Below are 103,328 nucleotides of genomic sequence, written 5' to 3'. Positions count from 1 at the left end.
CATTTGAAGGGTTGGCTGTTCCTTACTCAGCCAGAACTCCCATTGAACAGCTGTATTCTACTTAATTAGGGCTTGTAAGCAGGATTACCTGTGGAGGAAGACCCAGAGAGACAGACAAAGAAAAATTAAAACAAAGTGTGCTTTAGTGCTGGGCGGTATGACGAAAATGTATGTCAAAATATTTATTAAGATTCCGATAGTTCTGTTCTTTGTTCTTTTGCTTCTATCTATGTATTTTTCCTTCCTGCACTTCCTGTTTTCCTTGCCATGTGCTTTCTAGCTAATGATTCTGTTTCCATTGTGTCTCTTCTCTTGTCTTTAGTGCTCCCACTGGTGCTGGTGGCAGGTCCCCGAACGGTTCTTTGCGTTTCTACAGCAAAATCACAGGTTCTGGGCCAGAAAAGCCGGTTCCGTTCTGGTCCCACAATCTTGCTGGTCTGGAACCAGCGAACCTGTGACGCGAGCGGCCAAAGGGTGGGGCGTTAAAGCGTCTCCGGGCAAAGTTGTTTACAAACCTCACCTCCATTCACAGCTAAGAGCAGCAGAAGCAGCTAAATTAATGAAAATGAATCAACAGTGCTCCACCGAGGAGAGCAGCACAAGTTTCAAGAGGAGCTCTGGTTCCGCCATGTTGTTTTCAAATTCTCTCCCTACTTCTGTTTCCGCCCACATTCACATACGTATTAAGTGACTAATTGAAGCAGTGGAAACACGGGCCGGTTCTTAAAATGTACGCAGGAACCGGCTCCGGCGCCAGCACTTTTTTGGTGGAAAAGAGGTATGTGTGTGCTTACAGCCCCTTTGTCTCTAATGGTTTTCTGGTCTTGTACCTTTTCACTTCTGTTAGAGCTGCTAGTTCCTTGTTTATTTCTTGTTTTGTTAGCCAAATCCTGTCTGTTTGTTTATGTAATTTTATTTTTTATTAAAGGTCTCATTCCATCATTTTTTCATTAATTTTAAAATTTCTAGTTGTGGTCTCTAGTATGAATAAATGCCATGTGAGCCATTTTTTGTGAAAAAGTGCTCAGGTGTTTCTATTTAGCCCTGCTTTAGATCACTGAATTAGAGGTCTCTAAAGAAATAAAGAATTTCGAATATTCATACATGCAAACATATCGCCTCTGATTGGCTTACAGCACTGCTGTCCCCTCCAGGTCGATTTTGCAGCTCTAAAATTTAAAGGACAGCCTTAATTGTAAAGATATACTGCTTAACGTCAGACTCTCAGCATCGCTTGCACGCTGTGGTGCCCCTCTCCACGCGGCTGAGCGGCTCTTCTGAACCTTGCAACAAACCCCACATCATTTGCATTAATATTGCAAGGAACAGAAGCAGGAGCTCCGCAGATAAAGTGCTATTCTCATTTCTCTCCAGGCACGATAGAGTGACAAGCATTTGACTCCATTACTTCAGTGTGTTAGCTTGTTATGCTAACTGGCTAGCGTTAGCTACTGAGCTGTACCAGCATGCTTCTTTGGCGGTGCTTTTCTACACAGTGCTCCTATCATCTCTAGCAGTATGGTGGTATGTGAAAAATGCACACCGGTTTTAATTTCCCTTTCGGTATATCAGATGAATCTGTATACTGCCCAGCTCTAGTGTGCATGTAACAACCATGTTATTTGTTAGGGACTATGAATTCTAGTTAATAATTGCTCTAGAAAAACTAATAACAATAGAAGAACTGTATTTATTTACATATTCAATTAATTCACCGACTTCTTGATGGTTTTGTTCTTACAGTTGGATATTTTTCTAAATTTTAACAGACCAATTTTCATCATATTTTTAATATCTTCATTGTTACACACGAATATGTCATCAAAGTAGACAAAGCCACAGTCCACACTTGTGGGACTGACGTGTAAAAGACAATTCTCTCATTGTAGCTGTGTTACAGAAACTCTAACGTGGAGAAAAAAATCACAACTATGAGCAACCCCTCTCCTGTTATATACTACACCTCACCATGTAACAGAAGCTGCATTAGAGTGGAACAGGAGAGAAAAAGCAGTGTGAAACTGGGAGAGCAGCTAGTCTAGGAAGAAGGGGCATGCGCCAGAGATCTTCTCCCCTGAGGACATAGAAGAGGCTGGATGGTAGTGTTGCATAATCATTAGTTTATTTTTATGTTCTGCGCACGTGGGCAGTAGCACCTCACATGCCTAAAGCAGTGTGAAAATTTTGGCCAATGTTTGCAAGAATAATACTAAAAATACAATATATACATGATGTTTTGCACAGAAGGGTAAACTAAATGGAGCTTTTGGAAGGTGTATAAACACAGAGCAGAATTTTCTTTGATTAGTTACACACCGACGTAGCTAAAGGTGGAAAATTTGAATAATTTCAATAATAAGCCTAACTAAAATAAGTGGAATCAGGCATACATCTGCTTTATTGAAATAAAATCCTAGATCTTCGTTGTACATCTTAATTGGTGACCCAAAACTGCGGGCTATTTATAAACTGCAGGTTTACTGGAGAGAAGCAGATATTTTAATTGCAAATATTATATATTACATTACATTATATAAATCACATATAAATGTAGGTATGTGATGTAAAAACGAATTCCCATCCAAGCCCTAACTTTGATTTAGCTCTGAGAAAATGCCTTCAGTATCCATGGTAACATCAGCAAAGCAAATGCCACAATTGTTCAGGAGTTCAGGATTCTTTTATAGCATGTTTGCTCCAGCAAAGAAATGTCCAGAGCTCTTTATAAAGATAATATGAATCCAATTCATGAGGTTTTAGGCACTTCATTGCTAAGCACATTTAGGGTGAGGCTGGGCTTAAATATTGTTTGTAGCATTTCCCTCAGGAGAAGCACCTGTCCACATTTAAGGGAGAATGCTACCCAGCCCAAATCTGGGCCGAACTCGATGGCTCCACCTTACTCCCAAATGTCAAGCACAGCCCGATAGCTCAATGGGCGCCATGGAAGCGGGTTACAGAGGCAGTGTCAAGGTGTAGAAAGTTTGTCCTTTGGAACAGGCCATCCAGGACTCTTAGCAGCACTGCTGATGCCAGTGGTGACTCTAGTGTGCACTCAAGGACACACAGTGGCAATGACAAGGCAGACGGCAACTCCAGTGTGCCTTCCAGGACACAGGGTGGCACTGATCAGGCAGACGGCAGCAGTACTGTTCCCTCCAAGACAGACGCCGCCACTGATGAGGCCAGTGACAGTTCCAGGACACACAGTAGTGCTGTCTACCTTTGCGAATTTGCCTATGGTCAGGGGCTCAGGACAAATTGTAATTTTTTCGAAAATCCAAACCATCTAAACAAAAAGGACCATGGTTCAGCTGATCTGAATTAAAACCACCTCTTGTGACCTGAACAAATTTTTGTCCTTTGTTAAAGACCATGGATCATGGCAGCTTTCACACCCGTTGTTTTGTTTCTGACCAAACTAAGAAGTCTGAAAGTCCATACCAAACATAGAGTTACAATACAGTTTAAAATGCATTGGATTTAAGTGCATTTAGTAAAGCACATTTTGTTGGATTTAAGTGAATTTTAGTGATTTTGAGTGGAGGTAAACCTTACGTCAAGGCTGCAATTTAATCAAGCTCTATGTATCTCTCTTAGACCACAAGCTATATAAACTTAAAGATTCATTCTGTGTTGTACTTTTTACTCAGTTCTGAAAATGAGATGTCCTATATGAAATTTATTTCTATGACTCAATTTTCTTTTGACTGTATGTCACATATATGGCCCAACAAAAAGTGGATGGATATGGATTTGAAATACACATTTTTGCTACATATACAATTACAGTGGTATGAAAAAGTTTTGATCTTTTTCATGATTTTCCTTTATAAATCATTGGTTGTTCAGATCAGCAATTTCAGCTAAATATATTATATAGCAGATGAACACAGTGATACTGAAAGAAGAAAAAGTTTTTCCACCTCTTGGCATCTTCTCTGAAGAGAAATCTCAATCTCTCAAATGACCTGAAAACAAAGATTGTTCAACAACATGGATTAAACGACGAGATACAAAAAGCTATTTCAGAGATTTCAGCTGTCAGTTTCCACTGTGAGGAACATAGTGAGGAAATGTAAGATTCCAGCCACAGTTCTGGTTAAGTGTGGCAGAACAAGAAAATTCTCAGATAAGCAAAAAAGAAGGGTGGTGAGAACATCAGTTATAGTCAACCCACAGAGCAGCTCCAGAGACCTACATCATCATCTTACTGCAGATGGAGTCACTGTGCATCGTTCAGCTATTCAGAGCACTTTACACAAGGAGAGGCTGTATGGGAGAGTAATGCAGAAGAAGCCTTTTCTGAGCACACGCCACAAACAGAGTCACTTGAGGTATGCTAAGGCTAAAGCACATTTGGACAAGCCAGCTTCATTATGGAATATGGCACTGTGGACTAATGAAACTTACCCCGCAATGGGGGCAAGTTGTGCCACGAGACCACTATATATATTTTTTTTTTTTCAAAAAGCCGTTTCTTGGGATGCACCACATCCTGAGATATATTTACATATATTAGTTGGAAGCATTACGTTTATGGTCTCACTTTAAAGTCACTTTAAGTAAAAACTGGCACAAAACACCCCACTCTCCCCTAGTTGTTAAACAAAACATGACATAATGGACTCTGTTACCATTAATGTGCTTTTAACTAAATGTTGAGAATAGACCACTGCAGTCCTCTCATCATTTTGAAGTCGATACTGTGTTGTTTATGCCCATATTTGGGGTTTCGTTTCTAAGTGGCTTTGGTCTATGGTGAAATGAATAGACTCACCTCTATCACATTCTGCGGTAAATAAATATGTTCAGAACCCTGTACGTTTTATTCTAAGTACATTTTCCTCCTAAACATCACTGGATCCTCTGAATTTCAAGATTGTTTAGGAGTTGTAATAAGAAAAATGCTTGCTTTAAGCTAATTCACAGCAGCAGAGAACTCAATTCAATTCAGTTTAATTCAATTTTATTTATATAGCGCTTTTTACAACCAAAGTTGTCACAAAGCAGCTTTACAGAGAAAAACAGGTCCACGCCTGTTATGAGCAGCACCACAGAGATGGCAAATTTTATGGTGACACAGTGGCAAGAATAAACTCCCTTTAAGAGGAAGAAACCTTAGAAGAAACCAAGACTCAGTCAGAGGAAGACATCCTATGTGCACGGCTGTGAGTAGTGAACGCTGCACATACAGCACGTGTAAACAGCATGAAGCAGCAGACAGTGTTTGTTTATAGCTGTGGTAATTTGCGCTATCTGGCTAATATATCAGATTAAACTGTGCCTTTTCAGCAGTTTAGCTCAAATAAAAGGAGTATATTTGATAGGTGGGTCGGATCATGTTCTTACCACAAGCGAACCACCTCCACTAGCAGGTTTGGTCCGGTTGTTCTTATCCGCACCCAAGTGCTTTTAGTGTTTTCACACGTGCTCAATGGAACTGCACTAAGAATACAAATGAACCACAGTCCATTTTAACCTGACCAAATAGCGCTGGTGTGAAAACACCCTAAAACACTTACTGTAAAAAGGCTTAATGTGGGTTTTCTTCCTACTGAAACCTGTATACAGATAAATCTTAATGTGGCCCCACATTAACCCCAAATATGGGCATAAACAACATGGCGCCCACTACAAAATAACAACACGACTTCAGTGGTCTAATCCTGTATCAATTGTCTAAAAGAGAGGGTGAGAAAGGCGCTCCCCTTGTGTGCATATTCATGCAGCACATGCAAAACCAAGATTTATATTTTATAGATAGATAACCCCTATATTATATATAATATAGACAGATAATCCCTATAGTACCGTATTTTTCGGACTATAAGGCGCACTTAAAAACTTTTAATTTTCACAAAAATTGACAGTGCGTCTTATAATACGGTGCGCCTTTTGTATGGATTTTACTCGTCAGGTTGTAAGGAGCAGTAAACACACACTCCGTGCAGCGTTATAGAGAGTTTCAGTGCTATACAGAGTCCAGAGCCGTGCAGCTCCGAGGCTGAGCAGCAATAGCATTAGCTAGATGCTAACCGCTAAGCTAGCTAGCTTATTCACTGAGATCAGTATTATCTAAATTTTACTCGTCAGGTTGTAAGGAGCAGTAAACACACACTCCGTGCAGCGTTATACAGAGTTTCAGTGCTATACAGAGTCCAGAGCCGTGCAGCTCCGAGGCTGGAGCAGCAAATAGCATTAGCTAGCTTATTCACTGTTCAGAGATCAGTATTATCTAAATTTTACCCGTCAGGTGTAAGGAGCAGTAAACACACACTCCGTGCAGAGCCGTGCCGCTCCGAGGCTGGAGCAGCAATAAATAGCATTAGCTAGATGCTAACCGCTTAGCTAGCTAGCTTTTTCACTGTTCAGAGATCAGTATTTTCTAAATTTAGCACTTTTAATACTGCTGGAGCAGTATTATTAGAGTTAGATGCTAATCGCTAAGCGTTCACCGTTCAGAGGTGAGTTATCGGCCTGTAAGTCTGTGCTGCTTTGCCTGGCTAGCATTAGCTAGATGCTAAGCGCTAACTCTCTCAGAGGTGAGTTTTATCAGCCTGTAATCTGCTTGTTTACCGTGTTAAAACAAGCTACGGGGGACGAATCGCTAGCTAATATCTCACTGTCTTACCAGAACACGCAGGATTACTCAGTGTAACGCTGTCGTTTAAGTTTGGGTTAACTTTACTAGTTTAGGTGACTAGCTAGCGTGCTAGCGGATAGCTATGCTAACGCTGGTGCAGCAAGCCTTAGTGGACATCTGGAAATCTAAGCTTACTGTAAATAAACTGAAGCACGTTACTCACCCAAATAAACAGTTTTCAGGAGAGGAATCTGTGTAGATTAATATCCAGCACTCGTTTGACTTTGAAAGAGCTATATTTTGTATACTGAGACGCTCCACCGGCAAGCGACCACCCCCGGTGGGGGAAGGGAAACATGGCGCCACCCCTGTTCACTTTGATATAGGCACCCTTTCTAGTGTCACTTAACGCGCCTTATAATGCGATGCGCCCTATGTATGGAAAAATAGCAGAAAATAGGCGTTCTTTGATAGTGCATCTTATAATACGGTGCGCCTTATAGTCCGAAAAATACGGTATATATATAATATAGATAGATAATCCCAAATTGGTTCAGGGGTACCTCCCTAAAATTAATTTTTGCAACTCGGAGTGTATAAGCTGTGATGTTTAGTCATTAGAATGGACGACCACAAAGATTTGGGCGAGGGTACATTACATTAGGGCTGCAACCAGTTTGAGGTGTATGCAAACAGACTATTGGCGTTGGCAACCCCTGTTGTATAACTTATTCGTTTTATGATTCACCATCTACTTACTTACTTGTTATGATCTGTTATATTGTAAATACAGCACCTGTCCTGCAGGTGCGTCACGACGAAAAAAAACATGCCTGATTAGTGCCGTGTGTATTATCGGGTATGTAAAAATCCGGGGCTCAGCCCAGTTAATTATATTAGTTTATTAGCTGATCAGTTGGATCCGGTGGAAAACATACAATTTTAGGGCAGAGACCAGGGTTAAGAAACTCCTTTAAAGGAAGTATAGAACTAAATTCTGGCTATCCTCAACATCCAGCTTCTAGCTAACTGATTAGCTAAATACATTTTTGTTAAATATACCTTACAGTAATCCTGCAATCCTAAATTAATAAAAACACAGTATTCATTTGAAAATGAAATAGTTATTGGGTGCTCAGGTACATTCTAAACCTTGATCTGTGTGTTTTGATTCAGAGACGTGTCTTTTTAACCAGCTATCAGAAACATATCATCACAGTTTACATGGTTAATTCAGTTACCTTTCTTTTAAAAAAATCGCTGTATTTTCAGACATGTTTTAACATCAGCGCTAATATCCACACACTAAGAAAAGAAAGTACAGATTTGTACCTAAAAGAGTACAAGTCGCTTTGGACAAAAGCGTCTGCCAAATGTAATGTAATGTAATGTAATAAAGTACAAAGCTTGTTGCTGGGGCAGTACCTTATATTGAGGTACAAAAAAGTACCTTTCAGTGAAAGTCCTTTTTTGTACCCATATTTTTGTGGTAGTAAAGATTATAAAAATTATCATAAACTAAATATGTTTCAAAAACTTGATGATCCAAAATTGTCTGGCTTTCAAATAAAAAATGTGCAATTAAAATATATATTGTTTATTAGTACAGTGCTACAGAATACTGAATGTACCCTTTGGCAGGTTAAACGGTACAAATCTGTACTTATTGCTGTTAGAAAACACTTTGTACTTCAAAGGGAACACATCTGAACTAAAATGAACTAAAGAAAATAAATAATGTAATTACGATTATTATTAGAAAAACGAAAATAAACCCAAAATGTTGACAAAAATATAATCTAACATATTAAAAAAAAATAAGAAACGAAAAACTCCACAGGACCAAAAATTACTTGTAAAAGACTTGTAATACTGAAAAAAACAGAAAAACCAAATAGCATCTGGGGATAAAAATTAAACAAACCAAACCACACTCAAAGAAAAAATGTATATACAAACAAAACAAAAGAATGGACAAAAACAACAATCCATTAAAAACTCATTTAAAACAATCACAGGCTTTTTGTGCAGAATAATAAAAGTTCTGGTTAGTTTCAGTTTCAAATCATGAAAACAGCTCACCAAAACCTCAATCTATCCTTTATATTTGACAATATTTGATTAACTTTACAGGTCCTTACTTATTTTTGTTTGACTGAACTTTTTATAATATTTATAGCCTCACGCTGAATTCAGCTCCGCTCTGCGAGAGAGAGAGAGAGAGAGAGAGAGAGAGAGAGAGGCGCAGCGCATTTTGCCTGATTCCTCTTGATTAATTATCAGTACATTTGTTGGCTTTAGTGAATTTAATAACATGAATTTAACTACACTTGTCCGACCTTATTTATTAAGAATTTTTTTTTTAGAAGAGAGATGTTATTCTGCTCGCAATGCCGCGGAGCTGCGCCAAGCACCACTTTGCGTGCCTGCAACATTTAAGAGCAATGGATGAGATCTTAATTAATTAATTAATTAATTAATTAATTAATATATTTAATATTTTAATAAATTTGCCCTGGTGATAAGAAACGAATTCTAATGTATAGCTTTATATTTCTGTGTATTTTAAATGTTTTAAGTTTTATATAATTGAAGGGCAGCACCAGACGCCGACAATGTGATTTATTTTTCAGATATAAAAGTGAAATTCAGTTAAATAATAGCAAAGTTAAATAAATGTATGTTTAGTCAAAGTTCTTTTCTCTTTTAATTTTCCATATCAAAAACTCCAGAGTGAGAATAAGCATCTGTTAAAATTCTTAAACAGCAGAATGCCTGTCTGCTACAGTTATAGTTACAGTTTAGTCTGTGTACTAAACATAAAAATAAATCCTTATAACTGACAGAAATAAATATAACTAATAATAATTTATAGTTACTGTGCAGATTTTTAAGTATATTTTATTTTTATAGTTGATTGCTGAAGGCTCTGGGTGAGCTTTATTTTTCTGTGGTAAAGAAGGGGGATCAATCTCGCAAAGCTTTTTTCCGCCGCCAAGATAGAAACACGCCAGAAATTTACCTGAACACACGTCATTTCCAGACCACCACGCCCATCAGCATTAAATTTATCCAAAAGTCCAACGCTATTTTAAGGACGCGTGCAAGGCCTAAAAATAGACTGTTGATGGGTGGCAACGCCCCACGCTACACGCCTTGCGCGGGGTGTACGATAGGGCCCTTTGTCTGTTAAAAAAAGGTCATTCAGCTGCTAAAGTTATTAGTAACACTGCTAATAAAGGTTCTTACACACTGAACGCGGTACACCGCGCTGTATTCCGCTGTGCCACCGCTCAGCTGGACGCTGGCCAGTTGTTGTTGCGTTGGGCTGCTGCTGACGCCAAGCGTCTCCTGCTGATAATAGGCAGAGTTTTCTAAAACCCATCACCTCTGCGAGCGGTGTTTTGTAGTTTTGAGTCTCTACAGCCTCTGTGGATCTGTATATGTTTCTCAGCCTCAGAACAAAGCTCTGATTCTTCTCTTCCTCCTGTTATCTCTATATGAGTGTAGGGAAGTGATGTACAGCTGAGGGGATTCACTAATCGCTATTATTAGTCTCTCGCGCACGTTTATTGTTGTTTGGACTACAGTTTCTCTCTAGTCGCGTGAGTTCACGTCATGCGTTTTCTGCCGAGGTACCGCTTGCCGCGAGGTCAAAGTTGAACCATGTTGAACTTTGCCCGCGGTAAGCGGTAGCGCGGTGGAGGCGTGGTTATGGGCGGGGAAACACGCCGCTTTCCGCTCTGCTCCGCGGCAGCGACGCACCGCTCTACCGCTCTAGACACTATTGAATCCTATGGGGGTCAGCGTACCGCGCCGCACCTACCGCGTGCAGTGTGTAAGCACCTTAATACAGCTGAGCTGAGCAAAACGATTCGGGGCTACTGAAAGCCCAGGCCAGGTGACGCCGCTGTGTATTATCATACATGAACAAACAGCTCTTACAGAAAATACGGACTAGAAATAATTTTCCGGCATCGATTTGGCGCCCCCTCTAGTGCAGCGCCCCTATGCCTGGCATACGCTGCATACCCCCTTTTTGCGCCACTGGCTGCAACGATTAGTCGATATAATGGACAATGTCGATTATTAAAATTTGTCGATAACAATTTTTTTGTCAATTAATCGTTAATTTGTAACAGTACCACATTACACAAAGTGCTGGGGGCAGAAGAAACTTGGTCTGTGTCTCTGAAAGTGCCCAAACACAGATTACATATTTATTCACTAAATATCAGTACTCTCTACGCTTAAACAACATGTGGACATTTAAATGCCTTTTAAGGGTGCTTTCACACCTGCCTTGTTTGGTCCGTCCAAGAGAGGTGGTCTCGGTCCGGATCTTCTGAACCATGGTCCGGTCCTCCTGCAGTGTGAAAGCTCTTTTCTGGATGGTTCGAACTTTCGGACCAATTACAGGAAGCTGAGCAGGCGTTCCTCAACAACGGCAGCAGAAGAAGAAAAATAACCAACTACTACTGACTGCAGCCTGCGGGAAGGCGGAGTTAGACGTCCAGCGCGTCCAGTCCCACCCACTTTGTTCACGCCACGCCTTGTCAGTCTCACAAGCTTGTAGTGTATACACAGTATTTAAGCCGGATGACGCACATTATATTTAAAGTCCTAACTGCCCTGTACATTGTTTACTTCCGTTCAGAGGCGGAGCTAAGACATGCTGCTGACAAAGTGGGCGGGGCTGGATGGCATGACACTAACAAAGTGCGGAGCCAGAGCTGTGCCTGAAGTTGCAGCTGCTGGTATAAAAATCACAATAGCAGCACTACAATGGAGACTAAATGAATCTGTTCATTCATTTTATCCTTATCCTGGAAAGGCTTTCCACCGAATGAACCACCCGCTGAATTGTCAACACGCCAACGTCAGACGCATGTCCTTCTAAAACCAATCAGCGTCAGGTTAAGAAAACGCATTGATGATGAAATGATGTAGGACTATCACACAAAGGTTTTTGGTGCGCTCCCTAAACTGCAGTGTGAAAACAAAAATAAGCGGACCAAATATATACAATGTAGCAAACACATGAACCTTGGTTCGGACCACGGTCCGGACTTTCCGGTGAGAAAGCACCCTAAATCTCATGTTTAGCTGTTTCTCTGTTGTTTTTTAGAGATGGAGGACATGGCAGAGATAATCGTTCACTAATCGACTAATCGATAAAATGTTAATCAGATTAGTCGACTACCAAAATAATCATTGGTTGCAGCCCTACATTACAACAGCACTTATTAAAGTGAAATTTGCTAGTATTGACTCATGCCCTTGACTGGGCAGAGAAGAAGAAAAGAGAGGGAGCGAACTCAGAGTATTTGGGGTGGAGTTTCGCAGCTTCGCTGTAAAGCGTGAAGCTGAAGCCCCCCCCTCCCCCACGAAGAGAAACATGAGGAAAAGGAATGAAATTAAAGAAGGAGGAAGATGGGGAGGAGGTGGATGCGTGGTTGTTCAACTAACAGGTAGAGAGGAAGTGACTGTTTAAATAGGGAAGGAAGTGGGAGGAGTGAGGGCGTGGATCAACTCCCAAAATTAAGCTATAATACATAGCTCCACTAAAGTAAATTCTTAATTTTTGTAAAAAAAATTAGTTCGTAGCCTGTCACTCACCACGTCCACAGTGTCTGCCTAAACATATAGCCAGCTAGCTCATCATTGAACAATTTGTCTATAATAAGTTTAAAAAAAAAGAAAACTTCAAAAAATAAAAAATAAAATAAAACAAAATCCTGAAAGAAAAAAAAAAAAAAAACGTAGAATAACAGTTCCGGCTAACTGCTGCTCTTATAACAACATTTAACAACACGGCAAAAAACTGATTTATGTAATTTAGGTATTATAATATTTTTTTTTGTCCTTTACAGCTTCAAAAACATATATTATGCAAATTAGGCGATGGCGTCATTTAGCGACTTCCTGCGACTAGGACAGCCAATAGCTACTTTCCTTACTGAGGAGTTGGCAACACTAATAGCATATTACACACAGCTGATCCAACCATAGACTATAGCTGTGTCTCAAATCAGGAGCTGCATCCTTCAAAGGACTCATTTGAAGGCCGATTACGTCACCGCGGTGCGACTAGGCTGTCCCATTTGGAAGACTCCTTCGAATGCGGCCGACAAATGCAGCCTACTTTTCCTCGGAAACGAAGGATGCACCAAGTGTATCCTTCACAGCCTACAGTATCCCAAGATTCATTGCGCGCCGGCTTATTTCATCGCGAAAAGGGCGAAGTCAGCAGAGGAGTCGGCTGTATTATGTAGTTTATAGATATATACTTATAGATATTATAAATATTATTTATATATTATATAATTTATATTATTTAGTTTATATATATATATAAATATATATATATATGTATAAGTATTATTTAGTTTATATATGTAGTATTATGTTTATGTTGTTATATGTTTTTAGTTAATAGATATATAAATACATATATTTATTTACATAAACTAAATAATATATAAATATATGTGTGTATGTCTTAATGTATTATTTAGTTCATTTATGAGTATTGTTTAGTTTATATATATAGTATTTATATATCTATAAACTAAATAATACTTATATATTAAATATTAAATAATACTATATATATATATATATATATATATATATATATATATATATATATATATATATATATATATATATATATATATATTGTGGCGGCTCTGGGTTGTGTGTGTGGCCGCCGCCGGTTGCCCGTGATTCGCAGAGGTGGGGTCGGAGCCGGTCTGTTGCCCAACTGGAGTGCTGGCGCTGCGGGGGGCGTGGCCACAAGCGAGCGCACTGCAGCCGGCTGGGAAACGGAGCCGGGACCACCCAGTGAGGGTTACGGTGGCCCCAGGAACACTATGCTTACCCTCGGGATCTGATTCCGGAACTGCCGGACTCAGCGGCTATTTCCTGAAATGCACATTGAATGGAGTGACGGTGAACGCGCTGGTGGACGTGGGCTCGTCAGTCTCACTGATACGGCCCGAGCTAGCGACGGAGGTAGCGGCCGAGTTTGTGACTGACAACAGCCAGCGCCAGGGCCGCCGCTCTGCATACGCAGACAACGCAGCCAGCGTTAGGCCTCAACCATTTTGCAGTTGCAGGGAGCCAAATTGACTGAGAATGAAATGTGTTGAAATTATGACATTATTAAATTTAAAACCCAATGTGAATTATTTATGATACGCTCATCTTTTTTGTCTTTAAACATTGCATGGGGCACCTACTCTACTACTTAAAAGCGGCACGTTATTATTTTTGTGCATAATATAATGCCCCCACCCCTATTGCCTGAAATGGCACGGCTCGGTTTGCTCTGTTGGTTGTTGCCAGATGTGACATTTTCCAGTCCAATAAATAATCAAAAAATGCATGGAGGCGCTAAATCTTGCGCATGTTTAACCATTTTTAAAGTGTATGTGGCCATTCTATACAAAAACTTGTCCAGTGCAATATTTGTGTAAGTTAAAAACTTAAAATAAAATAAACAAATAGGATGAAAAATCGTAACTTATCTGGCAACCTTAGTCCTAACTAAAGTAGCAACGCTACTTGAGTTTGGCAGGAGACAAGTTCACCGCGAAGTTGCTACTAAATGGTAATTCAACTATGAAGCGACGGTTTGAGTCTGGAGCTGAGAAGAAGAAAAAGAAGCAGAAAGATGAGGCCCATGCATCCCTTTCTGGTGAGTAACTTCGATGATGAAGGTTTAAATAGTTACGTTGGCTTTGCTGATTTGGTAGCTTTAAACGCTTAACTAGAAACTAATCTGGGTATTGCAAGGCACGTGGCACGTTTGCAAATAGTAGTAGTGTAGTTTGAAGATTTTTAGTGACTTTAATAAAAAATTAATAAACAGAGTAGCCTACCTATTGACTAATGCCGTCAGTGCACTATCCAAATGGTCTGTATGACAGCAGGATCAGACAGCTCTATAGATTTTGACAGGCTGATATAAATACACCACGAATATAAACGATAATTTCATAACCTTTAAGGCTGGCTTGTGTAAATGACGTGTCCACTGCTTAAAATAGACATGCATCGTTTCATTTATTATTTATACATTATAAATAGTACTCTTGTGCTGTTCTTCACTGTTATTGGCCTTACTTATAACGTTGTAAATATTCACAGTTACATGTGTAATTTTAATAAATAGTAAAATTTTGCGTAAACCTTTTGTGTTTGTGTGTGTGTGTGTGTTTTTTTTTTTTTTTTTTTGGGGGGGGGGGCCTCCCTGACCAGTTATGCTTAGGGCCTCCAAAACCTTAGCAGCGGCCCTGGCCAGCGCATCGCTCTCTCTTCAGTCACCAGGGATCCTATAGGTCTCCTAGGATTAACGGAGTTGACGATTGATGTCGGCAAGGGGCCCTTTCAACAACAGTTCTGGGTAGGACGCATCAACGACCCGTGCATTCTGGGCAAGGACCTGCTCTCACGCGTCGGAGCTATCATTGACTGTGCACGGGGCTCGGTGCTGGTGACTGGACTCCCCGTAGAGATACGCGACGAGTTAGGGGTAAGTGAACTGGTGGGAGGGAATGTGTGTGATTCGGTGCGTGATACGGTAGAGGGTCCGCTGGATGTGGGGTTGAGTGTAGATCCGATAGAGGAGATGCTGGAGCGCAGTTGTGTGGGTTTATCTGGTCCCCAACAACTCCGTTTGCGCAAACTGATCGGCCGTTTTCGCATGAGTTTCGCTGTGTCTGAGCGCGATTGTACTAAAACTAGCCTTGCGGTTCATTCGATAAACACGGGTGACGCCCAGCCCATCAGGCTGAGGCCGCACCGTCTGGCGTTAGCAAAGCGCGTAGCGGCGGAGCAGTTAGTCCGCGAGATGGCGAGTACGGGCATTATTGAGCCTTCGAGCAGCCCGTGGTCGGCCCCGGTGGTCCTTGCGAAAAAGAAGGATGGAAATTGGCGCTTTTGCGTGGATTATCGGCGACTTAACGCTGTCACAAAGCTTGACTCCAACCCGCTCCCCAGGATCGACGATATGCTGGACCAGCTGTCTGGCTCGGCCAGGTTCAGCTCGTTAGACCTGAGGAGCGGATATTGGCAGGTGCCCCTCGCGGCGGGGGATAGGGAGAAAACCGCTTTCTCGCTCGGCTCAGCCCTATGGAGGTAACGCGCCGGGAACTACTCGCGGTGGTCGAAAGCCTTAAACATTTCCGAGCGTACGTGTATGGGGTGCCCTTTCTGCTGCGCACTGACCACACCTCGCTACAGTGGCTCATGCGTTTCCACGAGCCCGAGGGCCAACTCGCGCGCTGGTTATCTAGACTCCAGGAGTTTCGTTTTGAGGTTGTGCACCACCCGGGCCGTGGCCACAGTAACGCGGATGCTTTGTCACGCCGGCCGTGTGTGGCCGCCGACTGCAAACATTGTGCTCGTGCTGAGGAGAAATCTGCTGAGACCGCACGCTGCGCTGCAATCTCCGGGGATGTTACTGGCGCTGTCGGGGTGGCTCAGGTGTCCGTAGAGCAGCTCCGCGATGCGCAACGGGCGGATCGCGAATTATCGTGGGCAGTACACGCGCTCAGTGCGAACGTCACACCGTCGTGGGGGGAGGTGGTGCCGCTGGGCCCGATTGCTAAGGCGTTGCGCTCCAACTGGGCTAGTTTTAGTTTGTCCGACGGCGTGCTGTGCCATACCTGGGAGGATCCGGCGAACGGGCGGCGCGTTTTTCAGGTGGTGGTACCGCGGGCGCTTAGGGGATCGGTCCTACGGGGAGTTCATGGGTCACCTGGGGCTGGGCACTTTGGTGTCACCAAGACTCTGAAGCGCCTGAGGCAACGCTTCTATTGGCCTGGGTGTAGAACCGACGTGGAACTCTTCGTGCACTGCTGTGACGTGTGCGCTGCCAAGAAGGGCCCCTCGAGGGCGCCCCGCGCCCCACTTCACCTTTACCAGTGCGGCAGCCCGATGGAGTGGGTGGCCGTGGACGTGCTGGGCCCCTTTCCGGTGACGGACTCTGGAAATCGCTTTATTCTGGTGGCGATGGACTATTTCACGAAGTGGCCAGAGGCCTACGCGGTGCCGGACCAAGGGGCGGTCACTACTGCGGATATCCTGGTGCGGGAGTTCTTTTGCAGATTCGGGGTTCCGGAAGAACTTCATGCTCTTCTTCAAGGTAAGAAACATGAAGCTCCTGTATTTAAATACTGAAGTGAAGTAGAAACAGGAGTCCGTTCAGCCCTGTTCACACAGCGCTGCGCTTTCAGAACCGATAAAAAAACGCTTTCTGAAGAAAATCCGCACTGTTACTAAAGTCACCCACTGGAGTCCCGCTGAACCGCTGCAGATCTTACTGTGGTCCGGGTGGAGAGTTTAATCACTGAGAATACTCTGAGTACAGCTTTTTTACTCTCAGTTCTTTATGTGATTCAAAATGCGATAGAAAGCTTTTTCTCCTCCACAGTAATGATTAGAGCTTCAGTGATAAATCAGCATTTTCAGTACAGGATCAATAAATCAGCATTTTCAGTACAGGATCAATAAATCAGCATTTTCAGTACAGGATCAATACATCAGCATTTTCAGTACAGGATCAATAAATCAGCATTTTCAGTACAGGATCAATAAATCAGTATTTTCAGTACAGGATCAATAAATCAGCATTTCTACACTAATCTCACATGTTGGATCATTTCAGTACATGTAGAAGTGCTGATATTCAGTATGTGGAATAAATGTACTGGAATTGTGTGTAAAAATAGGTGATGTGTTTTCAGTACCCGGATTTCCTCCAGTGCAGACCTTGGTGTTCCTCTGTCCATCCTTTCCTCTCCTTCGGCCGGATGGATTTGCTCAGCTACTTTACCTCCCAGATGTCGGTGAGTTTCTCATCAGTCTAAATATTACTAATAGAACAGAACTGTGTGCAGCACATAAACACATCAGATCTGTATATAAAAGCTGTACATGTGCAGTTGTACCGGATTAAACAGTAAATGAGTTTAGATGGTTTGAGCAGAACTGATGAGGTTTATTTCTGTTTTTCTGTTTATCTGCAGGTCTGTTCTACCCCACTTTCTTCCCCCTGGTGTGGGAGGACAGAGCCGAGTACTGGGAGTGGTGTCTGAGCAGCCATGTTGCCCACCTGTGCTACATGGATCTGCTGTGGAGAGACTACCTGAAGACCAGGGTCCCCCCAACTGCCTGCAGACAGCTGGAGCCTCGACCAGACAGGGACCACAAGCCGGGGGGCCACAGCATTGCTCTCCCTGAGGACGACTGCGCACCACCTCGCAAGAGACGCCGCATCTGATCCCCCTGTATCCTTTATTTATTACTCTGTATATGTCTATCTATTACTGATACGTTTACTTTATATTTGTATAGTCCATAAATTAAATAGCTATATTTTTATAGAGTAGATAAGTTTACTTTTTCATTTTATAAAGTTTCATAAGTTTACCTAATAATTTTAGAGTTCATAATTTAATTATATATTTTTATAGAGTTCATAAGTTTCCTTTTTATGGAGTTAATAAGTTTCCTTACCATTAGACTTGTATTAACTATTTATTTGCTAAATTACCTATTTGCCTAATTAACAATGTATTTGTTAAATTACCTATTTATTTATTTGTTTAATTAACAATTTATTAATTTAATTAACTTTTATATGCTTAATTAGCTTACTTAAGACCAGTAACAGACCAATTTAAAAGTACTGTTTTCTGCATTGCTTAAATCCTGTTTCTGATTACTTTGTTATAAAAACTTAAACGTATAAAATGTGCTTTATAAATAAATAAATGTTATTATTACTCTAGTCACAAATTCAAATAATATTTAGTTATTTAAATTGTTAACGACAATTTTAGATATTTCATTTACAGCAGTTTTTTAACTTTTACTTTAAATTTACTTTATTAGATTTAAAGCTTTAAAAATATTAGCTTTTAAAACATAATAGCATTACACAGTTTCAGAATTAGTTTTGAGTTATCAAAAATGTAAATGTTTAATTAATCAGTGTTTTTCTAAATCTTTTTAATTGTTATTGTGAGTATATAGTTTTTTTGGAAGATTGTTAATATATTATTCTTATTACTCTAGTTATATATTCAAATAATATTTAGTTATTTAAATTGTTAACGACAATTTTCGATATTTCACAACATTTACAGCAGTTTTAACTTTTTTTACTTTATTAGATTTAAAGCTTAAAAAATATTAGCTTTTAAAACGTAATAGCATTACACAGTTTTAGAATTAGTTTTAAAATCTCTCAAATTTAAATGTTCAAATAATCAGTATTAAGCACTTAATGTTTTTATAAATCTTTTTTAATTGTTATTTTTAGTATATAGATTTTTTTTCTGCCAGATTATTATTAATAAACTCTATTTTAACCTACATTCTGTCTCATGTCTTTTATTTCTTATACCTGTTTTGTAAACATTATCTACTTAATTGTGTGTCATGTTATTTTAGCACGGATACCAGATATACAAGCAATTTAAGTGCTCTACAAAAACTGTATGGATGCACTAAACAGTTTTGATTTGAATAAATTTAAGATTTTAAACCTCCTCATAAGAAATTCAGTTATCTAGTGTGTCATGAAGTTCAGTCCAAAGAGATCAACACTAGCCTTTTATATATTAGTGAGTGTAACTGCTTAAGGACATGACCAAACATTACAGGAAGGATGTACATCTACTTCTTACCATGAGATTTAAAATCAGAATGGCCTGTAGTGAAATCAGAGAAAAGCTAGCTGCACACAGACGCTACAAGTGGGTCATTTTAGTAAAAGAAAGACTAAAAGTGTAGCCACTATGCTATCCTCTAATAGCATGGGGTCATCACAGAAATCTCTGTATTGCTCTACATTCATCTACCTTAAACTACCTTAAACCTCACACAAGCCATTGAAGAAACGGCTAACACCATACACACTCTTTCCCCTGAACTGCTTCAATCCTGTTTTCTCATGCAAATAATGTGAGAAGACTCCAGGAGCAGAATGTGTATAATAACTGCTTATGACTTCATTTTAGATTTTCCTTCTGAAAAAAAAAAGTTATTAAACACTGGGCTTACTTTCACATGTGAATCGGATTTACTAGTTATTCAACTTTAAAAAGCAGACAGTTTTTTCTCTTCTATTAAAAAAAGAGTCATTTCTAAATTAGAATAGAATATTTTAGTTATTTAACATTAAAAATTTATATTAAACTTTAGAATATCTTGATTTTCTCTTGCAGCTGTAAAGACGCCTCACTTATCACTGCAATCTTGGACACTAAAGCCTGTATTACTCTCACATTAGTAGCCTAAAGAAAACAGAAAAAGATTATTATTTTTGAAACAGCACAAAAAAAAACACTATAAAAACTAAATACATGTATTTAGCTTTACACAATAAAACTGGTTACTCCAGCTGGTGTTTCAATAAATAAACAAACAAATAAATAAAGAGGATGATGTGTGACCCTAATAATAAATATTTAACATATGTAGTTGAAGAACAAAGTTGGAGCAGTTGCCTACTGGTGCTTCTGTACTATTTATGCACTCAACATAACCAAGAGCCTCCAGCACCATTTAAAGAATGATAATTCATTAATAATAATAAAAACTGTGAAAGAGAGGTTGGCTTCCAACTCACCAGAAAATGTTTGACCAGAAAATGTCACCCACAGCAAAAGAACAATAAAGACATTACAGTACATCTGTACATTTAAAAAAAAGACAAAGTAGAATTTAACAGCTGTTCACCTGGGCACTAATCTCAGTATTTAAAATAATAATAATAATACATTGCATTTAAATGTAATAGTGTATAAAGCCCCAGTATTAAGCTGTGGAGCAGTGGAACTGTGTTCTCTGGAATGACGGTGTTCATCCAATACTTTTAGGATGATGTGAGATACGATGGACTGGTTATCAGATCGTTTAAGAGCTTTAAGTTGGGTGACCAAACGTCTGTATTTCCCGGGCTTCCCGGGTTTTTTTCAGAAAGTGAGGAAATGTCCTGGTTTTTAAATTACCTTCATTGGACCAGAGAGCAGTAGACAGTGTGACTGTCAGCGTGGAGCCCTCCCTCTCACCCTTCCGGTGCAGTCTCACAGTAAGAGTACACACACAACGCTCCACCCCACAACACCCCCCCTTAAAGCTAGCATTTTCCTAATTATTACCCCTAAACGATCTCAAAATTCAGAGGATCCAGTGTTGTTCAGGATGTAAATATACACAGAATAAAACGTACAGGGTTCTGAACACATTTATTTAGTTTTTGAAATATTAATTTTTTCCATTGACCTGAACCACTTAGACACCGAAACCACAAATATGGGCATAAACAACATGGCCCCGACTACAAAATGACAACAGGACTTCAGTGGTCTATTCCTGTATCACATGTCTAAAAGAGAGGGAGAGGGACAGAAACACATACAAAACCAAGATTTATATTTTATAGATAGATAATCCCTATATTATATATAATATAGATAGATAATCCCAAATTGGTTCGGGGGTACCTACCTGAAATTAATTTTTGCAACTTGGAATGTCCAAGCTGTGATGTTTAGTCATTAGAATGGACGTCCACAAAGATTTGGGCGAGGGTACATTACATTAGGGCTGCAACGATTTGTCAATATAATGGACAATATTGATTATTAAAATTTGTCGACTACAAATTTCATTGTCGTCTAATCGTTAATTTGTAACAGGACCGCATTACACAAAGTGCTGGGGACAAAAGGAACTTGGTCTGTCTTGGTTACATATTTATTCACTAAATATCAGTACTCTCCACGCCTAAACAACACGTGGACATTTAAATGCCTTTTAAATCTCATGTTTATCTGTTTCTGTTGTTTTTAAAGATGGAGGACATGGCAGAAATAATCGTTCACTAATCGACTAATCGAAAAAATGGTCATCAGATTAGTCGACTACCAAAATAATCATTGGTTGCAGCCCTACATTACAATAGCTCTTGTTAAAGTGAAATAAAGTAAATTCTTAATTTTTGTAAAAAAAAAACAAAACAAAACAAAAAAAACCCTGTAAATTGTAAAAGTGGTCTCTCTCACACACACACACACACACACACACACACACACTGAGCCACATTAACATGTTTCCTTAAAATAGGTTTTAGTGAAAAGAAAACCCACACTAAGCTTTTATACGGTAAGTGTTTTAGTCTTTATGGTTCTACAGTTGGCTACATTAGCTAACACTGTCCAGCTAGTTTTTTAGACTTTTCCTGCTGTAACACACACACAGATCGCTGGAAGCCCAAAAATGGGCATAAACAAAATGGCGCCTACTCCAAAATGAGAACACGACTGCAGTGGTCTATAAATGTGTACTACCTGACTATTTGAAACTACTAACGAGCTGAGAATAGTCCAATCACACAAGGCAAAAAAAAACATAAACTTGTTATTGGCTACCAGTAAAAATGGATGTGTACAGGGCACACAGCACTGTGCCTCATTACCAATATGAGGTAGCCCAATCAGACAGGTCTCAGGTCACCTGATTACAAATTTCCATTAGTCCTACATTGGACGCCCCATGCACAGAGAGTATTCATAATCAGAATATAAACATATACACATTTAGAGTTAAATACAAATGATCACTTTATTACCAGATGTATGAATGACCAGATATTTAATACCTAATGTAAAATATAATATTAACTTATTTCTGAGGTTTTTAAAGCTTTATTATCTGGATCATTAGATGGGGGCGGCACCTCTGGTGCACTGTTGTGTGCAGCTCTGACTGATTGTTTAAACATCATTCCTGGGATTGGTGTACTGATGCCAGCAGAGGGCGCTCCCGAATGGGTTTAAAATGACTGGGGTCATATGTAGCAATGAATTGAGCAAAATCATAATTTAATACTGTTAAATATTGATTAATATACAAAAAAATACTCATTTCTTCACCGCTACTGTTTCAGTACCAAAGACATAATTATTAAACCACTCCAGTAATAAACCTTTTTAAACTCCAGTTATATATGAACCTCTTTTTCATGTGTAACCCTTTAAGCTCCAGTCATAAACCTTTTAAATGACAGTTATAAACCTTTTAAACTCCTGTTACAAACCTTTTAAATGTCAATTATAAACATTTTAAACTTCATTTAAAAAGCTTTTATACTCCAGTTATATATGAACCTCTTCTTCATTTGAAACCCTTTAAGCTCCCGTTATAAACATTTTAAATGCCAGTTTATAAACCTTTTAAACACCAGGTAAAACCCTTTAAAACTCTTGTTCTAAAAATATTAAATTCCAGTTATAAACCTTTTAAACTCCAGTTATACAGGTTAAAAGTTGTATAAAGCTTTTCAACTCATTATAAACCTCTTCAACTCCAGTTATAAACATTTTAAGCTCCAGTTATGCACCTCCTAAACCCTATTTAAAAAGCTTTTAAACTGCAATTATAAAACCCTTAAATTTATAAACCTTTTAAACTCCAGTTATACAGGTTGTAAGCTCCAGTTATAAAGCTTTTAAATCGCAATCATAAAACCCTTAAACTCAATTCAAAAACCTTTTAGACTCCAGTTATAAACATTTTAAGATCCAGTTATGAACCTCTTAAACCCTATTTAAAAACCTTTTAAACTAAACTCATAAAACCCTTAAACTCAATTCAAAAAACATTTCAAGCTGGAGTTATAAACCTTTTAAACTCCAATTATAAAGCTTTTAAGCTCCGGTTATAAACCTCTTGAACTACAGTTATTACCATTTTAAGCTCCAGTCATTAACCTCTTAAACACAGCTATAAACACCTAAAGAAATGTTTTGGCAGGTTTTATAAGTAATTGTTTAAAATAAGCGTTGGCAGCAGTCTGCAACCCACACACATTACAAACAGATATCTTATAATAACCTATAGACAATCGGATCACTCTTTAGACTTGTATGTTTATTGAATATGTGCACATTTTAGCATGGTCATGACACACAAAGCTACAATGACAACATCAAAGTTGCTCATCTGTGCATAGTACAATGTTTAATCTTATTTTTCATTTTAATCAGATTCAACCATATATATAAAGTATTCAGCCTCTTGGATGTTTTCCCTTTTCATTGCTTTTAGAAATAAAGTTTAAGAATAAAACTTTCATGGCAAAGTGCAAACAGTAGTTAGTAAATAAACCTTTGGTCTGTGCGGATATCACATCTGAACCTTTTAAATTTTTACTTCATTCCTCTGTTCTAATTCTGTTTGGGAATTGGTTGCGGAGAGTCTAAATCACACAGTCTCTATTGAAGTGAGGTCTGGGCTTTGACTTTTCCACTCTAGAACATTCACATTCACATTGTACACTCTGTACTCTTTGAGAAATAAATCAATATTTCTCTTAAATCAGATTGTCCTGCAGGATTTCCTTATATAAACATGCATTTTAAGTAACCTCTACCTAAAAGTGCCTTCCTGGATCCCCACAGCTTGAAGCTTCACTGCTTCTCGGACGCCACAGCAATCGCTGCCCACCACTCCGGGCATGAGTTCTCACAGTAGTTACTGTGTGTGTGTTCTAAGTGTACTCACTAGTGTGTGTATGTGTGTGTTTACTGCATGGATGGGTTAAAGGTGGAGGCCAGTACAAATATGGTTTATATGGTAGTCTAACTAGGCCGTCCAGTCTTTATATCACAATCACTGGAGACACATTCACTAGTAAGGGTTATTACCAGAATACTGTGCCTTTGGTCCTCATAACTTAAAAATACATATTTATAAATGATCTTATTTTCAAAATTACTTTAATTACTTTATACATTACATTTTACTGCAACAGGGTAGACATATTGAAATCTACCTCAGCTGAGTATCATTGATAAGATAAATATTAAGTGACTTAAGTGTCTTGTTGTGATGTTACTTCTTTTTAAGGGGTGGGGTTATCCCAAGATGACAGGATGGGCAGGTCATTCTTGGATTTAAATAGCGTGATATTTTTATGAAGCTAGCTGAAAGAATAATTGACATGAATTAAAACATAATAATCATTCAATTATTAGTATCTTCAAAACTTTAAGAGAATATACTGTTTTACAAATGTATTGTTATTTAACCAATTCAGAATTATTAAATTTGACCAGGCAGCATTGCAGAAAAAGGAAAAAAAATGTGAAACCGTATAGAATGTACCAAAAGTTGTTTAAAGTAAAGGTTAGCGTTGTTCCTCTATATGTGTAGAAATGTGTTCATTAAGAGTAAATCTTGAACAATATATTGTTACACAGTGTACATTATACGTTATACTATTATACCTTTATTTAATTAATATTGCTTTATAGAAATATATTTTAACTTTTTTGATTATACTGTTTGACTTTAAAAAGTACTTCCTTGTGTAAATTCTTCTCAAAAAGCCAATAATTTAATTTGACCATAAAAAGGGAAAACATGCAAGGTGATGAATACTTTGTTAAACCTATATATACTAAAAAAAACATATATATATAAGTTCATCAAAAGACAATTCATTTCACAAAAATCCCAACATCCAGCATAGCATAAATCTTTCTCTAATACATATCATATAATTTATCAACTCAAATATACTTTAAAAACAGACATTGCCATAATTTAATATGGGCTGTAGGTGAATTTATAAATAATAAGTATAAATTATAAATCTAAAGAATCCTTATAATTACATTTCCCTATTAAATATCTGTTAAATCCATCTTTAAACATGCCCATCTGTAAATGATAAAAAAGGATCTCAGACACATCAGCGCAATTCATCATCACGAGACTGCATCAGTGTACGATTACATTATACTATATTACATTATATCTTATTATATTATATTTTAATGACAACCATAAACTGCTGGCAGAACATTTACAGCAATTTAGCTGATAGATGCTCTTATCCAGAGAAACTTACACATATTTAAATAGTCTTTTGCAAATGTAGTGTTAAGAACCTTGCCCAATAGAACTGATGCAGTGTTGCGTGCTTGATCAGGTGGGCAGGAACTCAAACCACAATTACATGGTTTTATATTACCACATGGAGGGAACTGTGGTGGTATTCACAATGCTATTCCAAGCACATCCACTAGAAAACTGCACAATTAAGGCAGAGTATTAAATTATACAAAAAAATCAATAAAACTTTCACAAAAAAAATAGAAATACAATTAACAAATGCCTTATAAAACTAAATAAAATTGTCATAACCAGACAAAAACATTCAAATATTCATAGCCATTCACAATGAACAAAAATGGAAAAACTGCATTTCACTGTCTGTACAACACCACTGAGGTTACGACGTTACAACATTTACACTATTGTACCATTGGCACAAAGGGTCAGCATGGCTACACAACAACCTGGTGCAAGAAGCAGGAAAAATATAAGGGTCAAGATAAGCTGGGGCTCGTTTTTTGGCCTCACCCGAGGGTGCCACTTATAAATGTATTGGAATGTTCTCTTTTATGGAAGACACCGATATCAGTTACAGGATCTATGGAACTACTGGAACAGGGGAAAAGAACATTAAGGGTCCTGGTCAGACCCTAGGGGTAATTTGGGCCATACTAACAGTAATTTATATCCAGCATATTTTATACATCTCAGTTCTAATTGGCAAAGGTGGTCGAGACTAATAGTGTCCTTGGCCATTGCATTCTTTGGAGCGCAGCCCCAATGTGGGTCCCATTAGAAAGACAAGAACATGGACACACTCTAGTCTCAGAATCTAGTCCCAAGCACTTCTTAATGGCTGTCACGCGTTACATCCCACGTGATGCTGAGACACATATTGTAGATGGGAGTTAACTCCATCCTGAGTTTTTTATCCATATCAAGTTTTCTCAAGTATTACAGTGTTCATGTGCAAACAGACACATTATCCACATTCTACACTTCCTCCAAATAAATATACACGTGTTACCTTTCAACGTCAGGGCAGTCAGTGACTTCTGAACCCCTGGACTGGAAGACTGACACTTTATTAGACACTTTCTTAATGTGTTACTCTTCAGGACCTCCCTGAGATGTGTGTACTTGGAAGAAAATTTTCTACACTCCCGCAAGGGAAGTCAACCACATTCAGGGCTAAAGTTAGTGTACTGATTACTGATATTTCAATATTGGGCCAGCCTGGCCCTGAAAAACAATTATCAACATTTTTTACCACAGCAACTTTTGCAGAACGACACAAAAATTACAAAAGCACAATCATGACGGGCGGCTTCATGTGACTACTTCTTTCTTGATTGACATGCAGTTTCAACTACATAACTAGTGACGAGTACTAACAGCTGCAAGCTTTGATTGACACTTGATATAGCCTGACCCTTCAGCGTAAATATTTTTTCTAACATTATCTAACATTATGGTGCAGGGACCCCAATTTGTAAATGACAATGGTTCAACAACGTATCTTTGGGTCACATATATGTGATGTAGATATATAAATAAATTGCGACAATGCTTGTAACAACAATTAGAGGTGTCTAGCAGTGTCAGGATTACCTGCTCAAATTCCTGGCAAGTGCATACTGTGGCACATAGGCATTTGCCAATAATTTTGAGCCGTTCGAGCATTCAAGCAGCATCAGAATCAGAAGATATTGAAGATAGTCTTAAATTACAACAAACAAACAATGTGGATTGGTACATACAGTCTAAACGTGCATGTGAATTTATGTGTATTTGTGTGAGTGTGTGTGTGTGTTTATGGGATCAGTAGAACTGGGAATATTTTTAAGACACAGGTTTAATGAATTAGCTAAAAGTCCTACTGCAATATATATATATATATATATATATATATATTTTTTTTTGTTCATTGTGATTATGTGACCTAGTGACTGTTGTGGCAGTGACCATTGTGTTGATATATTACTAGATGTACAGGTTGCCCATGCAGGGGGATGCATTATAGTGTGTCGTCATTGGTCCTATACTGATCGTGTATCACTGTGTGTGCATCAGTGCTCAGGTATTGTGTGTATATTGTTGTTAATACAAGCATTTATTATGAATGTGAAGATAATCTATATGACCATCCTCAAAATGATGGGGTTGAGATGGTGTTGATTTGCGTTTACTAGTGTGTGTCTATTCCACATAAAAAAAGCCGGCAAAATAATTTTTATGACATTGTGACCTAGTAGGCAGTGACATTTGCATTTATATTTTAAAATGGATGTACAGGTGGTTGATGTCATTGGTCCTATGCTTATCATGTATTTGTGCCTCAAGTGATCAGGTATTATGTGTATCGCTAAGTATGTAAATATAGGGAATCTATATGACTGCCATCCTCTTTCCTAACCTGTCTCCTCAGAATGATGGTGTTGAGATGGTGTACATTGTTGGTTTGCGTTTAGTAGTGTGTGTCTATTCCACAGAAAAGAGGCTGGCAAAGGATTTTCGGAGGTTGCGGATGGTCTCAGCCTTCTCCTCGTCCTGACTAAGACCTGGGCGTGGGGCCGCTTGCGTTTCTGGAATGTTGAAGGTATTGGTAAGAGACTGGGATTTGCTACAGAGAGAAGAAGAATGCCAATAGAGGAAAGGAAGAGGCTATTAAAGTCATGCAGCAAATCCATGGAGATGGCTGTATAGAGGTGTGGAAGAAGGAAAACAGAGATGAATTCATTCTCATATGATGTTTTCACTTCAGTGCACTTACACCAAGTGCAGCGCTTACACCAAGCCTTTAAACTCATGGAGAATTAAATATCCATATGTAAATTAGCACTGGGCGGTATACCTGTTTTAAGTATTTTTCATCTACACACCTGGACAAAATTGCTGGTATGCCTCAGTTAAAGAAAGAAAAACCCACAATGATCACAGAAATAATTTGAATCAAACAAAATGACAAATAATTAAAACCGTGGTTTAACACAATTATTTTAAAAAGTAAACTCACTAAACAGGCCTGCACAAAAATGATTGTGCCGCTGAAAATAATGTGACCAAAGGAACATTGTGTAAGCTGAGTAGTGGCTGAAGCAACTTCTTTACTCCTGCGTCTTCCCAAAAAAACTGGACAAACAAAAACTAAAACTTTTAAACCAAGAAAGAACCAAGTAAGAAAACTGTGTTGCTACTAGCATCCAAAAACGCAGCTCACTCAGCACTGCCTAAAACACGTCCAGGCAGAGCACCAGTGCCGTCTCTCTTAAAGCAACAGTACACCTATTTCCTGCATATTAACAAATGGTGTAAATGTAAACAATTTGGGTCTTATAAACAGTACAAAAGCACAACTATATATATATATATATATATATATATATATATATATATATATATATATATATATATATATATATATATATTAATATATATATATATATATATATATATATATATATATATATATTAATATATGTGAAATACCATGAACCCCCCCACAAGAGTGATATAAATATTTGCTCATACCGCCCAGCACTAATGTAAATATGTGCACTTTTTCATCTTTTATTCCATCATTATTCCATCATGCATCCAAAAATGCATTATATCACAGATGATTGCTGCAATCATTTGTGTATCAATTACCAATCTAAGTCCTTGGCACTTCATTGAGGAATAACAGTATATATAACATGATGCTTTTCACTTTAGACAATACAGAGTAAATAGGGTGTAGAATTGCATTTAGAAAATGCAGTTTCTTAAATGTTAAATGTAAATGTTTCATCATGCAAAGCACCAACATACACAACAGTGTGAAAAAACTAGGACACCCCATGACAACTTTACTATAAGTAAATAAGAAAACAGTTATAGAACATTATAGTAATGTTGAAAATGTTAGCACCAGTAAATTTAAAGGAGAGCTCCAGTGTGAAATTGACTTTGGGTGTAGTCATTTTCCTGCAGCATTCTGAGATCCAGTAATTTTGTGCAGTTTGTCCAAATAGGCTAGAATGAGTTTTAATGGGGTATGATTTGCTCCTGCAGATAAATCGCTTTTTTTTTTTTTCTAATTTTTCCCATTTTCTCCCCAATTTACACGGCCAATTACCCAACCCACTCATTAGGACTCCCCCTATCACTAGTGATGCCCCAACACACCAGGAGGGTGATGACTAACACATGCTTCCTCCAATACATGTGAAGTCAGCCACCGCTTCTTTTCGAGCTGTTGCTGATGCAGCATTTCCGAGCAGCCAGCGCACTCGGAGGAAAGCACAGCAACTCGGCTCCGATACATCAGCTTACAGACGCCCTGTGCTGCGGACATCACCGTAGGAGTGATGTGGGGAGAGAGAGTGCCATCTACCCACCCAGAGGGAGCAGGGCCAATCTTGCTCCCTTTGACGCCGGCAGCTTGATGGCAAAGCTGCATGATCGGGAGTTCGAACTTGCGACCTCCTGCTCATAGTGGCAGAGCTTTAGACCCCTGGACCACTCGGCGCCCCATAAATCGCTTTTTAAACTGTTTATTTAAAAGCTGCAAAAGTTGCACTACACCTCATTGGTAGAATCCGGAGAGCCCTGACATTTGAAACGAGGCATTAAAAACGTTAAAAGTGCATGAGAAGATTATTAAACATCACAGTTTACAACCCGTAGTGTAGCCTAATCTCCGGGCACCACCATCTTAAAGTAAAGTCATGATCAGCACGAGTGATGAACAGCACACATCCCGGTCACGTTATCTTCACATGTATACAGCATGCGCTTCCATCAACATTACGTGTTCTTTACTTTACTAAGATGAGATGTAGGTTACGCTATGGGATGTTAACAGAGGTTTTAAAAAAACTTCTCGTGCATTTTTAAAGTTCTTAATGTCTTGTTTTAAATGTCAGGGCTCTCCGGATTCTACCAATGAAGTGTGGAGCTACTTTGAGCCTGGATAACGATGTAAAAAGCGATTTATCTGCAGGGGCAAAACATGCCCCATTAAAACCCATTCTAGCCTGTTTGGACAAACTGCACAAAATTGCTGGAGGTGGGCTACTAAACAAAGGTTAGTACTCTTTATCATGTTTTACTACACCCAAAGTCAATTTTACACCAAAGATCTCCTTTAAGACCTGTACCTTTTTCACTACATTAAATGCCTACATTTGTACACCAGCTGCAAACAATTAGAACCATGTAGAGGATTTTGGATGAGCTTATTTAAGTCTTATTTAACCTTTAAAGTTTTTGTTTGGTTAGTTGAAGTAGTAGTTGAGTAGATCACTCATAATATAACATTTGTTAATGTTAGAGACTTGCAAAATGCTTCTATTGCAGCTGTTTCTTTTAGTAACATTTTTGTTACTAACCTTTTTTGCCCTGTTCCAACTTTTTTTTAGATGTACTGTTGCACCAAGTTCTAAATAAGTTTATGCTTTTCATGAAATGTCTCACTTCCCGTATCTAATATGTCTTATATGTTCTACTGTGAATAAAATATGAGACATACAGCATGAGATTGCAAATCATTGCATTTATGTTATTTTATTTACACAGCGTCCCATCTTTTTTTGGAATTTGTGTTGTATATCTTAATGAAGAGCGATATATTTGATGGGGTGTCCTAAGTTTCTGTATCACTGTATTTCTATACAACTGTTTACCGAGTAATTCATTAGGAAGGCAATATTAATACTAAGCAGGCCCTCTATTGCTCACATAACAGCTTCTACTCTTAATGGCATGGACTCCACAATTCCTTTGAGATTCTGGTCCATGTCATAATGATTTTATTTCAAAATTCCAGCAGCATTTTAAGGTTTACTTTCCTGCTGCAAATCCACCGTTCTACTACATGCCAAGATCCAGTGACTCTAAAGGCCATGATGAAAACTCCTTGTCAGTTTGAGACAGTGTTTCTTTTGTGACATGGTGCAGTATCATGTTGAAGTAGCTATTAGAATATAAACTGTGGTCAAGAAGGGACATGCAGGGCCATTCTGCTGGTTAATGTAAACATTATCTAAAGCTTCAAGCCCATATCTACATGATTTCATACACTGCACGGCTGCCACTTGATTAGCATAATGAGATCATTTAAGAATAGAGTAGGTGTAAAGGCCTTCCTAATAAACTACTCAGTAAGTGCATATAAGATATACACTATAATATACTGTATATCCACCTACAAATGATTGTGCAGTGATTGTGTTCCTTTTCATCAGATGACATTCATGCATTTAACAGACTGTGCTTTGGGATAGCACGTAGAGCAGAATTATATAGATTATAAAGAAATTCTCACTTGAGCGGTGAGGATCCACTCAGGGCTGGGTGATCAGGACTGGGCTTCTGTGGAGGCTGTGGTTTTTGCTGGAGTGGGGGACGAACACCTCCAGGTCCCCCTTGTCCCTGTACCACAGGTCGTGGCTGCTGGGTGGTGGGAGGTTTGTTCACTCCATGCTCCTGCTGCTGTTGCTGAGGGCCTCTCTGCTGCTGGCCTTGCTGAGGCCCTCCCTGGGTGGGCTGTCTTACTGGCTGAGACTGCCTTGGTTGTGGAGGCTTTTGCTGGGTCTGAGCACCTGCTTGTTTTGGCCCCTGCCCCCCAGGCTGGGGCCTCTGTTGGATGGGACCTTGTTGGGACTTCTGGCTTTGAGGAGACCCACCAGGGCCACGCTGGGGAGGTCCCTGGGATGTAGAAGACCTCTGCTGTCCTGAGCCTCCCTGGCCTGGTGGGCGTTGCTGAGCAGTATTGGGTGGCTTGGGTTGCTGGGCTGGGGGGTTTTGTGCATTAGAGCTAGTAACAGTCTTGGCCTGTGGAGTGGGCTGTCCTTGGCGAGCTGGAGTTCCAACCGGTGCCTGCTGTGGGCCTCCTGACAAAGTAAAAAAAAAAAAAAAAAACATCAGGAAAATTCCATAAAAGTTTCCCAAGGTGATATCTCAGCTGTCTGCTTTGGCGATGTTTAGTTGCAGTTCCTACCTTGTGGAGGAAGGCGCTGTTGAGCTTGTGGAACTCTGGGTTCAGTGATAGGTTGCGGTGAAACAGCTTTTTGTGGTGAAGCCTAACAAGGCAACAGTGAGCAACACAGAAAAGAGCAGAGGGAGCATTAGCATGTGGTAAATGCTTTACCATCCAGTGTTTGGAATTTGTAGAAGGGCTGAAATTCGGACATAGATGTATATAGATAAATAAAATGAAGTTGAGCAAACACATCAAATCATCTGCCATCCAACACATTAGCCTTCATTTAAAGATATTTCTATATAAAAATATAGCCTCTTTATAAGTTACAGAGATTTTTCTTTTTCTTAATAAAATATTTCTGTTATGTTAATACATGTAAACAACCCACTCTCTTTAAACGGTGAAGAGTATTAAGGTGGCGATCACAGTAATTCTCTTTACACTGAGGACATATTATTTTATACGACCCCTGGCCGTTTTTTTTTTTGTTTTTTTTTTTGTACCTGCCAGTGCTGTTTAGGTTTTTAGGTGCAGGACCATAATTGGCCACCAGGGGCACTCCCTATAAAAGGGCCTGAAAAATCCTGATGAGTGAGACGTTCAGGGCTCCTCCCCTTTCCTGACCTGGAACAACATCCTGCTCAGGCCAGCCCAGTGCCTTCTGTTTGTTACAGTTACCGATATCATTTGTCTTTGGGGAAAAGTACTACTCTTTTCTCCAGGGAGTTAGGATAGTTTATTCTTTTATCTCCAGGGTTTCTTGTTCCAGGTGAAACACCAACCCGGCTTGTTGAACTTTGGACAACCAAAGTCACAAAAACATGGCAGAGGGGGAGAAGCACAGCTGGCCGGTGATGATGAAGAGGACACCTTCAGCTAACTCCATGTGCCAAGGATGGTGTCATAAAAGCCTCATTTAGAGAGAGCATGGTTGAGTGATGTGATGATTAATGTTCCTTTTTATTATTCTCTGCCTTTCTTTTTAGCAGATTGGTCATAGAACACAGGCTGGTATACCAGTGAAAATAAGTCTTTTTACGAATGGTGCAGAACTCACTCTATGCCAAAAAAAAGCTTCTTAATTTAATTAAAAACATGATGTCAACCCAAAATCAGGAAAGGTTTGTACAGTATGGAACAGGGAACAGGGTAATTTTTCTTGCCTGTCACATCTGGCTTACTCAAAACAGGCTCAGACCCAAAACTCTAACAAGCTTCTTTGTGATAGCATTCATTGTCAAATGTGCTGTATACAATGCTCAAAACAATTAAAGCTGATAAAAAAATTGTATAATTCGTTGACAATAAATTGACAACAGTTAGTGTAACCAAAATCATCAACCCATGGAGGGCTGGACTTAAATTTATACCGAAGATCTAAGTAAAACATTGAAACTAATTACATTTTGGGAAATTTAATAAAAAGAACCCTACCCTATATAACCCTATATCCCTACCCAGACATCACTGACCCACTACCTAACCGGTCATGTTGGATGATGCTGCAGGCCATATAACGTTTACTACGGTGTCACCACAGCGACTCACTTTTCCCACATGTGCACAAGGGGAATCTGAGAACAAAGTGCCAGCCTGCCAATTCTGGCGTTTTCTGGAGAATAGCAGTCGAGCTGTCAGATGTAATGACAATAAAAGCCTCTTGACTTGACTTGAGCTCTACAGTGTTCCTCCTGTTCCTCCGCAAAGGAGCAGATAGTGGTCCTGCTGCTGAGTTGAAGTCCTTTACTGTTCAGCCTTGCTCTCCTTGTGTAACGGCATCTCCTCTATACTTTTGAGACTGTGCTCTGAAACATTTTTGTGAGCCAGATTACCTGTGCAACCTGAAAAGGCCATATATATGGGATATGGGATATGCTAACTTTTTTTCTTAAGAAAAAAGACATTTTCTTAGTGTTTCAAAAAAAGATATTCATGTTTTATCATTTTTGTATTAATGACTGTATAAATATAAAATAAATTCTTGGGTGGGTGTGTGATGTTTGTTAACCTGAGAGCAGACTGGAGAAGCAGCTGAAGTGCGTGGCACCGTTTGGTTCATTTTGGAAACAACCAGATCTGCTATCAGAGAACGATCCTCATCTTGCTGATCTCCAATCAGTGGCATAGAACATCCCACCACCTGCCACATAAACCCACAAACCACAAACACACACATACGCATGTACAGTTGTTACTAATACAACAAAAGCTACAGCTCAGTGAGGTGTACTTCACTCTCGATGATAAATCCTCACCTCAATGATGTAATCTTGCCCATCTTTACCATGTAACGCCTCAACAGCACACATATCCAAACCACCAAAAACGTCAGAGCACCAGTCCACCCACTTACGATACCTATAGAAATCACATACAGCACATACACTCCCTTCACCAAAACTGGATCTGTTTATGTACTGGGAAATATAAGACAATATTATAGTGTAAATTTCAGAGCAGTAATCCACTGTTCTCTTAACAGGATTTACTCACCTGTCAGACATGGCTACCTGTTCCAGCATAGCTGAGCCTGTGTTGGTCTTCCAGTTTCCAGAGATAGATGTCCTCCTGATAACCCAAACCAAACAGTTTAGCTGCCCACAGGCACTAATCTACAAGCTAACATTTCAATGCACCAATCAGTCAACCAAGCTTTATTTTCACTTGGAGGTACATTAAAGCTGGCCTCATTTTCTGAATATGACAATGAACTAAAATGGAGCTTAAGACTAGCTATTGACTAAAATAAAAAAGGGTAGTTTTAAAAGTAATAAACAACCTAGTTAGTAAATATAATTTACAAGAAAAAGCTAAAGCTAAGTAATTAAAGTTCCAGTTCAGTAAAAAACTCTTGTCCAACCACTAGAATGGTTAACTGATAATTGCCATTATTTACAGGTATCAGAGAAGTGTAATGAGGTAATGAGGGCCAACCAAAGTGGGTACACTGGGTCCATTGGTTTGAGGAAACTGGCATATCTATAAATAACATCACCCTAGTTCAGCACAGATTGTATTTACTGACTAGCTTATTGATGCAAATTTTAAAGCGAGTTTATAATCCAGTCATCAAAACTCTTCCAATGTTGGGCCCTGCCAGGGTAGTGATATTCACTGTAATAAAAACACTATTTAAAACTGGCATTTAAAACTAGTATTTTTGTGTAGTTTGTTTATGTATGGCACCTGCAGTTTACCTGCTTCAGCATTAGTTATTTTATAACAACACAAATCAACTGATCCACTAAAAGACTGGTTGATAAAGAAAGAGATTTTTAAGGGAACCTATCATTTCCCTTATGCTTGGAATGTTTGTTGAACTGGTGATTAAGCTAAGCTAATAATCTGATTGAGAGATACACCAAGAGGGTATAAAAGAGAGGGTTTACAAAAGAGGGTTTACAAGAGAGTAATCCAGGTGTTTGATCTGTCTCTTATTCTTCTTTTTGTGTGTGTCGGGGCGTGGGGTTGTTTATCACCTTTTTTGTACCAAGACACAATCAGGACTTTCTAGTTTAGGGTGGCTTCTATTTCTAAAAAAAATCTTCTAAGCCCCAACCGAGAGCCTGATTCTAATTCATTTAGTAGGAAAGTGGTCAATAAAGCCAATACAAAGACAAGTTCAAAGACTACAATTCAACAAAATTTGTTTTCATGCCACTTTAATTGATGTTACTAAGGCAATACAGATCTTATATACTGTTTAATTAAAGTAAATACCAGTCATAAAATACTATGCTTCATAGAAAAACAATCATTTACTTACATGTAGGCTTTGTAGTTGTCACCAATTTTCTGAATACGGACATCATACTTGGCATCAATGAAGGGTTCAGAAGTGGCATATGTCTTAGTCAAGGCCACAACACTGGCAATATCCTGGAAATCATACTGATTGTCCACTTTAACCTGTGCAGAAATGTCATATCATAAAGTTTAAATATATTTTCTATTAAGCTGTTTTTCATTCTTCAATTACTTAATGTGTTTGCCATGCAAAGTCTGTTCTCATTATTCTCACAAAGTAATTGAATGTTGTAAACGTACCTTTCCCATACCAGAGTGGGCGTGCCCCATCTTCACCACCACAGGAAAGCCAGGGGTTGTAATCTGCCACCCAGAAATATAATGCACATTGATGTTAAATCATTGAGGTTACGTGTTACACATAACAAAAAAAAGACTGTATTCATTTCTATTTTTTTATGTAGCACTTCCAAACTACTCATCCCATGTTTTGTTTTTTTGCTGTCTTGTCTCCACTGTAGCCTTGCTCTAGTCATGCATCATGGCATTAGTATTCTCACCTGTTATCTTCTCCAGGCGTTTCTTGTTTGTGCTTTTGTAAATATACACCATATTTTTTCTTTGTTCTCTGTCCTGCTTTTTTGACCCTCTGACTCTTGAGTCGTTACAAAATTCTTCAGTACGGACCATAACTTTTCAAAATTCGGGGTCATAAAGAATGTTAAAATATAGTAAATTCCCGCCAAAGAAAGCTTGAGGTAATAGAGAATGTCCTGCAGTCAGACATCCTCAGTTTACTTTATATTAGCCTTATTCTCCCACCTTGATTTAACATAGATTTTGCGAAAAACCTTTTCCAGCTGTAGAGATAAATTGATCGTGAATATGAATACTCAGTTGGTGTTCACTTTATATAAGTCCATAAATATCCTATTCTTCCACTGTTTTTGGCAGATATTTTACAGCATGAAGTAATTTCCATATTTATCCAATGTTTGAATCTAATACCCAGTTTAGAAGGTGTTTATTCTGTGTCATATGCTACTCAGTGTAAAGTTTCCATTGTACATTTTTTTTTAAATTCTGTGTCTTTCATTTCTTTATACCAAATATTTGCAACAATGCAATCCAGCTTTAAATTAAAATGGTGGTCACCTACTACAGAACTTTATATTTAGATTATACTTAGAAGGGTATATTTTACTGTCCATTTTGCATCTTGTTCTGGATTTTACTGACATACAAGAAAACATAATTGTGCCGCTCTATAATAGTTTACTAAGCAGAGTAAGGCCATTCCACCATGTTCCCTAGGTAATTGTAATGTCTTTAACCTAATTTTTGGTTTTAGTTTTCTTACACTAAAGGATGAGATTATTATTTTCCACTCGCAGAACTGTTTAAGAGGCAACAGGCAGTGATTGAAAAAGAGAAAGCCTAGATAAAATATTAATTTTCATAATGTCCATTCAGTTAGACATACTTAATTAGTAACAAAGACCAATGATTTGGGTCTTTTTTCAGTTTTAGCTGTTAGTGTAATGTAGTTATGCATATAGATAACAGATACGTTCTTAGGTATTTGCACACCTAGAGTAAGAATTTGAGTTTATTGTAAATTTAGTTTATAGCCTGAACATATTCCAAATGGTTTGAGCAAAGATAACATTTTAGGTAAACTCTTATGGGGCTTAGTCAATGTCAAAAGAATGTAATCTGCATACAGACATATCTTATATTCTATATTCTTAATCAACAAGCCTGTTATATCTTTATTCTCTCTCATTGCTTGTGCTAGTGGTTCAACAAGTAAAGTAAAAAGTTTGGGGCTAAGAGGGCATTCTTGTCAACATCCTATTTTAAGAGATAATGTTTTGTATAGATTGCCATTTATTTTAATTCTGGCTGTTGGAGAACAATTTAAGATTTTTTTTATTGTTTCCAGGAAAGTGAGACACAGTTAAAAGAGTCCTTAAGTAATGGTACTATTACCTTTCTAAAAGTTATACTATATTTTATATTATGTATACATTTCAGATGGCTAGCTGTTGGCATTTGGCATATTATTCGTTTTCAATCTTGATATAGCTTAACTTTCTTCTTCTTCTGTTGTCTCTGTAGTAAATATTAAGTTTTTACACTTCCTATTGAGGGTAAATCTAAATTGTGATGTGTTTTCTAATGCAGATGCTAAGAGTTGGGCATATCCTTTTGTGTGGTACTTCTTAAAATAAATGTCATTTGTCTTCCATTTTGTCACATTTTATTAGTCTGAGGGTCTTTAACTTTTTGCATAAAGCTCTCTGATTGTTGTTTACATAATCTCCACATTAATATAAAAAATGTGCCATTCTCTTAAACATCTGTTTCATTGTTTCAAATTTCTGCTCTATTTGGTTTCATCATATATAATTTATATTTACTTTCCAGGTGCTTAATGCTTCAGTTAAATCTCTAATTTGGTCATATTTTATTTTTTTCTGTGAGTGTTACATAATGTCTGCATGGTAATTTATCTCTGACAGCTCTGAATCCTGTGTCTCTCTGAATTATACATACAGTAAAATAATCAATTCCTGAATAAACAGAATGTGCACAGGAAAAAAGTAATATGCTTTCAAGTGGATGAAATTCCATCAACATAACTACCAAGTCTTCATGCAATTATTAATGTATGTTTCTTGAGAAATCCAAGGAGCAGTGTAAATGGATATCCCAGTGTGTGTATATATATATATGTTTCTAAAGATATGACGGTAAAAATCTTAATCAGCTGTTTATGTTTTAGAATCCAGTCAGCTTTTCATATGTTTAGTAGTTCTCGTGTTGTGTGGTGGCAAAATCTGTTGAGTTAATTTGGTGGCAAAGGTTTTACACAAAATAGTGAAATATGCAAAAAAAAATAAAAAATAAAAAATATTTGCATAATATTATAAACAATTTTTTATTATATTATTGATATATATTTTTTTATAATAAAAAATGTTTTTCAATTGATTCATTTTAATTATTATCTTTCTAAGGCTTCAACATCAAAATGTACTTTTTTAGCACTGTTTTTAAATACTAATGAAATTAATATTTTGTTTCATCTCTTTAATTCCTGTTAACTTTTTATGTTTCTGTCTTGTGCACTTTGTTGTTGTCCATAATAGCCATCAAAAATTAAATGCAAACAGGAAATTAATAATTTTATTGAAACATACTAAATACCAAATATTAAATTACCAAATAACTATTTTTTGTCTGGTGCTACATAATATTTGCTGTGCCAGATCCTACAGGACTGAAAGCATCGAAAAGGAGGGACAGATGGTGCCACTTACCATTTCCCTGTGATTGGGGTAGTAAACCTGCTCGATCAGTGGGAACTCCTCTGGCCCTAGTTGCTTGTACAATCTGGACATCTGAGCAAACTGCATGAGATATGCAACACCACATATAGCACATATACACACGCACACACACAGACACACAAATTCTAACATATTACGCTGTGAGTAATATAAAAATGCGCCTTAAGAAACACAAAAATCTAAAAACTAAAAACACCCACAAATTATTAATATGACTAGGTCTTTATAACATTTGGAATAAAAAAGTTAAGTATACATCATAGTATTAGGAATAGACCTAAAAATCTAATTAAATCAAACCAGCTTACAGGAGAAACTGAATTACACCTAAATTAAATGACACAGCACAGTATAGCTCACCACCCAGGGCTTGTCACAGAAGTTGTACACAGAATGCAGAGAGTTGACACCGGCAATCCCAGCATACTGAAGACCAATCACGATGTTCCTGTGATCTCCATTTTTGGCCATGCTGAAAGCATGCTGCCGCACCAACACAAAATCTGGCTTAAAAGATCTGGGAAACAGGGAAATGTAGATCAGCAGCAGAGCAAACTCATGGCCCTTTTTTTTACTGTAAGTGCCTGAACTACCAATAAGCTTATAAATATATACTTTTTAAAACACACAGCCTGTACAAAAAAGGTCACACACTCTAATGCCCAATTATATTTAACCTCTTGGCTCTACCACTTAGCCCTACCCCTCTGTTTTGCACATGCATACCTAGGGGTATTGTGTCCTGATTTTTTAGGGCTACAAACACTTCATCAGAGGGTCAACTGAGATCTTGACCTTTTGAGGTTTTGACCTTTTGACCTTTTTTTTGCTATTTAATATTAATCTGTACAAGGAAACCGTTTAGAAATGTTTTTAAACCCACCGGAAAAGAAAGAAAAGTGTCTGTCTAACAGCTAACTCCATTTTTTGTATTAGCATTACATAATTATTGATAATTATTTATTACATATAACGAATCAGCTGGCAGGTGTATGTAGTGTTGTATTCTCAATACAACTCACTCAAAAATATATCTCTTCTAATGATTTGTTTTTTTTTCTTGCTTAGAATTAAGAATTATTGCTTCCTTTAGGATAGCTAAGTTTCAAAAGAGTTGTCAGGTGAATGAAGTTATTCCAACATGTTTCAAAAACTATCCTTTAATCCTTAACATATTCTTTCATTAAAATTCGAGTGTGCTGTGTTTGTGTTATATTTAATCATAGTCTGTCCTGTACTCTTCTACTTATTTATTGTCATTACTGACAATAAGGATTACTGAGGTATTTTAAAAATAATATTAGCAAAATACAGACATGGGGTGGTGTTTCCTAAAACATTCTTAAGGCTAAGAACTTTATAACCCTGTACTTAAAATTATGTGTGATTCCTAAAAACCTTTGAACTTTTATCTTTATAAAGAAGTCATCAAATTACATAAACTACATTGCCAATAAAAATAAAATCTACAGCTAGAGTTATGTGGTTATGTAGTTCAGTTGATATAACACCAGAACAGCAGAGACTATTTGGTTTTATTATTGACACAATAAAACACCCATGTAACTTGATGTGTTACTTTTATTATATTAGATTTTATTTTAGCTGAACATTTCTTTTACAGAAATGTAATAAAGTTTGAGCTTATAAATAAACAAGGTATCTTTCTCCCACCATTACAGAGACCAGAAAGCAGTTTTAACACTGACATGCAGTACATAGTAATGGCAAAGTGGTAACTTTATTGTATTCATGTCTGTTTACTTCTGTTGTCTACACATGACCAACTAATATTTATTTATTAACACCAAATATATATTTTTTTTCAGAGCACAACAAACTAATGTCACCTACTTTGTGATCTTGTGGCCACCACGAATAGCATCAATGTCCACACTATAGCTGCCAGTTGCATGAGCCACCAGATTAATCTCAGAGAAGTCAGCCTTAAAAACAGAATCACAGAATATATGATTACCAACAGTGGCGGACTTAGCAATTTGGGGGCTCAAGGCGAATTTAGCTTGGGGGCCCATCAATAAAAAAAAAATATTGATCAATAAAATACTAAAAATATTGAAAATGAATAAAAAATAATTAATATAAAATAAAAACTCATTTAAAACACAATCAAAAGCTATCTAACAGTGCGCAGAATAATATCAGTTTCAGTTAGTTTCCGTTTCAAATAATTGAAACAGCTCCCCAAAACCTCAACCTATCCTTTATATTTGACAATATTTGATTAACTTTACAGGTCCTCACTTAATTTATTTAACTAAACTGAATTTTCAAATTATTTCTAGCCTCGCGCTGAATTCAGCTCCGCGCTGCGGGAGAGAGAGAGAGAGAGAGAGAGAGCGCGCGCAGCTCAGTGCGGCGCGGTGCATTTTGCCTGATTTCTCTTGTTTAAATATCAATAAATATGTGAATTTAATATTTTTTACTACCATATATTTTACTTCACTTAAGAGGACCTTATTTATTAAAACTTTTTTTTAAAATGCAATTAAGATTGAGCTCAGCTAACGCTAACTCAGCTACTCACACAGCTCTGTGCTAGCTAACACTAACCGGCTACTTTAGCTCAGCTCGGCTAACGCTAACTCAGCTACACACACAGCCAGCTCTGTGCTAGCTTACACTAACTAGACACTTTAGCTCAGCTTGGCTAACGCTAACTCAGCTACTCACACAGCCAGCTCTGTGCTAGCTTACACTAACTAGACACTTTAGCTCAGCTTGGCTAACGCTAACTCAGCTACTCACACAGCCAGCTCTGTGCTAGCTAACGATAACCGGCTACTTTATCTCAGCTCGGCTACCGCTAACTCAGCTACTCACACAGCCAGCTCTGTGCTAGCTAACACTAATTGGCTACTTTAGCTCAGCTCTGCTAAGGCTAACTCAGCTACTCACACAGCCAGCTCTATGCTAGCTAACACTAACCGGACACTTTAGCTCAGCTCGGCTAATGCTTACTCAGCTACTCACACAGCCAGCTATGTGCTAGCTAACGCTAACCGGCTACTTTAGCTCAGCTCGGCCAATGCTTACTCAGCTACTCACACAGTCAGCTCTGTGCTAGCTAACACTAACCGGACACTTTAGCTCAGCTCGGCAACCGATAACTCAGCTACTCACACAGCCGGCTCTGTGCTAGCCAACACTAACCGGACACTTTAGCTCAGCTCGGCTACCGATAACTCAGCTACTCACACAGCCAGCTATGTGCTAGCTAACGCTAACCGGTTACTTTAGCACAGCTCAACTAACGCTTACTCAGCTACTCACACAGCAAGCTCTGTGCTAGCTAACGATAACCGGCTACTTTATCTCAGCTCAGCTAACACTAACTCAGCTACTCACACAGCCAGCTCTGTGCTAGCTAACACTAATTGGCTACTTTAGCTCAGCTCAGCTAATGCTAACTCAGCTACTCACACAGCCAGCTCTGTGCTAGCTAACGCTAACCGGCTACTTTAGCTCGGCTAACGCTAACTCAGCTACTCACACAGCCAGCTCTGTGCTAGCTAACGCTAACGGCTACTTTAGCTTGGCTAACGCTAACTCAGCTACTCACACAGCCAGCTCTGTGCTAGCTAACGCTAACGGCTACTTTAGCTCGGCTAACGCTAACTCAGCTACTCATACAGCCAGCTCTGTGCTAGCTAACACTAACCGGACACTTTAGCTCAGCTAGGCTAACGCTAACTCACACAGTCAGCTCTGTGCTAGCTAACACTAACCGGACACTTTAGCTCAGCTAGGCTAACACTAACTCAGCTATTCACACAGCCAGCTCTGTGCTAGCTAACACTAACCGGACACTTTAGCTCAGCTAGGCTACCGCTAACTCAGCTACTCACACAGCTAGCTCTGTGCTACCTAACGCTAACTGACTACTAGTGCTGTGCGATATGATGATAAATATCGTCCCTATCATTTCTACAGTAATTTCATCAATTATTCATGCAAATATATATATATATATATATATATATATATATATATATATATATATATATATATATATATATATAAGTAGGCTTCAATAAAATGTATTGGGTTTCTATTATGGTTTTCTATTTTTGGTGAGGATCTTGGACCGATCTTATGTGGTACGGCACTCTGTTGTGTATTTTTACATTTTAATTATTTCACTGGAACCGTCACGCTGCCGCTGCTCCTTCTGTTCTGTAGGTGTTGCATCTTATAGCGCTGGTAAAGCTTTATATTCTGTTTTTAAGCTACTGCTTTGAGTGTTTACTATTTCGTTTTTCCCTTTAGAATTCGTTAGATTAAATTTCTGTTAGCATTTTGAGCTTAGTTTAGTTAGTTATTTTCCTATTTCATATCTATGTTTCTGTTTTTATTAAATGTTGTTATTAGCTTATAGCTTGTTGCTGCCTTCTTTGTTATTTAGCATACAGAACTTCTCACTGGTCTTTTCAATGAATGTTGATTTATTCATTTAATAGCAGTATCTAACTATTTTAAGCCAGACAGACACTTTGTGATCTTTTTAATCAGGTTAGGAGAGCTAAACCGCATGTTTAAATGATTTGTCCTGTGGGAAAACGAACGCGATTTATCTGCTAACACTGTAGTCTGACTGGCAGGCTGAGAGACTGCACGTCATGCAGCCTGTAAGCAGTAGAAGAAGTGCCAAATCCCCGCGAGCCGTGCAGCCATTAATCCAATGCGAAGCTTTAACTCGCGGATGAGCTGTAACTTTTGAATCAGCACAAAAATCACAGTGTGATTTGAACTAAGTGCTATGTCACGTCACAGACCATTTTCTTCAGCCGAACCCGACAGCGCGTCAGGAAAGCAGTGAGAATTCTCGCCGGCCCAAATTTGGGCATCGGGTCAGTCAGGCTTGCGTTCAGGCTCGGACAATCTAAACTCTAGTATGCAGAACTATATTATTATTGTTATTAATTTTCCATTCTTTTAAAGAGCAGGATACTTCGACTTTTATTTCTCTGCCCGGACCCGAGATTTCCCATCACTTTCCTCGGGCCGGGTCGGACTCCAGGAAATAGTCTGTGATGTAGTCATCTGCTTATTAATACTATTTTTTATTTTATATAAAGCTATGCCATGATAATCACCATATAGCTAAGTAACCAAGTATTATTGTTAACAAAAATGAACGAAATAACGAAAACTGAAAGTGAAAGTTCTCCTTAACTCAAACTAATAAAAATGGTAATTAAAAGAAAAAACTAAAACGAACTGAAATTACAGATTGAATACCCTCATTTTCGTGTTTGTTAATATATATATATATATATATATATATATATATATATATATATACAGTGCCCTCCATAATTATTGGCACCCCTGGTTAAGATGTGTTCTTTAGCTTCTCATAAATTGAGTTTTGTTCAAAATAATATAGGACCACGATGGGAAAAAAAGTAAAGTCCAACCTTTATCTCAAGTAAATTTTAAGGGGGAAATAAAATCCCTGACCCAGGTCGTTGGATGATTTAGAGAGAATGTGCAAAGAGGAATGGTCAAAGATCCCTCTTTCTGTATTCTCCCATCTTGTGAAACATTACAGGAGAAGATTAGGTGCTGTTTTGTTGGCAAAAGGGGGTTGTACAAAGTATTAACATCAGGGGTGCTAATAATTGTGGCACACATGATTTGATGTTAAATAATTATTTCTTAATGTGGGATTTTTTTTCCTACTGAATAAATTCACTTGAGTTAAAGGTTGTATTTTACTCTTTTTTTCCATCGTGGTCCTATATTATTTTGAACAAAACTCAATTTATGAGAAGCTAAAGAACACATCTTAACCAGGGGTGCCAATAATTATGGAGGGCACTGTATATATATTATTTATTTATATAAACGTGGTATATCATGATATATATCGTTATCGTGATATAAAAAATCCATATCGTGATATATGATTTTTCCCATATCGCACTACCGGCTACTTTAGCTCAGCTCGGCTAACGCTAACTTGGCAACTCACACAGTCAGCTTTGTGCTAGCTAACAATAGCCGGTTACTTTAGCACAGCTCAGCTAATGCTAACTTAGCTACTCACATAGCCAGCTCTGTGCTAGTTAACGCTAACCGGCTACTTTAGCTCAGCTTGGCTAACGCTAACTTAGCAACTCACACAGCCAGCTCTGTGCTAGCTAATGAAAATCAGTTACAACATCTATTAAACTGGCGGTCTCATCCGCCTTAGTTAAGGTAAATGATAATGATTTAATAATAAGTAAGAGACTGGCCAAAAATGGTCTCCATGGGAAAGTTCCAAGGCAAAAAAGACTGCTGACAAAACAAATCACAAAGGCCCATCTCACATTTACCAAAAAAACATTTTTGATTATCCCCCAGGACTTTGGGAAAAATTTCTGTGGACTGGAAAGTGGAACTTTAGAAGGTGTGTGTGTGTGTGTGTGTTAATGATCCGAAGCACAACAGCAAGTCCACCTCAGAATGGCTCAAAAAAAAAAAAGGAAGTCTTATTGAGGCGTTCAAAAACCCTCCAATGTGTCTGAATTAAAAACAATTCTGCAAAGAAGAGTGGACCAACATTCCTCCAAAAGAGATGTGAAAGACTCTTGATTGGGCAAGATTGGTTTGGACAATAAATTAACTTATCATTTTTTTTATATTTACTCAGGTTCTTTTTGTCTGATAATAATATGTTTGTTAATCTGAAAAATGTAAGTATGATTTAAAAAGAATCTCTTGGGGCAAACACTTTTTTCCCAGCACTGTAAATGATAAACAAAGTTGTATTGTAGAATGCAATATACAAAAAAATTAAATCATATAGACTCCTTACCTGTTCCACTTTGATGTCGAATTCACCATGAACCTTCTTGCCTTTAAAAACCTTTGCCCTAATGGAAAAAAGAGAAGGAATTACTGAACTGAAACATGTTTTTGTATTTTCAGTTGAATAATTTGGCAAAAAAATAAAATGAAATAAATTATAATGTTACAGTATATATAATCAAGAGGAAGGTGGATGATTAAAGCCATCAAGCCAAGCTGAACTGCTTGGATTTTTGCACCAGGAGTGGCATCACGTTATCCAAAAGCAATGTGTAAGACTGGTGGAGGAGATAATGCCAAGATGCATAAGAATTGTGATTAAAAACCAATTATCAATTTCCGAACTCTTAAAGATTATGAACTTGTTTTCTTTGCATTATTTGAGGTCTGAAAGATTATTAAAAATAATTGGACAAATGAACTTTACCATGAATAAAATGTTAATTTTTATTACTGTGTGGAGAATCATTTGCAGGAAATGACTGCCTGAAGTCTGGAACCCATGGACTTAACCAAACACTGGTTTTCCTACTTTATGTTGCTTTGCCAGGCTACAGCTGTCTTCAATTGTTGCGGGTTTGTGGATCTTTCTGCTTTTAGTTTTGTCTTAAGCGAGTAAAATGCTGCTCAATCAGGTTCAGATCTGGTGATTGACTCAGCCACTACAGATTATTCCAATTCTGGGCCTTGAAAAGTCATGGGTTTGATTCACATCATGTTTTGGGTAAATATCCATCAGCACTATTCAACGCCATTCTATCAACCATGCTGCATTTGGTTGAATCTGAGCAGAAAGTAAATTCCTGTTCACTTTAGAATTCATTCTACTGCTTCTGTCTTCTGTCACATCATCAATAAACACTAGTGACCCAGTGCCAAAGTGCCAATGAAAGCCATGCATGCCTATACCACCACCATGTTTTACAGAGGATGTGGTGAGCTTTGTGTTGAGCCATTCCAACCCTTCTCCATACGTTCTTCTTCCCATAATTCCGGTACAGGTTGATCTAGTTTCATCTGAGCAAAGAACACTGTTCCAGAACTGGGCTGGCTTCTAACCTGGCCTTTTTTTATTTGTCTGCACCTTGGGCCTTTTTGAGTACCCAAGCTCACCAATGCTCTCTTTTTTTTCTGAATGTATCAAACTGTTAAACTGACCACTCCTAACATGGATATCTTCTTTTTTTCAGGCTAATGATGCTCTGTTTGGGTTATTTGCTTGCTTTCAACTTTCTAGTTTAGTGTTTATGTAGTTTAGTGTTTTTTTTTTGGATGTAGTTCTTATCTTTGCCACCTATTGCACCAGTGTATAATCCTGCGCAAAATGTGGTCCAGAGAGGAACTGTCACAGATTTAATTTAATCAGTCTCACCGTGTTCCCTTTAACTTTGTGCATCCATTGAAATTGAGTAAGTGGGTTGCCCAAACCTTTGCAAAAAAAAACATATTTAACTTTAAAATTAGTTATCTCACTGTTAACATTAATTTAGCTTTTTTTTCCTTTTGTCTAAGCCCCAAAGCTGTATTTTCATTAAGACTGTCCAGTGTTGTGATTGTTTTAGTCCATTTTCTAACTGTTTTGGGGAAGCTAGCTACTAGCCACTTAGCGTTAGCAATTGAGGTCTGTAGGATTGTATGTGTTAGAGTACATATCTGTGCTATATTTCTAACTGAAATGTTGGAGATGTAAACTTCGCAGAGTGAAGTACTGGTAGCAGTGATGCTTATTTGATGTGCTTTTATGCTATATGTTTCATGGCTATCAAAAGCTAGGTCTTAGCATCGTGGTATTCTTGTGAACACTTAAGTTGTGTTTCTTCTTGTATTTCTAGTATTTGATTTATTCTCTCTTTATAGACAACCACACAGACACTTACACTCACACATTCGTTGGATACCTGTAGCAGGATAAGGTTCATGCACAATTCCAGTTAAAGACAAGTTAACTGGATCTGAATACTCTCTTCTTTCATCTTACTTAACCTGAATCCTACAACATTCAAGAAGAATTAGAACATTTAATTAGCAGCTAACTAAACCATGTATGACAAATTAATAACCAGTTGGTAACACTTTATTTTAAGGAACACAAATTAGGCGCTTATTAATGTCTTATTATTTGCTTAATAAAGCCATAATTAGACATTTATAAATGATATATTCACTACTTATTAGTCTTTATTCTGTGTAAGTGTTATTGGTGCTTAATTAGTGGTCTGTTATGTGGAAATGATTAATAATGGCTGTATTAGTTCTTAATTAGTTCAGAATAAACGGCTTGTACTCTTGGGAATAATTTGATATATCTTAATAATTCTACATATTTAGGAATAATTTAGAATATTTGGGAATAATTTGATATATTTGGAACAATTTAGTATATTTAGGAATTGTTTGGTATATTTGTTTACTTTCTAGTTCTTTGTAACTAATATCCCTTACGAAACAAAAATATATGGCAATATATTGTAAAATATAGTGCAATATATTAAATAATAAGTTTTCATATATGGAAAAAAGTACATATATTGTTTAATAGGAGTGTATCAATCTTGAAAGGGAAGTTGATACAAGAAAGGTTTATGATGGAGGGAGAAGTCATACCATCTATATTGGAAAAGTCAGTTAAGAGTTTAGGTAGGTGGTATACTGCAGCACTGAATGATAAAGAGCAAGTGGAAGGGTTGAGGACAGAAATGGTGGAGGCCATTAATAGAATTGATAAGTCTTTTCTGCCAGGTAAATTAAAATTGTGGTGTCTGCAGTTTGGTTTGTTGCCTCGTCTAAGGTGGCCACTAACAGTTTATGATATTCCGATTTCTGAGGTTGAGAGGTTAGAAAGGGTTATGAACAAGGCTATAAGGACATGGTTGGGGGTGCCGCGTTGCCTTAGTAGTGTGGCATGGTGTGGGAGAGGGATGCTGGAACTGCCGTTGACAAGCTTGGTTGAGGAGTTAAAATGTGCTAAGGTAGGACGTGAAATGCAGTTGTTAGGGTCAAAAGACAGGCTGGTTAAAGCAACAGCACCAGTGACTAGGTCTGGGAGAAAGTGGAATGCTCGAGAAGCTACTCAAGCCGCAAGGAGGGCACTGGAGCACAGGGATGTTGTGGGGCAGGTGCAAAATGGGAGGGCAGGATTAGGTTTAGGTGGTTCTTGGAAAGCATTCGGCAAGGCCACATCACCTGAGAAAAGGCGTATGGTTATAGGGTTTATTCGTGAGCAGGAGGAGGAAGCAAGGAGGGCAAAAGCAGCAGGGCAGAGTAAACAGGGGCAGTGGATGAGATGGGAAAGTGTAGAGAAGCGGAGAATCACCTGGCGAGAGGGGATTGGATACAGGCCATATAAAGTTTCTTTTGGGAGCTACATATGATGTTCTGCCAACGCCACAAAACCTTGCTCAGTGGGTGGGTGAGGATCCAAGTTGTAAGCTATGTGCAGGAAGTGGCACGCTGAAGCACATTTTGTCGGCATGTAAGGTGAGTCTATCCCAGGGGCACTACACATGGAGGCATAATCAGGTACTTAGATCTCTTGCAGGTGCACATGATAAGAAACGGTTAGAAGTTAATAACATGCCCGTGGTAGGTTGCAGTAGGGTAATCACGTTTGTGCGTGAGGGGCAGCATAGTGGAGAAACAGCACAGTGCTTGAAAACTGCTGGTAAGTGGGCTAATGCACGAGATTGGAAGTTACTAGTGGATGTAGGTAGTAAACTGCAGATCCCGGAGTGCATTCTGGTTACAACCTTGAGGCCGGATGTAGTGTTGTACTCTGAAAGTAAGCGGATAGTGTATTTTATAGAGCTGACTGTTCCGTTTGAAGACGAGGTAGATGGAGCTTATGAAAGGAAAAGGCTGAAGTATACAGACTTGGTGGCTGAGGTAAGAGAGCGTGGCTGGCAAGCATATATTAGACCAGTAGAGGTAGGTACTAGAGGCTTTGTTGCGAAGTCTGCCACAAGACTGCTGTCTGAATTCAGAATTAGAGGTCGTGGGCTGAGGACAGTAGTAAAGGAGTTGTCAGATGCAGCTGAGAGATCTAGTCAGTGGTTGTGGTTCAGAAGGGCTGAGGCTACGTGGGGAAGGGAATGAGTTTGTGCTTCTACAGCAGGCTTGGAGGGGGGTGGGTCTGGGACGCCAGACTTCACTGTTGAGCCTTCTGGAGGTGTCGTCGGCCTAATTCAGACACTGACGAAGGAAGGTGCCTGCCTGATGACCCCTGAGAAGAGCTTGCACTGAAGTTTGTGTTAGAGTTTGGATGAAGGGGATTGGTGTGGTCCTGCTGTTCTTGTAGTAATTTGTCTCATGAGTTTTTGTAGACGTCTGAGTACTTGGCAGTTGAGGCACGGACCATGAACATAGTTCACTATGCTTCTGGATTCTTGTCGAGCCAGTATCAGATGGTAGTGGTTGCTGTGTTCTGCTCACGCAACTTATAAGGTATAGTGTGTGATTGTGCTTAGGTAAGTGTGTTGTTACCATAGTTAAAGGAAGTGAGCTTAGATTAAGGAGGGATTCTGTTTGTTCATAGGTTATTTTTCGGTAGGTCTGTTACTTGGCAGTTGAGGCAATGGACCATGAACATAGTGTTAGGCTGTGCTTCTGGATCCTTGTCGAGCCAGTATCAGATTGTGGTGGTTTTGGCTATTGTTGTTAGTTGAGTGAGTAGTAGATCCTGGCTGAGCCCTATGCATAACCCCAGCTGTTAGGTGCAGGATTTGTCAATTTCCTGTATTTTATTACTTAATATATGACAATTCATGCATGGACCATTTATGACTATATATTGGTAAATATAAAAACATATCGCAATAAAGACAAAATCTCTAAACTGCTAAACTGTAATATTTTTTTTAGACCAAATGCTTTTTTTTGTATTTATTAGTGTCTTTCTTAGTAAAGCATTTCACAAAAGAGACAAAAGAGTACCATGATTTAAAATGCACCCTGAATGTGCCAATAAAGGTCCACAGTTACAAACCCTAGAAACAAAATACATTTACATCATCTGCAATTACTTAAATAAAGCGGTCATATTCATGTTTGCATATTAAAAATTTGAATGTAACAAAGATTGACAAGTTATTAATTTTTTTTTTTGCCCAGATGTTACATACATTACAGATCTAGCCCAAAATCTTACATTTAGGTGTATTACACTTATACAGTATATTAATTTTACTTTGTTTTTATCATTAATTTTGTGTATAAGGGCATACAAATATTATTATATTATATTATATTATATTACTAATAAAGTATTACATTTTTTAAATCATTTTAATAATTTGCAAGAAAAAAGCATAAGCTATTGTCAGTGTGAGTTAATTACCACATACAACAGTTACTGTAAATGTGCTATGTCTCAGTTGTAACCTGCTGAAATACTCTCCCTCTCCTTAAATCGTAATTGTTACATTTTCAGTTTGAAGGGTGAGCAAAAATGTACCCGTGGTTTTAATTTTTCAAATTTCAAATTTGGCAGGATAACCGCCAACCTGGCAACTCTGTGGAAAAGCGATCTGTGATTGGACTTTAAGAGGAGAAGATTTAGACAAACAAGTTTCAGCAGTTACAGCGCGATAGGGCGGGACTATGCTTTGGATGTTGTTCGAAGAAAAATCGCTAAGATTGGCTCTTAGTTTGAATGAACTGAATGAAATGTACAGGTTATGGTTCTCCCTCGTTTCTTGGACGGAGGGACCAGATAAAAATGCAGTGAGCACTGTATCAACCAGCTGGATAACTGACTCTGACCCAACAGAAACCTCCACGCAGTCCTTCTACAGCACATGTGTCAAACACAAGGCCCGCGGGCCAAATGTGGCCCGCCACGTCTTTTTATGTGGCCCGCGAGATCTTAGTATCTATAATAAATAGGTCAGAAGCGTTCTTTGACCAAAAAATACATTTCCCACAATGCTTGTCGATTGTATTACCCGCAAAGTTACGGCTTACGGTGAATTTACACTGCTCCGACGCGAAAACGCACATGGTCGCACTACCCCCCTCCAACCGGTCGCATGTGGGCGTGACAAAGGCTTTCCCTGCGTCGTCCAATTAAATCGTTTTAATAAATGGGAAATGCTTTTTATATAAGATATTATTATTTCCAATACTTAATAAATATAAATGTGTCTTTATAGATATAAATGTTTGAATGAGCTTCATTACACTGTCTAGTGAGCAGTATATAAGCTGAAAAAAGCAAACTTTTCCAATTAAATTACATATTAATATTTTAAAAACCCACCAGAGACTCCAACAATCACAGCAGCCTTTCTCCTCGCTGACAGAGTCCCTGTGAATCAGCAGGGATTTTATAAAGAACAGGGAAGCCTGAAACTTCTCTTCCAGGCTTCTCTGGACGCTTGAAAGCGGAACTAAAATGTTTTCATGCGCTGCGCTGAGGACGCGTTACAGGCCAACACCTGCTCTCTGATTGGATAGACGCATTGCGTTGGACGGACTCATTTGCATAAAGTTCAGCTCGGCTCAACTTTTCATCGCATCGCATCCCCCGCTCTCGACGCGTCGGACCCATGATGCACCGCGCGACTGCGTCTGACGGAGGCGGCGCTTCCCATTGAAAATGAATGGGATCCGTCGCTGTGCGTTGTCGCGTCGGAGCAGTGTAAATTCACCTTTACTGCCACTACACGGCAGTGTAGTCATTGATGTGGAAACCCTGCAGGAGGGAAGGCGTAACTTCGCGGGTGTAATTGAGACATATAAATGTTTATCCCATAATGTCCAGAAAAAGAAAAGTTGATGCAGACGGACAGCTGTGCTTCAAGGCGAAAGACCGGTATGCCTTTTGTGTTACGAAGAGTGTTACTGACCAAAATAAACGCTTTTTAGGAGAGATATAAGTTATGTGTAAATATTTATAAGACAATAGCTGACAAAATCTGTTTTAATGACGTTAATAAACATCACTGTCACAGCGCTAGTCGCAGTTTCACCGCAGCAAAGGACGAGGACGTGAATCACTTATCTAACCTCCCTTTACTGATTTCTGCCCCAATAACCCTTTCAATAACCTCCAATATCCTTTAATAGTCTTCAGTAGCCTTCAACAGTCTAACCTTGCAGCCGTGGTGTGTCCACTAAACTCCGTAGTTATAAACATCATGAGGTTAGCAGCGCGCTAACTGACCTGTTTATAATGTAATCAGAGCAGTGACTCCGTGACGGCGGCTCTAAACTGCTGCTGTTAGCTGCTTGGGCTGAAAGATGAACTGTAGAGAGCTGTATTATTCGGTTAGAAAAATCTTTATTTCATACACAGAAGAACTTAAACATTTTAAAAACGCTCCAGACTGGCTGAGCTGAGCCCTGTAGCTGGGCTGTAGCTCTGACTCAGTAAAGACTGTGTACTTGTGGTGCTGCTGCTGCAGCTCCCACTAGTGGTTGGATGAGGAACTGCTAAATCTGAGGAAATGCTAAATCTGAGGAAATGCTATGTTCTTAACAGCTCACAATTTTTGATTTTATATTTATTAAGCCTTATTTCAGTATCAAACGTTTTGATCAAAGTTAATATAACTTGATGTCATTTCTATTCACTTGAATAGTTTGGTCTTTGATTGATGGAGTTTTTGGATTTCATGACATGACAAATTAAAAGGATTTATGTTAATAGAGCAACAAGCAAACATTTTTTTCCATGCAACTGTAATATTTGATTGAATAAATAATATATTGAGAGTTATTTAACATTAAGGAGTAATTACATTCATTTACATTTATTACATTTGGTTACATTTTATTACATTTATAAGTTACATCTGGCCCTCGGAGGACAGCCAATATGCCAATGTGGCCCTCGGCCAAAATGAGTTTGACACCCCTGTTCTACAGTTATCAGGCAAGGTGAGTCCTTAATTCAAACAGTAGCTCATCATAACACAGTTTAAGGTTTTACATGCTGACAATAAGGCTAACTTAAGTTTTTTTTTTTTTTTTTTTTTTAGCAATTTAAAAATTATTGTGAGGTGTACCTTCTGCTTAGTATAGTGAGGTGTAAACTGCTTAGTCTACACAATTTAAGTTATGAGTTATAACTAGCTACCTTAGCTTTAGTTTAACTAGCTAACTTAACTTAGCTAATTTAACTGGCTAACCTAGATTTAATTTAACTAGCTAGCCTAGCTTTAATTTAACTAGCTAGCCTAGCTTTAATTTAACTTGCTAACCTAGCTTTAATTTAACTAGCTAGCCTAGCTTTAATTTAACTGGCTAACCTAGCTTTAATTTAACTATCTAACCTAACTTTAATTTAACTAGCTAGCCTAGCTTTAATTTAACTAGCTAACCTAGCTTTAATTTAATTATCTAGCGTAGATTTATTTTAACTAGCTAGCCTAGTTTTAATTTAACTAAGGTTAGCTAACCTAGCTTTAATTTAACTAGCTAGCCTAGCTTTAATTTAACTAGCTAACCTAGCTTTAATTTAACTAGCTAGCTTAGCTTTAATTTAACTAAGGTTAGCTAGCCTAGCTTTAATTTAACTAGCTAGCCTAGCTTTGATTTAACTAGCTAACCTAGCTTTAATTTAAATAGCTAACCTAACTTTAATTTAACTAGCTAGCCTAGCTTTAATTTAACTAGCTAACCTAGCTTTAATTTAATTATCTAGCGTAGATTTATTTTAACTAGCTAGCCTAGTTTTAATTTAACTAAGGTTAGCTAACCTAGCTTTAATTTAACTAGCTAGCCTAGCTTTAATTTAACTAGCTAACCTAGCTTTAATTTAACTAGCTAGCTTAGCTTTAATTTAACTAAGGTTAGCTAGCCTAGCTTTAATTTAACTAGCTAGCCTAGCTTTGATTTAACTAGCTAACCTAGCTTTAATTTAAATAGCTAACCTAGCTTTAATTTAAATAGCTAACCTAGCTTTAATTTAATTATCTAGCGTAGATTTATTTTAACTAGCTAGCCTAGATTTAATTTAACTAAGGTTAGCTAACCTAGCTTTAATTTAACTAGCTAGCCTAGCTTTAATTTAACTAGCTAACCTAGCTTTAATTTAACTAAGGTTAGCTTTAATTTAACTAGCTAACCTAGCTTTAATTTAACTAGCTAGCTTAGCTTTAATTTAACTAAGGTTAGCTAGCCTAGCTTTAATTTAACTAGCTAGCCTAGCTTTGATTTAACTAGCTAACCTAGCTTTAATTTAAATAGCTAACCTAGCTTTAATTTAACTAGCTAACCTAACTTTAATTTAACTAGCTAGTCTAGCTTTAAATTAACTAGCTACCTTTCCTTTAATTTAACTAGCTAATTTAGCTTTAAGTTATAATTTATTGCTAGCTAACCTAGCATTCATTTATAAGTTATAATTAGCTAACCTATCTTTAATTTATGTTATAACTAGCTAACCTAGCTTTAATTTTGGATTTATTACTAGCTAACCTAGCTTTAATTTATAAGTTATAATTAGCTATCTTAGCATTAAGTTAACTAGTTAGCTAGCTAAATTAGCTTTGAGATATGTCTTAATTAGCTAATCTCACTTCATCCCATGAAATAGGTATGCTAATTTATTTTGTATTAAGGATTTAGCTGTAGATTATTAAAGGTCGCCTTCCGCGAAAATCCGATTTTTCTTGTTTTTTTGTGGAATACAGTAGGTCTCTCCGAGTTGAATGTGTACACCTGCACATTAAACTGTTTTGCAGCCCCCATTGTCTGCAGGAGCTAAGCAAAGAAATCCCCCCTCCCCCCCTCCGAAAAACGGGTGAATTTTGAATTATCTTTCTGCCTAGGCAGAAACTCACAGACCAGCCCACCTTGGCTCGAGAAACTCCCAGAGGCGGAGCTGAAGCGACGCAACATCACCGCTCATCAGTTAGGAGGTGGGAGGCAGTGAGCGGCAGAGCGGTGGAGGGGCGTCGCAGTGCTCCTAGCCAATCAGAGGAGAGATATTTGCATGCTGTTTGCATGTATGAATATTCATGAGCAAAGCTGGAATCCGGTCATTTTGGACACACCCCTAAAACAGTCCATTAATAAAGAGCTATACAGAGACACCTGAGCACTTTTTTTTTACAAAAACGGCTCACATGTCATTCATTCATACTAGAGACCACAACTAGACATTTTAAAATGAAAGAAAAAACGACGGAAGGTGACCTTTAAACTTTCACAGTTAAACTTTAAATTAGGCATGTTACAAATGGGTTCCGAATACTGAAACTTGTTTTTAATCTAAGAGTATTCTGACCCACTTGTAACTAAGTAGCATTGTGTTGCTGGTGGTCATTGTTTGTTTATTTCTCATTTTCTTCCTTTGTTATAAAATGAAACCTGGGAAGGAAGGCACCATCACTGTCTCAGCCCGTTGTTGGAAGACTGCAAAAGCACAAGCTACAGCCAGTGGGATGGCACGAGTGCTACTGATGGAACTCTTTAATGTTGATGTTTTTCTGAACTTTAAGCATACCTTTATCTGTTTTTGTATTATACATATAGTAGTATATGGTAGTATATATTCTTGAATTTATAGTGAAGTGTATTGTTAAATATATAATAAAATAAATTGTGATATGTGTGGTAATAGATGGTATGTGTATTATTGATAGTAATATTAAAATATATTCTTGAATACATAGTGAAGTGTATTGTTCAAAATATAAAGTATATAAAGAAAATAAAACTGCTTGAATTCAATAGAGAATAAATAGACTTCTTGGTCTATTAGTGACTTATTAACCCCTTATTAAATATCGTGAGGGGGATTGATTGATAAAATATTTATTCAGTTCTTTTTAGTGTCTCATTAGTGATGAACAGAACCTCACTTCAGAATATGGTACACTTCTTGGTCTATTAGTGACTTATTAAGCCCTGATTAACTAAAGTAAAGTCCAGCACAGCCATAACCTAACCAAACTCACATAGATCAAATTGCGGCCAATTATACACTTACAACAAGTAGATTTAGCTAATAGTTAATGCTTAATAACCTGCTTAACAGGGTGCTAACATAACTGTTTATAGTGCACTATAAGAACTAATCTATTCTTATAGCTGTACTGTGCATATTTCTCTTAAAAACATTGAGAGTTCAGCACAGCTCAGTCCAACCATTTAAAAAACCTTTAAATGAACTTTGATTCTATGTCAGAATTTCAACACTATTCGATGCATGTTTTAAATAAAGGTTGTTTAAAGGTTGTTTTTCCATCATCAGCATTAAAAGTTGCAATTAGGCCTCGGGCAGCGGTCAGCCGCGGGTCCGCTCAGATCCAGCGTGGGACATTTTTGATGCTAAATTAATGACACTGCCGCTTCCACAAGTGATTAATTGAAGGAGGGAGGTCTAATTCAGTGGTGAGGATTTGGTTCGACTTTAGAAGGTCTGATAAACTTCAGTTTGCTGCAAATTGTGCCGGAGAGTGGAGCCGACCAGCAGCGGTAACATTAATACATCTAATCTGTTCCACCACCTAAATAACTCCACTACATACAATATTTTCCTTATACTGACTAAAGCACTTTTATAGCTTATGTTGTAACTAAGTTAACTTTATGAATCATAAAGCCTATAGGTTTGATTATTTGACAGGGATGTCATGTTCCTTTTATGTATATAAAGGCTTCTTGTATTCTTTATCCTAGTTGAAACACTTCTGCTTTGATCTGTTAAATATGTTTACAAAAGAGTAAGATGCTCTGCCTCTGTTGTAATTTAAAGTTATTTTTAGTTAGTTAGTTATATAGGCTTATGATTGACAGGGATGTCGTGTTTTTATTTTGCTATATGCAAATAAAATTGAGCATTAATTTATTTTGATTTTTTTTTTCTTAAATATTATAAAGTTTTTGTGAAAGGAGGTTTCAAAGACTTAAATTAAAATTTCAGACAGTAGTAGGTACAGATTTCCATTGCAGGGATTCTTAGCAGTTTTCTGAGGCCTTCAAAGTATTTATATCGATATTGAAATGATCTCGTATCGACCGAAATTAAGGAATATATCGTGATATAAATTTTGGCCAAATCGTCCAGCACAAAACTTGCAATGTAGCAATGTTGCTTTCTATCAGGGTATAGTATATAAAGTAGTATCTTATTGTGACAAGATCTCGGCACAATATTTCTCGTCATGTGTTAAAAGTGTAAAACACCTTCCATTAATTGCGTGGTCCAATAAACCTCATTTTCCCGCCTTCCTGGTTCCAACTGCAGTGCAATGCAAAATCATGGAGCTAACACATGGCAGTATGGGACAACACTGAAGATATGACACTTTGATATAATGATGTAAATTAATCAGTGTACAGATTATATACTGACCACACGAAGTTGGGTACAAATGTTCATCATTATATCCAGAGTTGCTACCAACATTGCTGCAGAGCTTGAAGAATTGGTAGGTCAGCCTGCAATGCTAAGACAATTTGCCACACACTGCATCAACTCAAGCATACATGAAACTGTCCTAGAAGAAAGCTATTACTCAAGAAATCCTGTAAACAGTTCCAGATAACTGGAACCATGTCCTGTAATGTAAAGAAAAGCAATCCTCCATGCCACACAGCCAAAGTCAAGCAAGGAGTTTAGGACTACTTGATCAAAACAATGTCATTGTCTGGCCAATCACCAGACCTGGACACCACTGAAAACGTCTGGAATGGCATGCCAAGGCACATGAAAACCATGATTAAAAATACACCAAATAATGATTTCTGAATTCTTCCTGAGTTAAAACATTTCTTTGCATTTTTTAGTTCTTTTTTGTTATTTTGTTCCTTTTGTCTGCAAATTAATCAGTTATTTGTAACTGAAACTGATCATTTTAAAGTTTTTTTTTTTCAGGAGCTGTATATATTGTTTAAATCTTATTTTGTGTCTCATCACACCCCTAGTATCTCATAATGTGCATGATAGCGAAGCAACACTCCAGTGTACATGGTTTTTTAAGCTATTACCTTGTATCGTTCGCCACATTAGATCTGAGCAATAAAATTAGATGATGCTTTAATGAGCATTTTGAGGACATTATCAATGCTTAAAGAACACTGACCCAACAGTACATGTCATTACAGGGAGTGTAAAAATTATCCTGTAATGTGCAGGAAAATTTTGTTTGCATTATAAATATGTGTTTTGTGAAAATGGTATATTTGTTTCCACATTGCCTAGATCTGTCAGTGTGTGATGACGTACAACACAGGCTGTGGCTTTCATAGTGTTCATATAGATATCAAAGTTTTTTTTCGTGTTGACCAAAATTAAGAATTGTACATTTTGGCCATGTTGTTCAGCCCTTGTTTTTATTTGATAAACTACTGCAAGCTCTGCTCTGCTCAAAACCAGCATAGACCAGCAGGAATTGCATACGGGTCTGAACTGGTTTATGCTGGTTAATGCAGGTATGGGGCTGGTTGACCAGAATACAGGCGTTCAACATGCAACATATGATATCCTGTTATCTCTTAGCAGTGACCAACAGTGAGCAGGGTATTGGTAAGGTATTATATTTATTATTTATTTCATTTTTTTATCAATCACGCTCAGATGGTAATCCATCAGACTGGGGCGTTTTTAAATATGTGCTGTACCTGATATTAATAAATAGGTGGGTTATCTTACCAGTCTGTCTGCTGATCGTCAATAACCAGCAGGATTTTAGCCTGGGAAGAGCTCGCTCTCTCTGTAGCCTCGTTGAAAGTGGCGGCGGCGGCGGCGGTGGTCTGTTTCACCGCGTTAGAGATGGAGGAGAAGAAGCCGGCTCCGCCTGACTGGCCGGGAGGCGGCCGCCTCTCCTGTGATCCGGGCGACACCGCTGGCGCGGGGCTCTGCTGCGGGGGGTCGGGCCGCTGGAGGTCAGTCATATAGCCATTCGGCAAATTAGACATAAAATTACTGTCCGATAACCGGCGGCGCAGGTAATTCATGATGAAGGTAGGAGATGAGAAGACTGGAGGGGATAAATAATATAGCACTAACTATCTCTCTCTCTCTCTCTCTCTCTTTATCTAATATTATAAACGCTCCGCTATCTGTTGTTCTATTTCTCCATCGAAATCGCTGGGCTGGTCGCTCTGTATGTCTCTGATTTTACAGTCACGGCGCGATTATTCCGAGCTGCAGTTTTACAGCCTGTTCGACGCGACTGCCGAGTAAATACCGCGCCGCGGATCCGCAGGCATAAAAATATATATTACTGACGGCGTAAAACGGTAAAACACCACTGCTGAGAATAAAAAAACATTTTAAATAGTGTTTTCCTAATGATCTACAACACTGTAAGTGTAGGATATATAATATGCTGAATGAAAAGTGAGTCGGGATGTGCTCCTCTCTCCTCCAGACGGTCCGGGATCCGGTTTATTGGAAGGGAAGGTGTGGCTGGAGCTGTCGAGTATATTACACTGCAGACACGCCCGCTGCCCAGTCCCCCACTCCACAATCCGCGCAGGGTTTTCCTTCTCTCCCCACCTAATGCTTAGGACCAGCACCAGTTCTCCCAGATCTTCATACGAGACTATTTATTTCATAAATATATAGTATATGCAGCTCTGGGACCACTTAAGAATAATGAGTTACTTTGATTTTACCAAATTAAAAATCTCTGGAATATAATCAATTGGAAGATGGATGATCATAAGCCATTAAACTAAGCTAAACTGCTTGACTTTTTGCACCAGGAGTGGCATCTAAAAGCAGTGTGTAAGACTGGTGGAGGAGAACATGCCAAGATGCATGAAAACTGTGATTAAAAACCAGGGTTATTCCACCAAATATTGATTTCTGAATTCTTGAAACTTTATGAATATGAACTTGTTTTCTTTGCATTATTTGAGGTCAGAAAGTTCTGCATCTTTTTTGTTATTTCGACCATTTCTCATTTTCTGCAAATAAATGCTCTAAATTACATTATTTTTATTTGGAATTTGAGAAAAATATTATTCGTAGTTTATATTATAGTTTATATTATAGTTTATTTATATGTTTTTACTCAAACATATAAATACCAAAACCAGAGAAACTGATTCAGAAACTGAAGTGGTCTCTTAATTTTTTTCCAGAGCTGTATGTCGAATATGACAAAATAAGGTGTGCAATAATTAGGTTGTATTTTAAAATATGTTATTGTTATTATTATTATTATTATTATTATTATTATTATTATTATTATTATTATTAATAAAATATCCTCTAAATTTAAAGGGAATATAAATATATAAAGTATATATATATAAAGTATATATTAGGTCACTCGATGCCCTGACTGTAACAAAGATCAAAAGCAAACATCAAAAGAACCCAGAAAAAAGATTTGTAAGTTCTGGCACACATACAGCATGCAGGTCAGAACCAGCCAGACACAGTTTTTAATCTGGCCAAGAAGGTAAATGTTCTCAACTGTGACTGATATTAACATATAAGATACAAAGCCTAGGCTATAAGAAGAATAGGGTGATTCCTCTGTGGACTTTTTTTTGCTTGGCACAGTCTAATGAGGCTTTGTTGTTATTACACACATGATGTGGCCAAGGCTATATTTATGTATTTATTTTGACAGAACCAAAAACTTTATTGTTACATGAAATGAGTTTTACGCCTGGTTTAACCTAGACCCAGAGACCCAGACTGACAACTAAACTTAACTTTAAACTTAACTTAACGTTTAAAAATGATCCTTGCCATGCATATAGGATCAAAAGGACTCAATCAGTTCAACAAATGTTTAGCTTTCTACAGTAAGTAAATAACCTGGCCCATGTTTCTGTTTGGACTGGCTGTAAAACCTTTCAGTTGGGATGCCCGCCTCTTGTTTTTGATCAATTGAATGTAATGTTGTCATGTGACCACTAGATGGTATAGGCAGTGTCCCCAAAAAATATCATGGTGCAGAGTGCAGAAATGCAATGTAACTCATGTGGACACTAATACTAATACTAATTTGTGGACACTAAATACTAATTTCCACCTGTACTAAAAAAATATAAGTATACTTTCCCTTTTTTTTTTACTCTGCAGGCTGCAGAGTATTGTATTGTTATCCCTGTGTATGTTTTGTTTATTTTCGACTTTTGCCTTGCCTTTATGACCCCTGTCATATACTGACCTTAAACTTAATTGTTTACCCTGGTAAATCTAGCCCCTTATGTTTATGCTTTTTGTTGCTGACCCTGCCTGTCTGTGTTTACTATGTTGCATGTTATTCAGTAAAGCCACTTCTGTATATCCACAGTCTTATCCTGGTCTGGCTATGACATTTTTTGTGTTTTTCCAATGCAAATAAAATAAATATACACATGAGTACCAGTGCATTTGTACATTGTTGTACATTGTGTCCTGAGAGAAGTGCTGTATTTTCTGAAAGAAAGTTGTTAATATTTTGTCTGTTACTACAATTATCTGACATAATTAAGTTTAGTGATGTCTTTAACTGTTTATAAACCAATGAAATCGTTATATATGGGTTAATCTGGTATCCTGGTTTTAATTTCACCTTCAGTATCTTTTTGTTACGACCCCTGGTCGCATTGTTTTTTCTTTGTATGCCCTCTGTGCTGTTTGCGTTTAGTTTTTGGTTGTAGGACCATGATTGGCCACCGGGGGCACACTCTATAAAAGGGCAAGAGGAAACCTGACCTGGGAGAGACGTTTAGGGCTCCTCCCCTTTCCTGACCTGGAACAACTTCCTGCTCAGACCAACCCAGCACCTCCATTTTGTATTTTATGTGTTGCTTTAGTTTTTGCTTCAATATACATTAGTCTTTGGGTAAACTAGGGGGTGAGTGCCATTTTATTTTGCTACCTTTTTCTCCTGTTGTGGTGACGGGGAGTCAGGGTAGTTTATGTATTTTGTTTTTTTTTTTATTTTGGCAGGTTCAGTTAGTTTTCTTTGTTTGTTAGTTGTTTTTATTTGTTATTTTGGCCTATGCTCACTCCTGAAGTCATATTCTCTTATTTTTATCTATAAATTCGTTCTGATTTAATTAATTTTCAGTGTCTGGTGTTTGGTCTGGCAAAGGGTCTGGGGAGAGAGTCCACTCTCATTTTCTGTTACAGCCTGACCCTAGATTGGGTCATAACACTTTTTTCATGAGAAACAGATGTAATGCTTTTAACAGTCAACCAATGATATAATATTGTTTGGCACTAGAAAGGCTGCATTAAAATGGCATAGCCACATAGCACGCTTGGTAGCGTTAGCAGAGTTAGAATTTCCCCGCCGGTCTGTTAGGATTAATCGACTGTAAAAGCTGCTTTCAAGTACAAGAGTGGTCCAAAGTAACTAACTTACCTGCTACTGTAACAATATGTAATATAGATATAACATGTTGAAATATAGATATAAAATCACTTGTATTCTTAGAGACACACTTGATGAACAACTATTAGTTCTGAAAAAGTGATTTTATATCTATGCGTCAAATGTGCATCTCACAGTAGCAATTTATTTATTTATAAAAGTTGGTAAAAAATCAACCAAGCCATATTATTCAAATGCTGCCAAGAAATCAGTGCCAAATGTGTATTAACAAATGAGAGTACTGAAAAAATATATATCTACACTAGGATCTTGAACCTAAAACTGACTTTAGTGAGATGTTCTGTATCACAAATTGTTGAACTTTTATTTAAAACAGTTTTCACGTTTTCATTTTTGTGTGGTATTCGTTTAAGCAGACTGTTTTTTCTATTTTTGTGACACATTTAATTACCAATTTATGCAGAAATCCGAGTAATCCCAAAAGGTTTACATACTTTTCTTCCAACTGTACGTCAGTGGGCGGAGCTTCTGAGACTATAGGCTAGTTTTGCTGTTTAATACTTGAAGATCTTACAGCAGGGTTCTGTTTTAGTTTCTGTAAAAGCTCTAAATAAAAAAACTGAGATGTTAGGAGAACGTTGCTGTGGGAAGAATATCTCTGTTTGCTAGAGTCAGTGTTTATTGGGTAAAGTTAAACTGTTACTAGAGGTGTGAAATTATCCAAGTACAAATACTTAATTACATTACTTAAGTAGAAATGTAGGTTATCTATACCTTATTGGAGTAATTTTTTTACATTTTACCAAAATTATCTGAACTTTATGCTCTTTACATTTTAAATAAGGCTTTTTTATTGTTGTAATTCCGGATTTTCATTGTTCAATAAACCTCTATCCAGATAAATGTCTCCATCCACATAGCGTGAATCTGATTATGGTTTTATGAACATATATCATTCTCACATTCTATTGGTTTATACCCGATCCATTACATCTGCACACATCACGCAAGAACATAGCAGACATATGTAGCCTAGAAGAGGATCTGTCTAGAGACTCAAGACAACTCGAGACAAACATGGAAAAAATCTTCTTTATTATATTTACATTCTACTAAAATACATTTACAACTGGCATATATGCAGCTGATACGGGTAGCCTAGTGTATCCCAAAAACTCACGCAGTGACGCAGACTAAGCTTTTGTCCTTTTACATTACTTTACTTTTGTACTTTAAATAGTTGTGAAACTAGAATTTACAATTTCACTTAAAGAGTAAAAAGCTTGAGTTGATACTTCAGCTTCTACAGAAGTATTCTAAACCCTAGTATCTATACAAATGTTTTTTGACTGTGATAATCGCTGTTTTTCTGTGAAAATTAATTTAGAAGGGAAACTTATAACGGAATAGTGACGAATTTAAAATCTAATAGTATAGTAAAAAGCTGTGTAAATGGTTTCAGTCTGCATTCCAACCAAACATTTTACTTAAAACTATAAAGAGATATTTTGTCACATTTTGTTGGTATTATTTTTATTATTGTGTTATTTCTTTATTTTACACTTTAAATGATAATAATAAAATAGTTATTAATGTACATTGGTGGGGGTCAGATGTGAATGGGCAGTGTGATAGTTTTTTGTATAAAATAAAATAAATAAATTTTATATTCTGTACAGTGTGTTTGTCTCAGTATGAAACAAATCCTCATTAGGAAACAAATATATGAAATGGTGGCAGAACTTTTACAGTTTCCACTGGGACTGGGAATATTTAAATATCTTTAGAAGAAGCATCATTTCTATTCTACTCTCTCAACACTACATCCATCAACCGCTGCTAACTAAAGAGGTTCTGCTCTGTTTAGTCTAATTAACTTTAGGAAGACGTCCTGAGATCTTTAAACTTCCACCGTATGTTTTAAAATATTTTACCAACTTGATAAAGAAATATGTATGATAAAATATGTAAAAAGGTTTTAAAATGGCCAAAAATGATTTCCCTTAATGTACTGCAACAGTTTGAAATATTTAATAAATTAAACCTGTTAATTTACCTTTTAAATAGAGCCACATTTGTAATGATGTGAATATATGGGGGAAAAAATTGCCAGATCTTCTCTGCCGTTGCCAAACATTTCATGGTAAATGACATTTTAAAGTTGTAGGTGATGGTAAAAAAAACTGTGGGCATCAGTTTCTATTTTTGTTTACAGTCTGTAACTCTTACTCTACTAGGTGTAAAGTGCCGGTAGTAAATGATAAAATAATCAGGACATGTCATCAGATATTAAGGGAATATGTAAAGTTAAAGCACTGCCTCTCTCTCTGGTCAGCAGAGCAGTATTTTAGTACTTGAGCTGTGTGGCCTCTGACTCCACCTGCTGCTCATTCTCCAGTACTAACTCTACCCCCGAGGTTACCAGATTTAAAAACACAACAGCAGCCATGGAAACTAGCGAACAAATCTTAGCTGCTACACAACCTAAATAGTTTAAGTTTAAAAAAAACTCAGTGACAGAATAAAACAGGAGTAAATATTGACATTGAGTTTGACAGATGGAGAAGAATTTAGGCCCAGAAGAACTATAAGACACAGAGCTCCTACATTTCTCCTGGACAGGTAATTAAAGTGCACATGAAACACTTCAAGTATTTAGTATAATTCACAAGCTGTATTTTCACTCTAACAAAACTTATAATTTTAACAGCTGTCAGTGAAACTGAATTAAAATAATAAGCAAACTAAATGTAAATGTAATTTTCTTAAGTAAGCGCAGCGCCATGTGTCCCAGCGCTGAAAGTGAGGTTGGTTCTCGGACGCCTCACTAACATAAACTATGATTCTACAGTAGTTCCTCAATGGATAATAAGCCGAACCAAAAATCAATGCAAAGGTGGTCACTTTTATATTGCCCCAGGGTGTATTAATACTGGGTGTAGTAATGACTTTAATAGGGTAAAGAATGAGAAAAAGATTCACTGTCACTTTCACACCTCGCCTCTTAAGGACAGCTGTTGGTGGCGGTGGCTAGCGGGGCTGAAGTACCTGCTGTTAATGGGCTGCAGGGTTTCTGCACGGACCTCACGTAGAAAAAGCAGACACCCCTCCAAAACGTCTCGCTCTCAGAAAAGCATCTAAAAAGTTCTGCTCATGTTTCTGCAGGAAAGATCTCTGAGCAACGTTAGCTTAGTTCAGCTAACACTATGTTAGCTAAAAAGGGACGGGCATTTTAATTAATAAAAAAAAATAGTGTCCACATTCATATCAGTGGTCTGCTGCAGTTGGGATAACAAAGCAGAGGGTACCTGAGATAGCTAACGCTAGGTAGGTTAGCTCAGTTAGCTAAAGCTATCTGGACTATGCTGGCCAACGCAGTTATGCAACACATGCTAACGTCAACTGCAATCTATGTATGCAGTCTATTAGCTATATTATATAAGTTTACTTCCAGTAAGGTTTGTTTTGAACTGGAAATGTTATTTTGTTCATGAAAAGAAAACATGGTTCTAAAGGTTACTATTGAGATAATATTTTCATACTGAGTGAGTTTGTTCAAGTACTACAAAGATGAATACACTTAACATAATAAATCAGAAGACTTAAGGGGCTGCAAAGCCCAGTCCTAACCACCAGAGGACGCCACAGGACTGAAAATGGAAACATACAAACAGTAAAAGCACTTAAGCTCCTTAACTGATTTGCAGAGTCACATAAAACAAATTACAGTACAAAGTTATACCGATCCTGTGTTTATATAGCAGATCTACATCAAGCAATTAATATGTTTTTTAAGGTCAGATCATAATAATTGATACTGTCCAACAGCCTGAGAACATCCTTTAGCCTGAGATCATCAACATAAGACTGTCGGGCTAAGAGACATAATGTTAATAGGTAATGGGCCTTTTAGATCAGTGATTCTGAGGGCATATGAAGAAAAATACACTCCCATGCTAATGTTTTACACAATATGAACAATTTTAATTGAGGTAATATGTCATACACAATAAATGCAATCATTAATAGACATAAACAAAATTAAGAAGCTGTAATTGGCTGGGCAGTATCCGGCATGTGCTGAAAGTGAGCGTTGTGATTGGCTCAGTTCATCGGTAGTCAACATCCTATCTTTTTTATCTTTGGCACCATTCTTTGTCCACCTTCACCTGGCGAGAGCAGTTTAATTATGCTTAGATCATAATATCTCTACTTATCCTCAAGGTAACTCAAATATTTTTGCTGTACATTTGCATTTACACCCATGCCAATGTTTCTGTCTTACATCACATGTGGCTTTACTACCACCGCACACCTGGGCTGCATCCAGAAACTTTTGCTACTCCTCCTTTCCTACTCCTCCTCTCATACAGTGGAAGAAGGTGGAGGAATCAAGGAGAGGAGAGGAGTAGGAGGAATCGAGGGAAGGAGCTGGAATTGGGGAGATGGGACAGCTGATCCTTTTTAGATAGGATGTTGTCTACCGTTGAACTGAGCCAATCACAACGCTCACTTTCAGCACATTCAGCTTCTGGATAGAGCTCCGCATACAAAAATAAAAATGAGAGCTCAATAAACACAACTCCAAATTTTAGAGATCATAACAAGCATATCAAGCTTCAAAATGCAACCTGATTTGTTATTGATGAAGGCTGCATATGTAAATATTAAATTATTTTAATAGTAAAATATGATTACATTGAATGTAATAAAACAAATAACAAATATTCATAATTAATAAATATAATAAATATTATATTTTTCATACATATTCAACAGCATCAATGGGACATTACTATCACACACAGCTAAATATTCAGATATTCCAATAAAATCCTGCTTACTCCCAGCCTCATTTTGGCCACATTTCTCTGGCCAGTGATAGAAATACATATCATGTTACAAATATGGGATCATTAATATAGTTTTACTGAACAAACAGCTTATCTAAACTAAAAATTATATTACGGCTTTACTGGCTGTTTAATTAGATAAGGAACCTAGTTAATTAATATGCTTATGACGTATATTTGTGCGTTGCCTTCTCTCTTCCCACATGCTCTGTGGGCGTGGATGCAGCGATGTCATTGGAAAATCCTTAAAAGTCTTCCGGAGTAGGATGGTCTGATGTACCCTCCGTTTAAAGCCTCTTGGATGAGGATTTTAAGCAGCTTCTTTCGTCTCCTACGGTATTCGGACAGGCGGCAAGATGGCATCACAAAATCAGTTTCTGGGTCACGGAGGAGAGGAGGAGGATCGGTAGGAAAAAGGAGACACTTTTGGGGTTTCTGGACGCAGCCCTGATGTTACTCCTCTCTACCCCTGAAGGGAACGTAACAGGTACAAAATACTTTCAGCCAGAAGCCAGACTCTCATTGGAAACTACAGGAATCATTTAGAAGCAGTTATTTCTGCAAAAGGAGGATCAACTAAATATTAATGTACTTTTTCTGTTGGGGTGCCCAAATGTATGCACCTGCCTATTTTTTTTTCTGTAAATCCTATAACTTTGTTTCACTGTGTTCATCTGCTATGTTCTTTAAACCCTCTAAATAAAATCCAGGGAATTCAACTGTCTTCAGACGTCATTTAATTAGTTAATTCTATGAAGGCCTCAGAGGTTTGTTAGAAAACACTAGTGAACAAAGAGCATCATGTAGACAAAGGAACTGACCAGACAGGTCAGAGAAAAAGTTTTTGAGCATCTCAAGCTTTGAGCATCTCAAGGAGCACTGTTGAATCCAATCTAATCCATCTACAACTGCAAACCTACCAAGACATGACTATGGTCCACCCTAACTTACAGATCGAGCAAGAGAAACAGGCAAGAGGCCCATGGTCAGTCTGGAAAAGCTGCAGAAATTCACAGCTCAAGTGGAAGAGTCTTCCCACAGGACAATTATAAGTCGTGCATTCCAAAAATCTGGCCTTTATGTAAGAGTGGCAAGAAGAAATCCATTGTTAAAAGAAAGAATTAAAAAGTGCCATTTGCAGTTTGCCCACAAGCCATGTAGAAACATAGACATGTGGAAGAAGGTGCTGTGGTCAGATCAGACGAAAGATGAAAAGTATTTTTTAAATCAAATCATATGCAAAATGTAGTAAAACATATTCAAGCTATATCAGGTTATTTTCATATTTTTGCAGTAAAGAAATCATCATTTCCACTGTTTTGTTTTTCTGGATTTACACATTTGAACAGTGCAGAACTGTTTTTAAAGTATGCTATCATGTTATATGATAAGTGGATAAGTGCACAAAGAATTTATTATTATTGTTATTTTTTTTTAATCTATTAATGTTAATCTTACTGGATTATTTGTACTTTTATTTATTTTTTTATTTAATATCTGTAAGAGTTCATTTGTACTCTAAAAAGCTTGTTTCTTCAGTCAGCCGCAGATTTCCTAGAAACCATGTGATTGTGCCTCAGCCTCATTACCATATCTACACTTTCACTCTGGGTGTTCCCCCAACGTTCAGGATTAGCCTGCACTATATAAAGGAAGCTCTTCCTGGCAGATCATAAGCCAGCACCCTTTGGTGAGGTAAGTTTGTGATTTTTGAATTTGCATTTTGCTTTAATCTGTAAGGCAGTAAATCTTAGACCTGGCTTTATAGATTCATAGGGTTTATCAGCTTGAGGAAATATAATATTTGAGTGATTCTGAGTGTACTTTTTAAAATTAATTTTGTGAAACTTAACTTCGTAAACTTCGTAATTTTACATGTTTGTCTTATGGCCTATTTCTTAATTACTGTAAATAATTTTAAATGGCAGTCAAGCAGTTAAACTGTATCAGATGCACTGATGAGCACTTTTTGCATTTAAGCAGTGCTGTGTCACTGTTAAATGAAGCTTACACATTCACTTCTGAAAATAGAAAGTGAAACCAACTTTACATTGTAAAACTTAACAATTGTATTACCACATGACCTACATTAAGCTTCTCCATCACTTATTTTTCTGCAGCTATGCATGATATATTATATGCAGAGGTTACACAATCTTTAGCTAATATGTTGATTTGTTTTATGGGTTTGGCTTAAGGCAGGGGTGTCCAAACTTTTCTTGTTGGGGGCCTGAAAGAGAAATATATGTCCAGTCACGGGCCACAGACTCTGTAATAAAACAAATAATGAAATATACTACTTATAATAATACATTTTCTTTATTACTTTCATTTACACATCATTTTACTAAAGTTTCTATCTTCATCTATCTTTGACAGTGTTATGAAAACTAAGATTTTTCAAATGTTTCGTTTCATAAAGTCTCTTAATATTATACTCCTTTAATATGGCAACTGATTCCTGACATATTAAAACATACACACTTCTGAAATCACCCTCTGAAATCTTCTGCATTCGCTGTCTATTTTCAGGAACATTACTGTAGGCATAATGAAGGAAGGAAAACAGATAAGAAGCATTCAAATTTTGAATCTCACATTATAAAAACCTGCTTAACAGCGGGCCAACTTTCATTTTATTTCTAAAATACCTCGCAGGCCACTCCAAAAAAGGAAAGGGGCCGCAAATGGCCCACGGGCGTTGTTTGGACACCCCTGGATTAAGGGCTCTAGAGCAACAGCTTAGCAAATATGGCTCTTAAAACCACAAACACTTGAATAACTTTGCTCAAAACATTATGTGTCAGTAATCTGAGACTTCATTATTTATATACACAATTTAGAAGCACTTAGGAAGGCCTGCAGTCAGTTAGATCATTATTTGAGAATGAATAATAATTCTCTTCTTTAGGTGAAACTCCAGGTGATGGAGGTGTGAGAGATGAATATGGATCCTGAAACACCAGCAGATGCTCTATCTGCTGGAGGAGCTTTAAGTGTAAGGCAAACACTGCTGACTGCATTAATAATACTTTCCTTGGTTCCTTAACTTATACTGTATGTTAACAGTGATTATCTACATGTTTACTGAACTTTCACAATTACAGGTTCCTGAAAGTTCCAGAAATGTTGCTGCAGAAGGCGGGGGGGCAGAGGTCAGGGATGCTGAAGGTATGCAGAACTGAAACCCATGACTATAATTACAGGTTGATTAAAGTTTTTTTTGGCCTCTGTAGGATCAAACCTAATTCAGTTTTAAAGCAGCAAGTCTTCCCTCTGCTGGACTAACTTGAGTACTGCAATCAATAAGCAGAAACACTTTAGGAGACATAATGTTATTAAATATAATTACATTCTAATTACTATTAATTGTTTTTAAACTAAAAACAAAAAGGTAAAAAGTTTGCAGTAATATGTATATAAATACAATTCAAAAGTAAGTTGAGCAAATATAAAAAATATATGAAATATTCCATACTGTTAGGGATGCCCTGATCAAATTTCTTTACTCCAGAATCCCAGTCATTTGATTTTGAGTATCTGCTGATACCCAGTCCTGATCCAAATGATTAAAGAGGAAACGTGTGTGTGTGTGTGTGTGTGTGTGTGAAAGATAGATCGGTAGCTCGCAGGATTAGCATCCCAGCAGAATCACTGATAAACGCAGTGTAACAGCGGCAACGCGAGCAATTTGGGTGATATGAGGGTCTTTTCAATGCCAGTGTGAGCGCAGGATGAGCATTCTCAGTGCGCACATGCAGCAGAGTCTACAGTGAACTTGTGGAGTAACAACTTAATGTTATATTTTTAATGAATCACTGATCCGGATCTTTTCCATCTGAATCCAGTCCTTTAAAAATTACATGATCGGCCTCGATTTCCCATCACATGATCGAATCAGTGATATCCCTACATACTATCATTTTTTCAAAAGTACAAATGCGGAAGTTAAAGCTTGTGACCAACAGTGCATAGTCCACCCTCCACAACTGGCTGTCATTAATTATTATCTGTTGTAGGCACTAAGCATACTCTCTTCTCTGTTTTATCTAAAATAATGGGTGCTCTCTACAGTATATACTTATTTTGCACCAGTGCAAAACATAATTGATTAAAATATGTATAAAACAAGAAATTAGATTAGTATTTTTAAAACAAGCTTTCTCGATTGGATGTTGATCCAGTAACCATGAATTCCAAACACGACATTAAGGAATTCTCAACAGTCCTCCTGGCTTCCTTGTGTATATTTGAATATTTAAAAAAATTATCATATTTTAATTGGAGGGCAAACCCAAATCAGAAAATGTTGGGATGGTAAGAAAAATACAATATGTAAAATGTTTTTTATTGGTACAAAACAGTAGAAGGAGACAAAAAGAAAACCCTGTTGTTATACTCTCCTATTTATCAGATGCTGTATTCAAGTAAAACAAGTAAACACCACTTAAACAAAAGGAATTTAGTGGCACACAAATGTAATGTAGAAATCATAGTAAGTAACTTATAATGGTAAATCATGGTGGAATTTCTGCTCTCAATCTGAACAGTGGAGCTGATCCCAATTACAATAAATTTGTTTTTGTTAAGCTGGTTAAAGACATAAATACTGTCTATTGGATTAAAACCGCTGAAATTTTCTTCCCCAGGTGAAACTCCTGCTGCTAAGGCTGTAAGACAGGTGCACCCTGCACTACAGGCAGGTGCTCCTGCTGCTGAGGCTGTGAGACAGGTGGACCCTGCACTACAGGCAGGTGCTCCTGCTGCTGTGAGACAGGCAGACCCTGCACTACAGGCAGGTGCTCCTGCTGCTGAGGCTGTGAGACAGGTGGACCCTGCACTACTGGCAGGTGCTCCTGCTGCTGAGGCTGTGAGACAGGCGGACCCTGCACTACAGGCAGGTGCTCCTGCTGCTGTGAGACAGGCGGACCCTGCACTACAGGCAGGTGCTCCTGCTGCTGAGGATGCTCAGAGAGTAAGATACACACTGCTGCATGTTAGCGCTTCAATCATTTATTTTAATGTGGACTGGTGAAGGTTAATTTTCTGTTTTACAATTCTGTTTTAGATGCCTGATGGTTCAGGAAATGTTCTTCCAGGGCTCCGAGAAGCTGAAGGTATGTATAAACATAAATGTATGGATACAATCATAAACTTACTGAAGAATTCACTGCTAAAATAAAGAACATTTACAGAAAACATCTTTCTTTCTCATCCCGTTTTCCAGGAGAATCAGCGGTTGGAGGAGGTTCTACAGAGGTGAAAACAGATCCTCCACCAGGTGCAGACGCTTCAGCAGCTCAGGATGCTAAAAGTGTAAGATACATTCAAAGTGGAAGACAAGTTCAGGTAGTTACTGTGACATGATGACGATAATAAATCCAATGCTATTCTCTTTCAGACTGCTGCCGTGGGAAAAGCGAACACAAGGCCAAATGAGAGTAAAAACAGGAGAAATAAAGGTACAGAAAAGTGTATAAACTCACTATATGTGAAATTATGTTAATAATTTTTACAATTATGTTAATAATTTTTACACAAAATATGAACTTTTCAGGTGCTGGATGTGTTACAAATGCTCACCCAAAACTTCAGAACAATCCTCAAAGTAAGAGATAACATTTCCTTTTTTCCTGTAGTATTTTTGACATCTTAAGAAGATGTATGGGAAGATGAAGGTTTCAAGCATTTGCAGACTTTTTAAATTCAGTACATTTCAGAATTTAATTCAGAAAGTAACAGCTAAACGGATTTATTGGTTTGTCTTCCTCAGAAGGCACTCCAGTCATTCCATCAACATCAGAAAGAAAGAAGGTGAGGGAATCTGAAAGAGAAACATTCTGGGAATATTAGCAGGACTAATGTTTAAATACAAAACATGTATTTTACAAATAATTCAATGTGTATTGCTTTAAGGCTGAGAACCAGCATAAGACCGACACTGCAAAGACCTCAGAAAGATCAGGACCATCTTCAAAGAGCGGTCAGAGAAACACAGCAGGTACTTCTGGTTACCACTACAAAGCCATGTATGCCAAAAAATAAATAAAGAAAAAGACCTTATGGAAAAATTACAATCTTATAATTACATTTAAAATAACATTTTCAAAAATGTGAAGACTGCAATTAAGAATATGCTGCCAGTTTAATAAAATCAGTCATAATATTACAATCTGAATATTATAACCACAAATTTAATGTATTTTATTGAGATTTTAATTGCTAGGTAAACACAAAGTACTGCATAAGTGTGAAGTGGAACGAAAATGATACATTGTTTTCGAAATTATCAAAAATAAATATAAGTCCCCCATATAACTACTTAGTAGAGCCATCGCTGCAATTACAACTGTGAGTGCTGAGGTTTTTCTCTACCAGCGTTGCACATCTAGAGACAGATTTTTGCTCATTCTTCTAAAACAGCTCAAGCTCAGCCAGATTGGATGGAGAGTGTATGTAAACAGCTGTGGCAGGTAGGGGGCGCTAGACCAATAAAATTAGGAGTCAAGACCAAAAATCAAGCAAAAGCCCACTACAGGGACACTTTATTTAGTATATATTTCAAAATAAGGTACACAGCCACAGGCTGGAGCAGTAGGGCCTTACCAAAACGTAGTCGTGAAAAATAAGAAATCAAATTAGTAAACAGACAAAGAAAATAAATATTATATAAATATATATATATATTTATATAAATATATATATATATATATATATATATATATATATATATATATATATATATATATATATATATAAATATATATGTGTATATATATATTTATATATATATATATATATATATATATATATATATATATATATATATATATATATATATATATATAAAACGCAATTTAGATAAATAATTTTAACAGGAGCAAGTAAATAGCTTGCCTCCTGTTTAGGGTTAACAGGGGAATTTAAACAAATAGCAGAGGTGGGCGGAGTCTAACGGCTTAAAAAAACAATAATAAAAAAACAAGCAAGAAAAGCAACTAGAGGGGGGCTCAACGGCCACCAAACCGAGTGAATGATAAGTAGCCAGAGGGGGAGAGAGGGAGCAAGGTGTAGGGGTTTGTAGCCTCGGAGCTTGGGTTTCAGTAGAGGCTTGTGCCTTCTCAGGCAACCTGTTGTAGCTTCCCGGATTAATCCGCTACAGAAAGGGCAGAGAGAGCGCGCGAGAGCGAGAAAGAAGAGGGGTTGAAACACAGGGTTTAGTAAACTGGTGTGGCAGAACCAACCACCCCGAGTTCAGTTCGCTTCCTTCTTTTATGCTGGGGTCCTCGTGGCTGTTGACGCCGTTCAGCTGTGCGCTTAAGTGTCTGGCAGCCGTGTGTGATCAGAGTGCCCCGCCCCCGCCCCGGCCTCTGTGGCCGTACAAAACACCCTGGACAGCGGCGACCACCGGGTAGGGCTTACTTTGTTTGTCAGACAGAGCGGTGATGAGGCGGTCTGCGTCACATAGCACTTTTCATGTCTTGCCACAAGATGCTCAATGCGATTAAAAACAAATTTTCCCTCCCCACATAGCGCTTTGCATTTAGGCCAGAAAGTTCAAAATTGGTCTTATGTGACCACAGCACCTTCTTCCACATATTTGCTACAACTGCAAAAAGCAATTTATATGTTTCTTTTAACAATGGATTTCTTCTAGACACTCTTCCATAAAGGCCATATTTGTGGAGCACATGATAGTTATATAAATTATATACAAATATATACAAATTCTTCCTCCTGAGCTGTTGATTTCTGCAGCTCCTCCAGAGTGACCATGGGCCTCTTGGCTGCTTCTCTGACCCGTGCTCTCCTTTCTTGATCTGTCAGTTTGGGTGAATGGCCATGACTTGGTAGGTTTGCAGGTGTAGAATACTTTTTCTATTTTTGGATGATGGATTGTACAGTGCTCCTTGGGATGCTTAGAGCTTGTTTTTATAATCTAACCCCTGCTTTAAACTTCTCCACAACTTTATCTCTGACCTGTCTGATGAGTTCTTTCATCTTCATGATGTCGTTTGTTCACTAACAAATCACAGAGGCCTTTACAGAACAGGTATTTTTATACTGAGACTAAGTTACACACAGCTGCACTCTATTAACTAATTAAGTGACTTCTGAAAGCAATGATTGCACTGGATTTTATTTAGGGGTTTTAGAGAAAAGGAGCTGACTACTTGTGCATGTCACACTTTTCAGTTTTTTTTTTTTATTTGATCATTTTGAAAACCATGCATCATTTTAATTTCACTTCACACTTAAAATATAAAAAAAAACACATTTAAGTTTGTGGTTGTAAGGTGACAAAATGTGAAGAGGTTCAAGGGGTATGAATACCTTTGCAAGCCACTGTATCTGTCATTTAATGTTGATTTGCACCCTAGCATTTTTATTTATATTTTACTGGAATTCAAGTGTATGAGAAATGCACTGGGCAGCAGGGTTGGAAACAGGGTATCAAAGTTTCATTATGATAATATATTATCTGTAATCGTAATATATTTCAGATGATTTCTCGTAGTTATTTTTGGATAATAATTATTAACATTAATAAGGAAATACAATAAGATACATGTTTTCTGTCCCCTGGTAAATAATGCATCCAGCACAGCATGCACCTCACAAAATACCTACAGAAATACCTACAGCTCAGAGTACATGGGGTTAAACAGTTTTCTGTTCTGTATGTTTTAGCTTGTTTTAAAAACAAAAACAACAAAAAAATAAATAAAATCCAGTGGTGTATAATTTAGTCTCAGTATAAATACAGCTGTTCTGTATCTGTATCAACTGGTTTGTTAGAGAACACTAGTGAACAAACAGCATCATGCAGACCAAGGAATTCACCAGATAGGTCAGAGATAAAGTTTTGAGATGTTTAAAGCAGGGTTAGGTTATAAAAACGTGTCCCAAGCTGTTCAGATCCACTGTTCAATCTATCATCCAAAAATGGAAAAAGTATTCTACAACTGCAAACCTACCAAGACATGTCCATGACCCACCCAAACTGACAGATCGAGCAAGGAGAGCACTAGTCAGAGAAGCAGACAAGAGGCCCATGGTCACTCTGGAGGAGCTGCACAAATTCACAGCTCAGGTGGAAGAATCTGCCCACAGGACAACTATACGTCATGCAATCCACAAATCTGACCTTTATGGAAGAGTGTCAGGAGGAAGTCCATGGTTGAAAGAAAGACATACTGTAAGAAGTGCAGTTTACAGTTTGTAGCCACAGGCCATGTAGTAACAGCAAACATGTGGAAGAAAGTGCTGTGGTCATATCGACAAATGTTGAAAAAAGCGCTATGTGTGGCGGGAATGTAACACTACAAATACACCACTGTGAAACATGGTGGTGGCAGCATCATGCTCTAGGGATGCTTTTTTTTTTAGCAGGGACAGGTAAGCTGCTCAGAGTTGATGGGAATACTTGAAACTGGGAAGGAGATTCACCTTTCAGCAGGACAATGACCCTAAACATACAGCCAGAGCTACAAAAGAATTGTTTTGATCAAAGAATATTCATGTGTTAAAATGGCCCAGTCAATGTCCTGACATAAATCCTATTGAGCTTCTGTGGCAAGACATAAAATTGCTTTTTAAAGATGCTGTCCATCCAACCTGACTAAGCCTGAGCTTTAATTTGATTAATATTTTGAAAACCATGTATCATTTTTATCACATTCATTATGAACCATGCATGTTTACCAATCAGCATGTGTTACTATTTTTTGGTAAAAAAAAAATAGTTGCATTTTAGTGCAGTGATCGTACAGGTTATGTATATAAAAATCATATTTATGGATAAAGTATAAGTTCCAATTTGCCATTCCTGATTAACAGAGCTTCATTATAATGCTGCAACTGCAAGAAATCCACAGCAAGAGCAACAGGACTCTAACAATTCTGAAGAAGAATTTGTGGTAAGACATGAATTTTTATGAGTCATTTATTATTACAGTCCAGAACAGAAATGCTGAACTATTCCAAACACCAACCCTATCATCCAGCTACATAAAAAGCTTTGTGCACAGTACAGTGAGCAAAAAAATGAAATGCATGCAAGTATCTACATGCACTTAAAAAAAAAAAAAAAAAAAAAATATATATATATATATATATATATATATATATATATATATATATATATATATAATAATATAAATATATATATATATATAATATGTATTTGTTTACATTTTTTAAATTGGTTATTTCTTTTCTATTTCAGGACGTTTCTGAAGATTTTATCCCTGAAACGGCAACTGTGATAAAAGGTAAGTTTTTGTGAATAGCAGATAATTCATCTGTCAAATAAATAGAGGAGTGATGACAATATGGGAGACACATTAGCACCAGATATGGTAAAATACTTGTAAACACATGACTAAATAAATAAACCAAAATATCTATATTAATGCTACATCCTATTTAAAAAAAACATTTAATATTAAACTGCTATATATACAGAAGTTTACTGGCAACATTACAGTATTTATCCATAGCTCGAGTGTCACTTCATCTGCACATATCTGCACTTCATCATTCTGAATAAGATCTTGGTGTTATCCTAGACACAACATTATCTTTTGAAGCACAGGTAAATAAAATTAGGCAGTTTGCATTCTTTTACATCAGAAATATTGCACATATTCGGTCATATCTATCATTCACTGAAGCTGAGCATCTCATACATACATTTATAAATTTATTTATATTATTTTTGCTCTTCTTACTGGTTTACCATCTCATGCATTAAACAAGCTACAGATTAAACAAGCTACAGTACTTACATCAACTTGTCTTCATCAACATATCACACCCATACTCAAAAACCTACACTGGCTACCCAGGTATTACTGCTTACATATAAAGCCCTACACAACACTGCACCAGTTTACCTTTTAACACCTTATTGCCCATCTTGCTGCCTGCACTCAGCAAGCTCTGGCTTACTTGTGGTACCAAAACCCAGTCAGCGGAATCTGGCCGACAGAGCTTTCTCCGCTGCTGCCCCACGTTTGTGGAATCAGCAGAACTTTACAAACATTAATTAATTTAAATCTTTACCTAAAACTCTCTTTAGGAACGTTTACAGCTGCTAATCTACTTTTACTTCCCTTATTTATTTTTTCAATGTATGTTACTCATCATGTTCTGTTACTAATTTTTATTCTTTTTTTTACATGCTTTTATAATGTATTTTTACATGCTTCCTCTTTTATACATCCTTCTTGTTTTTTACTTTTATTAAATTTTTGTTTTTAGTTTTTATCTGCATTATTCTTGGGCTTGTACGCATGCTTGACTTAATGCATTGTACTTTCTGTTAACGTCTTTAAAAAAACGCTTCTAGTTTTTCAGGAAAATATTATTTAATATAATATAGAATTTAATACAGAATAGAATAAATTTAACCTTGAAAATAATAACGATGCCATTTTCTCCCTTAGAATTAACATCTCTGATTTTTAGGATGTTGAACTGCAAGCAGAATCCATATAGAGAAAACTAAGTAATTTGCGAGTGAGTTCACATAGTACTTTAGTTACGAAAGGGTTTGAGAATCACTCTTTAATTAACGATTAATCTAAAGTACGAGTTAACAAACTTCTTAGCCTTATGCATCTTTTGGAAAACCTACCCCTGCATTGTTGTGTGTATGCACATGCAGACAAGATTTGGCTGCATTGATATTTCAATGGCATTTAACAATAGAGCGTTTGGATCCAAAATATATGCTGTTTGTTTTGAAACGGTTCTGTGGCATAAATTATGACACTGAATATGCTTCATGTTCCATTTTTTGTGATCCTGCCAGGTAAGGCCCAGTGGAAAAAAACTGTTCTTGCACATGTGCATTTCCACAGTGACACCCTACATGAGGCGGTGCAATTATCTCTTATAGGCTTTCCCAGTAGGTAGTCCAGCAAAATCTGACACTGCTTTTACTCGAGAAATTTGCTTTGACTTGATTAATATATGCAGCTATATTATTTACTATTTATTTATTATTTGCTTTATGGTCTATATTTCCTCCAGTTTTTTGCTAGTAGTTCTGCTGGGTGCTCTCAGCAAAAAACTAGCCAGTAACTAGCCAGAGCCCTTTTCTATTTCTTCCAAAAAAAATCACTGGTAAACTGGTAAAGCGTATTGTTTGTGTATTTGTAAACAACACTATGAACTAGTGTGTTAAAAATCAGGGTAAGAGGCTTCCAGTTCACAGCGCTTTTTTTAATTTTTTAATTATGAATTAAAATTATGCCCCAATATATTTAAAGTTGCTTTTGTGTGGTTATTTGGACATTTATTTCTACAGTTATTTCTACAAGGTGCACCCAGCAACTAGTTACCTATGCTTTTTAAATCAATACCAAAACTATCCCTTTTCTCTTTATAGGTACACCTTCCACTGATTTCTCTTACCCCTGTGGACCCGGAGAACAGCAGGGTGTACGCCCATCAGGCAAGGAACTCATCACAATTACATATATACACTTTAATGGTTTTAAACAATTACATAATTATACCTTAATACCAATCACAACATTTATTCATATATAAAGTATCTCACAAAAGTGAGTACACCCCTCATATTTTTGTAAATATATAAAATTTCATGGGACAGCACTGAAGATATGACACATTGATACAGTGTAATATAGTCAGTGTACAGTTTGTATAACAGTGTAAATTTACTGTGCCCTCAAAATAACCCAATATACAGCCATTCATGTCTAAACCGCTGGCAAAAAAATGTGAGTGAAAATGGTCAAATTGTGCCCAAAGTGTCAATATTTTCTGCGACCACCATTATTTTCCTGCACTGCCTTAATCCCCTCTTGGGCATTGAGTTCACTAGAGCTTCATAGGTTCCTAATTAAATATTCTTCTGCTTCTCCACCTTCTTTGTAATGATGGCCCACAGATGCTCAGTAGGGTTTAGGTCTGGATACATGCATGGCCAGTCCATCATCTTTATCCATAGATTCCTCTGCAAGGTAGCTGTTATTTTGAGAGTGTGTTTAGGGTTGTTATTATGTTGAAAAACTGCTATGCAGCCCAGGTCCTGGAACGAGGGGATCATGCTCTGCTTCATAATGTTACAGTACATGCTGGAATTCAGCTTATCAGTGCCAGAAGCACTCACACAGTCCCAGACCATGATACTGGTTTCAGGGTAATAGCAATCCTCTTATTGTCTGGGCCATCTTTGTCAAGAGCAGCAATTCTTTTTAGAAGAGTTCTTTGATATGAGGTGGCACACACCTGAGACCTTGTAACATTAATTAGTCATATGAGTCACACCAGGGAGTGAAAATAGCTAATTAGACACAGTTTGGCTGTTTTCAGTAAGGGGTGTACTTACTTTTGTTGTCAGTGTTTTATACATTAATGACTGTGTGTTGAGTTTTTTTGAGGGCAGAGTAAATTTACACTGTTATACTGTAGCTGTACACTGTCTACTTTACACTGTATCAAAGTGTCATATCTTCAGTGTTGTCCCATGACAATTTATAATCAAATATTTACGAAATTGTGTGTTGAAAGCAAAATATCTTCATGTGTTCTTTATTTATCTTTTTTTTATATAGAATCAGAATATCGTAAGAATTACAGGTAAGATTGGTCTTTTAATAAAATCTGTAAGACTTTATACAATTGTGCATAACTAAATTTAGTCTTAGCAGTCTTTCAAAAGCAGTCTTGCATGTTTTGATTAACTTTATTATATGTGCCAAGGATGGATAATTAAATTTTATTTTGAATGAACAGTATTTTATTAGCAGTATTATTAGAAGTGATAAAATGAATAATATGTTTATCAGTAAAGCTGTGGGTTGTAATGGTTTTGGTTTGACTTATTTAGATCAATTGATAGCAAAGGATGAACAGAAAACAAAATAAGAGAATGCTAAATTACTATTTATCTTTAATGCCGGTTCATTAGAAAGGTACACAACACCTACTTCTGTTTTACAGTGTAGCTCTAATCTGTCAGGTGTAAGTAAAGTATAGCCGTAATTCTGCTGAATTAGTTTTGATCTATAGTAGGCCAGGTGAGATGGGCTTGGGCTGACTGACAATAGTATCATAAAAGCCTGAGAGTTTCCTTATTTTGCCATGATGTTGAACACTTCAAATGGCCAAAAACTTGGTGTCCATGCAGTTTCTCATATTCATGTTGTATTTTGTTGTCTTGGTCTTATATGACCACAAATGTTGACTGCCTCTATATATCGCTGTCCAATGAAAACCAGTATCTCCATTTTTGACACTCAAGCTGTCTCTTACATTTTGTCTAAATTTCATGATTAAAGGACCAATCGAAATTCTTCAAAATGAGCTAAAATCAACTCTTTTTTACCTTGATTTCCACTTACATTAACCGATTTTTCTCTTTTGATTTGGAACTATACCTAGGGATGAAAACATGATTTGTGTGAATTTTTTTGCTGTTCTTCGGAAGGAATTCATTGTGGATGACAACACTTTACATCTCTACATCAATAAAAGAATGTATGAGATGATATTGGTCAGGTAAGTCTATATCTGGTTTGCTTCAATGTTTTCTTTTATCTGCAGTAGTAAACAAAACTTTGAGTGTGAACACATGCCCAATTACTGCATTCTGAAATATGGGGAAAACGCTCAGTACAGTACAGTGGAAATTTACATAATTTGACAAAGATACATTTCGTTATATAGTATAGAATTTTAATGGGCCAGTTCAAACATTTAATTTAATTAAAAAGTCCAAAAATGCACTGTAAACTCAAAGGCGCTGTAGGTTTAAAAACCTGCTGTGAGTTCAGTAACACAATACATAACTCAATACCAACTCAAAGTAATGTTTGCTAACTTTGATTACCATGGTTGAAGGCATTTGATATAGGAATCAGATGATGGCTGTAGTGCATTAAACAGTCCAAATCTAAACATTAGGGTAGCATGTGTGTAGAAATAGGTGCGGCTCTTTTAGAAAAGAAAATGTTTCCTGTTCATATCTACAGCATGGGCTTTCACACACATGCAAAATAAATATGAATGTTCTAAGGATAGGTACTGCGAATGAAGGCATTGTCTACGGACACTTGTATGCCTGTACCACCATGTTAATTACAGTTAGCAAATATAACATACTTTCCTGCTGTTTGCTAGCTTAAGAATGCAGAATTCAAACTGCCACATTCCTTTGAGCATGTCAGATACTCATAAAATGTCTGATGCAAAAGACCTGCTATTATTTTTTAAAATTTGGATCAATTCAAAGTTTTTTTTTTACAGTGTGGTTTAATTGAGAGCATAAATATGAGACTGTATAAAACCTACATTGTTTAAATAAGTACTAAGTAAATGTACTTTTGTGGAAAGCAACCAATTTACAAAATGTATATATTATTATTTTTATTACAGTGTCTCACAATAGTGAGTAAATCACTCACATTTGTGCATATATTTTATTATATCGTTTGATGGGACAACACTGAAGGTATGACACTTTGATACAGTGTAAGGCGGTCAGTGTACAGCATGTATAACAATATCAGCTCTGTCTGCATGGCTCTTCTTCTGAAACCATGTCATGTCATGTACAATAAACTCAGATGTGCCCAGCATGTGTGGCAGTATCCCGGTGAGGAGTACCAAGAAAACTGTGCCTTGCTTGCAGTTAAGCATGGTGGTGGTAGTATCATGGTCTGGGGCTGTATGAGTGCTTCTGTTGAGCTGAATTCCAAAATGTACTGCGACATTATGAAGCAGAGCATGACCTCCTACCTTCTGAAACTGGACTGCCGTAAATTTACACTGTTATGCTGTAGCTGTACACTGACTACTTTACACTGTATCAAAGTGTCAGACCTTCAGTGTTGTCCCATCAAAAGATATAATACAAAATGTACAAAAATGTGAGGAGTGTGCCCTCTTTTGTGAGATACTGTAACACTAATAACAATAATACATATACAACATGTAAAACAATAAAACAGAATTGTATATTATATCAAAACTAATTTTCTGTACACTACTGTAAACGATTTATTATTTACAGTTTAAAATATTTAATAGTACTTTTGTCATTAGTTTTGACATATTGAATGTTACACTCGGAAATGGTACATTTTTACAGAACAATAAAATTATCCAAGTGTTTCTAGACTGGTATATTATCTGAAATTTGTTTTACATTTCAAAGTTAACACTTTGTTTTCACTGCAATATTTTAATATAAATGATTAAAAAAATTATCAAATTCCATGTTCAAGACTCATTTAATTTAAACAATTTCAAATTGAGATTTCAAAACACCTTCAAAACACCTTCCTGAAGTTCCGTTGTTTAGGTGATAACAGCATCAATAATTGTTTATGGTCTTAAGACTCAAAATATAAATGTCTGTCAAAGAAATATTTAATTAGCTGTGTTTTTTGAAGCAAGTAAATTTTCCATCTTAAAAGCAAAACAAAAACTCACTCAAAAAAAACGGTTCTTGGTAACACGCACTAAATAATTTACCTTTCAAAAAACAATTATTTACAGCCTAAATATTTTTGTGCAGTGCAATGCACAATGCAAATGTGAAAAATACAGTTGTAAAGGTTGTGTTTTCATTATTGTTTACCATATTAAACATTAATTATTTAAATAACATTTCCTGACCTAGGTCCCTTGACACTTGAAAATTATTTAAAGCAAAAAAACGATGTTTTATGGAGTCATTTCATCAGTGCAGAGAAAGCAGTCCCAAGTGTGTTTTGTTATTCAGATGGAAATTTGATGTGCTTTAAACGACATACCTAATTAAGTAATATTTGACATACCTAAAATATGGCCTAATGTCAAAAGTATGTGTAAATATACACGCTGTTGTTTACAGTAATCTACAGAAAAATGCAGTTGTTTTATTTATTTTTCTATGTACTTTTCTAGGCCTGATGGAGATAACCTGATGTTTACACTTCAGCTCCCAATGAGAAGAGAAACTGCCAACAGTCTCACCTACATTTACAGGGTGAAGGTTAAGGGCAAGTACTACTATGAATACCTTACAGCAGGAAAGGATCAATTACCACACAGGACACTGTACAGACACCCCTCAGCTTCAGACAAAGGTTGGTATGTTCTGAAGTTTAGGTGACCTCATTTTTAATATGCAGAGCTAGGACTGAAATAAATGCTTCGTTAAAGGAAGAATGTAAAAAAATATATTACAGATAAAGTTAATGTCTATTTAAATGTAGCTACAAAAATAATATCATGTGGCAGGACAGAGAAAATGACCTGCTAACATTAGTGAGCAAAGTTTGTCAGAATTGATTGTGTAATGATTGTGTAAGTTCATTCTTTTCCATAATGAAATGATAAAAATTAAACTTTCATATATTTTAGATTCATTGCACACCAACTAAAATATTTTAGGTCTTTTATTGTTTTAATACTGATGATTTTGGCATTCAGCTCATGAAAAACCCAAATTCATATATCTCAAAATTAGCATATCATGAAAAGATTCACTAAATGAGCTATTAACCTAATCATCTGAATCAACGAATTAACTCTAAACACCTGCAAAAGATTCCTGAGGCTTTTAAAAACTCCTAGCCTGGTTCATTACTCAAAACCGCAATCATGGGTAAGACTGCTGACCTGACTGCTGTCCAGAAGGCCAGCATTGACAACCTCAAGCAACAGGGTAAGACACAGAAAGAAATTTCTGACGAATAGGCTGTTCCCAGAGTGCTGTATCAAGGCACCTCAGTGGGAAGTCTGTGAGAAGGAAAAAGTGTGGCAGAAAACGCTGCACAACAAGAAGAGGTGAGCGGACCCTGAGGAAGATTGTGGAGAAGGGCCGATTCCAGACCTTGGGGGACCTGCGGAAGCAGTGGACTGAGTCTGGAGTAGAAACATCCAGAGCCACCGTACACAGGCGTGTGCAGGAAATGGGCTACAGGTGCCGCATTCACCACTCAAATGCCAAAATGCCTGAAGTCCAGTGTCAAGTACCCACAGTCAGTGATGGTCTGGGTGCCATGTCAGCTGCTGGTGTTGGTCCACTGTGTTTTATAGAGGGCAGGGTCAATGCAGCTAGCTATCAGGAGATTTTGGAGCACTTCATGCTTCCATCTGCTGAAAAGCTTTATGGAGATAAAGATTTCATTTTTCAGCAGGACCTGGCACCTGCTCACAGTGCCAAAACCACTGGTAAAAGGTTTACTGACCATGGTATTACTGTACTCAGTTGGTCTGCCAACTCTCCTGACCTGAACCCCATAGAGAATCTGTGGGATATTGTGAAGAGAAAGTTGAGAGACGCGAGACCCAACACTCTGGATGAGCTTAAGGCCGCTATTAAAGCATCCTGGGCCTTCATAACACCTCAGCAGTGCCACAGGCTGATTGCCTCCATGCCACACCGCACTGAAGCAGTCATTTCTGCAAAAGGATTCCTGACCAAGTATTGAGTGCATAACTGAACATAATTATTTGAAGGTTGACTTTTTTGTATTAAAAACACTTTTCATTTATTGGTCGGATGAAATATGCAAATTTTTTTTTAGATATATTTTTTGAGGATATTAAAACAATTAAAAGGCTTCAACTACTTCAGTTGTGTGTAATGAATCTAAAATATATGAAAGTCTAATGTTTACCAGTAAATTACAGAAAATAATGAACTTTAATATGCTAATTACTTGAGAAGGACCTGTATATGATCAATTTTATAGATTTACTCAATTTAAAAATTCACTGATCTGCAAGCGCTAGATTAAATTCTTTTTTAGCTATTTCGGTTCTAATCTTGAGAAAATGTGGTGAGAAAATATGAGTGGAAAACTTTATTGAGTTATTTGTTGTATTTAATATGCTAGTGCAGTGCCTAAAACTACGAAAAACCAAACAGCCCATTAAAAAATAACATAACAAAGGTGACCTAAATTTATACAGCTCAGTGAAACAGCTAAGAATTTAGAATTCAGGCACAGTAACCAATTCACTTTCTGTGGTAAAATGGTGTGGTAAAATGTACAGCTTTATGTTTTCTTAATTTTTACTTTTGGACTCTGAGCAATAAAAACAATTACTTACACCTTATCTTCTTTACAGTCTTCTATCAATTTGATGATGTTTGCCTATCATATTCTATAATAAATTGGTTGAAGCGGTGGGGCATGTCTGCAGAGCTGGAAAAAATCCGCCCTGAATTCATTCAGCTAACTGTAACTCACCTGATGTACTGCGCCAATGAGGACTTACCTGAACTGCAAAATATAGTTGCATCTTTCCTTGAATGTTCACACGCACGAGTGATACACACTAAGTATAGAGATAACTCCTTGGTAAGTAAAAATGATTGTAGTTTATCAAAAATATGTCATTCACATTGCAATGAAGCATTAAACAACCTACATTTACATTTTTATTATGGATCAATTTTTCATACTATTACATTAAATATGTTAAAATGATTAATTAAGGAAATCATGTTCTATTGTAGCCAAATTCCTAAACTCATGTTGATATAGCGACTAAACTAAATGTGAAAAAATGTAAAAAATCACATAGGCTTGTGATTTGGTAACTGGGGACAGACTGAAAACAGTTAACGTTAATATGGTCTTAAATTTGCTTACGCTACAACTAAAGAAATCTGGCCATCATAATCATTATACATTAGATATTAATATGCATTATTTGATTTTATGTTTTCCTTTCAGCAGTTAATCCAGGAGGAACTAAGCAGTCCTCTTAAAAAAGCCATCGAGAGTCTGAGTGATCATGTATCTGTGGAAAGTGTTCTCGCAGCTGCAATTTTTGCCCAACATTTGCCTAAAGCACTTGAGAAACCTTCAATTAAAAAACTTGCTGAGATTATCAAACAAAATTGTAAACAGCGAGGTGCTTTCAGAACCCTGGGTGATCCAGTGAGAAGGTAATATTTTTATGTAATGTTTCATATTTTAGCATGACTAATGTTACCAATAGCATTCCTTTGTAGCTTTATTCTTATATGCAAAAAATAATGAATGAATTTGATGAATAATCAATCGGTTCCAATGGTTTATCTTGTTTTTTAAACTTCTCCAGGTCTCTTTCCAGTGCTGTAGCAAAAATATTCAACCAGGCCTGTCGCCTTCAATCAGCGAAGGAAGCCACATGGATTATGGCACTGTTTTACTCCATATCTCCAGCAGAAGCAGACCAGTCGCTGACATTTGGCCTAAAACAACTTTCCTGGACAAAAGCACAAAGGTATGTGTTTATAAAACTGAATAATTAAAGGGGTCAAAAATAGTTTTCAGTATATTATAAATAATAGGTAACTGTTTAGAATGCTGTTTTTTTACATGAATATTTCAGGAACAGCTTTGACAGTCTAGACCAGGGGTCACTAATAGGTGGACCGCAGTCTGGGTCCGGACCCAAACGTTGTCCAATGCGGACCCAAACCGATAAACTACAGAGAAGGATTTAATATTGACAGTGTTCTGTGCACTGAATTCTAATTAAATACCCCTGCTCTAGACTGTTACTGATTTTGTGACTAGCATATGGGTCACTGACATTTGAGGGCCAATTTTAAAATCATAAAACATAAAAACACTTGCATTTGTTCAAGTGTTAAGAATGTTGTGTACACAAGCATTCATTTAAAACATTTTGATGAAGTGATTTTAGTTTTTTTTTTCGTCCACATAAATTAACTGTGGCCTTGAAAAAATGTAATTTGGTGCAACCATGATTTATCTTAAAATTAAATAATTTCCTTAACATGTTAAACATCTCTTTTACAAGTTCTCAGTAGTGTAACATATTTCTAAATTAAGTGTTTGCAGTTCTTAAGATTTTGGTAAATATTAGTGTCATATTTTCAGTCTATAATGTCAGTTATCTTCTTATATGTGCTTAATGTCTCATTTTTCCTGTAAAACACACAAAACTGATAGTCTTTAAAAATATAAACAGCTTAAACACACTGTATCAACGATTAATATTCCAGCGAGAAAAATTCGATAATAATATTTTAATTAGTTGAATTTACCGCTGTTGTGTAAATTTTTGGGCATTTTGCTTTCTTGGCAACAGAAAACATAGGCGCTCCACTGACTGAATAAAATCTAGACAGAGGTCAACAGTCAGACGTTCATTGCAATCTTGATGTGTAAACCCCCGCTTATTACACACACATTAACTAACAGCAGCGCAAACCCAACTTTTACATCAACAATGAACAGAATACTAAATAAAATAACATTGCTGTTCCAGTAAATGAGCTGCTGGTGCACCTTCACAGCGTGAACCAGCAGGTCAGGTCTCTCTGCTGAAAAGCCAGGTAGCTGCGCTGTTAAAATAGCAATCTGCCAAAGTCAGAGCACACCTGACTCCTAAAGGAAATGCCAAGTGACACGCTAATTGGTTTATTTCACTTTACCACCAAAATGCACCCATAAGTATACCATATAGTATACCTCATTTTACACAATGTAGTCTATGGGCCACACCAAACATGTTTAGAAACAAAATCACTCTCAGATGAGATCTCACAAGCTCTGTTATTGACAGTTTTAGTCCCTTTTACAATTAGCTGTTCCAGGGTTCTGTCACTTATGCAAATAAGCTGTTGCTGGCCACACCCTATGTTAGCTGAGCATTTACCACACTTTAGTGTCAGCTTGTGATAAGTGATGGAGTAACCAGTGGTGTTAAGGGGCTCACTCAGACAGTCCATGGAGTTGCTGAGCTCCCTCATCTGCTGACTTGCCATGGACAGTAGGTACAGATCCCTCCCTTAGACAAAGTCTGCTGACTGATCCTGTTGTGTATTTTACAAGGTTCTCAACCAAAATGACTTAGAGAAGCATTACATAATTGATTTACAATTATTTCTTACAGTTAAAAAAAAGATTTTACATTTCCCCCACTTTTTTGTCCTTCTAAAATAAAAATGTCAATACAAAAGCATTTGTAACTGTAAAAGTGTTCTAAGATTAGTCAAGGCTCTTTTTTAAAGAAGTGCAGTGGTGTCAGTATGGCCATCACTTCATGTCTCAATATGCTGTGATTAATCAGGATTCAAATCATGAATTAAGAAAATTAATGCTGGTAAATTGTTGTATTTTTGAAAAGGAGACAAAAGTAATAGTAATGTTATGTGTGCCTGGCAATCAGACTTTTATTATTATAATCGCTCTGTAGTTTTGGTTCTTTTTAAACTAGAATATTTAATGGTCTGTGTGTGTAAAAGAGAGAGACTTAATTCAAATGTAAGTTAAAATGACTGTATATTTCTGAAATTTTGCTTAGCTGAAGATTTAACAATTTGGTTATTAGAAACATATACAATATGTGCATACAAAGGTATCATATGCTCCTTTTCTTGACATAAAATGTAAAAGCTGGGATGTCCCGCATTTTAAACCGAAGCCTCCATGGCCCCAAAAAAAGGCATCAATGGAAAGTTCAAGATGTTCTTCTGACAGTACAGATTTCCAGGAAATATAATCATGTGGCATCTAGCCACTCCCTCAAGCTGAAAGGAGGTTGACAGTATCGGGTTCCAAATTACTGATCCGTCCTTCTCTATATTACATTTTGATAATGGACTTGTGAACCTGGCATTAGTTTTAAATCCAAAAAAAGAATTTTGTTTGCACCTATTATTCATTTTTGGTCTAAACTATTTAATCTCATTTGTTATTTTCACAAGTAAATACACTGTAAATATGCAGTGTTTGGTGTGGTGCATTGTATAACACCACCGCCTGCCAGTGAGCTACCCTATGGGACACTGGGGTTCAATTCCAGGTCTGGGTGACTATGCTGTGCTACACCAATAAGAGTCCTTGGGCAAGACTCCTAACACTACAATAGTCCTCCTCTGTGATAGGAATAACCTTGTAAGTCCCTCTGGATAAGAGCGTCAGCTAAATGCTATAAATATAAATGTAAATTTGGGGCCTTAAACCTGATCCTGTGTGGCGGCAAGATTTAATTCTGAAAAAACAGCAGAAAAAAAAACAAAACATTAGTTGATCAATTCAAACAGCTGATCACGTGAGCTTCTGCTTGGCTAGAATAAAAACCTGCAGCCCCAAAGCCCTTCACAGATATGGTTAAGATAAGGTGTAAATGGTTTTAAAGTTAGTCACTAACCTAAACATGTTTTGTTATGTTTTTTTTAGTGATCTCAGTGAAATGATCAAGACACACTCTGAGGAGATAAAGAAACACAAGGTGTTTGCTTCTAGTGTTTTAGAAATGTTTTTCATCAAAGGTGGTGACATTAAAATCTTATCCAATCTGAGCATCACTCCCCAACAATTCCTAACACAGCTGTCCCGATGGCTGAATGACCACACATTTCAGGTGAGTATGTCAGTACAAATTTACATAAGCAGTATTTTATTATATTTTTAGTAAAGCCCCATCATTTTTTATTGAAATCACTTCTGTTACTTATTTTGGTTGATGAATGCTTATTCCCACTCTCTACCAAAAATATTCTGTTCTTATCATGTACACAAAAAATTCATTTTGTGTTGGGCTATTATCTTTAGGTGAATAAAATGTTAACCTAAGATGGAAATGAGCTTGAGACTTTAAAGTATTACCTGTGACAGAGCCAAATGGAGGCAACTGCATCAATATTACAGGCTTTAGCTGAATAATCATGAAAACCCAAGGTCTGTACAGTTCTTTCCCTGCCCCAGCACACCTGATCTGCTCATCAGCTAATTCTCAAACCTGTCATGAATTTGTTCAGTTGAGTCCAAACTGTGCCAAAGCATACACATATACAGTGGCATGCAAAAGTTTGGACACCCCTGGACAAATTACTATAAATGATCTCCAAAAGGTATAAAGTTGATAATGAAACAAAGTTTTATGCACTATCATTGTATTACTTTGGTTTGGTAAAATTTTTGAGTGAAAAACAAAAGGAATACCCAGAGATTTGATCACTCAACTTTGACCGAGGTCTCAGACCTTAATTTTTCTGTTAGGGTTATAGCTTGTTCACAATGATTGTTAGAAAATGGCCAGGTGATGCAAATTTAAAAGCTTTGTTAAAGACTCCACTATCTTTGATGGTAAACCACTAACAGGCTCCAAAGGATATTCCGAAGAAAACCTCTCCTACGCTCTCATCGCAAGAGAACATCTAAGCAATACTGATGCACTCTGTAAACAAGTCCTGTGGAGCAATAAGGTTAAAATAGGTTTTGGGGTTGTATTGCAGCTAATGTCATGGGCAAACACAACACCATCAGTAAAAATCAAGCCACTAGGTATTTACCATGCAGGATGCCATTTCTTTTTCTTATTATAAAAATGTAAAAGATGAAAAAATACAGTGGCGTTAAAAAGTATTTGCCCCTTTACAGATATCTTTTGCTTTTGCATGTTTTTCATACATACATATTATCAAACAAACTTTAATATCAGACAAATATAACCTGAGTAAATATAAAAAGATGATTTTTTTTATTAAGGGAAAACCTCTACCACTAGCCTAACCACTATAAATATAAATGAACTGTGATTAATCACACTTTTTGGAAAGTTCAATTTCACTTCTACCCACAACCAGGCATGATTTCTACCAGACCTGTAGAATAAAAAAAAAAACACTTAAATAGACCCTGTCTGATAACATGAAGCAGCTTAAAGATTTCAAAAGCAGAAGAAATTTACCTAGAACAACATTTTAAGAACTGCAGGTCTCACTTGCCTCAGTTGGGATCAATGTTCATGATTAATAATAAGAAAGAGACTGGTCAAAAATGGTCTCCATGAGAGAGTTTCAAGACAAAAAACACTACTGTCCAAAAAGAACACAGCTGCCCAAAAAGAACACAGCTGCCCATCTCACATTTACCAACAAACATCTTGATGATCCCAGGAAAAAAAATCTCCAGAGAGATGTAAAAGACTTGTTACTTTTTCCCACAGGGCTAAATTAGTTTGGAAAGTTGTTTCTATTAATTAATAAAATTATCATTTAATAAGTGCTTTTTATATTTACTCAGGTTATCTTTGTTAAATATTTAAGTTTGTTTGATAATCAGAAAAATTTCAGTATGACAAAAAAGCTAAAACTTACTTGCTTAACTATTTACAGTGACCGTCAATTTGACCAGGGGTGTCTGAACATTTGCATGTTAATAGTTTAATTATCATACTTAGTGTGCATACCATACTTAGTGTGCCATAATATTGTTCATGCCAAGTTCATTGACAAGTTTAAATTTTGTTAAATGTAATATATGAATAAGTAATACAGTAATACATTATACTGAAATGTACACAAGTGAGTGCTCTGTAGAGGATGTGACTAATTTAAAATCAAAAGGCATGATTAAATGGCTATATGAATGTTATATACTATTATATAATATTATATATTATAGTTTCTTTGATTTTACCAAATTGAAAACCTCTGGAATGTAATCTAGGAAGATGGATGATCACAAGCCATCAAATCAAGCTGAACTGCTAGAATTTTTGCACCAGGAGTGGCATAAAGTTATCCAAAAACTGTGTGTAAGACTGGTGGAGGGGAACATGCCACGGTGCATGAAAACTGTGATTAAAAACCAGGGTTATTTCATCAAATATTGATTTCAGACTCTTAAAACCTTCATGAATATGAACTTGTTTCTTTGCATTATTTGAGGTCTGAAAGCTCTACATCTTTTTTGTTATTTCTCATTTTCTGCAAATAAATGATTCAAATGCTCTAAATATTTTTATTAGGAATTTTGGGGAAATGTTGTCCATAGTTTATAGAATAAAACTACAATGTTTATTTTACTCAAACATGTACCGATAAATAGCAAAATCAGAGAAACTGATTCAGAACCTGAAGTGCTCTCTTAATTATTCCAGAGCTGTATGTAATGGCATTGTCTCCTTAGTCCTAAATGCAAAGGTCTGCTTGTCTATACTGTACTGTACTGTTAATTTCACTATGATTTACAGTTTAAACTTGCATTCTATTTTGCAGAACCTGCAAGAAGCTGTCTCATTTGTGGCCTCAGAAATCGAGCACTGGTTGAACACAAGGTAAAATCTATCTTAATACAAATTCTAGTATTGCCAATTTAAATATTTACTTTCTCAAACCACACTTTTCTTTTTAAGATGTCAAGAAAGGCCAACTTCAGAGGCTGTGAAAAAAGAAATATTGTCCTGTATGGAGAAGACAGTAGAAATCCTGAAACAGTCTACACAAAATAAAACCTGGACAAACCACCTAGAGAATGTTTACTCATCATTACAACTTTTATGTTCATTCACTGGATATCTGGACTGTCTTTTAGACAACAAGGTAAAGAAAACGCAATACATATGACATAATTTGGGCAAATTGAGTGTTATTAATTTTAATTTACATTAATCTATTAAACAAAGTGTACAAATGTAAATTGAAAAGTGTATATGGTACATATGTATTATGTTACTTTATACAGTTTGTAATGATGAAGGTTCAAACACAGCCCTCCTCCTTCATTAATTTTCAGTTTGTCATTAATGAATTTCTGAATATGAAGAATAGAGCCTAGTAGCAGCAACCAAGCAAATTGATATCTCAATCATATATAAGGACTTTACACATAAAATATAGTTTTTTTTTTTAGTGCTGTATGATCATTCATGTTGCCATTTTTGATTGCAATAGATGGCAAAGAATAAGCAATCATCACATTTGTTACTTAACCAAACATTATTTTATCTGCAGGATTTTAAGAAGCTGTGCAACTCTGTGACACATATACAGCAGAAAATGGCAGAAGGCATTACAAACAACTTACTGCCAAACAAATGGATACCAGTCAAAAGAAAACTGCAGATTAAGGTCTGGGACAAATCTGTTATTTTTATTTTATCTTGCCACTGTGATAATGTTAAATGCTAATGCTTTTATAAAATGTGAAGTTCCTATAAAGCTGAAAATACTGGTACAATTCTCTACAGTTACCATAAAGTATGATTGTTGTTACTTCCTCATTAGGACTGGGCAGATTTGTTTGCTCTCCAGCTTCCAGATGTTTGGCAAACTGAATGGGAAAATCGACTGAAGATTCTCTTCACAAACAGACTGAAAACTGTAAGTTGCATTAGACATATCATGACTATGATGTCATGTTATGCAAGGCCCACAATACAAGATCATTTGGCAGTTTGCTCTGAAACATGTTTAATATTTATGTCCCAGTATCATGAAGTGTGAGGTGTATTCTAATTACACATTACTTATAAAAACTATTGACCAGTTTTCAGACATGGTTTTATCATATCTGTATCCTTGTCTTTTTCTGAGCAGAAAGCAACTCACTTTCTCGCAACTCACAACTCACTGCTCTTGTGATGTAACAGTTTGTGAGAAGCTCCTGTAACGTTTAAAGGGGGAGGCTTCTGCTGGGGGACTTATGATAAAGTTTGAGCTGTTTGACTAACAATGATTTAAGAGAGAAAAATCAGTAAACAGTGTCTTTATGTGTAGGGTTTCAACATCGGTTATGATTTTAAAAATCCTTCAGTGAGGGCCAAGCATTAGGCAACTTTGTTTAACAGGATTGTTAACCAAACATACAAATTAAATCAATTTGTTCGTTTTTTTTCTTAAGCTAGTGGTTCTCTGCCTAATTTAGTTGTAATCTTGCTGTTGTCTGACAAATATTTCTTATTTTATGCAAATAAAAACTATATAAGAAGCCAATTTGTTTAATTAATATGTTTATACCCAGTCATATCAGAATATTTATGTAACACCCCTCTCTGTCCAATAGTATAAACTATGGACGGGCGTTGGGTTCGTATCTGTTATAAGTAAAATAAATTAACTTCTTTTAGGTTTTTTATATTACTGTAGCTTAGCCTTTTGCTGTCTTTTTTAAACCTGACTATGAGTATAGCTAATTCTATTTACCTTCTTGACTGGTCATATGAAAAGAACCTTTAGGAACAATGAAATGTAATAATAACACTCAAATAACAGTATAAAAAACAAAAGACAGAAACCTTTAAATTTCAATATAAAAGTATTAACACTCTTTACTGAAATAATGGATTCAAGTAGTTATCTCTAGCACAATTACAATCAATAAAGTGTTTAGCTTTCAACTTAACCTTCAGTTCAACCCAAAATAAATGTCACCAAAAACACAGTGGTGCAATCACAGTTTTAGCACTGAGTAAACTCAAAATAAAACTCTATGGGCCCTTTAATAGTACTGACTAAGCCGGCATTAAATGAAATAAAAAAACAAAAGTTGCAGGCCTGGACGTAGCTGGGGTTCGTAGTGGCCCAAGAAAACTGAAACTGGCCTCTTCGCTCAGGGAGCCAAACAAAAATGTGTATGTGTAGTTGCTGAGTACCTCAGTTGTATTGTGGATCCAGTAATAGCTGCTTTAATCAGTGCAACTCAGCCTCTCAGCTCTCTCTCTCGCTCGGTTCAGCAGCAGCACAGCTCCGCACCTTCTCTCATTTTAGCAGCAGCGCAGCTCACTAGCCAGCATCTCTCTCTCAGTTCAGCAGCAAGCATGTAGTTAAAAGAGAGTTCTCCTTCAGCCCAACTGTGTTAGTTCCACTGGGGATGAACTCTGTCGACTCTTGCTGTTGACAATATTTCACAGTTGTAACTGACCTTGCTTTACAGTTCAACGGGGAACGTTGCTCTGATGCAGGGTTTAGCACACCCTTTAGCTCCACGCAGCTAACTTAGCCAGCTAGCAGCCTCGTGAGTTCCAGGTTTCGAGCAGACCTCTGTCCGAGGTTTTACCCACTTAATGAACTCTAACTAACTTATTTCTCTAGTTGAGAAACTTTTAGCTGGCTTTTTAGCTTACAGCTCTGTTTACATAGCTAGTTAGTGTTAGCTATCTTGTGTAAGTAACTATAGGTTTAAATCGGATCTCCAGTTGATTCTGTGTTTTACAGAGACCTTAAATATACACTAGGGAAGCTCGATTTGACAAGGCAGCACAACTCGATAGAACACCAGTCAAATCGGGTGCCATCTGCGTCAGAAATTATGATATAGAGCAGACTCTGAGGCATCGACGTGGTGAAACTGCTCAAGCACTGAATCACCAAGTCTGAGGTAAAAGTTTAGTAGCGTTAGTTTAGCTGAAAGAAATCTTATGAATGCTGCGGGGAGAACTGTGCTGCTCGGCCACTGGGAGATTGGGTTGAAGAGCTGCTCAGCCGCGGGGGGAGCCGCTTGGCTGTTGGGCTCGCTTGGCCGCAGGGGGAGGGGGAAGAGCCACCCCTCGTCCTCTTTCTAAGACTGTATCTCTTAAAACTTTTTGTTCTTTGAATTTTAGAGCTGTAAAATTGACTGTGGGAGGAAGGCAGGTGGATGATTTTTGCATGTATGAATATTCATGAGCAAGAGCCCAAATCCTCTCTTTCTTCAGATACCTCTAAAGCAGGGCTAAATAGAAACCTTTTTTTTTTTCACAAAAACAGCTCACATTGCATTTATTTATACTAGAGACCACAACTAGACATTTTTAAATGAATTTTAAAACGATAGAATGAGACCTTTAAACACGTTTTTTTTACTCACTGTTCTCCACTCTATTACACACACTCTATTACACTACCCGATTATATCCTCAATCGGAATGTTTAAGTACGTTTGCGCATGTACCACAGAGTTTTAGGGTCACTCTTAAAAATAAAAAATAAAAACAGTTCTCTTCGAGATTAAAGTTCTAATATTAAGAGAGGAGATATTCGTAGTATTTTAGGTTAATTTAATTATAACTGCTTAAGCTGCCGTTTAGGAGCGGATCAGAGGGAAACGAGCGCTCATGAGCTGTTACATAATCACCATCAGTTATCTGCATTTAAGATGATGATTATTAATGCTGTAGTTAATACAGTGTATTATTATAATAATAGTAAACTTTATTTATATAGCACTTTTCATACATTAAAATTCAGCTCAATGTTCTGTACATACAGAAAGGTAATAAGGAAAAAATTGAAAAGGAAAAAACACAGAAAGCTGCTTCTCTTCTTCTCTGTAACTCTATAAAAAACACTATATAAAATTATAATAGCTAAAATAATTATATTACAATGTTTTAGGATGTTTTTTTTTTCTTCTTTGGTTGCAAAACCCGATCTAAAAGGCAGCCAAAATATCCACGCAGCATTGCGCTCTCTCCCGTGAGGCTTCTCGTGTCTACTGAAACGACTGAAAATCTGCACACTGTCCGTGCCTCGCTCTTAAACTGCAGCTCATGCAGTTACAGCTACATTTCCTTCAAAATACTACCACTTTATTCTCGTAATATTACGATTTTAATTACGACTAATAGATAAAGGAGTGATAAATCAGTAATTGATTGGATTGTTTAGCTGTGCCGTATCTGTAGCAGACAGGAGAGCAGACGACGATAGAAAGCTCATTACAACCAGACTCGACTTGGATTCGTGACCAAAGACTCGTGACCAAACATAGCTTGTTATCCAGTTGCTTTTGGTCCTTTCACGCTGGCTGACATCACCAGATGCTTGTTGTCATGGTTACTTGTACACTAAGCGATACTACACCTGCGCGTCATGTTTGATCGGAATACTTGTATCGTGCATATAAACGGAGAGTTTACTCAGACTATTGGGGAAAGTGTTCATATAAACACCTCAATCAGATTCTAGAATCTGAATGAATTCATTCGGATTGAAGAACAGCTTTGCATGTAAACGTAGCCAGTGTTGCTCATCCTCTAGTCCTTTATCAGTGTCCACAAGACACTGTCTATGCAATGCTGTTGACTGGATGTTTCTGGTTGGTGGACTATTCTCAATCCAGCAGGGGGGTGTTTAAAAACTCCAGTAGCACTGCTGTGTGTTATAAACACACACTGACACACCACAATGCCCAGAGTCACTGTACCCATAACTACCCATATTTCTAAGGCTCAGTGTTTAAGGAATTGGCTTGGTGTTTTTTAAATAAGTAACTCTATATTTAAAACACAACTGAAATGTCTAATGTGAATCTTTCATGTTTGATCAAGCACGCCAAAGTTCAAGACCATTTCAGCTCAATGAGAGGAACATGATTATATATGAAAGAAAAGAGAACTTAGAACTTCAACCTGGTCTTTCTGCCATAACAGAATTAACAGGAATGTACAGTCAGTAAATAATATTATGTAAACAACCAATAATTTCTAGTTGTCAGTAGTAAACTGATAGTACCCTGTGAAATTAAGAAGACAATCAACACAATTATGCTCAGTTTTTTTAAGCTTTAGTAAAAATAAGTTATGCTGTCTAAGGTTGCTCTCAAATATTCTGTCTTTAACAGGAAAGTGAAGACAACCAAGTGGCACTCTGCTGTGAGAATCCTGGTGTATGTCCAGCAATGCAAGAATGCCTGTTAAAGTGTGCAAAAGATGCAATTAACATATTGTGCAAAACCAGGGTAAGTTTTCTTGGTCAGTACAGCACATTCACAATGAGAGTAATTTTATATGTAGAAGGTATGTTTACTGTATGCACTGTAGTGTACAGTATGTGTGTCAATGTATTATATTTACATAGGATGATGATTAAAACTAGATAAAAAATTATGATTATGTAAAAAAGGTAATCTAATTAAAAAGTGGAAAAACGTCCCAATAAAATGTACACATTCCAACCTGAACAATCAAAAGCAGTCAAAAGCTTCTTATAAAAGAAAGACAAAAATACACAAAAAAAAGCCATTTTAATTAAGAATAATTTATGCCCCGAATGATCCAGCAGACTAAGCGCTGTCATTCTCAATCAGCAGCCTAATCCAATAGAGAGAATACAGTAGGTCATGCTGCTTCTCCTTCAGCAGCCAGAGTCCAAGAGAGCAAAATTGGCCATGCTCTCTCTGGGAGAGTAGATGGCGCTCTCACCCAGTCAACACAGGTGCCTATAAGCTGATGTATCGGAACTGAGTCACTGTGCTTTTCTTCCAATCGCTCTGTGATGCTACTCGGTGATGCTACATCAGCAGCAGTTCAAAAAGAGGCACAGTCTGATTTCACATGTATCGGAGGAGGCATGTTCTAGTCTTCACCCTCTTGCTGTTTGCTAGGTGGCATAAGTGAAAGAGGGACTGCAGATGAGTAGGTGGGGTAATTAGACAAAAGGTAAGAAAAAAGGAATAAATAAATAGGATAAATAATGGGAAACAGGAGTTAATTTGCAAAAATGTGTTTTCTTTAAAAAAGTATCTGTTTTTTCCAAATGAACATCCAACATCAAACACAGAAAACCGGTAAAATAACAGGTAAACAGGTAAAATAATCATACAGGCCAGCAGTAACGTGAGAAAAAGACAGGACAATCTTTCATTTTAATGACTGTTTGTAATGAAGGAACAAAAGACCAAAGACATTTATTTAACTATAATTCCATTTTTTAGAACATAATTCACAGATGTTTCTATTTATTCATTTACAGATTTATTTATTTTTAAAGTGAAATCCAGTCAGCTAATATGCCTCCTGAAAACAAGAAACTATTTTAGAGCAGTAATACAATCATTAAACTGTTTCAGGACTACTGTTTTTATAAAAGTGTATATTATTTTACATATTGTTTTATTTTTTTTCTAGAGCAGAAGAGAAAAATAAAATTGACATTAAGAGATTATTTGAAATATTAAATGCATGCATGCAAATGTCTGGATAAATATTGTACAAATCCCAGCGCAACATGGTATGTCTGTAATTAAATAAGGTAATAATGATAAAGATTAATTATGGTCGTCCATCATATACACTTGTGTCTTATTTACTTATATGTAAACCATCAAAAAATTTGTCATGTTTTCATGACTCTGTTTGACTGTTGCGTTTATTCAGGTGGATATCATCATTGAAACACTGTAAGCACTAATTTTAGCACAAATATTTGGACCTGCTGCCTAACAGGACATGTCTGTAATTAAATTAGGCAGACTGTTTATAGTATGCCTCTTTTACAAATGTTTAAATGCTCAAAAATATGTTCCTTTGACTCCACTGTCTTTCTTAATGCAAACAATGTCGGAATTAAAACATATGCGAATTGATTTACTGCTTGATGGACAATCTACATGGAGAAAAAAACATGAACAAATTGTCAAATTATCGAACTGGATGGATGAGATTTGACTGACTAAATTCGGGTGAGTTGGGTACAGCCCTAGCATTGGCTATAATACTCCTAGAGATCAGAAAGTGAGGTGAGGTATTGTAGTACTTTGTCTTGTGGCTTTGGGGCACGGCAAAAGTACAGAGAAATGTAATAAAATGTAGTGAATGGTTTACGCAGCCAAAAGGTTGTCTGTTTAACAACATTAGCAGCTATCATTGTATGATCTGTAGCTTTTTGTTATTCTTTCTAAGTATGGTCATCCTAATATATATATATATATATTTGTGTCTCTTTTTTCATAAATTTCACCATGCAGAGAGGTCATCGTACTACGGTAAGAATCAGACTTCAGTTTGTTTAGTGCTTACACTGTCAAATATTAAAAACAATAACAAATCCACAACCACTGTCATTTTTGCCATTAATTGGTAACACTGGCTTTGATCAACAGAAATGGTCCAACATTATGTAAAATAAAAGATAACATACAACACTGAATGTATTTTGCTTTACCTATGTATGCCTGCATTTCTGAATGTTCTCATTTAAACCGTCATTACCTTTATCCCAAATTGCCTTTTTTGTATTTGCTGTCTGCTGCCACTGGGCATGTTTTAATCTCTAAACACTTCTTATCAGATGCATAAATAAGTTGAAAAACTAACCATAGATGCCAACAGAATGTGCTTTATTTTTCCATTCTCAGCACATAACTTACAGCTTGGATTGTCATCCAAGGTTTTGGGGACATCATAAGTAGCTATAATCAGAAACTCTCATCCAATGCCACTTATACTCACCTCTTCTCTTCAATATTCCATTGCTACCACTGCCCCGTTTCCCTTGCAAGGCTGCACTTGCACATTGTACCTCGTCTTTCTGCTCTTCAATAAAACTAGTAACCAATGGATTTCTGTCATGTGATGTGGGCTTGCTGAATTATTTCCACAGATCACCACTGATCTCAGGTGTTCCTGAATGTTTTCTGTGTCCTCAGTGTATAAAAGTAGCAGTTAGATGGTCAGATTGCTTCTGCAAACATTAGTGGGTCGCTCTCAGGAGCTCAATGAATTCCAGTGTGGTGCTGTACTGTGACAGTCAACTGTCAGTGATGCTGAGAAGCATAGTGCATATATCTGAGCCACTGTAGCCATTCTGTCAGCTTCAACCAGTGTGACCATTCTCTGTTGACCTGTTTCATCAACAAAGTGTTTCCTCCTGCAGAACTGCCACTGGGGGCGCCGAGTGGTCCAGCGGTCTAAAGCGCTGCCACTATGAGCGGGAGGTCGCAGGTTCGAACCCCTGCTCATGCAGCTTTGCCATCAAGCTGCCGGTGCTCAGAGGGAGCTCAATTGGCCTTGCTCCCTCCGGGTGGGTAGATGGCGCTCTCTCCCCATCACACTTAAAGGTGGCGCCGGGCGGCACGAGGCGTCTGTGAGCGGATGAATCGGAACCTAGCCGCTGCGCTTTCCTCCGAGTGCGCTAGCTGCTCAGGTAATGATTAATCAGCAGCAGCTCGAAAAAAGGGGTGACTGACTTCACACGTGTCGGAGGAAGCATGTGCTCATCCGCATCCTCCAAGGGTCGCAGGTGCCACCGGTGATAAGGGACACACAAAGGGGTGGGACAATTGGATTACCAAATTGGGAGAAAATGGGGAAAAATCTGAAATAAAATTATAAAAAAAAGAACTGCCACTGGAC

General features: G+C 37.2%; 3 protein-coding genes and 1 long non-coding RNA gene across 5 annotated transcripts; 3 read left to right on the top strand and 1 right to left on the bottom strand.

Moving 5' to 3' along the window:
• Nucleotides 1-23,515: 23,515 nt before the first annotated feature.
• On the bottom strand, nucleotides 23,516-60,729 carry syn1 (synapsin I). Of its 2 annotated transcripts, none has more exons than XM_022670742.2 (13): nucleotides 60,000-60,729; nucleotides 46,407-46,464; nucleotides 41,435-41,526; nucleotides 39,941-40,097; nucleotides 39,551-39,640; nucleotides 36,525-36,587; nucleotides 36,244-36,386; nucleotides 34,971-35,045; nucleotides 34,733-34,835; nucleotides 34,486-34,617; nucleotides 32,493-32,574; nucleotides 31,818-32,385; nucleotides 23,516-28,130 (listed from the first exon to the last, which is right to left on the bottom strand). In XM_022670742.2, the coding sequence occupies exons 1-13, from the start codon at nucleotides 60,302-60,304 to the stop codon at nucleotides 27,989-27,991; spliced, it is 2,010 nt and encodes a 669-aa protein (XP_022526463.2). In that variant the 5' UTR covers nucleotides 60,305-60,729; the 3' UTR covers nucleotides 23,516-27,988. The 2 variants fall into 2 exon arrangements, with proteins under 2 accessions (XP_022526463.2, XP_022526464.2); XM_022670743.2 differs by having other exon boundaries at nucleotides 23,516-28,092; nucleotides 60,000-60,728.
• LOC125806106 (uncharacterized) lies at nucleotides 60,498-62,692 on the top strand. Its single transcript, XR_007441419.1, has 2 exons — nucleotides 60,498-60,589; nucleotides 60,721-62,692. It is a non-coding gene; the product is annotated as an uncharacterized LOC125806106 (long non-coding RNA).
• An 8,738-nt stretch (nucleotides 62,693-71,430) lies between these two features.
• LOC111192736 (translation initiation factor IF-2-like) lies at nucleotides 71,431-74,139 on the top strand. Its single transcript, XM_049486097.1, has 8 exons — nucleotides 71,431-71,487; nucleotides 71,597-71,660; nucleotides 73,139-73,243; nucleotides 73,289-73,464; nucleotides 73,558-73,606; nucleotides 73,717-73,805; nucleotides 73,891-73,951; nucleotides 74,047-74,139. Exons 1-8 carry the CDS (start codon nucleotides 71,431-71,433, stop codon nucleotides 74,106-74,108), a joined length of 663 nt encoding a protein of 220 aa, XP_049342054.1. The 3' UTR covers nucleotides 74,109-74,139.
• An 11,283-nt stretch (nucleotides 74,140-85,422) lies between these two features.
• Nucleotides 85,423-92,653, top strand: LOC125806163 (uncharacterized). The gene is made up of 6 exons (XM_049486096.1): nucleotides 85,423-85,600; nucleotides 87,594-87,826; nucleotides 88,205-88,419; nucleotides 88,575-88,739; nucleotides 91,670-91,853; nucleotides 92,594-92,653. Exons 1-6 carry the CDS (start codon nucleotides 85,438-85,440, stop codon nucleotides 92,651-92,653), a joined length of 1,020 nt encoding a protein of 339 aa, XP_049342053.1. The 5' UTR covers nucleotides 85,423-85,437.
• Nucleotides 92,654-103,328: the final 10,675 nt, after the last annotated feature.

The sequence above is a fragment of the Astyanax mexicanus genome, chromosome 12 (genome assembly GCF_023375975.1).
Source record: "Astyanax mexicanus isolate ESR-SI-001 chromosome 12, AstMex3_surface, whole genome shotgun sequence".
Taxonomy (NCBI): Eukaryota; Metazoa; Chordata; class Actinopteri; order Characiformes; family Acestrorhamphidae; genus Astyanax; species Astyanax mexicanus.
Note: the sequence above shows the minus strand (reverse complement) of the source record. Positions and strands in the feature narration are given on the sequence as shown.

What these genes read in the sequence shown, in the direction of transcription:
- syn1 (XM_022670742.2), bottom strand. Translation starts at nt 60,304, where the DNA reads ATGAATTACCTGCGCCGCCGGTTATCGGACAGTAATTTTATGTCTAAT. An exon ending in TCTGTGACAAGCCCTGGGTG is followed by an intron (nt 39,641 to 39,940) that starts GTGAGCTATACT and finishes TATCTCATGCAG; the next exon opens with TTTGCTCAGATGTCCAGATT. An exon ending in ACCCCAATCACAGGGAAATG is followed by an intron (nt 36,588 to 39,550) that starts GTAAGTGGCACC and finishes TCTGGGTGGCAG; the next exon opens with ATTACAACCCCTGGCTTTCC.
- LOC111192736 (XM_049486097.1), top strand. Translation starts at nt 71,431, where the DNA reads ATGAATATGGATCCTGAAACACCAGCAGATGCTCTATCTGCTGGAGGA. An exon ending in AGAGGTCAGGGATGCTGAAG is followed by an intron (nt 71,661 to 73,138) that starts GTATGCAGAACT and finishes TTTCTTCCCCAG; the next exon opens with GTGAAACTCCTGCTGCTAAG. An exon ending in TAAAAACAGGAGAAATAAAG is followed by an intron (nt 73,952 to 74,046) that starts GTACAGAAAAGT and finishes TGAACTTTTCAG; the next exon opens with GTGCTGGATGTGTTACAAAT.
- LOC125806163 (XM_049486096.1), top strand. Translation starts at nt 85,438, where the DNA reads ATGTTTACACTTCAGCTCCCAATGAGAAGAGAAACTGCCAACAGTCTC. An exon ending in CCCCTCAGCTTCAGACAAAG is followed by an intron (nt 85,601 to 87,593) that starts GTTGGTATGTTC and finishes TCTTCTTTACAG; the next exon opens with TCTTCTATCAATTTGATGAT. An exon ending in TCCTGGACAAAAGCACAAAG is followed by an intron (nt 88,740 to 91,669) that starts GTATGTGTTTAT and finishes TGTTTTTTTTAG; the next exon opens with TGATCTCAGTGAAATGATCA.